General features: G+C 38.4%; 3 protein-coding genes, 1 long non-coding RNA gene and 1 pseudogene across 4 annotated transcripts; 2 read left to right on the forward strand and 3 right to left on the reverse strand.

The window, feature by feature from the left end:
• Window positions 1-11823: 11823 nt before the first annotated feature.
• On the reverse strand, window positions 11824-64346 carry WDHD1 (WD repeat and HMG-box DNA binding protein 1). The gene is made up of 26 exons (XM_020883071.2): window positions 64258-64346; window positions 63935-64027; window positions 56206-56317; window positions 51383-51534; window positions 50262-50373; window positions 50050-50100; window positions 48927-49022; window positions 45709-45801; window positions 44774-44880; window positions 44299-44440; window positions 41183-41393; window positions 35798-35982; window positions 34225-34409; window positions 31167-31408; window positions 29531-29668; window positions 27826-27982; window positions 24424-24538; window positions 23396-23527; window positions 21107-21330; window positions 20895-21013; window positions 20655-20711; window positions 18665-18708; window positions 18060-18230; window positions 17064-17194; window positions 14596-14734; window positions 11824-12628 (listed from the first exon to the last, which is right to left on the reverse strand). Exons 2-26 carry the CDS (start codon window positions 64009-64011, stop codon window positions 12431-12433), a joined length of 3390 nt encoding a protein of 1129 aa, XP_020738730.2. The 5' UTR covers window positions 64012-64027; window positions 64258-64346; the 3' UTR covers window positions 11824-12430.
• Window positions 64347-64456: 110 nt separating this feature from the next.
• SOCS4 (suppressor of cytokine signaling 4) lies at window positions 64457-83581 on the forward strand. Its single transcript, XM_020883050.2, has 2 exons — window positions 64457-64719; window positions 77384-83581. Exon 2 carries the CDS (start codon window positions 77476-77478, stop codon window positions 78796-78798), a length of 1323 nt encoding a protein of 440 aa, XP_020738709.1. The 5' UTR covers window positions 64457-64719; window positions 77384-77475; the 3' UTR covers window positions 78799-83581.
• LOC110130837 (S-phase kinase-associated protein 1 pseudogene) lies at window positions 69925-70743 on the reverse strand (annotated as a pseudogene).
• Window positions 81906-86086, reverse strand: LOC110130839 (uncharacterized). Its single transcript, XR_011488322.1, has 2 exons — window positions 84261-86086; window positions 81906-83816 (listed from the first exon to the last, which is right to left on the reverse strand). It is a non-coding gene; the product is annotated as an uncharacterized lncRNA (long non-coding RNA).
• A 74-nt stretch (window positions 86087-86160) lies between these two features.
• On the forward strand, window positions 86161-99214 carry MAPK1IP1L (mitogen-activated protein kinase 1 interacting protein 1 like). The gene is made up of 4 exons (XM_020883049.2): window positions 86161-86324; window positions 92469-92490; window positions 93150-93842; window positions 94836-99214. Exons 2-4 carry the CDS (start codon window positions 92473-92475, stop codon window positions 94845-94847), a joined length of 723 nt encoding a protein of 240 aa, XP_020738708.1. The 5' UTR covers window positions 86161-86324; window positions 92469-92472; the 3' UTR covers window positions 94848-99214.
• The last annotated feature ends 44965 nt before the right edge of the window (window positions 99215-144179 follow it).

Below are 144179 nucleotides of genomic sequence, written 5' to 3' on the forward strand. Positions count from 1 at the left end.
AGCTCTAGTGGTGGAGACAATATATAAATCCTAAGCCTACCAAGTTCCAAAGATTATACGGTATCGACTATGCCAATCACCCCACCAACATGGTTCCTTCCCTTGAAAACCTGGGTCTCTTGGAGAGATCAACAATTACAATATACATACAATCTGACAGAAAAATATACCTGGGAAAAACCGAAGAGAGAGTTCTAGTAAATTAAATACAATTTACATTTAAAAGAATAACAGCATTCTTCTCTTTTTAAAAAGTTTGGCATTAATTTAATTTTTTTTTTTGGCATTAGTTTAAATTTATGCTTATATTATTACCCTCATTATAAGAATACATTAGTGTGTTTACAAGCCCTTCAGTGAAACAGTTCAGTAAAATACAAAGTTAATTCCAAAAAGTGTCAGAAAAAACCAGAATGGCACAAACACAGTTAAACAACATAAAGACATAAAGTGTCTTTTATGCAAGACACTTTAATTTTGTCCTTTAATCAACATTAATGGACTTTCTAATGCTAGACCAGTGTTGTACTCTTGCAAGCAAGTCAATGGGATAACTAAATAGTATCTTTATAAACACAAAGTTGAATCTGGCTGACTAAAATTTTTACTTAGGATTTTTCTTCTATGTTCATGAATGAGATTTGTTTACAATTTTCCTTTTTAAAACTAATCTTGTCAGCTTTTGATATCAAGGTTAATGACAGCTGCTATATCAATAATATATTGTTGTAACTTTTACTTGATTGTGATAGAGCTTGACCCTTAAATTCACCCAGTCGGGTGCTATCTTTCAAAGAAGTATTTAAAATATAGACTAACTTTTTAAAATGGTTATAGATGATTTAGATTTTCTATTTCTTTGAGTCAGGTTTTTTTTCTTCCAGTTTTATTGAGATATAACTGATGAACAGTACTGTGTAAATTTCAGGTGTAAAACGTAATGATTTGACTCACATACAGCATGGAGTAATTATCACAATAAGTTCAGTGAATATCCATCATCTTATATAGATACAAGATAAAAGAAATTAAATATTTTTCTTGTGATGAGAACTCAGGATTTACTGTCTTAACTTTCGTATGTCACATACAACAGTGTTAATTACATCATATTGTGCACTGTTGCTGTTGTTCAGTCGCTGAGTCATGTCCGACAATTTGAGACACATCCCTAGTACTTATCCAAGCGCTGGAAATTTGTATTAATACCTTTTGACTATCTTCATCCAATTCCCCTCCCCTCTACTCCTGCCTCTGGAAACTACAAATCTGATCTCTTTTTCTATAAGTTTGTTTTGAAGTACAACTGACTGGTAATACTGTTAGCTCCTGTTAACACAATGTACTGATTTGATATTTCTATAAATTTCCAAATGATCACGTTTAGTTACAATCTGTCACCAAAGATGTTACATAGTTCTTGACTATATTCAAGCTGAACATTTCATACCCACCACTCATTTATTTTGCAACTGAAAGTTTGTAACTTGATTCAAATTTTTTTAATAACAACTTTGCATACATAATTCACATATGTTAAGTTTATGCCTAAGTATTTTGGTCTTATTTATAGAAACTTGTTCATCAGAATTTTCCACTTTATAGTCATAAAGCTATTTAAAAGTCTTGAATTAGTCAGTATTCAACCAGAGAAACAGAACCAGTAGGAGACATACATTGAAATTTATTGCAAGAATTGATTTAGATGATTGTGAAGGGTGGAAGACAGGACTAAAACCCTAAATCACCTTAAGGAAAAGTAGCCTGAAAAACTCAGGCATGAGTGGAAGCTGCTTTCTACAGGCGTGGTTTCTTCTTCTTCCTCAGGGAAGCCTCAGTTCTGCTCTTAAGGCCTTTCAACTTATTGAATCTGGCCCACACAGACTATCTAGGATAATCTATTAAAGTCAACTGGTCATGAACTTTAGAACACTCTATAAAAATACCTTCATAGCAACATATAGGTTAGTATTTGATTAAATAACAATGGTAGCCTAGTCAGTTAACACATAAAACTGACCATTGTAAGCCTCTTATTTTTACTTATTTTTGGCTGTGATGGTCTTCTTTGCCTTCCGTGGGTTTTCCCTAGTTGCAGCGAGCAGGGGATACTTTTCGTTGTGGTGCACAGGCTTTCCACTGCGGTGGCCTCTCTTGTGGAGCACAGGCTCTAGGAACGAGGGCTTCAGTAACTGCAGAATGCAGGCTCAGTAGTTGTGGCTCTCAGGCTCCAGAGCATGTGCTCAGTGGCCTATGGGCTTAGTTGCTCTGTGGCTGGCCTGTGGAATCTTCCCAAACCAGGTATCGAACCGGTGTCCCCTGCATTGGCAGGTGGACTCTTTTTTTTAAAATTTTTTATTTTAATTGGAGGCTAATTACTTTACAATATTGTAGTGGTTTCTGCCATACATTGACATGAACCAATCATGGGTGTACATGTGTCCCCCATCCTGAACCCCCCTCTTATCTCCCTCCCCATCCCATCCCTCAGGGTCATCCCAGTGCACCAGCCCTGAGCACCTTGTCTCATGCATTGAACCTGGACTGGAGATCTGTTTCACATATGATAATAAACATGTTTCAAGGCCATTCTCTCAAATCATCTCCCCCTTGCGTTCCCCCACAGAGTCCAAAACACTGTTCTATACATCTGTGTCTCTTTTGCTGTCTTGCATGTAGTGTCATTGTTACCATCTTTCTAAATTCCATATATATGTGTTAATATACTGTACTGGTGTTTTTCTTTCTGACTTACTTTTCTCTGTATAATAGGCTCCAGTTTCATCCACATCATTAGAACTGATTCAAATGCACTCTTTCCAATGGCTGAGTAATATTCCATTGTGTATATGTACCACAGCTTTCTTATCCATTCGTCTGCCAATGGACATCTAGGTTGCTTCCATGTCCTGGCTATTGTTAAACAGTGCTGTGATGAACATTCAATTCTGGTTTCTGTGTATGCCCAGTAGTGGGATGGCTGGGTCACATGGCAGTTCTATTTCCAGTTGTTTAAGGAATCTCCATACTGTTCTCCATAGTGGCTGTACTAGTTTGCATTCCCCCTAACAGTGTAGGAGGGTTCCCTTTTCTCCACACCCTCTCCAGCATTTACTGCTTGTAGACTTTTTGATAGCATCCATTCAGACTGGCATGAGACGATACCTCATTGTGGTTTTGATTTGCATTTCTCTGATAATGAGTGATGTTGAGCATCTTTTCATGTGTTTGTTAGCCATCTGTATGTCTTCTGTGGAGAAATGTCTGTTTAGTTCTTTGGCCCATTTTTTTATTGGGTCGTTTATTTTTCTGGAATTGAGCTGCAGGAGCTGCTTATATATTTCTGAGATTAATTCTTTGTCAGTTGCTTTGTTTGCTATTACTTTCTCCCATTCTGAAAGCTGTCTTTTCACCTTGCTTATAGTTTCCTTCGTTGTGCAAAAGCTTTTCAGTTTAATTAGGTCCTGTTTATTTTTGCTTTTATTTCCATTACTCTAGGAGGTGGGTCATAGAAGATCCTGCTGTGATTTATGTCAGAGTGTTTTGCCTATGTTTTCCTCTGGGACTTTTATAGTTTCTGGTCTTAGGTTTAGATCTTTAATCCATTTTGAGTTTATTTTTGTGTATGGTGTTAGAAAGTGTTCTAGTTTCATTTTTAGAAGTGGTTGACCAGTTTTCCCAGCACCACTTTTTAAAAGAGATTGTCTTTTCTCCATTGTATATTCTTGCCTCCTTTGTCAAAGATTAAGGTGTCCATAGATGTGTGGACTTATCTCTGGGCTTTCTATTTTGTTCCATTGATCTATATTTCTTTGTGCCAGTACCATACTGTCTTGATGACTATAGCTTTGTAGTATAGTCTGAAGCCAGGCAGGTTGATTCCTCCAGTTCCATTCTTCTTTCTCAAGATTGCTTTGGCTATTCAAGGTTTTTGTATTGTTTTTCACAATACAAATTGTGAAATTATTTGTTCTAGTTCTGTGAAAAATACTGTTGGTAGCTTGATAGGGATTGCATTGAATCTATAGATTGCTTTGGCTAGTATACTCATTTTCACTATATTGATTCTTCCAATCCATGAACATGGTATATTTCTCCATCTATTTGTGTCATCTTTGATTTCTTTCATCAGTGTTTTATAGTTTTCTATATATAGGTCTTTTGTTTCTTTAGGTATATTTATCCCTAAGTATTTTATTCTTTTCATTGCAATAGTGAATGAAATTGTTTCCTTAATTTCTGTTTTCTCATTTGATAGTGTATAGGAATGCAAGGGATTTCTGTGTGTTAATTTTATATCCTGGCAGGTGGATTCTTAATCCACTGCACTACCAGGTAAGTCCCCAAGCTTCTTAACTTTAGACAAATCTGTAGTTTTTGTAGTTTATAATTTTTCAATTTAATATTACTTACGTTTTTCTCTTTGTATAATGATTTATCTTGTCTGATTTTTTTTCTAATGTATCAGTCTTTCAAAGAACCAACTTTTGGCTTTCTGACTCCACTATGTTTACTTTCTACTCCATCACTTTTTGCTCTTTATGACAGTTCCTGAGTAGGTAGAAACTGGTTTCAATTACAGGAATACCACCAGCAAAAGGCTGCACTTTAAACTGTAGGCTCGGGCTGTTTATTTTTCCTTTAATGCCCTATCAAGCATGAATTTGGACTGCACACCTATGTGAAAAGCAATAAAAAAAAGAATATATATATACAGAAAAAAAGCCTAATGACATACACATTTTACCAGTGGTCATCTGTGGGTATTAGGATTGGGAGTGATGTTCTTCCTCATTCTTTATTAGAAAGTATGTACTGCTAATATCTTTGATTGATCCTAGATCTGAGGGGGGAAAGCCTAATGGGAACTCTGGGTGAAATTTTAGTATGAAATACCTGTTAGGCAATAATATTCTTCTGTTAAATTTCTTTGTTATAATAATGATATTGCGCTTATGTAGGATGTCTTTATTACTTAGGGGATACATATTGAAGTACCAAGGAGTGAAGTGTCATGTTGCATATTTCAAATGGTTCAGGAAAAACCCTGTTTTACAAAGCATTTATGGCAAAATATCAACAATAAATCTATCTAGATAAAGGGTATATGTATGTCTGCTGTACTCTTTTGAAATTTTCTGTAGGTTTAAAAAATTTAAAAATAAACACCTGGGGAAAAATTACATACTTCCATTACAAAATAGTTAGAAAATAAAGAAGGCCCGTAAAACAACCAGTCACTGAGTAAGATGCTTTCTACATAGATGGGTCTCATCCTTTTGTCTAAAGGAATCTGTTTCATGGCAGTGACAGTGGCTTACCTCAGGCTGCTGCATTTAGAGTGATTGTAGATTACCACTGTCCCCACAGTTGGCAGGCATAACCCAGCACTCACTGACTTGCTCTCTGGGATAATTAGAAGATGACTTTTTGAATATAAAGTTGTAAAATAAGCTCTTTGAGAAGTTTTTTCTACTGAAGAATGAAATTGAGCATAAGACCACTTTCTATAGCACATAAGCTCAAACTAGGCAACAGTACTGATATCATGATGACGGCTAATATATTTATTTCCATTTGCATTTTCCTACCATTAAGTTTCAATTCTCTGAAAAGATTTTTTCCTTAAAAGAAGTTTAATATTATATAGAAAAGAAATAGGGATGATACTTCTTCATTTATGAGTTCTGATTTTTAAGTTCAGTTCAGTTCAGTCTCTCAGTCATGTCTGACTCTTTGCGACCCCATGGACTACGGCAAGCCAAGCTTCCCTGTCCATCACCAACTCCCGAAGATTGCTCAAACTCATGTCCATGGAGTCGGTGATACCATCCAACCATCTCATCCTGTCATCTTCTTCTTCTGCCTTCAATCTTTCCCAACATCAGGGTCTTTTCCAATGAGTCAGTTCTTCGCATCAGGTGGCCAAAGTATTGGAGCTTCAGCTTCAGCATCAGTCCTTCCAATGAATATTCAGGATTTGTAAGTTAAACTAGGTCAATACAAAAACTTTCCTTCAACCAAACAAATGCAGATCAACTTTTTACAGGGACTTCCCTGGCTGTCCAGTGGCTAAGTCTCAACACTTTCACTGCAGGGGGCACAGGTTCAAACCCCGGTTGGGGAACTAAGATCCTGCATGCCATGCAGCATCGCCCAAAAAACAACAAAAAAAGAAAAAACCTTTTTGTGAATTCTTGATATCAGGTTCCTATGGATTTGAAATATAACACTCAAGGATTATATCCTTAAGTATTACACACTGTGATAATAAGCAAGTTGGAGAAATAAAAACACAATACCTATCTATAAGCATGCTTTCCAAAGTAATATAAAAAATTTTTACTTCAACATCTTGAAACCAACATTAATTCATACATAATTAATTCAGAATCAAACTTAATGACAAAGCAAGATTAACTAGCCAACAACATAGTAACAATAGCTGATAAGTATATAAAACACTACAATACACCAGGTAAGTGCTTTTACCTCATTTAATTCTCTTAACAACCTTTAAATTATGTATTATCAACATACCCATTTTACAGATGAATGGACAAAGGCTACGACTTGTCCAAGGTTTTTTAGCTGGTAGGAATTACAGTGAGCCTTTGAACTCAGGTATTCTGTTTGGCTTTGAAATCTGTGCTCCTAATCTCTGTGTTACAATGCCTCTCAATACCAGCTCGTAAATAAAGAAATCAGAAATGCTCTGTCCCAACCTTAATCATGAGACAAGGACCATCCTTTGGCTACTATACATCTAAAATTTCAACATGTTTGTCCCTTCCAACCTATAAATACCCTCAATTTTCAATCACTTGATTTTATTACTATCCTCCTACCCCAGAGTACCCCTGTACTGTCCCTCATAAAGTGGCTCATTTATATTAAGCTCTGCTTAGAATATTAACCCCCAAAAATGTATGAACTACTTAATTAAATCGTGTTCAAAACAAAAGAGGAGTTAAACACTTCCTCATTCTTCAATTACTCTCTTATCAAGGCTTCAAAGATTTGCTCAATAAAGCACTGCTGATGCTGATAACCAGAGTAATTTACCAGAAGCATATGCTGGGCTTCAATATTATCAAATAGTATCTTCAATACCTCTGTGTGTTTAATGTGTAACAGGATGAGGGTGAAGGGGCTGGCGTAATTCAGTGAAGCTATGAGCCATGTTGTACAGGGGAGAGAGAGAGAGAGAGAGAGAGAGAGAGAGAGAGAGAGAGAGAGAGAGAGAGAGACGACACGTGAGACCAGCCTTGATAGGGCCAAATCGGTGTTTTACTTTTTGACAACCCGTTTTATTCCCTTTCACAGAACGTTTTCAAGGTACAAGATGCTTACTCATGATTACACAGGGTTAGCATTACATCATTTTGATTTTTTAGGAAGAGCAGGATTTTTTTTTGCTTTCTAATTCTATAGTAATTTTTAGCACATGATCTTCTGGCCTTGAGGCTATTAACATTTCACGCCAGTCAGGTGATTGTAAGCCTATTTTCCGTTTTTATGGTGACCTTAACTGAAAGGTAACAGTGTCATAGGGAAATAGTACAGAGTAGAATTATATTCTTGTTAATACAAAAATTAATCTTTCTGCAAAAGTTGTCAGTTGCATTTATCTAAGAAGTTTACCCCATACAGACTCTGCGGCTTCAGTGAGGCAGCCTCTGCCTAGCACTCCTGGCTGACAATTAACAACCATCTCATTGTTACCACACTAGGGCTAAGTTCTTATTTCTCTAGATCTTTAACTATATTAACAATGGTTTTTATAACACAACCTTAGCACATTAAAGGCAAAAATACAGCAAGCAAAACACAGCAAGCAAATCACAACCCAATAACCACCTATAGAATAATTTTTCTTATGTTCTCTAATAGGACTCCTTTACCCCTTAAAAGGGCTCTATATCTATTAGGGCTTTTATATAATCAGGTTCTTTATGCTATTTTATGATTAGGGTATTATAAGCAATCATGCATATTAGTACCAAGCACATAAATGCATTTGGCTAACAAACTACCAGCAAAGGAGTTTGAATTAAAACACTCCTTTCACCCTGAATAATCTCATAAAATACCACCACCTGGGAAACTTATTGATTAAAGTTCTAAATTGATTCTTATTTGGGAAGAGATCAGGGAAGGCCTTCCTGCCTGTGTCAGAGAAATTAGGGAGTAGTCCATTGAGGCAGGCATCAGAAAGACAGATATCTTCAAGGTGAGCGCCGGGGGGCAGCTTTTCGAAATCCCTGAAAACCTGATCTGCCTTGCCTGTCAGGCTTTCTCCTCGTGACCTTGTTACGGGTGGGATCTCGTGAGCTGGCCTTTTCGAAACCCCTGAAAACCTGATTCGCCTTGCCCGTCAGGTTTTCTCCCTTACAGCCTTGTTAGGGGTAGGGTCTCGTGTGTTGGCTCCCGGCATCTCTTTCCCGACTGTGGATCCTGCCGAGGCTGGACCCTGGCAGAAAGGGCAACCCACTCCAGTATTCTTGCCACAAGAACCTCATGGACAGTATGAAAAGGCAAAAAGATGTGACACCAGAAGATAAGCCCCCCAGGTCAGAAGGTGTCCAAAGAAGCTGAAGTTGACTAGTTGTATGAAAACCTACAAGACCTTCTAGAACTAACACCGAAAAAATATGTTATTTTCATTATAGGGGATAGGGATGCAAAAGTAGGAAATTAAGAGATACCCAGAATAACAGGCAAGTTTGGTGTTAGAGTACAAAATGAAACACAGCAAAGGCTAACAGAGTTTTGTCAAGAGAACATGCTGGTCATAGCACTCTTTTCCAATAACCCAAGAGACGACTCTATGCAGATATCACCAGATGGTCAATACTGAAATTAGGTGGCTCAGATGGTAAAGAATCTGTCTGCAATGTGGGAGACCTGGGCTAGATTCCCTGGGTTGGCAAGATCCCCTGGAGAAGGAAATGGCAACCCACTCCAGCCTGGAGAATTCCATGGACAGAGAAGCTTGGTGGGCTAATACAGTCCACAGGGTCGCAAAAAGTCAGACATGACTGAGAGACTAACACTTTCACTTTCTTTCATATTCTTTGCAGCCAAAGATGGAGAAGCTCTACACAGCAAAAACAAGACCTGGAGCTGACTATGGCTCAGATCCTGAGCACCTCACTGCAAAATTCAGGATCAAATTAAAGAAAGTAGGGAAACCCACTAGGCCATTCAGGTATGACCTAAATCAAATCCTTTATGATTTATACAGTGGAGGTGATGGACAGATTCAAGGGATTCGATTTGGTAAACAGAGTGCCTGAAGTACTATGGATGGAGGTTTGTAACACTTACAAATGAGCTTCCCTGGTGGCTCAGATGGTAAAGCATCTGCCTACAATGTGGGAGACCCAGGTTCAATCCCTGGGTCGGGAAGATCTGGAGAAGGAAATGGCAACCCATTCCAGTATTCTTGCCTGGAGAATCCCATGGATGAAGGAACCTGGTAGGCTGTAGTCCATGGGGTCACAAAGAGTTGGACACGACTGAGCGACTTCACTTTCACTTCACTTTGTAACACCATACAGGAGGCAGTGACCAAAACCATCCCAAAGAAAAAGAAATGCAAGAAGGCAAAGTGGTTGTCTGAGGAGGCTTTACAAATAGCTGAGCAAAGAAGAGACGCCAAAGGCAAGAGAAAAAGGGAAGATAATACCTAACTGAATGCAGAGTTCTTCCAGAGAATAGCAAGGAGAGATAAGAAGGCGTTCTTAAATGAACAATGCAAAGAAATACAGGAAAACAACAGAATGGAAAAGACTAGAGATCTCTTCAAGAAAACTGGAGATAACAAGGGAACATTTCATGCAAGGATGGACGCGATAAAGGACAGAAATGGGAAGAACCCTACAGAAGCAGAAGAGATCGAGGTGGCAAAAATACACAGAAGAACTGCGCCAAAAAGATAACCACAATGGTGTGGTCACTCACCTATAGTGGAGTCACTCACCTATAGTGGGATATCCTAGAATGTGAAGTCAAGTAAGCCTTAAGAAACATTACTATGAACAAAGCTCGTGTGGAGGTGATGGAATTCCAGCTGAGCTATTTAAAATCCTAAAAGGGCTGCACTCAATGTCCACAAATATGGAAAACCCAGCAGTGGCCACAGAACTTGAAAAGGTCAGTTTTCATTCCAATCCCAAAGAAAGGCAATACTGACCAAATTGCACTCATTTCACACACTAGCACAGTTATGCTCAAAATCCTTCAAGATGGGTTTCAGCAGTATGTGAACTGAGAACTTCCAGATGTATAAGCTAGGTTCAGAAAAGGCAGAGGAACCAAAGATCCAATTGCTTGCCAACATTCGTTATATCATAGAGAAAGCTGGGGAGTTCCATAAAAACATATACTTCTGCCTTACTGACTACATTAAAGCCCTGACTATGTGGAGCACAACCAACTGTGGAAAAATTCTTAAAGAGAGGGAGTACCAGACCATCTTACCTGTCTCCTGAGAAGCCAGTATGTGGGTCAAGAAGCAACAGTTAGAACCTTACGTGGAACAACTGACTGGTTCAAAATTGGGAGATGAGTACAACAAAGCTGTATGTTGAAACAGATCACCAGCCCAGGTTGGGTGCATGAGACAAGTGCTCGGGCCTGGTGCACTGGGAAGACCCAGAGGGATCGGGTGGAGAGGGAGGTGGGAGGGGGGACTGGGATGGGGAATACATGTAAATCCATGGCTAATTCATTTCAATGTATGACAAAAACTACTGTAATGATGTAAAGTAATTAGCCTCCAACTAATAAAAATAAATGGAAAAAAAAAATTTAAAAAACAAAAAAACAAAGCTGTATGTTGTCATGCTGCTTATTTAACTTCTATGAAGAGTACATCATGCAAAATGTCAGGCTGAATAAATCACCAACTGAAATCAAGCTTGCCAGGAGAAATATCAACAACCTCAGATGTGTCAATGATACCACTCCAACGACAGAAAGTGAAGAGGAACTAAAGAGTCTCTAGATAAGGGTGAAAGAGGAGAGTGAAAAAGCTGGCTTAAAACTCAATATTCAAAAAACTACAGATCATAGCATCTGGTCCCATCACTTCATAGCAAATAGAAAGGGGAAAAGTGGAAGCAGTGACAGATTTTTTTCCTTGGGCTCAAAAATCACTCTGAACCATGGGTGCAACCAAGAAATTAAAAGACGCTTGCTCCTTGAAAGAAAAGCTATGACAAACCTAGACAACATATTAAAAAGCAGAGACATCACTTTGCTGACAAAGGTTGGTATAGTCAAAGCTATGGTTTTTCCAGTAGTCATGTATGGAGGTGAAAGCTGCGCCATACGGAAGGCTGAGCACCAAAGAATGGATGCTTTCAAACTATGGTGCTGGAGACGACTCTTGGGAATCCCTTGGACTACAATGAGATCAAACCAGTCAAGCCTAAAAGAAATCAACCCTGAATATTCATTGGGAGGACTGATGCTGAAGCTGAAGCTCCAATACTTTGGCCACCTGATGCAAAGAGCCAACTCACTGGAAAAGACCCTGATGTTGGGAAAGACTGAAGGCAGGAGAAGGGGATGACAGAAGATGAGATGGTTAGACAGCATCTCATCCTCTGGACATGAATTTGAGCAAACTTTGGGAGATAGTGGAGGACAAAGGAGATTGGTGTGCTGCAGTCCTTGGGGTCACAGAGTCGGATGTGACTTAACGACTGAACAACAACAAAAACAAGAAGGGGGTAGTGAAAATTATAGTAATAAACATAAAATATATTTTCTAGGAACACTTCCATTTCATGGAAATACAATGAGAAGACCATATTAAGCTAAATATAAAAATGTAAAAGTTTTATTTTTAAAAAACAGGCAACACAAACAGGTAAAAGTAATATATGAAGAAATTTCCAAAACAAAGGTCTCATCTACAAAATTATTTACATGTTTAGGGCCCATGTGAAAAAAAATATGGTTCCCCTGGGTCCAGTATAGACATAAGAGCAATCTATAGTAACACATTTTGGAAGAGGAATTCTGTGGTACTTGCCAATATGTGATATTTACCAATCAAGGAACACTCTAGAAGGTGCTTCAATGCTCAGAGGTTTTAAGACCTTGGCTTTGATGATTTTGAAGGTAAGAAACAAAATCAAATCAGCTTGCAAAGGGACATGACAGTGGCCGCCAGTCAGTGGCCATGGTCATGCTTCTGAACGGCCCTCCATTTAGGGGCAGAGCAATCTGCAGAGATGATAGTTTTTACAGATGCCCCACTACCTATACCAATATAATTACTGAATTATCTTATAAAGACAAACAGCAAGCTTTAAACTCTTTCAAAAATACTTAGAGTTCTCTACAGATTTTTTTTAAAGGTCTAGATTCATCAAAAATCCACTACTTTCCTAAGTTCTAAATTTACCTCCTTACTCTATTCCTGCTTAAATGCAAAAGCTGACAGTTTCTGATTCGTAGACAGATCTAAAGGTTTTTGCTTTTTAGGTAAATTCAAATTCTTCATTTTTTCTTCCTGGTTTTCAGTTTCCTGACTTTCATCAACCACACGTTTTCGCTTCTTTTCTTCAGTTCCATCACTTGCAGTTCCTCCTTTGGCCTTGGCAGCCCATGCCTTTGTAAAAATATTCAAAGAGAAAAGATTTTTAGGAAATAACAAATAAATAGGAAGGAAATGATTTCTTCACCTTTTCAGGAAACATTTCTTTAAGTAAAGCAGCATAATTAGCACTTGAATTATGAAGCTAATCATTAGGGTTCTCATTTTTTTTAATAAATTGTTTATTATTTAATTGCAGGGCACATTAAAAATTACATTCTAACTCTGTAATATTTCAACCTAAACTCTGCTTGTGTTTAACCATATTAAGAGCAAAACACTATAACTGCAGGTACTGTTTAAAAAAGAAACCTTTTGAGATTATTAGAGATTCAGTTGTATTAGAGATTCCATGCAGTTGTAGGAAATAATACAGAAAGCCCCCGTGTCTCCTTTACTCAGTTTCCCTCAATGGCTGCATCTTGCAAAACTATAGTGTCCTATTACAGCTAGGATATTGACATAGATAAAACCCCCTTTTTATTTCAACTCATTTGTGTGTGTATGTGTGTAATTCTACTGTAGGCTGTGTATTTACCACCACATTCAGGATATAGAACACTTCCACAAGCCCGAGTACCCCTCATGTTGCCCTGCCCTATTCCTCTCCCAGGCCCCAACCCCTGGCAGTCAGTACTCTGAACTTCACCCCCATCACTCTGTCGTATCAGAAATATTATATATAGTATATGTTCTTTTGGGACTGGTTTCTATTCACGTTCACTCATTCCATTTATTTCTTAAGCCTCTTTTAATCTTTAACAGTTCCTCCTCCTCCTACTTTATTTTCCTTCCCAGTCATTACTGTTGAAAAGGGTACATGTGAGCTGTAGAATTTTTCACATTAACAGACTGGGTTTAAGAAATGTTTAAGGTTTACACTAAAAATACTGATGGCATTTTTTTTTTTTTTTTTTAGTTCTCCCACTTTATTGCTACCAACCCATCTCTCTCCACCCTCGTGCACACATGCTCAGTCATGTAGCCCCATGGACTGCAGCTCACCAGGCTCCTCTGTCCATGGACTTTTCCAGGCAAGAATACTGGAGTGGGTTGCTATTTCCTTCTCCCTGATTACATTTTAAGTATTCAAAAACATGACCACAAGTTTTGCCATGTCTCTTCCTCTTTTCCTGCATAAGCTGACAGTTTCAGCTTATGGTCTTATTCATTCAGATGCCATTTTATCTAATACTTTAGAATTTTTATCCTTTTATAAATGCTCACAAAAAAATGAGAAACACAAAGATGCTAATGAGATTCTAAAGAAGGTTAGAGGTGGTTAATTAGTTTCTAGTTTCCTCATTTTGCAATACCTTTATTTGTAAAACCAGTTTATCAAGGTAAGTATCTATGTCACAAGGCACCCACTGCTGCACGCTTGTCATCCCTAGGGAAGGTAAATCTGAGATTTGATACAACATACACATTCCTTCCCCTTGTAAAAGAAAGCTGCTCCTAGACTTTTTCTACATGGCAGAAAAATGACCTAAGAAGCGATAGGTACAAGTCACCTGTCCTAATTTCCACATGAAAGGCTAGAACAGAACACTGATTGTTTCCTCCCAAAGCAGTATTCTCATTTAGTATTCAATGTGTAAGTAAATAGTATTTTAAGAAATTCTGCTTACAAGGACTCTAAAGCAGTTGTCCAGAAATGTGAATTAATTTCAGTTTTACTTACTAATTTTATTTGATTCTGACTTAAAAGTAATGTACTTTTTCTTGAGCTATTCCCCAACATACAATATGCAGAAACTTATACAGATGTAGGTATTATATCTGCCAAAATATTAACCATCAACACTAAATAATTATTATATAGATCTAGATGTCAAAACTGACATTTCGTTTGTTGCATCTCCTCTCCACCAAGAGTTTGAGTGTATTTAATTTTAAAACACAGAAAAAAAGCATTTTCGATAAGAATTTTAAAAGCCAGGAATTCGCTAAAGTCTCAATCTCAGCACAATTATTCTCACCTTCCTTTCTTCAGCTGACAGTACTTTAAATCGAACCATTCCTTCTTTTATTATGTCTGCTTCATCTGAAAAGTCAGGATTGTCAGACAAAATATTACTTCTGTTTTCTTCCAGCCACATCTGGAACCCAGTCTTAGGCCTAAAATAGCAATTATGCAAAAAAAATTTTTATACTTAAAAGACAGTTCTGGAGTGCTTTATTATTCTTCAGGTTAGTAATTAACCATTAGTCTTTGCATACCTATATATAATGTAAGACAGACACAATTAATTACACTTCTTAATATTCATAATTACACATTACTTAAAACTGCTTAGAGACTGCAGGAATAATGAGTTGAAAGAAATCCTTTGTAAGATCAATTCAAAGGGATTATTCACATTTGTATTTTCCAAGCACAGAAACTGTGAACTCTTTAATGAATATTGACAGGCTCAAGGTCTCCAGTCTTCCTTAGACCCTCTAGTCCAATAAAACCCTTCCATGAATTCCTGGTAGCCTTTCTCCATTCCCTAAACCAGCTATTTGAAATCTTCATGATTTCTCTCAAGCTCCTTTCTCCTGCTAGCACAGCTGACCTGGGAGCCTGGGTCAGTTCTTGTACCATTATGTAAAGCATGGACACAGCATACATGTCAATGTTACTAGATTTTACTTCTGACACAAACTGTTTTTTAGGTCACACCTGAAGATTTAATGCAAATATTTAACATTTACTGATCATTTTTCTTCTGTATAGGCTGTTGAAAGTATAAAAAATTGAATCTTCTTAAATAAAAATTTCACTGTTTAATAGCTAAATTAAATTCAGGACAAAATTTAAAAAATAAAAACTACAGCTACCCTCTCAAATTAAATTGGTTAACATGAGATGTGAGAGTTGGACTATAAAGAAAGCTGAGAGCTGAAGAATTGATCCTTTTGAACTGTGGTGTTGGAGAAGACTCTTGAGAGTCCCTTGGACTGCAAGGAGATCCAACCAGTCAATCCTAAAGGAAATCGGCCCTGAATGTTCATTGGAAGGACTGATGCTGAAGCTGAAGCTCCAATACTTTGGCCACCTGATGCAAAGAACTGACTCATTTGAAAAGACCCTGATGCTGAGGAAGATTGAAGGCAGGAGAAGGGGACGACAGAGGAGGAGATGGTTGATGGCATCACCAACTCAATGGACATGAGTTTGAGTAAACTCTGGGAGTTTGCAATGGAGAGGGAGGCCTGGCTTGCTGCAGTCCATGGGGTTGCAAAGAGTCGGACATGACTGAGCAACTGAACTGAACGTGAGATACCAGTTACATGAGATAACATAAAGTTAAGAATGAAATGGTGGGACTTTTCTGGTGGTCCAGTGGTTAAGAATCCTCCTATCAACACAGAGGATTCAGATTCAATCCCTGCTCAGGGAAGACTCCACATGCTGCCAGACAACTGCAATTACTGAGTCCACCCATGCACTACAACCACTAAAGCCCACACGCTCTACAGGCTACTGCAACAAGAAACCAGTGCACCACAACAAAGACCCACTGCAGCCAAAAGTAAATAAAATTTAAAGAATGAAATGGTGACTTTTTCAATATAGCTGATGTATTTCAAATAAATCTAGCATACAAGAGATCAAGAAATATGGTAACACAATGAGTTGGTGGACAAACAGGGACTCTCCTATTTCTGGGGGTGTATAAAATGACACAAACATCCACGCAGAGCAATTTTGCAGTATCTTTTGAAATTATAAGTGTATATTAGCTTGAACCATACAGAAATCCATCTTACAGCTATATGTATATAATATTCATATGAAGTTATTAATTGTACTACTATTTGTACCAGCAAAAGACCAGCAAAGACTTTTTGTCCACTTTCAGAGAACTAAATAAATTATGGTACAGCCATTCAATGCATGTAAAAAAGATTAAAGAAACTCTTCATGTAGTAATATGATCTGCAAAACCTGTTCTTAAGTGAAAAAAACAAGGCACAGAACAATGTGCATACTATCATTTCTGTAAACTAAAAAAAAATGCATAGAATAATTCTAGAAGGCTACAGAAGAAATCTGTGCAGTGAGTATTTGTGCACAGAGAACTGAATGGATAGGAAACAGATTTAGTCTTCACCACATATCTTTTTGTATGTTTTGACTGTGTTTCTCCCATGTAACTATATTACTTAAGAACAAATGAAAAAATGAACTAATTAAAAAATATAGTATCCCAGTAAAATGTGTCTATAATTTAAAACACAGATAGTTTATCAAAGCATACTTTAATAAGTAATGTAAATAGATACTAATCAATATTTGTGGCTTCCCTAAAATTACATGATTTCAGAATGCCCACTACCTGTGCCAATGTATTATTTATATTAATGAATAACAGGGCCACATAATTTTCTATTGCTACTTCTACCTGCCTTTTATTGGAATATTGCATCTTGAGAATACTAAACTTCTCTATGTACTGACCTTTGGTTTTCAGTGTTTTGAGGACACACAGCTGGGGTTTCAGATGATGAATTTTTAGGATTTTCTTCTTTTACTTCCTCAGTCCTATCAGCTTGGGAAGTTCTTTTCTGGAAAAAGGATGCTGCAGATGCCTGTGAAAGCAAACACGTGAATACTGCAACAAAATCTAGCATGATTCTATACATTATGAGCAAATTTGGAAAAATGTGGAAAAATATCTATTATTACTTAGAATTCTTACACTAACATGTTAAGTCCTAAGGTTTTCTGTTGAAAGTAAATACTTATACACACGCATACAAAACTTTCAAAAAACTATACCTCAAATTAGTTTACCTACTTTACTGATGACAAACCTGGGATGAAATTACCAAAACTAGGACAAAATCTGGGAGGAAAACTCAGAAAACAGAACGCAAAAGATTAGGGCCAGCTACTAAGCTAGCTAGCATTAAACAGGGACAGGCATCAGAACCATCTGGGAAATGAAAAGAATATAGACAGATGCCTGAGTCCTTGTCCTGGGTCTATATATTAATAGTAATACAATCATGGAAGTGACATCTCATCACATTGTCATATTGTCACATTGTCATAGTTACTGGGTAATCCCGTCACACATGAGGCGAGGGGCTGCACAAGGTCATGAGGACCAGGAGGCAGGAATGATTGGGGCTCTCTGAGTCTCTTCTAAACAAATGCTAATACACATGGCTTTCAAAAATCACTGGCTTAACTGGGAGCATTTTTAATACTTTCTTACATATCTGGCAGCTGTATATGATTTAAAGTATTAATACTTTAAAAAAGTGATTCCAAAGCAAAACTAGAATTGAGAACCACTGCCCTCACTACACTATACAGTTATACAGTTATACACTATACAGTTATAACAACCAGAGCCTCCTATCCCATACCTGACAAAGTGAACAAAACTAAAGTAAGACAAACAGACTACAAGCTGTTTACTGTAGATGGGGGCAGCTGAAATCATACCTGCTTAGATTTTGGCTTTGGAATCAAGGGCTTTATAACTGGAGACTTTTCATTATCTGTAGCTCGATTAAGTGCAGTAGATTTCTTGGATGATTTGTTCATACTGTCTAAAATATTAGTTGAACGTCCTGAATTCACTGAAATGGCTGGCTCTTTGAAACTGCCTGATACCTAAAGAGCAAACCAGTATTAGCATTTCATAAAGCTTAAAGAAGACAAAAAATCCCAAGAGATTTGTTTTTCCTTTAAATTTCTATTAAGTTTGTATTGTAGTCTAACCTTTGGAAGGGAATACATTTGGTATAATCCAAATTAAGACTGATGTACATATTCCCAAATACCACATCCCCAAGAAAAATAAGGAGTACCTTTCAAAACTGTAGGTTCTTAGGAGATAAGTAGAAAATAAAATTCTTAGTCCAAGTATGAACTAGTGCTTCTTTCATTTTCCTTTTAAAATATTTACTTACTTAAATATTTTAAAATTTAATCTGCTGCAGTCTTTAATGCCTCTAAGTCTGGGGAGGGTCATCTGGTAGTTTGGAAATATCTCTCTATATGCAAAGGTATCTAAGTAACAGAAACCATCACTGGGAAGAGTTTACCTTGAAGGGGTTTATTCGTCCTTGGCTGCTAGAGGTAACTGCACCTTTCATAAGAAAAAAACCCTCACTTAATAGTCGTAAAACTCAGAAGACTTTTGACTTCTACAATAATAATGAATATTTTAATCTGTATTATATGAAAACACTGTACCTTGCAACTTTAAAACTATTAATAACTATGTGCGACCTCCTTCCTACTTTTAAGATGAAATAAAAGCTATTAGATGATGAGAGCTATCCCAAGTTGCCACTATGCAATATATTAACACAAACACAGTATGTAGAGATCTGCTCTTTTCTCACATTACCAGGGAAGACTGGTGCCTTATTTTAGCTAGTTAATAATTCCTCTACAAGTGCTCTAGATGCCACCCCTCCTGCTTTTCAAGAAACTGGATCAATGGCTACATGCATCATCTTTGACTTTTCCTTCTTTATTGGCTCCTTAAGTTTCCTCACTTAAAGAAACAAACAGAAAACGAACACATTCTCTGCCACACACCCCCCTCACTCCTCATATAATTTTCTCTGACATCCCCTAAACAGCCAAATTTCTCAAGAGTTGTCTACACAGCTATTCCCATTCCCTCACTATTCGTATGCTCCTCCAACCAAAACATGGCTTCTAGCCCTACCATCCTGCAGGATCTATTCTTGCTAAGAACTCAATAAACTCTATGTAGCACAAACTGGTGGATCTTTTTCAGCCAACACCTTATTTGACCTCTCAACAGCATTCCACACAGCTGAGGGTTCCTTTCTTTTTGAGAGTATCTCCCCATTGACTTCTGAGATAATGCATTCTCTGGCTTACCTCCTTCCTCTCTGTTCTCTTTCTTTTGATGATTCCTCCTCCTCCTCTTCCTCTACCTGAGGTTTAAATGTTGGGGATTCCCTAAGCCTAAACTCATTTTTCTCATCACTTTGATCCTCCCCAGTGCTCACTTACATATACCTATGGTTTAAATTGCTATACTCATGTCAACAATCTTAACTTTCTGTATCTGCATCCCAGAGATACTACTTTCCCGAACTCTTGACCCAAACAGCCCACAGTAATGTCATCCTCCTCCTATCTAAAGATACATTTCCCTACTCCTGACTCAGTAAATGGCACCATCACTCACTCAAGTACTCAAGTCAGAAATTGATAGCCATTTTCCACACCCTGAACTTCCATACCCTCTACATTCTCTTCAGAAATGTCTCTTCAGTTCCTCCCTTTCTTCATCAGTCACCACCACCCCAGTCTAGGTCACTATTCAGTCTCACCTGGGACCACACCAGTGGTCTCCTTATACACAGCCCTCCTCTGCACATGTGCCATACCACGCTCCTGATTAAAACCCGCAACAGCCTCCCGGCACCCTCAAAATAAAGATCAAAATCCTTACCGTGGCCTACATGGATCTGCATGGTTTGGTTCCTGTTCACTGCTCCAAAACCATCCAGCACCAATTTCTCTTTGCTCCCTGTCTTATACGAACCACTCTTCAATCTTCATACATGCTGTTCCTTAAGCCCACATGATTCTCTTCTACCTTTGCCTGACTGCCTCATTCCTCTTTAGATCTCTGCTTTAAACATTCCATGAGGCCTTCCTTGGGGTCCCAACTATCCCCCACCACTGACTAGATTACAGTCATCTGTTATATGCTCTTTTAATAATCTGTACACATGCAAAAGCATATTTTCAAAATCAGAATAATGTATGTATATACTTTTAAAAGCCAACTGGTATAATGTTTATGCAGGGATCAAATATGCACATCCACTTGACTTCTGTATCTTCCCTCTAGTCAAATTCCTGACACACAACAGGCATTTAGTAAGTATCTGTTAAATGAACACAGTTTTACTAACATTTCTGATTGAAAATAACAACTACAACAAAATAGGCCCTGAAGAGTAAGGGATATTTGAGTAGATGTATCACTTTAAGGACTACTTCAACATTTCCTTGATATTAACAAAATCAAAAATGTCTTACCTGACTTAATAGCTGGCATATCAGAGGAATCTGTACTTTTGAAAAATGGGTTTTCTCCTATAGCATAATTAAAACAATATAGTGTAAGTGGGAATATAAAGGAATCCTCTGTAATCAACAATCAGACAAAAAGACACCTTGAAAACGTATAGGTATTCAATTTCCCTCAGCCAAGTAAAATGAGGGAAGTCACACACATGACACTTCTCATCTTTAAACTGCCTTAAAAATTTATTTTACCATGTTTGTGTATTTTTGGTCTTTCTTCTGTATCATCAGCTTCTCCATTATCCCCCGTATCTTCTTCAACTTGATTTCTGAGCCTTGGCTGACTCCACTCTGTAGAAGTATTACTATAACTAAAAAGCAGTAATATTATTCAGTAAAGAGCAATGAAAAGACCAAGTCAATATTTCAGGATGGTAAAACTCAAACAACTGAATATTTCTTACCCAGCATTCAATTTTTTCCTGAAATCCTCTTCTTCCTCTTCCTCTTCCTCAGCTTGGGTGGCTGCCAATTCTGCTGCCTTCTCTACAGCCAGTTCACTAAGTCTTTGGGCCAATATTAATCTCCGAGAACGAGAAGCATACTTAATGGCTAAATTCACAGCATTTTGAGTCATTAGACCAGCAAGTTCCACACAACGAAATTCCCGCTCCAGTTTACAGGAAAGCTAAAGGAAAAAGGGCGGGGTTGGGGGCGGGGGTGGTGGTGGAAATCAAATTATGCTAAGTAAAACTTTTTGAAAAATAAAAGAAAGATACTACTGGTAGAACAGAGAAAACAGTTTTCTTGAGACTGTATCTCTGATTTTAAGATGCACATTTTTACACATTTTAATATCTCTTGAAGTTGGAAGCATCTTACAATTGATGGTGAGTCAGTTTAATTGGCAGCATTTTTTCCTAAGTGACTTTTACAATCAATAATGAAATATGACATAACATTTCAAGTTATAAATTGCAGATTCATTTAAAATTTAAAAATGGTTTTCCTAAATTTGTTTTCCTGCCCATTCCGCCACCTGCAGTCACCAAACAGGGTAGCAAATTGAAAGAAAGAATAGATTGTAAATGATTTATTTGTTATTACTTTGTCCAGAAGTGGCACACAAAAGCTACTAAGCGAATCTGGGTGGACAAGTAGATTTACCCATTAGCTTTCTAAGTATGATTGTCTATGATCTCTAACTACTAGAAACAGTTATACAATTTCTAAATTAGCAAACAACCTCCTTTTCCTCACTATATTTTTATACTCGCAATATAAAATGGAATACTTATTTATCATCTCTCACAGAACATGGACTTTCTTCTGGTATAAATTTTGACAACTCAAAGTGAGGCAACTGAAGTATTTACAACATGAGGAAAATGAATACTTTGAAGACAACTAAAAGTCTCACAACTCATGAAGTATTATTTTGTTACTTAGACATGTCAAATCTGATTCATCAGCACAAACGCTTTAGACATTTACTTGCACACCCTTCTCAAGTTTTCCAGAATCACTTATCTATAAATAGTACCTCTCAGTCTGGGTGGTACGCTGCCTCAGGAGGCATTTGGAAATGAAAGTAGTATAGTTTCCTAGTAACTAGGTGGAACTATGGGCATTTGCCAGAGGACAGGAATACTAAAGAACTGACAGAGTGCTACGACCATCCTGCTGAGGAACACTGTACTCCAGGGTAAAAAAGCTCCTCTAGGACTAAAGCATGAATAACTCAAACAGGTTTCCTTACCTGTGTTGTAGGAAACAAAAAGGTTACTAGTTCATGGTGGTATACAAATGGGACTTTGTAAATGGAACAAAACTTTCTCTACAGTAAACTGATTAAATTTCTTTAATACTAAACTCGTCAGTGTTGTATAGAAGTGACAGTAGTGAATACCACCTTTTGGAGACTGAAGTTACAATCAGTTCTATGGACTTAGATATCACTTTTCCCTCAGAACTCTTTTTTTTCTCAACTTTAAAATGAAACGAAAAGTCTGGGCCGTTTACTCTCTGAGGAAATACTGAGGTCTCCTGTGTATTAGACACTATCAGTGCCCGGTAAATGGCAGAGAATGAAACATGGTCACGGCCCTCAAGGGGCTTACAGTCTAGTGCAAGAAGAGCAGAGAAGAAATTACATTATATTCCTCTTCATAAACCAACCTGGAACGAGAACACAAACTTAAGAACTTTATCTTTCAAAAAGTTATTTTATCTTTAAAGATAAATGTACTTAAATATCCAGGATACAAAATGCGATCAATGGCTACAAACTTTTACCACACACAGTTGCCTAAGAGGATAACAAAAGACAGGCATTCTAAAAGCCTGATCAAAGTTCTTTAGACTGCTCATTCAGCCTTGGAGATCTAAAAAACTACACTCAAACTTTATCTGTTGCATATGATTAAGAGCAGGAGCTGGAGCCAGTTCTCAAACTTTATGAACAAGCATCCAAATTACCTACAGGGCCTGTTACAATACAGACCAGTGGGCAAAAATAAAAAGGGAGGCAGCACCAAAACAGTTTATTTCTTCCTGTGTTCTGAGATACAAGGTAATATCTTAAATATTCTAACTGCGACATCAACTGGGAAACTGGTATTGTTAAGGGAGAAAAATACCAATACCACCAGATACAGTTTAAGAAATCTAGGTTGTGGAACCTGCTAATTCACATATCATTAAGAAATTCAACCTAGAGAAAAATTTTTCCCCACTGTATTTATTTGACTCACCGCAAGCATTTTCATTAAAAGTTCCTGTTGTTCTTTTGTTGCTTGATTTTTAGTGCTCTCTTCGTATTCATAACCATTCTTTGCTAAATAATCAAGGTGGTTGTGAAATATAACTGAACGCCAATACTGTTCCTGCAAAAGTGGAACAACTGCTTAGAGTCAACTATCAGCTGACTATCAGGCAAGAGTTAAATATTTATCGTATGATAGCAGTTTCTGAATAAAATATTTTCTGAAACATTCCTTTCTACAGTTTATTTTGCAATTCAAATTATTATGTAATACTATGGTTTGGCTTTATCTTCTATACTTAAAAAAAAAAACAAACAAGGGGTGGAATACAGTGACTCTTGAACAATGTAGCAGGCAGAAGCACCTACCCTCTGTGGAGTTGAAAATCTGCATGTAATTTATAGTCAGCCCTCCTTATATGCTGTTGCTCCATAATCGGAGGTTCAGTATCCTCAGATTCAACCAACCTTGGATCATGTAGTACTGTAGTATTTACTATTGAAAAAACCCATGTACAAATGGACCCCCGCAGTTCAAGCCCATGTTCTTCAAGGTTCAACTGCAGAGCATTTTAAAGATTCTTAGTTATCACAGTTAATGCTCAGAGAACTTGGTAGACTAGATTTGTATAAGCTTATTTGTTTCTTGTTTAGAATAACTAATTGCAAGATATCAATGACATAGGGCTAGGACTAAAACGAGGCAAGCCTAGTGCCTAGGGTACAAAATTCAAGGAGGCACATCCTCTCAACAACTTGTCCAAGCCTGAGAGTGACTGCCTTGCCTAGTGAGGCCCTAATGGTCATACCCATTTACCTCTTAGACAAAGTCCCTGGAAGCAGGGATGGCAACTGGGTACCCTGGGGTTCACAAGACCTCCTCCCTCCCAGCTACTGCTATTATTTAATTATAAAGTAAGAAATACAGAACAAAAGTCATCAGAATAATTTTAAATGCCTGTGTTATAGGCAGGTAGCATCAAACTGAGTGTCAAGGTAAGATTTGTGCATACACACCTCCATCTGTCCTTTCTCTGTGGCAGTCTGACAGTAAGGAAGCTTAAAGGACAAAACAGCTACAGCAGGGCGTGGAAGGGTGGGAGGAAATCGAGAACCTTTGCAAGGAATACACCTGTTGGAAAAGAAAGAGTCTCCCCATAAAAACTTTTCAAAAATATCATAAGAACTGCTACATTATAAATATTCCAGAAGTTAGTAACTTGGAATAACATTATTCCAAATTTCTCTTTTAAAAAAAAAACTACTTTAGGGAACTTCACTGGAAAAGACCCTGATGCTGGGAAAGACTGAAGGCAGGAGGAGAAGGGGACAACAGGATGAAATGGTCAGATGGCATCACTGACTCCAATGGACATGAGTTTGAGCCAGCTCCAGGAGATGGTGAAGGACAGGAAAGGCTGGTGTGCTGCAGGGGGTTGCAAAGAGTCAGACACAACTGAGTGACTGAACAACAACTGGTGGTCCAGTGGCTAAAACTCTGTGCTCCCAATGCATGGATTCAATCCCTGGTCAGGGAATTAGACCCCACATGCTGCCACTAATCCTGCATAATGCAAAGAAGTCTGAAGATCACATGTGCCATAATTAAGAGTTGACATCACGAAATAAATTAATAAATATTATAATAAACAAAAAATACTTCAGGCCTGATTTAACTATAAAAACTATCCCTCTAACATATTTCAATTGCTGCAAAAATCCCTCCCCACATCAGCTTTACTAAATGAACAATCACTAAGTGAAATCAGCTCCTTTCAGATTTTTCTTAGCAAAATGCCCACTTTCAAAATATAGAAACTGTGGCATAAATACTTGTCACAGGATCCATATTATAAAACATATTACCCTAAGATAAAAAGGTGATAAAGCATATTCACTTTCGTTCTTCAGTTTGGAAATACTTGGTACTATGGGTAGAAAGTGTCATATAAGAGAAAAAGATGGTGAAATGTCCAACACAGGTTAAGTGTCTATTATTGGAGATGAGTGACAGTGAAGCAGGAGAGGCAGTAGCATCACAAATAGCCACAGTGTCCATCCATCTGCTCTGCTACGCCTGCTGTGTTAACAGTTCAGCTGGCAAGGACTCTTCTGACTAGATATGTAAGGCACTCATGTATGCCCATCAGGATGAGCACTTATGTAATTTATGAATTAAAAAATATTCATTCATCATAGTGATTTATATATGTAGAATACTCTTGTAATGGATGCATTCCAAATTATAAGAAAAACATAACTGCACACTCTAAGTACCATACACAAATTTTCCAATGCTCATGAAGGTATTTAAAAAACTAGTACCTTGTTCCATACTTACCAAAAGCCATCCCATTTATTTAAAATACAGCCTTTTAATCAGGGCTTTACGTCATGACTTTCTTGAAGGAAAATACTAAGTAAAAATTAGGGCTTTGTGTTTAAATTTTTTTCATAAATATCTTCTAATATTATCAAATATCCAGTAGAGTAGTTAAAAAATCAATAAGTAGCAATACCCAGGAATATTTTTCAAACTACATAGTCCCACCACTCCCTGTAAGATTTAAATACCCCTTTTTCTTCTTTTTGTGACAATAAATGTTCTTAGAGTTCCAATATTTTTTATCATAAATCTCATTTTCTTTATTCTTCCTCCTCTTTCATAATTTCATATAAATCAGTGGTTTTCACCACACAGGTGAAATGTATCAGGTGGCAATGTGAATACTTAGGGTCTGAAAATCTCTTGTAGCAATTCTATTATGCACCCATACACAAAACCATTTTAGTCGTGCAAAATGGAAGACAGAATATTTGCATTCAGAAAGAACAAGTCCAACTACATAAATATATAATGTACTTAACAAAATTAGGAGGAACATTGGGAATAATCTTAATTGCCTTAACACTCTTTTCTCTACAAAGTACAGACTCTTGTTTAAAAACACTTTACAACTTTAATACTTTACTGATTTAGTCATAGTAAGCAATTATCATAAAGAAAAACTGATTAGGATTTTACTAATAGTTTCTTTAAAACCACATTTAAAGTAGAGCACCAATTCACATTTCTTATCCTTTTCTTAACTTTAAAGATTTGAAGTAAAAAAATCTTTTCTCTGTTAGATATCTCTTTCAAGGAAGAAAAGGAAAAAACAAACTCTAACTGCTGCCTTGATGAGTTCTGCCTACAGTGAATGAGTTTCCTAGAAACTGTGGCTAACTCAATAAGAATAAAATATGAAAAAATAAACCACAGCTTACCAAGGAACAAAATTATTTCAATTTCTTTTCAAATAAGTCAAAACTTTGTTCTCTTATATTAAACAGCTGAAACATCAACCTGGAGAAAACTGGGGCCGATGTCCAGACTAAGTTTCCAAAAGTTAGTGAGTTCGCTTGTCTTCTGTGTTGTAAGGGACTCCTCCGCTTTGAAGGTGATTTAACTCTTTTAGAACATAGACTCAGGAGAAGATAATGATTTTATCAGCCAACCCTTCAAGGGAGCTGGCCTATTTATCTTCATAGGGCATAGAACATACAGTCAGTACTTTAACATGTTTATTAAATGAACACAACTTGCAGAAAAAAGTTTTATGTCCAAGTGCATTAAAAAGAGGTAAATACTCAACACAATACTGAATAGAAACAATATGTACTGAAAATTCAACACTTGCAGTCAAGAACTAAATTTCTACTAGCCCATAACCTGTAACAATGTTGCTATTTACTTACTAAATTATATTTGACTCTTTTTCAATCCCATGGACTATAGCCCACCAGGCTCCTCTGTCCATGGGATTTCCCAGGCAAGAATACTGGAATAAGTTGCCATTTCCTTCTCTAGAGGATCTCACCAACCCAGGGATCAAACCCGAGTCTCCTGCATCACACGCAGATTCTTTATCACTGAGCCACCTGGGAATCTCTTATAACAATAATTAAGTCAAAAACCTCAAAAAGTAACTAAATTACATACTCAATTCTAAACCAAGGTTTAAAATAAAAGGCTGTAAGAAAATATGAAATGCCATATTTACCCAGAAATCCCCTCTCTGGGGGAAATGACGCTAGTCACCCTAATAAACTTAGTTTCTCTTTTTTTGAGGGGAGTGCTGAGTGATATGGCTTGACTTGCAGGATCTTAGCTCCCTGACCTAAGGTTGAACCTGTGTCCCCTGCACCGGGAGCTCAGAGTCTTAACCACTGACCACCAGGGAAGTCCCTTAGTTTCTATTTTGTTCAATAAGCTCTAAGTCAAGCAATTGGTTGAAAACTTCACAGTGAATATAAAGAAATTCTTAATTTAGTGACTAGAGAAAACAAATAAATGAACTAAGTTGACAGGATAGGCACAATACAAAGAATTTCAAAGTACTTTTAAAAGAGTCAACTAAGCATTTTCTAATAACCCACCTCAGTTGCTGGGGATTTTCATGGATACCAACCACCCAGTAGTGATCAGATTTTCCTTTACAGTGTTCTCTTGTGTTACACACAGGAGTCCATGTATGACCAAGTCCTCTGTTAAGCATTCGAACAATGCCTTCTGAATCCACATAACATGGGGTACCTATATATCAACAGGAAAACAAATCACCGAAATCATAGCTATGTATTTGTTAAATAAATCTTTTTTTCAAAAATACACACCGATCACTTAAACCTTCAATTCAAAACAAAAACAAACATCCCCTCTAAAAAAAACAAAAGGGCAAATAATCCAAGATTATTTTCCATAACATTTCATTAACCACAGAGTAAGACTTAACAGAAAGGAAAAAAAATCTGCAAGTGATACGACTAAAATTTAAAGAGGGGGAAAAAAAAACCCCTAATGAATTCAGTGAAAACTACGCCACCTGCTGGAATACAGCAGATTTTCTAAAAGTCAATTTCAGGAAAGAAGTTAAAACTTAAATCTGATGATTCCTTAGTCAAGAGAGACGGAAAAATGAGCAAAACCTGATGCAAGGTGATGATATAGAGAAATGTGTCATTAGTATTCTTCCTCCCCCTCTCTCCTGGTCTCCTCACTGTTGGGTTCCCAACAGTTCCCCACTGCTCTGTTCCTAAACTTACCTAGGGAACAAGTAAGCATCCCTGTTTCCCCATCTACTCTGCCCCCATTTCAGGAAATGCACAGTAAATTTCCCAATTATCCTTTTTTCTATCTGAGACTTCACACCCCTCTTACTAGCAGTTTCCTCAGGATCTAGATCTGATAGGTAATGGAAGAAAAAAAACAAACCGATAAGAATGGAAGTTATTAATGGTCACATCATTAAAGCATAAGTGACTAATATCTCAATAGAAAACACATTCAGAAATGGTTGGATTTTTAAAAACAAACTGGAGTTTCCAATGATGAATCACCAAGAATAGAAATATTTAAGCCAGAAGACATAGATAACAGGTGCCTTAAAATAAGACACACCTTAGTGTCCTTCAAACATCTGTCATAACCCAATACTGAGTCTGCAACAGGACAATGTTCAGTAGAATTATGTGAGCCACAAATATAACTTTTAATTTCTTAGTGCCACATGAGAAAAGGTGGAAAAAAGTGAAGGTAATTTTAATCATATATTTTATTAAATATAATATCCAATACTATCATTTTAACATGTAATCACATAAAAGAATTACTAAAATTTTTTACATCCTTTTTTTCATACTAAGTCTCCCAAATTTGGAAAGTATTTTATAGTTATAGCACATCTCAACTCAGATTAGACACTTTTCAAGTGCTCAGCAGCCACATTTGGCTGGTGGTTACTGCAGTGAACAATGCAGCAATAGAAAATTCTGGATTTTCATGTAGACTCTGCTAGAAAAGCCAAAATTTGAACAGGTACTTGTATCTCCTCTTTGCTAGCTAATAAACTTTAAGAAAAATTTATTTCCCTCTTAGTTAAATTTTCTAATCAGAAGAAGACATCTTGTACATAAAACAGTGGCTACCTTGCCTGGAAATCCTAGTTTTCAGGTCTGTTAACATATTAAAGAAATTTAAACATAAAATACAGACAAGTTCTCTTTAAACAAATTAATTAGGAATAAAATAATGAAATAATTTTCTTCTTGAAAAATATCTTTAATATAAATAAATTTATCTTGCCTTCAGCTGAAAATCCAACCCATACAAGGTAGGATTTCCTTGTAAGAGGAAGAGGATCACCATGCAAAATTTGTTTTTTCTTTTTTCCTAGCTCTAGCAGTTGAACTCCAAGGCACTGATCCCCATCAAATCCTGTACCTAGTGAGAAAATGTAAATATAAGTCAGGTATCAAAGGTTATTTAGCTATAATGCTAAATTATAGTTGAAATAATTAGTCTAAATTATTTTCTGTGAATTTAGGTTATTTTGTGATAAATTCCTAGATTAATTAGCAGTACTTTTTATAGATAATCTATTTATCTGAGGCACCAATCAGGGATGAGACCAGTATGTTACATAAACTAGAACTTTATATAAAGTGATAATGTATGTGGTAATACTCAAGAATTGAGATTTATAAGTGGTAATTCTCAAGAATATAACTGCAAATATTCAAAAAGTGGTAATTCTCAAGAATATAACTGTAATACTCAAAAAGTATTTACAGAGAGCTTTCTTTGTACCAGGTACTGAGGCTACAATGTAAACAAGACAAAGTCAGTGTTCTCACGAAATTCATATTCAGGTAGAGGAAAAACTAATTTAAAAAAGAAAGAAAATACTAAGTGTCATCACTGAGGATTAAAATACTAATGTGATACAGAGGGTCAGACTGAGTGGCTACTTTAAATTGGACAAGGTGGCCTTTGGAAAAAGTGAAATTTAAACTGGGATATGATTTGCAAGTTGGAGCTGGCCATCCAAATGGTAAGAGAGGGGGCACTATAGTAAATAGGGGACAGGTCATGAAGAGGGCCTAATGGAACAAACACGGTGATTCTGAAGAACACAAAGAGTCAGTAGGTCCAGAATCACTGACAAGAGAAAACGGAGTAAGAGATGAGGCTGAAGAGGGAGGCAAAGGTCAGATCATGTAGGACGTTGCCACTTGCAACGACAAGTTTGAGTTTTATTCTAAAGCAACAGAAAATCATCAGAGGATCTGTGCAGAGGAGGGAAGTGACTGGATTCATGTTTTTAAAAAATTACCAGTAAGAATTAAAGATGAAAAGCTAGTTAGAAGGTTATTATAACACCTAAGAGACGATGTCTCATTTGGACTGAGGTTTTAGTGGAGATGTGGAATGTGTTGTATGCACTGACATGATATGACTTTGCTGACACAAGTGATGCTAGGGGTGTGAGGGAAGAGAATAATCAGAGAGAACTCTTACATTTCTGCCTTGAGTAGCTAGATTGGTAGTATGCCATTTATCAAGATCGAAAAACAAAGAAGCAAGTTTGGAGGGGAAAAAAAGGCCCAGAAGCTTTACTGTGACCAAGTTAAGTTTGAGGTAAATATCAAAACTCTACAGAGAGATTTCAAGTCAACAATTGGATATGTAAGTCTGGAGATACAAGAAGGGAGTAGGGTTGATGATACTAACTTACAAGTCATGAACACACAGATGTACTAAAGCCATGGGTCTTAATGAGATAACCCAGGGTAGTTTCTCAAATTCTATTTTTTGACTTGTGAGTCATAAAATCAATCCAGATCAGTAACCTATTAAAACCAGTCTTAGCACAATGATGGGTACTGAAGACAGAATATGAAGAATACAAAAGAATATAAAATACTAGAAAAAAATCTACCTCTGTGATAAACAATGACAAGCTGTTCTCCATGTCCAGCCATTGACACAATAGGCCCAGGGAGACTGAAGACCTCTTTTTGAACACCTCCAATGGTAAACAAGCGAAGAAGCAAGGAGCTAGTGGCAGCAGCAGCCCATCCCTGACCAAGACATATGGCTTCAATATCTTCATTTGGAGGCATGTCTACTATCCACTCTTTGCTTGAATCCCAAGAACTAAGATGCAGGCAGTGAAGCTTGCTAAAAATTAAAACAACACAAAAACAATCAAACTTTCACATTTGATATTATATATATATAAAACTGATGATACGCAAACAAAATGAAGTAACAAAACAAAGTCAAATAGTTTATTTTTCTAGTATAACAAATAAAGCAAAATCAAATAGTTTACTTTTGATAAGCTAACAATAACAAAATAAAATAGTTTATTTTTCTATTATACACAAATAACGGCATCTTTATATGCCATATAATATACACAAAAACCAGCCGTCTATAAATAAAATGGCTTTAAGAAAGTAATTATGAAATATCCTTAAAATGTACTATGCTAAAACTATTAACAGTCATGTTATTAAAGAATATTTAAAGATATAGGAAAATGCTCACAACATGTTGAATGGAAAAAAACCCAGGATAAAATCAGCAGAACATGATCCAAGGTTACACACACACACAAAAATCATGACTATATTTTGAAAAAGAAAAGAAGCATCAAAATGATCGGCAAGAGTCCTCTCACCGCCAAAGACAAAAACAAAACCTTTAATATGGGAGAATAAAGAGAAAAGAAAAAAAAAATACTATCGTACCAGCAAGATTACCAACCACTGCTAACAATTTGATTTGTGCTTCTATTCTTTTTACTTTTCCATCTATATATACATGTAAGTTGTTATGAAACAAACAGAATGTAGATGTCACAGTATTTAGAATCAGAGGCAATACTGACCTCCTGAATAGTAATTTTAAATTCAAATTTAAAATAAAGGGGGATGGGCATCATTCCCTGGCAGTCCAGTGGTTAGGACCCCTTGCTTTCACTGCCAAGGGTGTGGGTTCAATCCCAGATCAAGAACTAAGATGCCACAAGCCACACAGGCATAGCCAAAAAAATTAACCTAAGTAAATCAGAAAAAGACAAAATACCATATGATATCACTTATATGTGGAATCTAAAATATGACTGAAATGAGGTGAGGGGTCAGTCACTTAGTCGTGTCCGACTCTGTGACTCCATGGACTGCAGCCCAACAGGTTCCTCTGTCTATGGAATTCTCTAGGCAAAATACTGGAGTGGGAAGCCCCGACAAAAATGATCGTATCTACAAAACAGAAACAGACTCACAGACATAGAGAACAGACTTGTAGTTGCCAAGCGGGGTGGGGGGAAAGGATTGGGAGTTCAGAATTAGCAGATGCAAACTAATGTATATATAGGATGGGTAAACAAGTTCCTACCGTATAGCAGAGGGAACTATATTCAATATCCAGTGATAAACTATAATGGAAAAGAATATGTATGTACAGCTGAATCACTGCCATACAGCAGAAATTAATTCAGCACTGTAATCAACTATACTTCAATAAAATATTAAAAAATTAAAAACAAAATAAAAGGATAATATTGTCTAAGACTGTGAAATAATATATCTAGGAAAACAAAAAGAAGAACAATCATCAATCAGGAAATCATAACAATCCTAACAATCTGAAATCAAAATTGCACATGGAGCCAAGGGGTAAGGAAGAACTGAAGGGGGAGCAGGGAGGGGATGATTGAGAGTCTGGGGTTGGCAGATGCAAACTAGTATATATATAGGACTGGATGAACAATGAGTCCCAAATGAATAGCACAGGGAACTATATTCAATATTCTACGATAAACCATAATGGAAAGAATATAAAAAAGAAGGCATGTATAACTGAATCACTTTGCTATACAGCAGAAACTAACACAATATTGTAAAACAACTATATTTCAATTAAAAAAAAACTGCACATGGAAATAAATGTTCTAATTATGTAAGATATTCTGAGTTAGACACTGAGTCAACAGTGATTTATTTCAGTAAACTGATTTAATTCAAAAAATAAAGTACTGAGTTGATTTTACATTGCATAAATTAGGAAACCAATTAAAATATTAAAATGATCGAATCTAGTATTTCTCAGGCTTTAATGCATACTCTTCCACCTGAGGATCTTGTTAAAATGCAGATTCTAACTCAGAAGGTATGGAGTTGGGTCTGTGATTCTGTGTTTTCAACATGCTCCCAGGTGACCATGCCCATAGTTGGTGGACCATACATTGAGCAGCAAGGAGCTAGTGTATCAGTCAGAAGGATTTTAATTTCAAATCACCTGGGAGTTAGTAAAATCTGTGATCAAATGTATAATAAGCACCATGATCAGCTGAAAAAATTAACAGGAGAGGGCAAGCTAGCTGAAATAACAAAGCTGAATAAAATGCTTTCTTCTTTTAAAAAAATACAGATTCTGCATTCATTGCTTTTCCAACTTAATTTTCTTTTCTCCATCTACCTACCTACCCACTAACATATCTAAGAAGTCTGAAGTATATTAAGTCAAAAAGTCAAAATTACAAATAGTACTTACAAAATTTTTCAGTGTGTTCCCTCCTCCCTTTCTTAAAAGAGAAGTCGCAAATCTAATCTACAGTGACAAAACCCAGATCAGCAATTGTCCAAGGCTGGAATTAGATTAACTGTTAATTGTTAAAAGTAATTATATTTAAGAGAATTCTTCAGGAAGTTTTCATTTTCTAAAAATTCTGTATAACTTAAACTTGCTTGTTTACAATTAATATGTATATTACTCTTATGAAAGAAGGGGACAATCGGGCAAAATCAGACATATGTTCTGAGGTAGTACAGGTGTACTGTATTTGTACTAAACTCTTCTTTCTGAAATTCCATACTACAAAAGATTTATAATTTTGTTTTTTGTCTTACAACTTTATGTACTAAATTTCAATATTTGAATCTAACAGTTCAACAGTAATGAAGTTCTCCTAAAAATCTTGAATTTACCTTGCTAGTTCATCAGTGCTTTCACATGCCAACAAAACAGCTTCATGGGAAAGATCTGCTACTGTGTAATTCCAAATGTTTAATAAGTGTGTTGCATGGTGTATAGAGGTATCATGGAATTCCACATCTATGGCATTGTCTTGCTCATCATTATAGCAGCGAATAATTCCAATAGAGTTCCACACCTACAAACATGTTAAGGTTAAATACAATTGAGAAAGATTAAAGTTCTTAGAATCAGCAGGCTAAAATACTACAAATTAACAAATAATGTAGTCTGTATGAGGGATTAAGTTATGGAAGCAGCCACTTTCAGGTAACAGTAGTTACTTGAGCGTCAGAGCAACAATTATTATTCTTTTCTTCATGAGAAGGTACATACATACATACTTGAGAGTCAGAGCAACAATTACTATTCTTTTCTTCATGAGAAGGTACATACATACTTACTTATTAGCAAATGTAGTATTTTACTTAATATTTTTTAAAGTATATTACTTTCATAAAAAAATATTTTACAATTGGCCTTTGAACAGTTGAACCATTAAATTCCTCAAAAGAAACATTTCAAAAGTTTATTTATTTACAAATATGGTGATAAATGACCACATACTTTTTTGGTCCAACCAACTGGTTTATAGTCATGGCATAAATATATACATTATAAGGCAGCATAAATTGACACCATTTGAAAACCTGTATTCCATTCATGTACACTACTGGTTCCTCCAAGCCCTAGTGTTTCCTTTATTCTACCACAAATATAGCTGTTAATATAAAGTACTTGACAATACTAGAAAAATTAAGATCTATCACTTGATGATTACTGATGAGACAATAAAAAGTTTTTCTTTTTAAATAAAACATCACCTTTAATCTTTATCTATAAATTTATGCCAGGACCATACCATTCAAAAAGGACAACTGTCAAAGTCCTCAGTGGAAAAACTCAAGCAGTCAACAAATAAACATATTAAACTTTTTTGGCTCTTAAACTTAAGACAAAAAGTTAATATAGTTATTTATCCATAAATATATATTGAATGCCTACTGTGCTATACTTAGAACAAAGTGCTACCAATAAACAAAACAGAAAAATCTCTATACTTGTGGAGCAAACATTCCGGTGGCATGGGTAAAAGGGGCAGACAATTTTTTTTACAGTACTTATCACCTTCTGATACTATATTATACTTTCTAAAAAACACCTTCTAATTAGTCTTTTAGAATCAGTACAATCTTCTATATAAAACTAACATGAGAAGTAAAAGTTGGAAGCATAGTCAAGAGACACTGCAAGATACACAGTCACATTTACTTATGTTCATTATATGTCATTTTGTGAAGCAGAATTTTATTTAACTCAATTTTCAAAAATTAGGTTGAAATAAGATTAAAACTGTTTGTTAACCATAAAATAAACCAACCACAAAATTATAAGCAACCAAAGTACTCCAGGTCAATTAATGAAGGTTTTTAAAAAATATTTGACCAAACAAAATTAACCATAATGAGAAAAACTGTTAAAGTGAGATAAAACTACTTTAAAGTTACATGTCGACCTGCGGCTTACCATGAATCTGTGAGTGAGATGTAAGGGTGTAGAACCTGACTGGAATGGCTTTTGCCGGGGAGTTGGCATAGGACCATCATAAAATGACCTCTGGGATGTTACAACTGGTAGATTGTGCATGCTGCCTCCCTGATCATCTTCCTCTTCTTTGAAAAGACTAGAACCAATTTTTAGCACTGTAACATCTAGAAAACAAAGGATTATAATTAGAGAATCATAAATACCAGCTATCTTGGAAAAGTATTACGAAATCTACTAATCTTGTCTAACCATATTTAGTAATACTAACATGCTATTTGCCTCTTTCACTGTGTTAATATCTGTGGTAACAGTTCAAACTTCAGAGGGTTAAACTGTTGGTACCTTAGCATGAAGTAAGTTAGTGACACCGATCTATATTAGCAGTTAGTGTATTGTTAACCAACTGCAGTAAAAATAGTAAAAATATTAATTTTATTAAATTTTGAGTTTTGCATAGACTTTTAAAAAATGTTCTCTGCGTTAAAATGGGAAATGTGTACACGGAATTGGGATGTCTGTCTCAAAAAAAAAAAAAAAAAAAAAAGCATTTGTTGAGCTGAAAGCTGAACTAATTTTTTCACGTAACAGCATTTTTACCTGAAAGAATGCCAGATAAACTAGTTATACCAACTCAGGAATGTGGTAAACGTCTTCTTAAAAATGAAGTGAGTTGGTCATTTAAGAAAAATAACTGACAATTTGTTGTTAACGATAAAATTTGAGCTTTCAAGTGAAAATTAGAATAATGAAAAACCTGTATCTGCCACCATGAACTTGACTGCTCTGTAATATTTAAAAACTTCTGATGAGATTGGTGATGATACTAACAAATATTCGATAACTTGCCAGTAATAAAAAGGTCTGCAAAGCTCAATAAACCAGCATTTTTCAAGCTACCAATGCATATGTGACAGGATCAAACATGGTAAAAGATCCATTCAGAGCTCAAGTTAGATCAATAGATTTTAACATAATAAGAGAGCTGAAAAGTTCACCAGAAAGTTTTCCGCTTCCACATTGCAAGTAATCTTTAAGAGACTATCATTTGCTGTGTTTTGGTAAAGCATCAAAGAGGAATATCTGTAGCTATTTCAACAGACTATTAAAAATACTTCTCCCTTTTCAAACAATATATTGTGTGAGGCTAAATTTTCTTCACATACTTCAAATAAAACTAATGTTATGACAGTAGACTGAGTCTTGAGGCATGTGAGGGAATTCAGCTGTCTTCTATGATAAGATTTGCAAAAGGGTAAAGTAACACCACTTTTCTAACTAGTTGTTTTATTTCATAAAATGTATTATTTATGTTTACATATAATGAGTTTATTGTTAAAGTGAATATTTTAAAAATTTCTCAGTTTTAATTTCTAACATAGTAAACAACAGTAAACGTAACAATTTTCTTTGGGATCCTCAAAAAGTTTAAGAATGTAATGAGTTCCTGAGACCAAACATCTGAGGAGTGCTATACTATAAATCCTACATGCTTTAAATGTAGCACAATTTTACATGAACAGTGGCATTTTACTTGGTGATGTTCAATGCGTTCATTTTAGCATGTAAGTTATAATAATCATTTATTTAAAGGTTCTTAATTATAATCTCAATATCTTAAACAGATACCAAACTATTCAGGTCACCTATTTCTTGAGTTAGCTTGGTAGTGTGTGCCTGTCAAAGAAGTGTCCATTTCTGGCTTCCCTGGTGGACCAGTGGTAAAGAATTTGCTTGCCGATGCAGGAGAAACAGGTTCAATCCCTGATCTGGCAAGATCCCACATGCTGCAGGGCAACTAAGCCTATGCACCACAACCACTGAGCCTGTGCTCTAGAGCCCAGGAACTGCAGCTACTGAGGCCACAGGCCGCAACTACTGAAGCCTGCACGCCCTACAGCCCGTGCTCCACAACAAGAGAAGCCACTACAGTGAGAAGCCCTCACTGCAACTAGAGAATAGCCCCCACTCACCACAACGAAAGAAAAGCCCTCTCAGCAACAAAGACTCAGCATAGCCAAAAACAGGTACAAAAAAAGAGAATCTGTCCATTTCATCTACGATGCTGAATTTATAAGCAAAGTTGTTCATAAATTCAGTTACTAAACATTTGTTATTAATAGCAGTGCTATCTTAAGAGAAATATAACGTGAGCTACAAATGTAATTTAAGATTTTCTAGCAGCCATATTTTAAACAGTAAAAAGATACAGGTAATTAATTTTAATAACATACTGTACTTAAAATATAATTTCAATAAGTACTCAATGTAAAAAATGGCCAGATATTTTACATTCTCTTTTTTGTACTGTCTTCAAAATCTTGTCACATTTAATAAGCATAACATATCTCAATTTGAACTAGCCACATTTTCAGTGCTCAATAGCCACAAGGGGCTAATGGCCATCATATTGGGTAGTGAAGGTCTATGGGATACATGATGATGATACCCCTTCATTACTTCTATCAATCATTTGAGTCTTTCTTTCTTGATCAATCAGGATAGAGATTTATCAGTTTTATTGACCTTTTCAAAGAATTAGCTTTTGGTTTAATGCTAGCAAAATAATGCTCAAAATCCTTCAAGCTAGACTTGAACAGTACATGAACTGAGAACCTGCAGATGTACAAACTGGATTTAGGAAAGTCAAAGGAACCAGAGATCAAATTGCCAACATCAGTTGGATCATACAAAAAGCAAGAGAATTCCAAAAAATCTACTTCTGCTTCATTGATTATGCTAAAGGCTTTGGCTGTGAGGATCACAACTAACTGTGGAAAATTCTTGAGAGATGGTAATACCAGACCACCTTAACTCTTTCCTGAGAAACATGTGGGTCAAGAAGCAACAGTTAGAATCAGACACAGAACAATGGACTGGTTCCAAATTGGGAAAGGAGTATGTCAAGGCTGTATTTTGTTACTCTGCTTATTTAACTTATATGCAGAGTACATCATGCGAAACACTGGACTGGAAGAAGCACAAGCTGGAATCAAGATGGCTGGGAGAAATATCAATAGCATCAGATATACAGATGACATCACCCTTAAGGCATCAAGTGAAGTGGAACTAAAGAGCCTCCTGAAGAGAATGAAAAAACTGGCTTAAAACTCAACATTCAAAAAACTTAAGATCATGGCATCTGGTCCCATTACTTCACGGCTACTAGAAGGGCAAAAAGTGGAGGAACAGTGGTAGATTTTATTTTCTTGGGCCCTAAAATCACTGCGGACAGTGACTACAGCCACAAAATGAAAAGAGGCTTGCTTCTTGGAAGAAAAGCTATGACAAACCTAGACAGCGTATTAAAAAGCAGAGACATTACTTTGCTGACAAAGGTGCATATAGTCAAAGCTAATGGTTTTTCCAGTAGTCATGTACAGATGTGTGAGTTGGACCATAAAGAAAGCTAAGTGCCAAAGAATTGATGCTTCCGAATTTTTGATGCTGGAGAAGACTCATGACAGTCCCTTGGAGAGCAAGGAAATCAAACCAGATAATCCTAAAGGAAGTCAACACTGACTATTTATTGGAAGGACTATTGCCGAAGCTGAAGCTCCAATACCTTGGCCACCTAATGTGAACAGCCAACTCATTGGAAAAGATCATGATGCTGGGAAAGACTGAGGGGCGAGAAGAGGGCGACAGAGGATGAGATGGTTAGATGGCATCATCGACTCAGCGGTCGAGTCTGAGCAAACTCCAAGAGACAGTGAAGGGCAAGGAAGCCTGGCATGCTGCAGTCCATGAGGTCACAAAGAGTTGGGCACAACTTAGTGGCTGAACAACAACAAATATCTTTTGGTTGTCAACTTCATTGACTTCTACTCTTTTAAAAAAAATTTAACAGCTTTATTGAGATATAACTGACATACCGTATAATTGATCCATTTAAAGTATGTAATTTCATGGTTTTTGGTATATTCACAGAAACATGCAACCATCAGCACAATTTTAAAATGTTTTCATCACCTCAAAATGAAACCCTGTACCTCTCAGCTATTACTATTTCTCTATTCATCGTTATGCAACCACTAACTTTCCGTCTCCACAGATTTCTCTGTTCTGAACACTTTACATGAATGTAATGATGCAATTTATAGCTTTGTGATTGACTTCTTTCACTTAGTATAATGTTTTCAAGGTTTATCCATGTTGTAGCCTGCTCTTTATTATTTCCTTCCTTCTGCTTGCTTGAGATTTAATTTCCTCTTTTTCTAGATTGCTAAAGCAGAAGCTTTAGATCATTGTTTTGTTTTTTTTAGGATGAAATCTTTTTCAACATATGTATTTAATAGTATAAGAACAACAACAACAAAATAGTATAACAACATTTTACCAACTCAATCATCAGTTCAGTTCAGTTGCTCAGTCGTATCCGACTCTGTGACCCCCATGTACTGCAGCACACCAGGACCCCTCCCTGTCCATCACCAACTCCCAGAATTTATTCAAACTCATGTCCATTGAGTCGGTGATGCCATCCAACCATCTCATCCTCTGTCGTCCCCTTCGCCTCCTGCCTTCAATCTTTTCCAGCATCAGGGTCTTTTCAAATGAGTCAGTTCTTCGCATCAAGTGGCCAAAGTATTGGAGTTTCAGCTTCAGCATCAGTCCTTCCAATGAACACCCAGGACTAATTTTCTTTAGGATGGACTGGTTGGATCTCCCTGCAGTCCAAGGGACTCTCAAGAGTCTTCACCAACACCATAGTTCAAAAGCATCAATTCTTTGGCACTCAGCTTTCTTTATAGTCCAACTCTTGCATTCATACATGACTATTGGAAAAACCATAGCTTTGACTAGACAGACCTTTGCTGGCAAAGTAATGTCTCTGCTTTTTAACATGCTGTCTAGGTTGGTCATAACCTTTCTTCCAAGGAGCAAGCATCTTTTAATTTCATGGCTGCAGTCACCATCTGCAGTGATTTTGGAGCCCTCCCCCAAAAAAGTCTCACTGTTTCCATTGTTTCCCCATTTATTCGCCATGGAGTGATGGGACCAGATGCCATGATCTTAGTTTTCTGAATGTTGAGCTTTAAGCCAACTTTTTCACTCTCTTCTTTCACTTTCATCAAGAGGCTCTTTAGTTCTTCTTTGCTTTCTGCCATAAGGGTGGTGTCATCTGCATATCTGAGGTTATTGATATTTTTCATGGCAATCTTGACTTCAGTTTGTACTTCATCCAGTCCAGCATTTTTCATGATGCACTCTGCATATAAGTTAAATAAACAGGGTGACAATATACAGCCTTTGATGTACTCCTTACTTACCAACTCAATACTGACTCTGAATAATAGTTTTAATAAAAAATGGAAAATACTGATCAACAGGATGGATTATCACATTCACAAAGTCAACTCATACCAACTGAGTTTTCATCATCTTCAAGGATGTGACTTCGCTGTCTAGGACGACCTGAAGCCGGCATAACATCATCATCATCTTCCTCATCATTTACAATTCCTTTTGAAAAACAGTGGGTTTTGCCTGCATTGTCATTTAGACAGTCACCGACATTACTTGTATCATCTCCATCAAAAAGATCATTATAATCCTTTTCTACTCTGCTAGACACCTTGAACAAATAAATACAAATAAGAAAGTATTAGTGAACTATTTAGATAAACACAATTACTCAAAAGGCAACCTTTTAACATGTACCTATAAACTCTACTGAGTAAGCAAATGCCTTGGTAAAAATAATTAGCAAATATATTTATGAGGAGTGTTATTTACATTATGAAAAACCTAGTCCTTACTTTAAATGCCTTATAATCTATAGATAAGGTGGAAGTATAAGACAGACATGAAAAGCAATACATGTGTATATCCAAATATAAAGCAAGATTTTATTCCTCACAATCATTACCCAGAAAAGAAGTCACCTATGAGTCCTTACAAAGTCTCTCACTATAAGATATTCTCTCATTTATTTTCTTTTTGAACACGATACTGCTTAGATAAGATGTCTAAATGACCTCAGTTAAAGCTTGTTCTGGGGATATTTTTGGAAATTTTTTATTGCTTATAGCAGTAAACAGAACCAATAGAAAAATAAAAGTGGCAATTAATTCAACATTAATCAATGATTCCTAGGAATATAAATATATTGCAAGTACTGAATGTCACTGTAAAAAATTTTTGAAATCACTTTAAAAAAGTGAGCAGTAAGCAGTTATGTTATAAATATCACAATTACTAATATAGAATGAATAAAAACCATACAATGTTAAGTCAAAGGAAAAACATAGCTGGCAATAAAAGTCTAGTAAGAACACCATTAGTGGATTTAAAAGGGACTATATCACAAATCTGTTAGGTGGAAATGCATATAAATGTGTTCTGGAAAGTTGACATTTAAAAAATGAGAGAACAAGAAAAATATTTCTAAGTTCATATGACTGAATAATTAAATAACTAGCAACTGTTTTATCCATTGTCCTAAATGTTTACCTACTCTAGTTGGCAAAAAAATTTGCTTTTAACTTTGTTATAAAAAATGAGGATTTTAATCTTTTCCTCACAGAGAGGGCCAACTCAGTGCTAGAGGTGTTGTAACAGAAATATGTACTGTGAGGAACAAAAGCAAAAAGGAGAGAGACGATAACTCTAAATAGAAGGGCTAAGGTTTTATAAACGGTGACAGAGTAAATTTTTTTAAATTGTTTAAAATTTTATTGGAGTACAGTTGATTTACAGTGTTAATTTCAGCTGATTCAGTTATACATATGTGTATTCTTTTTCATATTCTTTTCCATTATGGTTTATCACAGGTTTCCTGTGCTACACAATAGGACCTTGTTGAACTAAAAATTATTTCTCAATTTACTTTTTGTTTTTATCAATGTTATACATACATATAGTCAGTGTTGCAGGTTTAATATAAAAACAGATGATGAATTTGTTCACTATCTTGATTACAGTTATGGTTTCAACATTTACCTAGTAACATTTACATTTTAAGTATGTGCAGTTTACTTTGTATCAACTGTACTTCAATAAAGCTATTTAAGAAAAAATAAGCTACAAGGATATGCTGTACAACACAGGGAACATAGCCAATATTTTATAAAAACCATAAATGGAATACATCCTTTAAAAATTGGGAATCACTATATTATATACCTGTAACTTACATAATACTGTATGTCAACTATACTTCAGAAAAAAAATTCTTCTGTCTTGGTCTTTTTCCCTACACAGATTCCCCCAAAGATCTTCCAATCTCTTGCTTGAAAAGCGTAAGACTGGTTGACAATGCTCTGGGAGCCAAGTATGAAAAGTGAGCTGGAAATTTGAATGTTCAAGTATATACACTTTCATTTATTCTTTTTCAGTACAGTATTTCCCCTTCACCCAACACCACTCAATTGTACCCAGTGTAACCTTACTTAAGAGAACAAATCAGCTTTCTGCCAGAATGTACACAGGAGTGAGGGAGGACAATTACCTAGCTGTGCTCACTGCTGCTGAGACTGAAGCAGTTTACTTGCTTATTAAATCAACCCTCCTGTTTTCAGCTCCACTTTTACGTACCCAGGGCTACCAAATTCCAAATTTTGGGGACTAAGCCAAGCAAGCTAAATGGCACCTCAGCTGACCCCCATTGCAGTCTTAGGACTCAGCTTTTTGAGAAGTTCAATCTAGTTTCTAATTGTCCTTCTATTTTCCAGCTTCCAGATTTTTTAGTTTTTTACTATCATCATTTCAACTATCTCCTTTATGAGACCATGCACTTAAAAAAATTGTCAGGATTTCCCTGGTGGTCCAGTGGTTAAGAACTGGATTGGGTTTGACTGGGTGCAATTGGGCTGGGTTGGGTTCGACTGCGGATTGGGGTCAATTCCTGTCTGGGAAGATCCCACATGCCATGGGGCAACTGAGCCAGAAATCCGTTAACGACTGAGCCTGTGCTCCTAGAGCTTGTGCCGTGCAGAAGCCACCACGAGAGTCCATGTACAACAGCCGGAGGGTAGCCCCCACTCGCTGCAACTAGACCCAGCATAGCCAAAGATCAATAAATCAACCTAAGAAAATAAAACTCGGTAGTTTTAGTAGGGCTTTCAGGTATCAGGTATTCGAGCATACATAAAACAAGCTCTGAGAGTTGAGGCTAATTCAGGACAGGAAAACTTTAGGTTAAACTAAATTACAGCTATTAACTCTAATTTTCATCTATAAAACATTTAACTAAAAATTCTTAGAACACAAGAATACTAAAGCAGTATTTCACAAAGGTATTTCTTGGAGAGCCATGGAATATTAATGGACATTGTATGGAGGGAAAAAAGTTCCTTAGGAAAATATATTTGTGAAACACTAAGATAAAACAAGTTTAAACAGTTCTGTGACAGACCATTACTGAACTTCTAACAACATAAATGATAATTTTCAAAGAAAGTAACACTTTGCAGTGTTTCCCAAATTCATATGACCACAGAAAGACTAAAGAAAAACTGTTCAACCCTATTACTTATTACCTTACTGTTTGACATCTTTCCATTGGGGTCACAAACATTCTCCAGGAGTCCCAGATTTCCTTCTGCATCAGTATAAGCTATTTGGCCACAAGTAGGATGCCATGACAGGCCACAAATTGCATAACCTTTCTCATGTTTCACCCTAAAAATTAAAACGTAAGCTCTTAAAACCTTGTCAAGAAAAACATAAGCTATCCATTTCTGTAGGTAAATTTTATTTAGCAAAGTTTGGATAAACTTATCTATTAGTGTGCATTTTAATGGTGAATACATGTAAATCCATGGCTAATTCATTTCAATGTATGACAAGAACCACTGCAATGATGTAAAGTAATTAGCCTCCAACTAATAAAAATAAATGGAAAAAAAAACAAAAACAATCTAATGATCACAAATTTGAAATGTTTAATAATAAAACAAACAAAAATCTAATAAAAATAAGCAAAAAATAGACAAAGTATTTACTTAATCATACCTTTCAATGCAATTTTTGGTTTCCACATTCCAAATTATAATCAAACCATTAATACTCCCTGCAGCTAAATACTGTCCACAAGGAGACCAGGTTACTATATTCAGTGTCTAGTAAAGAAAAACAATTAATAAATAACTATTTTATATAATTTGAAACTAAAAAAACTTTTTATTACCAAATTCAAAATTTTACAATCCTTATTATATCCAATTTTTATTTAAATCTGATATACAAATGGCAAGACAAAGTTTACTTATTTTTTAATGTTCTTTTCCTGCAATATTTAACAAAGTAATAGCAGCTACTAGTTTGTTTATCATCAGAAAATTACACTAGTACAATTTTAAAAACAGAGTCTAAGAAATGGTTTTATCCTGGAGAGACAGCACAAGTTATCCTCTTAGCAGTCATCAAGATGAAGAACCAGGAAGTGAAATGAGTCATACTAAGAAGCATAATTGCTGACCTACTGGGCCTCTATTTCCTAACTTCAAAATGGGTAGAATGAGAAAAAAAAGGGGTGAGGGGGGAGAGAGAGAGAGAGAGAGAGAGAGAGAGAGAGAGAGAGAGAGACATAGACTAACAACCTTTCCTTTTCTAAAATTCCAGGGTCTAATAAACAAGTCTCAATGAAATTCACTTAACAATAAATGCTTACTACTAATAATGTGAGAGTTACCTATTCTAATACTACGCTAGGCATTTGACTTCTTACAAATAAAAAGATTTTCTTATCAAAATTCACAAGGTAAAATGGTCAAATAGGACCTAACAAAGACTTATGTACTGTCCAGTTACTGGCTAACTGAAGAAAGGCTGAGGGGCGGAAGATGGAATTCTCCATGTCCAACAATATTTAACTGTAATTGTATTAAAGCAAAGTATGCAGTAAATATTCCCATTAGCCTCTTGAAAGTATCACTTACAAAACCTACCTGAGAGATGAAATTATCTGAAAGATCAAACTGGTTACTCCAAGTTTCTCTTCTGTATAACTTAACAGATTTTTCCACAGGAACCGCCAGTAACTATTAAGAAAGATAAATGATTAAAATAAAAGTTTACATTAGGTTTAAACAGGAAAAAAAGCAGAAAATTCATCCAAATAAGAGCAAAGCTATATTTTAATTGGCAAGTAACCAAACTCAGAAGGTTACTTAAAATCCTAATAAGCAAAGAATGGGTGATGATCACTCAACTGCTTGTACTGAAAAAGAGAGCACTTATAATACTCATATTTTTAATACCATTTCTTAAGGCATATAAGCACTTTGGATCTAGAAATTCATCTTGGACTTTCCTGGTGGTCCAGTGGTTAAGACTGTGTGCTCCCACTGCAGGGGGCTCAAGTTTAACACTAGGTCGCAACCCGTGGCCAAATAAAAAATTTTTAAAAAATTCATCTCATTTGCTGGAAGGAGAGAAGAGAGCCACAATACTTTGTGTATCTTAGAAAAAGGAAACTTATCTTCCTACGTATTCTTCCAAACAAACAGATTAGTAGAAAATGACATATTCTTTTCACACTTACCAAAAAAATGCATTATTTGTTTTTAAAATTTTAGTGTTTCATAAGCAAAGACAAATACATGCCAGATTTCTCAACTATTACTTTAATGCTGAATGTACTCATAAAAGTTTACATGACACAAAACTGTATACATTGAAAAGTCTCTCTAATCCCTAATCCTATTTCTACTTTCCAAAAGCAAAGAACTTAAGCACTGGCTATACATGAATGCATTATGTACATATATGCAAATAGAAACAATAAACAGTAGCATTCCATCTACTATCTATATCTACAGCGTTATAGCCTGATGTTTTAGTATTTCTAAAGATTGATTATTCCTTGTGAAGACACAGATATGCCTCATTCGAACAGATATGCCTCATTCTAACAGTTGCAGGGTATTCCACTCCCAGGAATAAATACCACAATTTAACTAGTTCTCTATTAAAGAACAATTAGGATGTTTACAATCTTTTGCTACTACAAATAAAGATAAGACATTTTTGCCATACGTGATACATAGTGCATATGTGCAAATATATCTATAGAATATATGCCAAGAACTAGTTCCATTGGTCATGCATTCCAATAAAAACTGCCACATCCTCTTCCACACAGTTTATATCAACCCTCTGAGGTTTGAGCATCAGACAAATGAAAAACATATGATCATGTTTCAATTTGTATTTCTTTCAGTATGAAAGCAAGTGTTAGTTGCTCAATCCTGTCCAACTCTTTGCAACCCCATGGACTGTAGCAAACCAGGCTCCTCTGTCTGAAGAATTTTCCAGGCAAGAATTGGAGTGGGTTGCCATTCCCTTCTCCAGGAGATCTTCCAACCCAGGGATCAAATCCAGGTCTCCTGTGTTGCAGATACATTCTTTACCGTCTGAGCTACTAGGGAAGTCCTCAGTATGAAAGGCTGCATATATTTTCATATATAAAAGCCATTTGTGTATCTTTTTCTATACACTGTCTGCTAATGTCCTTGTTCATTTTTTTATTGGGATCTTACTGATTTATAAGAACTCTTGACTATCAAAGAAATTAACTCTATCATATTATTTCAAGCTCTCAGTTTACATTTGTCCTTAGCCACTGAAATATTTTTTTATATTACCGAACTTATAAACTTATAAATTATATTACCGAACTCAAAATTTTCACATACACAGAGAATTTGAAAAACAATACAGCAAATATCTATATAATGAGACTCGCCATGGAAGGCCCCAAGATGGTTCTCAGAAGTTCTCACCTCCTGGTATTTATGCCTTTTGCCTGTACCTTTATTAAATCTCCTTTTCTTCACCTTTATAACATACTAAATTCCCAAATATGCTTGATCCACCTCTGTTTAATAGATACCTATCCATTCATGAGTAAGCAGCAAACTTTTAATTTCCATAGCACACTGTATATTTGATTTAACTAGATTTCACCACTTTTCTTTTTCAAAACTTTTAGTTGTCCATATGGCTTTAGAATAAGTTCTTTGATCCCCCTAAACATCTTACTGATATTTTATATTGCATGTTTTCAAGACTATAAATAATTTAGGTAATAACTGATATCATATCAAAAATTCATTTCAAATAATGGGATATATTTTTTAATGTACTTTTCTAAATATTTTCATTTGCAACAACATAGATAAACCTGGAGGTATTATGCTTAGTGAAATAAGTCAGAGAAAGGCAAATACTGTATGCTATTACTTACATTTGGAATCTAAAAAATAAAATGAGTTAATAAAATGAATAAATAAAACAGAAACAGACTCACAGATAAAAGAACAAATTAGTGGTTACCACTGAGAAGAGAGGCAAAGTGCAAAAGAGGGGCTAGAGATTAAGAAGCACAAACTATATTGTATAAAATAAATAAGCTAAAAGGATATATTGCACAGGGGATGCAGCCAATATTTTGTGTAACTTTAAATGGAATATAATCTACAAAAATTCTGAATCATTATGCTGTACATCTGACACTAACATAACATTGTAGATCACCTATTCCTCAATAAATAAGTAACTTAGAAAAGAATGGGATAAATTTTTTCCTAAAGTTTTCTTTCACTCTTCTGGGTAGCATGTTTCCCTTTATTTGGCTCTTACACATTTTTTGGAGTTTACTCCAAGTTATTTTCTCTTTTCCCACCATATTTTCTAAATGGCTGCTGTTTGTATACAGGACTGTTAGTGGTTTCATATATTAATTTTGCTTCCAATTACCTGATTGAATTTTCATATCAGTAATATTTTTCCCTCAGTTGATTTCCTTGGGATACAAGCATTTTCTTGTATACAAACATTCTCCTTCTCTTCTTTCAAATGTCTCATATCCTTCCATTGTCTAACTATATCAGCAAGTACCCCCAAAATGTTAAACACTAGTAGTAAAAGTTGACATAACAAGACTGTTTACACACTGTTTCATTTAGAAAAATAAAGGGAAAAAAAATAGAAAAAAAGACTAAAGTTGAAATGTTTCTTAAACTTTTCAATAATAATTAATTGGCTTTGAGCTCTAAAATTACAGAATAAACAGTTACAATTAGAAAAATTATTCTTACACTCAAAGACTACAAGGACTAAAACATACAAATAAAACAAAGGTTGAAAAAGAAGAGTCACTCACCTTCCCACTTTTTGGCTGCCAAGCAAGTCTGCAGATTGATTTTGCATTTACCACATCATTGCATTTTTGTAGCAGTGGCCAACTAATAGGACATGTCTGATTTAAAAACAAAACAAAACAGGAAAACCCAAGTCATCTGACTGAAAAATAATCATTTTAAATAAATAAAAATGAAAAATAAAATGCAAAATAAAAATTTATTTCCCTTTATGAAAATCCTCCCCAAAAGATAAGCAGCACTAAATAACATTTAATAAGTGGTTTCTTCAAACTGATATATCGCTCAGAAAAAAGCAACTTAATTCACTTTAACCTAATTATAATACAGTATTCAATTTACCTAAGTTCCTTTAAGTTTTTCAGAATTATAAAGAGCACAAGTCTTAAATAACTAACTCAATAAGAATATTTCCTATGTAGAATAAGCAAACAATATACTCACTGAATAAACACAAACAGAAACCTCCAGTACATTAAAATCTTAAAGTCACTATGAAAAGAAACTTGAGAGATCTACTGTAAAATGTCAAGCTGTCAAAGTCAATTCTTTTAAACAGTTCAAACATGAGGGAAGAGACTGTGGTTATGAGCTGAAGCATATCTGTGGGGGATGTTTTTCTCATCAGCCACATCATCCCCACAAATGCTAAGCCTTCTCTGATTGCCTCAGGAAGAATTAATTGTTCCTTCTGGAAATCCAGAAAGCACTTTCTTCATACCTCTTTTAAAACTACTATCAGGCTGGGTTAGAATAAACTGTGTGACTCTCGAAATCAAGTGTGGCCCATGCCTTATTTTCAAATCCCCAACATTTAGGGACCAAAATATGGTAATTAGTTTGTAAATATATAATGATCAAATTTCCCCTACTGACTTAACAAACCTAAAAATGAAATATAAATCTACAATTTCATTGTGATTGGGTACAAAATCAATTAGTCTTCAACATATACTTTTGAATAGATTACTGTGGAATTCAATCACAAAACCAGTATTTTATGCTACTGAAAAGAAACGAACTAAGAAGGAAAAGAATTACTAATTTGGCCCAATAATACATTATGTAACACCCAGTATATAACCAAATAGGCAAACAGTTTTAAATTCAATTTGATGAGTTTACCTGATCTGAAATTTGCCACACTTTGACAGATCCGTCACAACTAGCTGATGCCTGCAGGAATAAAACAATAGATTTCTCTATAGTTAGAGACATAATACTACATGGAAACTGGTTCAACTGATAAACAGGCTTTTATCAATTGCATGAAATTTTATGCTAATTTTCTTACAGCTTTAAACATAAAATGCAAAAAGAGGGGAAAAAATGATCACCAGAAAGATGTCCTTAGGGTCAAAGGAAAGACTTAAAACAGGGGCATCATGTCCTCGAAATGTTTTCTGTTGGCTGCAATCCATCACATCCACAATTTTGACTAGAAAGTCACTAAGAACAAAAAGAGTAATGTGTATCAATAAATGTCCATGCAAAAGGCTCTCAAAAGCTACGACCCAAATATTTCAAAAACACAAGAATAAATGCCGTCATTCCTTTGTAGCAACATGTGAAATCTGGCACCCATATCTAATAACTTACCTTTTAGTTTTACTCTATAAAGATGCTATAAAAACGTAACTCAAGGTTTCCTATGTGTTAAATACAAATACTTTTAGTAAGTGGCTTCCTTAGTTAAACCTTAAGCTTCTATTATTTGCTAATCTAATTACGGTAATAATCATTTTTAAAAGCACTATGCCAGCACCTCCCTGATGGTCCAATGGTTAAGAATCTGCCTTGCAATGCAACGGACACTGGTCTGACCCCTGGTCTGGAAAGATCCCAAATGCTGTGCAGCAACTAAGCCCTCGAGCGCACCTACCTACACCGAAAATACTAAAGCCCATTCGCTCTAGAGCCCAAGCTCTGAGACAAGAGAAACCACCACAACCAGAAGTACGCACATCCCAACAAACAGCTGCCCCCGCTTGCCACAACCAGAGAAAGCCAGTGTTCTGCAACAAAGACACCATAGCCAAAAAATAAATAAGTAAATCTTAAAAAAAAAAAAAAAAGCACTAGGCGTTTTACTCCAACTCAGCAATTCACCAATTACACTTTCTTCTTATGACAAATAAGCATCAAGAGAAACAAAAATCCTAACTGTACAGTCTAGGTTCTATCTAAAATATTTTTTAAAATTTTGTATCCGATTATCATGTTTACTCAGTCTTTTCCAATATTTACTTAGCAGGCTGTCAACAAAGCAATATATCTCAATTCACAAAGAAGCACAAGTTTATTATCAAAAACCTTTACTGGGAAAAAAGACTAAAATATAATAATTAAATAAAAACAACAAAGAAGGACTAGAGTGCTGAAAATGTTACCCTGAATCCAATCAACGAGGCCATTTTGTCCTAATATTGTTTCATTTTCTGATACCAAAGAGCCTTACCTAGATCCAGCAGCAATTTTTGTACCATCCCCATTAAAGACCACATGGTTTGCATTTGTGGTGAAGCGAGTCAATATTCCATCCGGAACTCCTTCAGGAAACGTGTGCACTTGAATAGTATTGTTAGATACTGCAGTGACCAATTTTCCATTCTAGAAGAAAAATAAAAGAAACACTGGTAAAAATGAATTAATTGGGAGTCCCTCAGTAGTTAAAAATCCTGTAAAAAACAACAACAAATTTACAAATGTAATCCATGTTAAAAGAAAAATAATCACTCAATGTACAACTTTTCTGAAATAGCTATTAGCGAGAGAAACTTATATGCTGTCTTTAGAAAATTTAATTCCCCTTCATCAGCCCAACTTTTAGCCTCTGATTTTTCTTGTACTTCTGCCAAGAAAAATAATTAAATAGTGTTTTATGGATTCCCAAATGTCACAAAAAAAGAGACTCTGACAAGAAAACATAGCTAGTCTCAATGAGGGAACAGCACAATGGACACACTACCAGTGCTGCCCTGTTTCCAGAAAACAAACATCAGATGTCTTTTTGGAACAGGGTAAAGTCTAAATGCAGAATTCACTGCTCCATTTTTTTTAAGCACGCCACATAGTAGTGGGATCTTAGTTCCCTAATCAGGCATTGAACCCAGGTCCCCTGTAATGGAAGTGCAGTGTTCATTTAGTATTATAAAAACACTTGAATAAACAGAAAATTTTAGGATCTGAATATGATCAGCAAACACTGTTGTTCTGCAGAGCTTTTAGCTAAGAATCATAAAAGGTTAAGGATCTGCCCTACCACCTTAATTTTTACTACTTACCCAGGAAGAACTAAGTCCTGACGGGCGAGACATAGTCTACCAACCCCACATACAATTTAAAATGTCATATGGTCAATTTATTAATTTATATTAAATAACAACTGCCAAAAGACACAAACTACTCAAGTTTGTTAATGAACATACTTTACCCTACAGCAATAGGTCTTAGTCATATTTGCACCACTTAGGACCTCTCAGCTTATCTGCAGCAACTGCTCCCATTCTAATGGGAGAAGAACCTGGTAATACAATGGCAAGGTACCATACAGAAGTATTTGGGGAGATATATCCATCTGTTCAAACAACAGTACAGACAATTCAAATTTGAACTGTGATAAACACCTCTGAGTTCAATTACTGGAACACTGGTGAAAAATACTGTTTATGCCTGTTTGCAACTACTGTATGTAATTAAAAACCCACAAAAAACTAAATTGATAATGTTGAAGATAAGCTAACAATAATTTAAATGTGAAAACAATAAGAGAACTAACAAAAAACTATAACCAACTCAACACAACACTGATGGTGCTAAGTGTTCTGTGGACAAACTGTTAAAACACCAACTAGTTATTTATGTGCATGGACAGAAATTCTGCAACCTGGTTTTTCTTTACTTTGCAGACAGATTTCTTAGTAGAATACTAAGCATCCTCAGTTATCTCCAGTAAAGAATCTTGGTAGCTGTTTAACACAACTTTAGCCCTCTATTCATGTGAAAATGTTAAAATACATAACTACACTAACTCCCTTGCAAGCCCGGAATAAAGGCCTTGCTTTGAAGTCATTTTCAAACAAATCTACTAGGAGATCAACTCACTACCAGTAAATAATGTCAACTAGTAAAAATGAAAGAAAAAAAAGGAACCATGCAAAGGATCAGAGCTGTGTTCTGGATCAGGTCAAGACTATTCTTTTCCTAGGCACATTAGGGAGGAACTAATCCCAGTAAAGGCGGACTTGGGCCCACTGTGTTCCTTACTAGCCATCTGACCTTCCTCTGAGCTTTGATTTTCCCAGAAAAAAAAAGACAATGTAAAATACTAGGCAAGTATTAACAATAGTTAACTACTCACAGATACACTGATACATTCCACTTTTACTATTTTGGAGGGTGATACTTTTTTCCTGCTTTGTTCTCAATTAAAGCACCTAATTACATTTACCTTATAACCAATTATGCTTTAAATGAAATACATTGTAAAATTGCCAACTTTGCATGGCTATTTGGAAACATCTTTTCATTGAAGTATTGGGTTGGCCAAAAAGTTCATTCAGGCTTTTATTTACGTTGTTATTGAGACTGCTAAAGCTTAGGCGCGTTGATAGGGAGTCCAAGGACCCTCAAGGAGGAGGAGGAGACCAACATTCTTTATATATTCTTTTGCCTTAAACCATCTAGTCACGCAGACTCCACAAACAATACATCTTGCTCATGTGTATTTTTTTTCTTCTTTAACCCCACGTTAATAATTATAATGGTAACCGCATATCTTGTCTGAGAACCTGTTTTTCCCTCAAGACTTACACAGTGACAATATATCTCGCCCAAGGACATGTTGTAGGAATACATCCCCCCTAGCTAATCCTGTGCTGGTGTTATCTCAAGATGTATGTTATGGGGGGAAAAAGGTCCAACAGAACTTTTACAACCTTGAAACAGTCTTTTGATCTATTGTTAGTGACTAATTAAAAGTATGTAACGCTCTGCTCAAACTGATGACAGGGGTGTTTTCTCTACCCCCTTCTGATGTCTGTGTCAGAAACTTTCTCTGCTCCTTTTCAATAAACTCTTTGCCACGAGCCTTGAGTGATTTCTGTTATTTCCATGGGGGAATTCTTCTCCCCACAAGAGCCATGAGCTGGGTAGAACATGGCCTGCACTCTGTGGCTTCACCACATCAGGGCTGGTTTTGTCTCATTATGGAAAACCAGAATGAACTTTGAGGCCAACCCTATACAGCTAATCCTATACTATAAATTCCATTCCTAAAGCCAAACATTTTCGCACTTAACATGGGACTTCTAATGGGCTGAATGATGTTGATGCTCAATCCCTAAATTGTGTCTGACTCTTTGCAACCCCATGGATTGCAGCACGCCAGGCTTCTCTGTCCTACACTATCTCCCAGAGTTTGCACTGCTCAAATTCATGTCCACTGATTTCGTGATGCTATTTAACCATCTCATCCTCTGCCATCCCCTTCTCCTTTTGTCGTTAATCTTGCCCAGCATCAGGGTCTCTTCCAATGAGTCCACTCTTTGCATCAGGTAGCCAAAGTACAGGAGTTTTAGCTTCAGCATCAGTTCTTCCAATGACTATTCAGGATTGATTTCCTTTAGGATTGACTGATTTGATCTCTTTGCAGTCCAAGGGACCCTCAAGTCTTCTGCAGACCATAATTTTAAATCATCAGTTCTTCTGTGTTCAGTTTTCTTTATGGTCCAACTCTCACATCAGTACATGGCTACTGGAAAAATCATAGCTTTGACTCTTATGGACCTTTGACTATATGCCTCTGCTTTTGAATATGCTCTTTAGGTTTATCATAGTTTTCCTTCCACAAGCAAAAGCATCTTTTAATTTCAAGGCTGCAGTCACCATTGCAGTGATTTTGGAGCCCAAGAAAAGAAAATCTGTCACTGCTTTCACTTTTTCCACTTCCATTTCTCATGAAGTGATGGGACCAGATGCCATGATCTTAAGTTTTTTAGTGTTTAGTTTCAAGCCAGTTTTTTTCAATCTCCTCTATCACGCTCATCAAGCAGCTCTTTAGTTTCTCTTCACTTTCTGCCATTAGAGTTGTATGATCTGCATATCTGAGGCTGCTGATATTTCTTCCAGCAATCTTGATTCCAGCTTGGGATTCATCCAGCCCAGCATTTCGCATGATATACTCTTCATGGAAGTTTAAGCAGGGTGACAATACACAGGCTTGTCATTCTCCTTTCCTAATTTGAACCAGTCAGTTGGTTCCATGTCTGGCTCCAACTGTTGCTTCTTGACTTGCGTACAGGTTCCTGAGTAGACAGGTAAGGTGGTCTGGTATTCCCACCTCTTTTAAGAATTTTCCAGATTGCTGTTATCCACAGTCAAGGCTTTAGCACAGTCAATGAAGCAGAAGCAGATGCCCTTCTGAACTCCCTTGTTTTCTCCATGATCCAACAAGTGCTGGCAATTTGGTCTCTGGCTCCTCTGCCTCTTCGAAACCCAGCTTATATACACCTGGAAGGTCTCGGTTCATATACTGAAGCCTAGCTTGAAGGATTTTGAGCATAACCTTGCTATGATTTAGCTCATATTTAATGTACAACATTTATATTTTTCTCCTGGGAAGACATTTTCTATCCTATATGACTATTTAAAAAAGAATATCTAAAGTATTTAAGACCATCTCATCTACCTTAATGAGTCTAGGTTTGAATAATACATGCATTCTATAGAAAAATTCTTTATTCTATCCAAATACAATACACTTAACTCAAAATTTATCAAAAATAAAAATTCAGATACTTAGTTTGCAATGTCCTTCTGAAAACATAGCTCCATTCTCCAAGGAACCTATATCTCATTCCCATATTTACTTTAAATAAAACATTAGAAATATGACATAAGTATATATCTTGAAAAAGTTAATGAAACAGTCCTTTTTTCCAGTACAATTCCTCAAGTTACATGAATTAGTAAGCTAAAATTTTGAAAATATATTGTTAATTTTCAAAGGAAAAAAGGAACATTTAAAACTCTAAAGATAAGGTATAATTTCTTGCATATATTTTAACTGGCTCACTGTCACTATCTATTAATCACTTTTTATAGAACACTCAGGTTTTACCTGTAAAAATTTTAGGCAAATTATGGCATTATTACATTTTAAAATATTATAAGAGAAATAAAAAAATATATCTGCATTCAGAACTTCTATAAAAACATTTTTCATCCAAACATCACATGGCAGTGTCATTTCATATCAATTGCTGTAGTTTTTTTTAATACCTTTAAAGCACATGAATATGCTTTTTCTCCAACATTAATGGACTTTGGGTCATCATCATCCAAGTCTTCCCAAATCCTCACATCACCATCACTTCCACAAGTTACAATACAGCTGTGAAGGAAACACACTCATTAAAAAGTCATCCAGTTTTAGGTTTATTAATTTTTTTGGAATGCTACTTTATCTCTTTTTTAATAATATCAAGGTATTAGCCAATATGTTTCCTTATTTTACATATACTAACCTCGATAATAAGGACTGTTAACCTCTCATTCTGTAAAATAAAATGTTAAGTTTATGTTCTCTACAGTTTCTCCTTGGCATAAAATTCTTTAGATATTTGCAATAATATATGAGAAGTGAAATGTGTAATCTCTCTGTAACAACAGGGGCCAGGTCTACTTTAATTACCATTGTGCCTACAGCACAAAGCAGTCTCTGACAGAAGCTTTGATAAATGTTGAATGAATAAATGGATGAATGCAAGAGCTCAATTATCCAAAGCTGATTATTCAAGTGGCTATCTGTCGTCTCTCAAATCTTGTTTTCTGAGTGCTGTTATTCATTTGTTATGTCTTCTCTAGACACAACAGTAAATAAGATACAAAAATAAAATGGTAAACTGCAAAGAGTAGCCATATAAAAAACTATGGATGGGGGCTTCCCTGGTGGCTCAGTGGTAAAGAAGCCACCTGCCAATGCGGGAGACACAGGTTTGATCCCTGACCAGACACAGGTTTGATCCCTGATCTAGGAAGAACCCACATGCAGCACAGCAACTAAGCCCACACGCTACAACTACTGAGCCTGTGCTCCAGAACCCAGAACAGCAACTACTGAGTTCATATGCTGCAACTACTGAGGCCCATGCTCCTCAACAAGCGGGCTCCACAATGAGAAGTCTGTGCACCACAACTACAGAGTAGCCCCTACTTGTAACAACCAGAAAAAAGCCCACACAGCAATGAAGACCCAGCACAGCCAAAAATAAAAACAAAACTATGGATGCTCAGAAGAAAAAAATTAATTTCCACTTGGAAAGTCAGAAGGGTTCATTTTAAGAAAAGGACAGGTAGGACTGGATATGCTGAGATTGGTAAAAAGGACAGTTTCAAACAGACACTACTACACGAATCAAAATAAGAAGCTAGTAAAGCATAGGGGAGTTTACATGGAGCAGGCAGCCAGGAAATTGAGGGGGAATAAAGTAGACTGACTATAAGGCGAGAGTAAGGAGTTTGGATTCGGTTCTATAAGAAACAAATAAAAGGACTCTAAGTCTCAGTTTGCCCTGGACGTTCTTGACTTATGCACCCAGCTGATTTGGCATTTATCCTAATTTTTTGCTTTAAAATTTATTAGCTGCATTAAAATTTGTCCTAATTTTTCACTTTAAAACACATTAGTACTAGTTATGTCAAAATTGGTGAATTTGACAGATTTCTTTTCCCCTTCAGTTTCTGCCATGATCTTGTGCGTGGTGTAACAAGTGCCCAAGAACAGAGTTCTAACCTCAACATGTAGGTAAATCTGCAAGACAACCACTGATAATCCATCTCTCTCTTTCCAACACTTTCTTGATGTAACATAACACCTCTTTTCAAAGACAATAGGTGTTAACTGAAAAAATTTTTTATGTTTTGTCACAAATTTTTTTTACAAAAAAATTGTCTTGAAATAGTTTTTGAATAGTAATATGTTACAGATCTATTAAAAAGAATAATCTGCCAATCACTAAATAATTTAAAAAACTGTACTTTACTTTGAAACCCTTCTCCTCATTCTCAAAGGTGTCCTAGGTTAGATGATAAATGAAGAAATCCACTGTAAGTTTTTAAGCAAAGGACTAATTCTATCACGCCTTTATCCTCTCTCCCACAGTAAGGCTCTTTCCCTAATCTAACCACCCCTTCCTAGCCCTTCCAGGGGGTCTCATGAGATTCACAGTCAGGAACCAACAAAATCAGCTTTTTTCTGAACACTCCTCTGAGAACACTGCTTCCTCTTCAGCCCTCTTAAGTGGTGGCTGACTTCTGTTCTACATCCCTCTGGGACCCTATGTTATTAACCCCGCCATTCTATTGCCACACCCTACTCTCTCAAGAAAAAAAAAAAGCCTGAAACTGTCATCAGACCACCTACAAATTCTTCAAGAGAAATCCCTTGTTCCCTAACGACTTTTAGCAGAAGGCTCCCTGTTATTCTCTAACACTATTCCTATTGCAATTCTGTATTTTCAATATCTATGTAGATGAAACCTTCTGATACTTGATCTTGTCCTCCATCCTATCTCAGAGTCAAATGGTCACAGTCTAGATCTTGTCTTTATCAACACTGCAATTGGTTCATAAAGTTTCAAGCATCTTAATCACTTATTGTTTCACCTTATACCCTTAATATCCTAACTACAATAATATTTAAATTCTATTATAATTCTATCTACAATATACTGAAAGTACCTTTTCACTGTTTCTCATTTCCTCAAATTCTCACATAACTCCTAATCTGGTTTAGATCCACACTGCCACTAAAATGAATTCTTTGCGTTACGCTCAAATAAATCCTTTGGCTTTCACTTTGTCTATTTACCCCCAAAAAAACCCAACCGTGGTTAAACATCCAACTCACTGCTTATTAACAAATTTGCACTTACAGAGCTAAACAGAATTGGAGAAAACACAGAACCAGATTATTTCATCCCAATTTAAATTCGTAACTATTAATTTGAATTAGGCCTTTAGTGCTGCCCTGTAATCCAATTACATTTCCCTAGTTCATTCAACCTACCCTCTCTACTAACCATCTATCTCATATCTACTCCTCTTTCTTCAAAGCTCTACCTCCTGTCCATTCTCAACTGATGGCTTTATCTCCTATCTCACTGAGAAAACAGAAACAGTCTACAGAAATTATCCACACATTCTCCACATTCATTCTAGGTGCTCCTTTCCTCTATAAAACTGACCATGCTCCTATCTTTGGCCAATCTCTCCAGCTTTTTACTATACCATAGCTCCTCTCATCCACTCAAAGACATCACTATAGCAATTCTCCCTCTTTTTATTCTAATATTGGCTTAACCCTCTTTTGGTTCCTCTCCACTGAAACATATGCTATAATCTTTCTCACCTTAAAGATTACCTTTCCTGACTTCACATTCCTATTCCACTACTCTCATTCTTTGCGTGTCATCCTCATAAACTCCAATCCTTTTCTATTCTCCTAAATCCATTGTAACAAAGCTTTTATTCTTACCACTCCATTAAAAACAAAACAAATAAAAATACCCTCAACTTGACCCACCAGTAGAATTTGCCATAGTGTATATCCTCCGTCTTAAAATATTTATTTGGTTGACTGATACCATTCTTGTCTCTTGATTTTCTACTTTCCTTGCAATCTCTTCTTATTCTCTTCAGCTATACCTCCTTCTCCTACTTGATATCCTAATATTCTGGAGTGCCCAGGCCTTAGACCTACAACCTCTTAAAAAAAAAAAAAGATACATTCACTCCCTCCCTAGATAATTTCATCCAAGTTCACAGCATTAAATCTCGTTTACATATTGTCAACTCCCACATTGAGATTTCCAGCCAGGACCTCAATCCTTCACTTTTTCTAATTCATATTCAGTACTCCAATTTCAATTAATATACGATTTCTAATTTCTCTCTTATTTTGTTGTTCTTTCTCAAACCTTTATCAAATGTAGTATTTGTATACCTACATATATATATAATATGTATGTGTATATATATATATATATATATATAAAATATATATTAGAAAACTTATGAATTTCTGCCTAACTAAAAAATTTATGACATTTTGATTCCACTTGTTTGACTAAGTATGTATAGAATGGTAGATTTCTAATTTATATTCACTCAAAACTTTGATATAGTTCCATTTACTCTAGCATCTAGTATTAGTGCTAAAAGTCTAGAAAGCTTATTATCTGTGATTTTAAAAAAAAATTTGAATGAGGCTTGAAACTTCTAATCCAATTCTGAGAATATAAAGACATACTATGTTGTAAAAAAAAATAAATAACATGTGACACAGTATTAGAAAGTACAAATTTTGTTTAAATTTCACAAAATTTTATGCTAGTGTCCATTATTTGTTTTCATGCCTTATTCAAGATTCTACATTGTATTTAGTTGCATTGAGCAGTTTCAGCTACATGCAACAAATTCTGATAAATCCTCTTTTCATTTGTATTCTGTTACAAATATTTTCTAATATTTGCTATAGCTTCTTAGATACACCCATCATTTAAAAGTGGACAATTTCCAAATACATGGAGTTTTTAAAATATCTTTGATATTAATTTCTCATTTCAATGCTTTCTTCTCTGCAATCACCCTCATGTGTTTTTTTCAGTCTTTTTTGAGGCTTTCAATGGCTTAAGTCAAAGGTCTCTCTTGGTAAATGCCACATTGCACTTGAAAATATGTGGGTTATTTTTAAATATCTTTTGATACTGACTTCTAACATAATCCCACAGTGATAAGAGAACAGACTCTATACGATTTCAAAACCTTCAGACCATGTAATTTTTGTACCCTGTTTTATGTCCCTGGATATGTTCCAGCGTCTCCAGTTTACAGTCTATGTGAACTTGAATAGAATTTGTATCCTGCTGTTGTGTGAAAACTGTATAAATCTTAATTATGCTGAATTAGTTCAAAGCACTTTTCAGGTCTACTATATACTTCTACTTTTCTGTCTATTCATCCTATTAATTTTTGAGAGTTTCATACTGAAAATCCAACTAAAAATCTTAATTTATCTAACCTAAAAAAATAACTGTAATACATAGAGGAGCTATGTTATTTTGTTCTGTATTTTCCAAGTCTGCTGTAAATGTATTATCATACTTTCATAATTTAAAAAAAAAGACTCCCTTCCAAGGTGATCTCATCCAAGTTCATAGCGTTAAATATCACTTACATATTGACAACCACCACACTGAGATTTCTAGCCAGGACCTCAATTCTGAATTCCAAGAGGTATCACCTATAGATGCAGATTTCTATCTCAATCTCAAGTTTCTTCTCAGAGCTTTAGACCCATTTATCTAACTGCCAGGTGGCAATGGGGTTAAGAATCTACCTGTCAATGCAGGAGATACAGGAGACACAGACTTGATCCCTGGGTCGGGAAGATCCCCTGGAAAAGGAAACTGCAACCCACTCCAGTCTTCTTACTTGGAAAATTCCATGGATAGAGCAGCCTGGCAGGTTACAGTCCATGGGGTCTCAAAGAGTTGGACACAACTGAGGGACTGAGCACAAAAGTACTAAATCTCCAGTTGGATTTCTCAAAGAAATCTTACACTAATTAGGTTCAAATGCAAACTCACACTCTCCACTTCACAACCTCCATTTCAAACGTTTTGCATATTTCTGAACAGCCAATTACTTCCCCAAATATTCAGAAACGCAGTTTATCCCAAACATTTGCCTCTCCTTCATCCTTAGTATCTGATCCATTCTGATGATTTTACCTTTTAAATATCTCCTGAATGCATTCTCTTTTTTCCATACCCATGTCTACTCTAGTCTAAGCTTCCATCACACTCAATGGAACTAATACAGATATCTCCTAATAGTCTCTCTGCATCCACTCCTGCTCCTTTTCTATTTCATCCTGTATATATCTTTTCAAAAATGAGACAGATCACATTTCTTTGCTTCAAATATTTAATACCTTTCTACTGATTTTAGGATAAAAATTAGATTCCTTAATAAAGCCCAGAAGGCCTTGAACAGGATGCCTACTCAATACCCTCACAAATTCAACTCTCATCAATCTCTGCAACACTCTCTACACTTTAGCATGGCTAGCTTTCTTTCAGTCCTTTAAGAAAAACGTGGTGGGCTTCCCTGCTAGCTCAGTTGAATCCACCTGCAAAGCAAGAGACCCCGGTTCGATTCCTGGGTTGGGAAGATATGCTGGAGAAGGGAAAGGCTACCCACTCTAGTATTCTTGGGCTTCCCTTGTGGCTCAGCTGATAAAGAATTTGCCTGCAATGCGGAAGACCTGGGTTCGATCCCTGGGTTAGGAAGATCCCCTGGAGAAGGGAAAGGCTACCCACTACAGTATTCTGGCCTGGAGAATTCCATGGACTGTATAGTCCATGGGGTCACAAAGAGTCAGACACCACTGAGCAACTTTCACTTTGACTTTCAAAAGTCAAAGCCGTAGAATTAACCCCATTGGAACTTTTCAGTGTCCTCTCTGCCTGGAATGCCAATATCACCACCCCACTGCCACCATCATCCATCTCTTTATCCTTCTTAATGCCTACTCAGTCTTCAGAGCTCATCCCAAGAAGCACTTCCTCAGAGATCCCTCCCTTTTGAAACTAGGCCAACTTTCCCCTCCTATATGCTCATCACTGCACATATCACTTAATAACTCTAACTGTAATTCTAAATGTACTTTTTGCGATTGATTTGTATTCTGTTTCTGTCAATCTACAAAGACTTTAAGGTCAATGAGGGAAAAGACTGTGCTTTGTTTGCACTATTGTATCTCTAGCCCCCAGTGGAGCAGACATGCAATATTTTCTCAGTGAATCAGTCAATAAAGGAGTGACAGCAGAAGCTACACAACTGGAGAGTACTGCACAGGAATTCAGACAGCTAAAAGGGAAGCTGGAAGAGATATTCACAGTGAGGTATGGGGAAATCACTGTGGCTTATACATGATTTAACTTAAACTCTATGCTACTTATATCAACCTGTCTTACGGCCTGTCAAACATACACTGTACACCTGCTTTAACCGATTAAGAAAAGAATATGTTGAAAAGTTAAAATGGACTAATTGTAACTCAGGCATTCAAACTAGAGCTGGGTGGCCATTGTGGATATGGTTTCAAATACATTGATGAATTGCTGAGAATTTGAATTTTCTGAACAGTATCAGATTCAAGGATACCACCAGTTGTTCTCAAAACAGTATCAGCTAGCAGCTGCCAACTGCAACGTTATAGCTATACAATCATACTGGACTCCAACTAATCCTTACTTAACAAGCACTCTTACTTCTTGCCCATACCAATCATAATTCTGACAAACTTCTCATGCAATTTTGCAATTTGTGCTGTTGTAAGTCTCCCTCATTTTGTAGCTCAACAAAACGCAATTCCAGTGCTTCTTTAATCTGCCTCTCCTGGGCTATATAGTCTTTAGTTCCACTCAAGTAAAACTCTTCTCAATTCCAAGTGTAGACTGTAAATATAGATTATACCCCTCGAAGGGCCTAGAATAATCCTGAGAAAATATTAGGAATCAAGCAGAGGAAATAAGTTGGGGGGGGGGGGGAAGCCTATCAAAAAGTTTTGAACAATTTTAAAAAGCAAAGAACATCAAAAAAGGCCCTCCAAAAACTTTGAATTAACCACTAAATTTAACAGGCAGCCAGCATTCTGGCAAAATAATAATGTGAGATGCATAAAGGGGAATGTGGAGGAAAACTCGTATCTTTCCAATTCCTCTGGAAGTAAGATTTCACACTCCTTAGCTTTCTTGATATACTAAAACTACTATGCTGGGCCGAATGAAACAGTAAATCTATGGACAACACATGTGCCATTTTGCATTTCAACCTTATTACTACCTGGATGAGTCATTTTACACAGCACTAGTTACATGACATGGAAGAATAACCAATATTCACACCTGAAACCTTCTTTTTGGTTCTCAAAATACCTTACCTCCCAGAATCATCAAAACAGACATCTGTGTGTCCCTCTGTGTGTCCATATCTCATGGGCTTCTGTGTGGCAGGCATTTTTTCCTTTACTTATCTGAAAATGTTTTATAAAAGTTAGTATTATTTTAAAGGACAGGAAAGCCGGGGGCTGATCGTAAAGAAGGGAGGTCAGTCTTCTGCGGGACACGCCCTCGGCAGCCCCTTTTCTCCCACCCGAGGGGCGCAAACAGGATATAACGACGGGTCCGTCCGATATAGGCAGGAAGAGAATACGCTTGTCTTCGATGGGCCGCACAGACGAGGCCAGGGAGAGGGGCGACTCACCTAGAGGACCGGACCTCCACAGCTGAGGAATGGCAAAGAGGAGCGAGCGCCGGCGCCGGCGCCGGCCGCTTCCCGCGCTCGGCGTGGTCCCACACTGCGCCTGCGCCGGTCCGCCCACTCCCAGCGCGGTCCAGACCCGGGACGCGGGGCGGTGGCGTCAGCGGCGCGCCCGCCGCTCGGGAAAAAGCCGGTTGCTGGGGGAGTGAGGAAGAAAGGGAGGGAGCCGAACACGGAAGTGGTGGCAGCGCCGGCGGAGCAGGTGGAGGCGGTGAGTGCGATGTCTGCGATGAGAACCCGGCACCGCAGGATGGGGGCTTGCAGACCGGCAATCGCCTCGTAGGACTTACATGAGGTGCCGGAGTGGCTGGGCCTCCCTTCTCCACCTCAACGAATACCCAGAGTGATGGCGGTGGTGATGGCGGCAGTTACAAGGATATCCCCTGTTAAACTGCGTTCCGCGAGGTGAGTGGGGGAAGGGTGGTTTCTGCCTGGCTTTGCCCTCGCGGGGTCTGCTTCTGCTTTCCTGGCGCTCCTCACTGGCAGCCATATCCGGGTCCCTGGACAGGTCTAGCCCCTCCTTGGGACCAGGCTAGAGAGTGAAATGTCTGGGCTTGTTCTTTAAAGAAAAGGAAGACGTGACCCTTCTCAGACCTTTAATCTTGGCATCCTTGACGCCTTCATCTTGTCATTTCTATAGCGGTAAAGGAGAGGAGACCTAATCTCAGTTCACGATTCCTGGAGGTGCGGCTTGTACATTAATGCTTGTTCTATAGGACAGTGTACATACATCCCTTGAAGTAATTCGTGTTTCCCTATTCATACTCCACCTAAAGTTCAATGAAGTGCATATTGTATCTTCTCTAAAAAGAAGAGCTAAACTAAAGTGTATTGTTGAATACTTCATTGGATCCTTGCAATCTTTGCTAAGGTCTTGGCCATTAAATTTATGCTTTGGTTGGATCTTCACGTTCTCCATGTTGGGAGACCGATCTCTGATGAAAACCTTCACAACTGATATTTTTTTGTGATACCCACCTTCTAGTCTCAGTCGGAATTTGTTTATGACATAAGCGAAACGTTTTTCCCTTGTAGAGTTTTCCCCATTGTTTTTCAGTCTGGTTTCATCGGGGAAAGTTGCAAACACATTTAGACAAACCGTGGTATTGTTCTTACCGTTTTGGCATTGTGTAAGGTGTTGCTTTAAGTACTAAGGCTCCAAATAGGCTTGCTAGACACTGAGGTTTCGTTCATGAATGAAGAGTGATTGGCTGAAAAGAACTTGGGATTTGTGGGGAAATAACCAACCTATTGTTTTTACACAAGAGCAAAAGATTCCTGAGATGATTCTTTCCGAGTGACTTAATTTTGTCCGGAGATGTTTCATTGTTTAGATAGACCGATCTCTAGTTTTTTTTTTTTTTAATCCAAGTAAATATCATTGCATACACTATGGGGTTCGAGACGAAGTCCGATAATATATCGAATATATCGTCATGAGATTTCAGTGTAGTACTTTTCAGAGCTCAGAAGAATCTGCAAATTTGGAACAAGATTTGTAGCTATAAAATGCCCTAACTATAAAATCTGTAACACCATGTGGCTGTAAAACTATGAATGGTGTTCGCGCTTCTCCTCTTTAACTTTGCCTTAGCAATCAAGCCCTTTGATTCATAGGTTAAAGAAAAATGTGTATATGTATATGTTTTGTTTTGTTTTTTTTTTACAGATTTAACATGTATGGAATAAGCTTGGGCCTTAAAGCTGAACAAACCTAGATTTTAATTTTGACTCTCAGAGTTACTCGTTGTGTGACCTTGAGTATGCTTCTTTACTTTTTCTGAATGTCAGATTTCTCATCTCTAAAATGAAGATGACACCTATTTCCATAGAATTGTTATAGTACATAGAAGATACTCATGAATGTATGAAAGTACTTGTCTTGTGTTTTTAATGGGGTACTTTGGGTGGGCATTTAATGGTTCATTCAAAATGGAGTTGTTTGGATCATTATCCAGTAAATTTTTTTGAACATTAAAAGGTGTATTCTTGCTTTTGCCAGTGTTTTCACATTTCCATTTTTCAGTCAAATTTTAAAAACAAAAATTTTAATGTCTTCAGTTAATTCATGATCTTGTTGAGGGAAACAAACATTCAGATAATACATACAAGACAATAGTGTGGTAATGAAATGTGTATAACTTGAATCTTAGTAAAAATTGCTTGGTTATTTAAGATAATATAGATTTTTAAAAAGAAACCAATGTTGCTGTCTGCCACTGATGTGGCTGTCAGAGTTTTCCAAATGAATTTATCATAGCAGTGCACGTCTCATAGGAGTGAATAGCTAAATGAACTCACTGAAAATGATGCCAAGGTCGCAGCTTCAACTGCAGTGAAGGTTGGTTAACTTTGCTCTGTGGTGGCCATTCATACTACCCTTAGGCTCACAAATACTGTTGTTCTCAAGGACAATAGGGTAAGAAAACAAGTATATTACCATTCTACTGTGGCAGTATTACCTATATAAGTAATAATGTCACATAATCTTAGTTTATCCAGGAGGCATATCAGTATTGCCTTATGGGAGGAGTGTTTAAAATTCTTTTTAATGAAATATGTATTAGATATAAACATTATTAATCTTATGAAAGACGGTTAGAAGAAGGGAGTAATAACAAAACTGAGAACAGAGTAAAAAAATATTGAAGGCAGTTTAGAAATCTGAAGATGTTTATATCTCTGAAAGTATCAAACTTACCAGCCTATTTAATTTATTTTGGGGGTAAATAGTACTTGCATATGTATAAACTTTCTAAGGTATTAAAGGGAATAAAGTGAAAGACCTACTTTCAACCTACCCAATTCCACTGGCTAAGGACAGCTAGTATTTTGACTCCTCTGTTGTTACAAGGACAGTGGATCCTTACCACAACAAAATAGATATAATCATTGTTTTATCAATGAAAAAATATCAAGGCTCAGTAAAGTGATGAGTTGTCAAAAGTCACACACCTAACCATGTGTCAGAACTAGAAATAGATCCCAGGTCTTTTACTTCGGATCCTAGTAGTCTGCCAGACTGCCTCTCCAAGTCATGACTGTTGCCATAAAACTTAGAATTTAGTTTTATCAGAATATGAAGGCAATTTTAAGTCTAGAATAACATTATGCTAGTTTGTATGTAAAACTTGTTACCTAGGCTTAAATGTAAGCATATATAATTATCATAAAGCCATGAAAAGAAGAATCTATGATCAGTTTTTAAAAAAAACTTTGCCTACTATTTCTGTTGAAATTGATTTATTTCCTAAGCTTGTAAGAAACTACAGATTTTTTATAATTAAGTTTCATTATTTACACCCATAATATTTTTCAAGAATTTGAAACTTAAAAACTTTTTAAAAAAGAGCATATTTAATATCAGGAGTAATAAAGCTTTATGATGTTTCAGACATACTGAAGCATCCTCAGCCTCAGATTTTTGAGATATGTTTTTTGTGTGGATTTTCTAGCCTTTTATGTAGCCTGTGTTTCCTTTCATTCTTTTTCCTTATTGCCACTTTCCTAGCTCTTATTTTTTGAAATTAATTTATTCTACATGGAAGGGTCTGAGAAAACAGAACATATTGCAGAATGTAATACATATTCTCATTAAGCTCAATGTATGCTATTTTCATACATTTTAACCCTGTCAGTAAAAACATGGGGCAGCTGGCATTATCCAGATTTAATAATGTGAACACTGAAGCTGAATGAGATTTTAAAAATCAGGAGAGACAGCTAATAAGTGACAAGGTCTGAATTTTAGATCATGTTTGATGATTTAGCAACTCATGCTATTTCATCTGCACCATGCTTCATTTTAAAATATGATGTAGTCAAAAACTAGATTGTTAATTTTTTAGGGACCTTTAAAACTTAAAAACTTTCTCTTTAGACCAAATTATACTCATAGGAAGAAAGACTGCAAGGAAATTGGTCAAATGTTTAAATTGATTTCTTCTAGTAATTGAATTACAGTCTTTTCACCTCCCTTTTGAACTTTTCTGAATGTTTCATGTACTTTATAATATGCATATATTATTTTTATAATTAAAAAATTATAAATTGAAAGGAAAAAAATACATGTCTACAATCCAATTTATTCTCTGAGAGTCACAATCAAATATCTTGAACATTCTGATTTCTAAAATTCTGTTAAGGTTGTAGTGCCAGCCCTTAGTTTTCTGTTCCCTCTTCACCCTAGATTAACCCTCTTCAGTGACAGGTCCTAGATATTTCTCTTTAACTTGCATACCCATAATGTACATTCATTTTAATGTTAGCCCAAGTTAATGTTTCTCCCACAGTTTGTTCCACAAAAAGGGTTTACTTTGACTTAAATATAGGAAGCTGTGGCCTAATCAGGTTTCTTAACTGAAGGACCTCTTGGAACCTTTTGCTAAGTGTGCTTGGTAATCTTTCAGTGGGGAAGTGATTTCCAAACTTGTTTGATAATGAAACTTCCAGTTCTATAGAACATCTATTAATACCTTTTAGCACGTGTACATAGAAGTTCAGATTGGGGAACACTGGTATAAGCAAAATGTAGGAAATTAAGTGAAGAACATTTGGAGAAGGGAAGAAAGGGTATAGTGGTGCCAGTGTGTGTATTTATTTGTGTTTTGTTTTCTTTTTTTTTTCCAAATCAGTTAAGTCCCCTGAGCCATGGCTTGTTAGCATTGAAAAGGAGATACTTTAAAATATTTACTGGAAAATGAACCTATATTGCTTTTGTAATGAGAAAAAAACACTTTATAGTTCAGAGATGTTTCTCATTTAAACATTTGAAAAAAACATTTTTCATGTTTTTTGATTAACATTCTGAGGAATTTAATTGTCGTGTACTATCCAGTATATTCCATTTGTGGACTCTTAAGTGTTTCCTTAGAATCCAACTCAAATATTAGCCTATGATCAAATATCAAGGACTCTGACCCACAGAATCCAATTTAAATATCATGGACTATGATCAGAATGCATTCAAGGAGTTTTGGGACACATAATAGCAGGTAAACTTTGGAATAATAGATTTAATAAGGAAATTACTACCAGAATAATAATTTATCTGTGAATTCTTTATAGTATAGTGAATTATTCTTTATAAGGTCAAATTTAATACTTACATGAATTCTGGTCTTAAGTAGACATCAGCATTATGGACATAGTAGTTCAACGAATAATTAATATATACAGTAATGCTCTGTTATCTAACATCATAGAGAATACAAATGAAGTTTCTAGATAAATGAGGTTTAACCCTTTATTTACGGACTTTTAAAACAGTTTTCAATGGAAATTTGAATTAAAATCTTTCCAGCCTTATTCAAGAAAACTAACTAAATGTCATTTAAATCTGTTGTTAGTCTAGGATGGTCACTTTGGATATTCAGTCTTTTATCCCTATCTGTGCAGCTGATTGTGGAACCTGGGATCAAATGGCTAGTGAATCTGGGAACTTGATTTCTTTCTTTTTTTTTTTCTTTTTTTTTTTTTTTTCTATTTCAGAAGGTTTTTTGCAAGTTGCTTTATTTACAATGCCAACTTTAAAAGTCACTGAACTAAAATTAAGTGGACAATAAACTAGGCAGAAATTGCTTTACAAAAAGGGAAAGCCCAAAATGCCACTTTCTATAGGGAACCCACAGTTCAATTTTATTCAGAGCAAAGAAAAGAAACTTTCAATCATACTAGAAGAAACTGGGCCGTAGGTTTGGGAACTGTACTGAAACTACACATGCAATGAGGACAACATTCTGCTAATACAATTGACTTGCTGCTGCATTTGTTGACTGTTTTTCTAATATTAACAATTATAAACAAAGCAGTGCAACTAGTATTTGGAATAATCCTTACAGTGTTACAGCGTTAGACACGAAATTTCACTTCTCCTCACACCACTGGTTCTCTTTGCGTACCTGAGCTTCCTCTTCCTCAGTAAAATCATTTTTGATATTGAATGTCTTTCGAATCTCCTCAGGAGTTTTCCCCTTGATCATATTAGCAACAGTCTTGCAGGTAACATCAAGCAAACCTTTGATGTCTAAGTAGTTTGCTGCCAATATAAGCTCAAAGAGTGTCCCTTGGTCGACTTTCAGAAATTCTTGATCCCAAACAGGTATATCATCTGTTTGTTTTTCTTTGTTCTCATCATCCTCGGGAGGAGGAGGATCATCCTTGTGGTGGGTGCACCACTGAATGACCTTTTTCAATATTGCTGCATTAACATTTGGCAAGGGGACTGGATCATCATCTCCTTCATCATCCATTCCTAAATCTTCCAACATAGTCTTGATGGTCACAGACTGTTTTGCAATTTCAACATCAACTTCAAATATCTCTCCATCAGAACTCTGCAGCTTAATTGAAGGCATGGTATTAGGTCTCAAAGAGATAGAAGGCCGGAGGCTGAAGTGAGCAGGGAGGCATCGTCCAACTGCAAAACCTAAAGGCGAAGAACAAGGCCAATATAGCGCCGGAACTTGATTTCTTGAAAAAGGCTTTTATATAAACTTACTTTAGACACTTGCCACTTCCTCATTAAGAAATAATAATTTTAAAAATGTCACTGTGTAGTCCCCAAGGTATTGTAACTTAGATGCCTTCATAAAAAATTAATTATTGAATCAAGAGTCAAAGCAACCTTCTCCCAAGTGATTCTTTCACTCTCTTAAAAAAAGAAAAGCTTCTTTGCAGTAACTAACAAAGATTGTTGATTTGTCAACATTTTTCAAGATATCATCTTTGATTTCTATACTACATAAAAATGGTAGTAAAGCCACTTTTTTTCTTCATTTTGTATCTCATTTTCTACTTCATTTTTACAAAGTTTATGTAAAACTCCAACTATTAATAATAGGGTTGAGGGGACTCATTCAGATTCAGAACCTTACACTTTTTTTACATTCAGACTTTATGTTTATAGGCAAGACACCAAAACATTTTTTAAAAACTCATTTTTAGTCTTTAAAAATAAATTTTTTTCACTAAAATTTACTAGTTATTTTTATTGAGAAAAATGTAATTGAATTTTTTAATTTTGTGAATTTTGGTTTAATGCAACTTTCAGAAGAGATTAGATCTTTTGCCATGTGTTTAAGTGTCAAGATGCAAGAGTTTATATATGATACATTTTTATCGTTATTGTAACAAAATCATGTAATAGTGAAGGAAATTCTGATTATCTTCTTTTTCTAAGAAGATCTCTCCATAGCCTTTTTTTTTTAAGCAGTTACTTTCTCAGTAGTAATTCTGATGTTACCTAAATCATGAATAGCCAGTTAAATATTTTGTTTTGCCTTTTTTCTTAATGTATCTGCTAAGTAACTTCTCAGAGCTGCTTATTATCCCAATAAAGGTCATCAAACTAAGAAAACACTTGTCATTCTGTAAAAGGAAAATATATAACTTGTCTTTATATTAGCAACTAAACTGTGGAAAATTCTTTTTTTTTTAGTTCTACCACTTTATTGCTACCAACCCATCTCCCTCCATCCTCGTGCACACATGCTCAGTCATGTAACCCCATGGACTGCAGCCCGCCAGGCTCCTTTGTCCATGGACTTTTCCAGGCAAGAATACTGGAGTGGGTTGCCATTTCCTTCTCCATAAACTGTGGAAAATTCTTAAAGAGATACCAGACCACTTTACCTGTCTCCTGAGAAATCTGTATGCAGCTCAAGAAGCAAGTTAGAACCGGACATGGAACAATAGACTGATTCAAAATTGGGAAAGGAGTATATCAAGGCTATGTATTGTCACCCTGCTTATTTAACTTATATGCAGAGTACATCATGCGAAATGCCGGGCTAGGTGAAGCACAAGCCAGAATCAAGACTGCTGGGAGAAATATCAATAACCTCAGGTACTCAGATGATACCACCCTTATGGCAGAAAGCAAAGAATTAGAACTAAAGAACCTCTTGATGAAGGTGAAAGAGGAGAGTGAAAAGGCTGGCTTAAAACTCAGTATTCAAAAAAATAATATCATGGCGTCCCGTCTCATCACTTTTGGCATATAGGTGGGGAAACAGTGCAAACAGAGACAGACTTTATTTTCTTGGGCTCCAAAATCACTGCAGATGGTGACTGCAGCCATGAAATTAAGACACTTGCTCCTTGGAAGAAAAACTATGACAAACCTAGACAGGGTATTAAAAAGAAGAGCCATCACTCTGCCAGCAAAAAGTGCGTATAGTCAAAGCTATGGTTTTTCCAGTAGTCATGTATGGATGTGAGAGTTGGACCACAAAGAAGGCTGAATGCTGATGAATTGATGCTTTTGAACTGTGGTGTTGGAGAAGACTCTTGGGAGTCTCTTGTACTGCAAAGAGATCAAACCAGTCATTCCTAAAGGAAATCAGTCCTGAATATTCATTGGAAGAACTGATGCTGAAGCTAAAGCTCCACTACTTGGCCACCTGATGCAAGAAAAAGCCGACTCATTAGAAAAGACCCTGATGCTGGGAAAGATTGAAGGCAGGAGGAGAAGGGGACGACAGAGGACACAATGGTTGGATGGCATCACTGACTTGGTGGACATGAGTTTGAGCAAGCTCTGGGAGATGGTGAAGGACAGGGAAGCCTGGTGTGCTGTAGTCCATGGGGTCACAAAGAGTTGGAAACGACTGAGCAATGGAATTTTGCCCTGAGATAACTAGCAAACTTTGTGTTATAGAATTTCCATGGCCATGTCTATTCACAAAGTATTGTACAGAGTCTCTTATGTAAGATGATATAATCCACAAATGTATTCCAATAATGTGGAAGCAGTTGTGATCCACTAAAAGTGCACAAAGAAATGGAGAGGGTTGTCATCAAGTACTTAGCTTTTTGGAGCTCCCACTCCTCCCCCTGGAACAGCACCTCATCAGACAGGTAACCATCTCACAATGAGTAATGGGAACATTGCCAATCATATATTCAATATTAATAGTTTTCTAATTTTTAGACAAGTATAAATAGAAGTTAAATTTTCTTTCTACTTTGAAGACTACAACATTAAGTGACATTCTGGCCAATATTATCGATATGGTAAGTAAGGAAGTGTTAGTCGCTCAGTTGTGCCCAACTCTTTGTGACCCCATGGACTGCAGCCCACCAGGCTCCTGTGTCCATGAGATTTTCTAGGCAAGGATACTGGAGTAGGTTGCCATTTCCTTCTGCAGGGGATCTTCCCGACCCAAGGGCCGAACCTGGGTCTCCTGCACTGCAGGCAGATTCTCTACCCGCTGAGCTACAAGGGAAACCCATTGATATGGTATATTTTACCAAATATTTCTTTTTCCATAACAATTTATAAAAAGTGGAACTTCTGAAGCATGAACTGAGTCTTCTGTCAGAAGAATAGCTATGTAAAATTTTTATAAGGCTATAATGCTTAGATACCAAAAGATAACCAGTCAGAAGATTTTCTGTGCATTAACTCTTTAAGTACGGGTAAATGTATGGAAAAGTCGTCTAGGACAATGGTATTTTTCACTTTATTTTTTGAATACCTGTAGCATTAGTATATGTAAGGACAATTAACCTAAAATCCAGAGATACTTGATTGATTACTCCTATTATGTACAGGTTGGTAAGCCTTGCCAAAGTAAATCTGTTATGTTAGCATTTAAACTTGTTTTGAGTGAGGCTGGAAGTCAGTTCTCTGGTGGAAAATGTCAAATTGTTCTAAGCTTCATAATCTGTTGAGTTTTAGCTATGTCTAGCTTATTAATCCTTTTTTATTTTGGAAGATTAGCTATCATCCTGAAAGTTACATATGCTCATAAATTCATAGTTAGCATTGGGCTAGAGACAGAGGTATTTCAGTGATTTCTTTACTTATGAACTATTTCTATAAAACTGTCTTGGATGCTATAATAAAACAACATATGTAATATCTGTTTCTTTTTTTAAAAAGAATATGTTAACCTTTATTGTATACTTGCTCCATTTGGAATCTGAGCTACATATGTATTTTACATACCTTATTTCTTTTAATTCCTACCAGCCTAATGAAATATATAGCATCAGTGTCTCCATTTTACAGATGAAGAAACTGAGGTTTTAAGGTCATATGGCTAGTACAAAATCTATTTTATTTCTTATTACTTTCATGGTTAATTTTTTCCTCCAAGTTCTTTGTGTTTTAGTAACTTGTTTATTTTAAAGGCTTTCCTCAAAAGTCTAGTAACCTGTCATAATCTAGAGTCAATGAAGCACAGCAGTGCTGACTGAAAGTATGTGTAAGTAGTCATGGCTTATGGATGGATGAGCCTCACAGAATGCCTGGGTGGCCCTCCAGCTTTTTATTGGAGGATTTCCAGTTACCAGAATCTATAGATCTTTTCTCTTTGGTTATTCTGTTTCTCCAGTTTAGTATTGTCCAATCTCCTGTTAGGGAGGTATAAGTTTGACCACTGGAATTCTGGAAGCTGGATGAAAGAATGGAGCAGGGGACTTTCTGATTTTAGTCCCAGGCCTCCTATCTATCCTAGTAATGCCTGGTTTCCAAAGTTTTGAGCCTTTCTGGTTGATTTTCTCCAAATAATAAAATCCTGTCTCCTCTAAGTATGAGAGTAAGAACCAGAGAGATCTATCTTCCCTAACACAGATTTTCAAAATGCTTCCCCATTTTTCTGACCTGTTCGCCATACATACTTTCTGTAGAATCTGGTGCCTCTGAGTGTCCTCGACTTTGCCTGCTCTGTTGTCTTCTCATCAGCATTGCCTCAGTGCCTGGTGTCACCAACCTCTGCACTGCTGAGTCAGTCATTGCTCCTCTGTTGGTTTTCACTCCTTATATTTTGTCACTCGGGTTATAGATATGTGATAGTTTCATTGAAGATGAGATTTGTGTTTTTATTGCTCATTTTCCCTTGTTTTGGACTGACTTCTGAGAGAAAGGTGAAGCAAAAAGATTTTCACTTAGCCATTTTTAAACTGCATCATTATTTGTTTTATAATTAGAAAAAAACCAAAGCTATTTTCTTTTTGAGGGGAAATCAGCTATTCATTAAGAAATTTAATATGGATAGCAGCAATTATAACTAAAGAAAGTGTTGGAATCACTGGAAGAGTTTATAGGAGACTTGGTTGTTTTTGAAGAGAGTGATGGAAGCAGACCCTGGTAAAGGTGGGACTCATCAAGAGCAAAGGTGTGGAATTAGGTCTGATAACAAATAAAGGAAGATGAGCACGCTTATATGCAGTGGAATAAAGTTGACCTTAGAATTAATAATCTGCTCTTTTGATATTTTTAAAGTAAATAAAAACACTAGATATTTTAAATCTTAGATAATATACTTCTCACATTATCACACTAAATAAAAAAGTTGAAAGTATGTAATATTAACAAAAAAATAGCTGCTTGGGGCTCCTATTTAATTTTTTTAATCTTGAAAAGTGTTAAGTGTAAGCTGTCAGTAATAAGAGACTCTTCTGATCAATGACTTCATATTCTTCAGCCTACTCTATAGCTTCTGCCTGTTTATTTTTGTTCAGTGGAATTTAGTCAATGAACAACCAAAGCATACTGTTAAATATAATTTGATATACTAAGTGATGATGTTTCTTTCAGGTTTAGATTTTAGAATATTTTTTCTCTGTGAATTTTAAATGATTATGTACCAATGAGCTCACTAAATCAAAATAATAAGTATAATCACCTGATGCTATTCTTTGTTTAGTAATCAGGTACTTTATATGGCAAGGGCTTCCCTGGTGACTCAGTGGTAAAGAATCTGCCTGCCAATGCAGGAGGTGCGGGTTCAATCCCTAGGTCAGGAAGATCCCCTGATCAAGAAATGGCAACCCACTCCAGTATTCTCGCCTGGAAAATACCATACCAGGCTACAGTCCATGGGGTTGCAAAGAGTGAGACACAACTTAGCGACTAAACAACAGCAACAACTTTATGTGGCAAGCCTGTATCATTAGTTCATACCTTTAAGCACATTCCAGTCGTATTTGCCACTTCAGATGCTTATTTCAAACTCTACTGCTATGAAAATGGATTCTGGTAGCTCTCAACATTTACTTTATCTGCTTGTTTTTTTGAAATTATCAGGAAGAATATAAGTTTGTGTGTGTATGTGTGTGCGTAAAATAACAAAAATTACATTGGGAATTCTTGCATGACGTTTCTACTGTTAGGTGCTGATTATTTATTTAATAAATTCTTAACAGCTTTTATAACTTAAAATTGTTCACATTTTCAATCAGTAGAAAAGAAAACGAGAGAGAAGGAAGGTGGTTGTTGTTGTTTAGTCACTAGGTCAATCATGTCTGACTCTTGTGATTCTGTGGGCTATAGCCCGCCAGCTTCCTCTGTCTGTGCGATTTCCCAGCAAGAATACTGAAGCAGGTTGCCATTTCCTTCTCCAGGGGATCTTCCTGACCCAGGGATCAAACCCATGTCTCCTGCATTGCAGAAAGATTCTTTACCACTGAGCCACTGAGGAAGCCTGCAAGGAGGAGGATGAAAGTGAAAGTTGCTCAGTCATGTCTGACTCTTTGCAGTCCCATGGACTGTAGAGTCCTTGGAATTCTCCAGGCCAGAATACTGGAGTGGGTAGCCTTTCCCTTCCCCAAGGGATCTTCCCAACCCAGGGATCGAACCCAGAAGGAGGGTAGTGGTCATTAAATACCAGCTCATAGTTTTCTCATCTCTGACAAAGAATTCCCTGGTCTGCTGTGAAATTAAAAAATAAACCAGAAATTGTTCACATTTCAGACATTTATTTTGGCTGACAGGATGCTTAACTTTTTTGATTCACATTGACAACTAGCTGTGGGAAAGAAACTCAGATTCTTGACTCAATGGCACTATGGAATTATTAGTATATGGTAAAGTAGTTTATATAAATGAGAACAAAATATCTTGGAACTGCCTTCCAACATTTCCAGTACTTTTTTAAAAAGTATATTAATTATAGCAAAAACCACTACAATATTGTAATTAGCCTCCAATTAAAATAAATAAATTTTTTTAAAAAGTGTATTATCCCTTTTCATCTTTTCATCTTGTCTATAATTGGGACTTGATACATAAACTATGCAATGTTAATGACAGACAATTAATGATCTTTTTTTTTCCCCTTAGATACATCCAGAAAGTACCCAGAAGAAACATTCTACTGGAAAAACAGAAAAAGCATCATTTATAACACTGGAATTTGTGGACAATTTGTTAAAATGGCAGAAAATAGTGAAAGTAATAGTAAAAACGTAGATGTAAGGCCCAAAACTAGCCGGAGTCGAAGTGCTGACAGAAAGGATGGTTATGTGTGGAGTGGAAAGAAGTTATCTTGGTCAAAAAAGAGTGAAAGTTGTTCAGATGCTGAAACAGTGAGTGCTATAGAAAAAAGTGAAGTTCCTTTAAGGAGCCAAGAAAGGAAGCACAGCTGTTCATCTATCGAATTGGATTTAGATCATTCCTGTGGGCATAGATTTTTAGGCCGATCTCTTAAACAGAAACTGCAAGATGCTGTGGGGCAGTGTTTTCCAATAAAGAATTGTAGTAGTCGGCACTCTTCAGGGCTTCCATCTAAAAGAAAAATTCATATCAGTGAACTCATGTTAGATAAGTGTCCTTTCCCACCTCGATCAGATTTAGCCTTTAGGTGGCATTTTATTAAACGACACACTGCTCCTATAAGTCCCAAATCAGATGAATGGGTAAGCACAGACTTGTCTCAGAGCGAATTGAGGGATGGTCAACTAAAACAACGAAGAAACATGGAAGAGGTCAGCTGCTTCTCACATACCAGTGTTCAGCCCTGTGTCATAACCAGTAACAATTCTTCAAGTAGAGGTGATCCTGGGACTGACTCTATAGTGAACCTGGCTTCAAATAACAGCATAGAAGATAGTGATATGGATTCAGATGATGAAATTATAACACTTTGCACAAGTTCCCGGAAAAGAAACAAACCCAAATGGGAAATTGATGAAGAAATCCTGCAACTGGAAACACCTCCCAAGTACCATACTCAGATTGATTATGTCCACTGTCTTGTACCAGACCTCCTTCAGATCAATAATAATCCATGTTACTGGGGCGTTATGGATAAATACGCAGCTGAAGCTCTACTAGAAGGAAAACCAGAGGGCACCTTTTTACTGCGAGATTCAGCACAGGAAGACTATTTATTCTCCGTTAGTTTTAGACGCTATAGTCGTTCTCTTCATGCTAGAATTGAACAGTGGAATCACAACTTTAGCTTTGATGCACATGATCCTTGTGTCTTCCATTCGCCTGACATTACTGGGCTCCTAGAGCATTATAAGGACCCGAGTGCCTGTATGTTCTTCGAACCACTTTTATCCACTCCTTTAATTCGGACTTTCCCCTTTTCCCTGCAGCATATATGCAGAACAGTTATTTGTAACTGTACAACTTACGATGGCATTGATGCCCTTCCAATTCCTTCTTCCATGAAATTATATCTGAAGGAATATCACTATAAGTCAAAAGTTAGAGTACTCAGGATTGATGCACCAGAACAGCAATGCTAGAAAAAGGGTAGGAACAAGGGAGTGGTTATATATGTATTTTCATTTAATATTTTATTTTTCTTATTATACCACTTTGAATTTTTCTACAAGGGCAGTTGAAGTCCAAAATAAACCTCTGCCCTAAATTTTACTTCCAAATCAGTTTATTTTTCTTAGGATACAGTAATTGTTGAACAATAATAATTGTTACACACTAGGGGTTAATGGATATTTTTGACCAGGTTTGGTTTTTGTTTTTACTATGTAGGTTGTATACTTAATTTTTTTCTTTTCTTAATTGTAACTTAAATATGATCCAGGGATATTTGAAGTTTGTAGGCATTGCAAACACATTTAAATAATCTGTATTTCATACTTTTCTTTAAAAATAATTGTTTCTTTTCCTACATATAACGTATAAAACGCTTTGTTAACCTATGTCATTGGCATTCCTATACATAAGATATAGTTTCCACATCATCCTTTCGTTTGTTTTAAAAGCCTTCAGTAAAGCTGTGTGTGTTGTAATTTACTAATAGGGATGTTAAAAGTTAACAAAATGGCTTAAAATCAAACTTGATGTGTTTTCATTTTAAATATTAATTGTAAAGCTGAATTACTAAATTTGATTAATCAGGTCAGTAAGAATCAAATGAGGACATGATATCTTAGAGATGAATTTATTCTTCTGTAATGTGGCATGGTCATTTATTATTCCTTGAATAGATCTTTCTCTCAGACTTGGAAGAGTTACCATCTTCAGAACATAAGTATTCTTCCCTTCTCACTGGAAGCTTTAAAAATAATGATAATACTATTAGTAACTAGTAATTACTAAATAATAAAGCAGCTGGGGTTTTTTTCTGTATTTACTTGTGAACTGTTGCTTCTGCTTAGCTCTTTTTTAGAAACTGAACCTGTTACTTTGGAGAGATGCCACAGTTTATAAACAGCCACAAATTTCCATTGGTAACCAAAGAGACCTAAGTAGTTTTCCATTATTTTGAATTGAGCTTGAATAAAGATTCAAGAAGTAAACATGGAGCTCAGTATTCAGGGAACTTAATACTGGTTTTGATTTTCAGATTTCAGGTAACTATTCCTATTTTCAGAACTAACATATCTTTAGTATGGCTTCAGAAAAAGGAAAACATTTTGAGAGCTATATCGCTTATGCCATACTGAACAATACTGAGCACTGGGTATAATATTTTAAGTTTAGCATCTCAAAAACAGAGAAGCATTTTTTAGAAAACATTATCCCAATATAATAAGATAAATGCAATGATAGCCTATTCAACTTTTCTTTTTTAAAGAATCAATAAATAATAAATTTCCTAGACAGTTATTTTTTCTGGTGAGTTGTCTACCCCTTTGTACAAATTAGCATTTTTAATATAGTAAATTGATCTCTTGATGCTAGTTTAGCTCTAGTAGGAAGCTGTTTCTACCTGGATTGAAAAAAATTTGACTCAAATTTCCCAGTTAGAATAGATGTTTCTTAAGTATTGCTTTTATGTTGTAGCATTTCCCTTTCCTACAGTTCTGCTGTTAACATAAAGATGGCATTTAAAATTAATTGTTTTAAAATAAGTTTTTAGGAGTTATCACAAAATCAAACAAAAAAATCTCTGTTACCATTATCTTCTAGCATCTTTTTTTCTCAAGTGATCTCAAGATTGTCTTGGTTCCAGTGAGGGTTAGCTACTAAAATAGCACCTCTCAGCAGTGATGAGGCTCAGGATAGCAACATCAGTGTCAGGATAAATATCTCTTCTAAAGGTGATATTTCCCTTTTACAAAAGTTGGACAGTCTCATACTACCTCATCTTTATTGTGGCGCTTTTGTAGATCACTGAGAAGCTTATCTTATTTACCAATATAACGCTTCCTAAACATCCATCTTTGGTGAAGAAAATTAACAGTATGGTTAGACTCTACCCATAATTATAGTTTTTTATCAGAATTTGATATTGAGACTTTCTGTTTCTATGAAACAATATTGTTTTAAATATTTTTCTTTTAAAGATAACTTTTTATCAATACAGAAAACCTAAGGAATGATTAGCTAATGAATATTCTGTTAAAGGTAATTTTATAAAGAAGAAAATACGCTGTCTTTTATAATGGTAAAAATTAGTATTTATATGAAAATCAAGAACTAAGTAGCCTTTCATATATTCAAACTGGTTGCTTGTGATATATTTTCTCTGGCTTTCTTATTTTTTCAACTTCAAGGTATTGATAGCTATTAACATTTTCAAAATACTGCCATTTATATAGCCTTGAAGTAGATGATCTAATAAATGAGAGCAGGAAAGAGACTCATTTACTCTGAAACGATTTGTATTTTTTCCTTTGGTATTTGCTACAGTGAAAAGAAATCGGGAAAGTAGAAATGTAAGATTTGAGAAGGGAATTGATTACTGTGAAGGAAAAAGAAGAGTAAGAATTCTTTAGAGCTTGAAGAGACTGGAATTTAGAAAGGTTAAGTCTTTCTCAGTGAATTTTGAGGACACATTTGAAAGAGTATTCAGCATTCAGAAACTTAACTCATTAAAAATATACTTACTGGAATTATGCGTAAGTAAATGAGTATAAATTTTGAGAGGAACAATGTGGGGAGATGTATAAATATAAATTTTGTAGCTAAGTTGAACACTGAGCATTTGAAAAGTGTGTAAATTTCAGAGTCGAGAAAGCATTCAGCATGGTGGAAATGTGCTTACTGATGAGAGAGGATGGGGCTAAAAGAAACAAGATAAAATATTAAAATTAAGAATTTAGGCATCACCTCAGGGGAAAGCCTTGACAGTGAAAGGGAACTACTTAATCGCTAATAGCTAGTCTGGACCAGACACTTAAATGCGCTTTGGGAATCATCCTGCACTAACCAGGAAATAAACTTGATTTTTCTAATTCTCTCTGAAGCTTTCAAGAGTACCCCCAAGCCCACCTCCCCTTTTTTTAAGCTATAGCATCTTGATTCATACTGTACTTCTGAAACATGCTGAATGGATTTTTTTTAGGTTACCTGAGCATTTTTGTACGAATTATATCTGATCTTTCTATAACCGTGCCATTCACTTAAATAATTCATGGAATGGTTTAATTTAAAGGAAGACCTAATAGGAAGAAGATTAAAGGAAGCTTTTAGTCAGCCTGTGGCTAGATTTATTGATTTGGTGATCAGACTTGTGTTCTTTCCTGAATTTCAGCTAATGGCAAACTGTGGTCAAAAAATGGCTTTCAGTTAAAGTTTTGACTTCTTATTGTAAATAATATAAAGAATGTCTAAGTAATTAGAAATCCTTTTTAAAAAGTAGAGCAAATGTGGCAAATAGAATTCTTCATTATACAAATTCCATTTCTTTTTATAAGAAAAACCATTATCATTTATTCATGAGTCAAAGCCATTAAGAAGATAAATCAAGTTATCAGCTTCCTGTCTCTCTTAAATTTGGATCATTTTATAGATCCATGTAATAGAGAGCTTCCTTCCTATGAAACGAAAATCTTGAGACCTAACTCTTAGACTCTTAGTTTTCATTAAAAATCTTTTTTGTCACTTTTAGCTATAATCAGAGTCAGATAGATGATACATTGATTTTGGCAGAGGAAATCTCACAGGAAGTAGACTTAATTATATAACATTCCTTGAGGCAACACAAGGGCAACACTGTTTAAATGTAAAGTAGATTGTGTGTTAGGTAATTTAATGCCCAAATGAATAAAAGATTTTAAGTCAAGCAGATTGTTTCTACTTTGGAAAAAAATTGTTTACAATCTTCATTTTACATAAACAGTTTTACATTCATTTTTACTTCTAAAGAATGGACAGAAAGCACAAGGGGTTTTTCTCTTTTAATGGTCTACTAGAAATGAGCAACACTACAAGAGTCTGTACTATTAACACATGAAGATACTGGAGACAAAAGGGAAGTAACTGTATGGCTTCTAAATAAAAATGTAGACTAATGGATATAATCCAATGATGAGGAATTTAAGGCACATGACTCCTATTTCAGATAAAGACAGTCTTTTACTTTTTAATTTTGAATACATTACTCAATTCTATACCTTTAATTTCCTAGCACATAAAATATAGATGATAATATATGTCACTTGACTTCCTGCAGGTTAATTCTTTAGTTAAGAGGTGACCCTTGGAGCATACTTGAAAATATTTCTGTATAGCTGTTAAGTACTAATGTGATGACAGGTTTTCAAAGTATCCCTTTAGAGAACCCTGCAGATTCACATTTCATTTCTTTTAGTCTATAAAGGCCTTGACTTGATTTGACAATAAAGATAATGGTACAATTTGAATTTATGGTTTAGATTCTGCAGTTAGATGAACAGTTGCAATTTCCTCCTACTCTTAATAAGGTTTATGTAAAATTAATGTTTGCCTAAGTTATTTTAAAAGTTGATTACATTTGCAGGAAGTAAAGATAATCACTTTTGGCATAGTTATAATCAAATTTAAGCTTTCAGACTTGAGTATAAAACTCAAGGAGGTTTACTTAAATTATGCTGACTTTGCTAGAATTGGGTAAATTCTGTATAAACCAAGTATGAACTAGATATATACTTGAATATACAGAGTTTAAGTAGTAACTTCACAAAGCTGTTAGTACTCATCAATCAGGCTTGTATGATCCATCCCTTACCTAAAAAGAAGTAGAGTGTTTCCCTTTTTATTTCTAATCCTGAAGTTGAATGTTTCTTCTTGGATGTGAGTTCAAATAAATTGATCTGAATACATTTTCATTTCTTATTAATTAAAACCTCATATATAAAATCCAAAGGCTTTGTAGTCTGTTTTCAAAACACTGCTGTATATCCTTACCTGACACGTTCAACTTAGAGAAATTTTTAAATCTGTACACACATTTTCCTTTCAGTTTCTAGTGTTAGGTCTTCCAGAAACAGATGTCAAATGTGATTAAATGTATGAGCGATGTATTGAAGGGCAATGGACACCTTTGAAGAATAAAGGCGACTGGGACTTCCCTGGTGGTCCATTGGTTATAATTCTGCTTACACACACAAGGAGTAAGAAAGCAAGCAGGGAGAGGTGGTGAAGTCTTCATACCACATTGCAGGTCTGACATCTGTAAAAGAAACTGAAGGAAGCACTGGGTAGGATGGGCGGTGCAGTTCTGAAAAGGCCAGGCAGTGGATTTAGTTCCCAACAGGTTGCCTGTTGGAGCCCACATGGGACAGGAATGGCCTAATTTGATAATTCCCACTGTGCTCAGTTATTGACTGGGAATATGGGACAAGCTGAAGGCTGTTGGTCACTAATATACATGACCGGGACTAGAGTGAGGCACTTAAATATGGGCATAAATTTGACCATAAACCCAGTAATGAGAATAACTTTCGGTGTGACATTTAAAATTCAGGGTTAATGCAAAATGACCCGTATGATGAGCAAAATATCAAAAACTTATTTTAGCACTATTTTTATGACTTACTGTTGCTTCTGACTTCCTATGGCTCCACAGGGCACTGCTGATTCACAGCCTCCTATGAAGATAAAGTAGGTCACACTAGTATCCTTTTCCATAGACCACTGCCCCTATCCAAAGACATGTCTTCCCCAGGCTTCAGTTCAGTTCAGTCGCTCAGTCGTGTCCAGCTCTTTACGACCCCGTGGACTGCACCGTGCCAGGCCTCCCTGTCCATCACCAACTCCCGGAGTTTACCCAAACTCATGGCCACTGAGTCAGTGATGACATCCAACCATCCCATCCTCTGTTGTCCCCTTCTCCTGCCCTCAATCTTTCCCAGCATCAGATCTTTTCAAATGAGTCAGCTCTTCACATTTGGTGGCCAAAGTATTGAAGTTTCAGCTTCAACATCAGTCCTTCCAGTGAACACCCAGGACTGATCTCCTTTAGGATGAACTGATTGGAACTCCTTACAGTCCAAGGGGCTCTCAAGGGTCCACAGTTCAAAAGCATCAATTCTGCGCTCAGCTTTTTTTACAGTCCAACTCACATCCATACATGACTACTGGAAAAATCATAGCCTTGACTAGAGGGACCTTTGTTGACAAAGTAATGTCTGCTTTTTAATATGCTGTCTAGGTTGGTCATAACTTTCCTTCTAAGGAGTAAGCGTCTTTTGATTTTATGGCTGCAGTCACCATCTGCAGTTATTTTGGAACCAAAAAAGTCTGTCACTGTTTCCCCATCTATTTGCCATGAATTGATGGGATCAGATGCCATGATCTTTAATGCTGAGTTTTAGGCCAACTTTCTCTCCTCTTTCACTTTCCATAGGCTTAGGTGTTAATATTTGGAGTTTCCCTGTCGCTCATTGTTCAGTATGGGAATTACGTGTGCTGTGGAATAAACTCAGGTAGGTCTTTTAAGAAGCTAATAGTAAAACGTCCACCCACCAATCCACTAACAGCAAGTGAAAATAAAATCTAAGACTACTGCATACGTTTTAATTTTTACACTAAAACATATGTACGTGTTATATATGTATATTTTGCACAACACATAATTATGACATCTTCTTTGTTAGCACATTTCCTGACCGCTGGGGCCATGTGTCAATTACCTTTTGGGTCTGTCACAGGGTAGGTACGTAAAGGTTTATTTAAAACTGAACTATGGGAAGAAAAACATACTGATCAGAAAAAACCTGCAAAGATATCCATTCTTTTCGTTAATATCAATTTGTCAAGCCATTTGCAAACGTATTCACTTTTCTGTACTGTTGCTTTGCTACTACTGCTGCTAAGTCGCTTCAGTCGTGTCCGACTGTGCGACCCCATAGACGGCTGCCCACCAGGCTCCGCCATCCCTGGGATTCCCCAGGCAGGAACACTGGAGTGGGTTGCCATTTCCTTCTCCAATGCATGAAAGTGAAAAGTGAAAGTGAAGTCGCTCAGTCGTGTCCGACTCAGCGATCCCATGGACTGCAGCCCACCAGGCTCCTTCATCCATGGGATTTTCCAGACAAGAGTACTGGAGTGGGGTGCCATTGCCTTCTCGCCCTTCACAATTTTGGCCAACGGATCCGTGCCCCGGGTTAGAAGGCATTCACACCTAGCCAGCTTCGAGGCCTAACTCTAAATATCGCCAAGTGTAGGGAATCCAGAACTTGCTTTCAAGCCTCTCCAGGAGACAATTTCCGCCAGGCTGCCCAGAACGCAACCCGCCACTAGCGTTTCATCTAGACTGCTCAGAACTCCGGGAAACCAGCGAGCTTTCCTCCCGCCCACCAAGAGAAAAACAGCAGAGCAGCCGTGGACCGGCTGGCCGCAGTGCCACCGGGGCCCTGTGGAGGGCGCGCGCGGCCGGGCCCCGCCGACCAGAGGGGAGGCGGAGCCGGGTGGGGGCAGCGCGTTCCGAGCACGGCGCTTCCTGTTCCGGCGCCAGGAGGAGCCGCGCGCTGCTGGTGCTGCTGCCGCCCCCATCTCCGTCTCCGCTGCCGTTGGTCGGGCTACTCTCGGTTCTTCAGCGCCCAGTTCTCTCCGACCCATCGCCGCTTCTAGATCTTGCTGCGAGTTCGGATCTTGCCGGGTGAGGCTGCCTCGGCGCTAGCGGGGTCATGGAGGAGAGCGAGGGAGCCCGCCCAAGCGGGACGCGGGGACAGTAACGGAGGTGCCTCAGACGCCTCTTTGGGGAGGCCGGGGGCTAAGAGTCTCTCCCCGTGGTTTTCCTTTCGGCAGTGGGCAATCAGCCCGCTCGCCCCCCAAGGAGAAGGCGCCGGGGGCGGCTGACGTCGTACCGATGGGTTTCTCGGCGGGTGACGTCAGCCCTGGCTCGGGGGCGGGGCCGGGAGCGGGCCTGGCCCCTCCCCCACCCTTTCCCGGGCGGGCGCGACCCGCTCGGAGGCCGGTTCGCTCCGGTTAATCCCGGACTCCTTTTGTTCGCTGGCCTCCGAAGGGCTGCTCGCCTCGCGCCCCTTGGCCCCGACTCCCTCCCCCACTCATTAATTGCTAATGAAAGGGAGAGGAAGGCTGAAAGAGATTCTTGCAGGAGTCTTCGGTGCTAGTTTAAGATTATTCGCAGTATGAGGTTTTGCTCATCTTTTTTTTTTTTTTTTTGGCCATCATTTTCTAGAGGAGTTCCTAGCAGATACTCAGATGAATATCCATGGCAAACTGAGGAGTGTTGAGTTCTGTAATGCTCCCTTATTTTAGGATTTAGGAGCGCCTGGTGGCTTTGGACCGTTTTCTTCTGAAAACCGAGAGTGGTGCTTTTAATAAATGGGGATTGTAATGTTGAAGCATGGAAGCATACTCACCTGACAGAAGAAAAAAAAAAATTTACAGGGTTGGTACTAAAGAAATACACGCTCGTACATTTGGTGGCTATGAGTTTGTTTTGAAAACGATCCCTCCATTATAGGCGAAGGTACACTTCAGAAGTCTTTCAGAAGTTCTTTGTTCAGGAATAGTGCTCTTTGGGCAGGAGGAATAGAAATTTTTCTCAATACTAGTGTCTGAACTTTTATTCAAAGCTAGTTTGTTTCAGAAACTTAAGTTATGTGTACTGGAATGTCCCTTTTCCTCTCTCCACGAGGAACGGAGACCCAGAGACAGCCCTTTAACTGAAATCCTTGGGACCAGTGTGTTTTGGAATTCAGAAATCTTGAAATTTTATCTTTAGATTTTAGAGAGACGATAAGGTGCAAAGATGAGAGATCACACCAGCGGAGTCGGGGCAGCGTCCCCAATTCAGCATTAATATTTGTGCAGCGATAGGTAGGAATTAATAAAACCTGTAAATAGCCTCAGGTCAGGTTTTGCCACCAAGTAAGTTTTATGTCAAACTTGGGAACACTTCTTTGATTTCTAAAGGTTTCTTAACTGAGAACTGCAGATAAAAATTTACGAACCTATCATAGCAATTTGTAAAAACTGACATCTGTGGAGTTTTTGCTGCCTGCCAGACAGTGACCAGGAGATTTATTGTGTAAGTCTCACAGCAAACCTGTGAGGTGGATACTACTGTCTACTTTCACCTCCGAGGTTTGCACAGCTTGGCTTGTCCAGAGCCCACCAGTGAACTGCAGCATTACCTAGTTTGAAATATTTTTGGTGTGCACGCCTTTATTTTTTTAATGCTTTTTAAATTGAAGGATAATTGCTTTACAATATTGTGTTGGTTTTTGCCATACATCAGCCTGTACTAACCATAGGTATATACATATGTCCCCTCCTTCTTGAACTTCCTCCGACTCCTCTCCCCAGGCTTGCAATATGCTGGTACACCGAGGGAGAGAAGATGATATATTTATTTTCTAGGCACTTTTATTGTAGGCACTTGATTTACCAGTTCCATTTAGTCCTGACCTTAAGGGCCCATTATTATAGTTGAAGTAACAGATTCATTGAGGTGAGCTGTCTCTGAAATGGTCAAACTTTGGTCTAGAGACTCTGGTTGAAGCTTTCATATTCTCCCTTTTTTACATTGCGGCCAATCTGAGCTGCTTATACATCCCACAGATCTCTTACCCGCCCCCGCCCCAGCTTTTGCACTTACTGCTCCTTTCCCTAGGACTTACCCCAGGCCTTTTTGTTCTCCCACACTGCAAAGACAGGACTCCTCAGGATTCCTCCCTTGATAATCCTTGCCTTGATACCTTTAGGAGCTCTTCAAGGTGCTCCCATAGTGCCCTGCTCTTACGGCACGCAGCCTGCTGTTTAAATGGTAGTTCTCCACCAGACTGGGAATGGCAGTTAAGTGTTTATTCCATGTAACACTATTCATTTCCCCAAGGCCCAATGCAGTACCTGGCACTTATGTTCCAGTAAGTATGAGTGTAGAAAATAGGACTGACAGGAGCTTGTTGAAAAGTTATTTTTTTAATTACATATTTTTAAATAATTTTAAATGTTCAAAAACATGCAGATCCCCAATTTCTTGAGTTGTCCAAATATAAAATAGAGTGTATCTAATAAGTCCCAATACTAGAAACTATCACATAAAAATGCTCATTCAAAATTTATATTTTCAGTACAATATATTACCAGTATCCCTTCCCCATACTAAACAAATCAATGGAAAAATCCTGATTCCCCTTAGTGAGTCTTAATAAATATCTTACTTGTTTATAACTGTAGATTTTTATCTTTGAAGTAGTCAGGAATTGTAACTGTTTTGCTGATGAGAAAAATGGCCTCTGGTTAAAAACTGTCTTTGTCAAAAGATTCAGACAAAAGATTTGGTGTCCCGGTTTCCTAACTGTGTAGTCCCATACTGTTTTTGACTCCTACTACAGTTTGATGACCCTTTGAAATATTCCTTGTCCAATACGCACCAGTAATTTATGGGGTTCAACTTTTTAAAACTTCCCCATGATTGAATTACTATTTTTTATTCTAAAGGCCATAGGTGTTACAGAAATGCTTTATGTTTCTAATGCTAGTTGAAAGAAATTATGTACTCTTGTTTTAAAATTGCTCTTCAGAAAATACAGTGATTATTTTACACATGATGTGTATTGCCATAAAGTGTTAATGGAAACTTTTGAAGTGATAGCTTTAGATTTTTCCAAAACGAAAAGTTAAAGTCTTCCTTGATTATAAACTTTTTTTTTGTAGTTCAAGATCACATTGGACTCATCTTAATTAGCATAATCCATATGTTTTGGAGGTTCCCCCCCCCCCCAGAAAATCTAGGGTTTGGGGGGGATTTCCTAGCAGTCCAATGGTTTGTTTGTTTTGTTTTGTTTTTCAAGTCTCAATGTCCACTCTAGTGGATTGTACTCTAGATTGGAGCACTGATTGATGTCCAACTCTATTTTTTTAACTACTTTATGGTGAAAGTATTCCCCAAATAGTAAATTGGAATGTTTCCAATTAATATGAATACTGTTTGGGTATGGAGAACAGGTTGCTTTACAGTGCAATGCTGTAAAACAGGAAGTGACCTCTATTTCTAATCCCTTTGGTCAAGGCTTTATTATCTCCTCTATCTTCCAGGATTTGATGTTGAATTTAAACTTTTGAAAGCCAGAGTTAGATTTTAATGTAATGCTATGATTAATTAACCATAGTTTTTCAAAAACTAAGAAGGAAATGAGTGATTCTAAAAACCTGAACTGTAACACAGGTGAAATTGAATGGGTTGCTTAGTTAGGTTTTTTGCTCTAGAATTAATGTGAACTTTGATACAGAACCACTTTCTGTTTCGAAACAGCTCACCCTGTGTGAAAAGAATGTTAGTCTTCGGTAGACTTTAAACTTGTGCATGGATAAACTTTCTTTCAGGTGTTAGTCCTAAGAATCTACTATTGTGTGATGTTACTTTTTAGTATAAAACCTTACATGGAAACGAATGAATAAATATATTTGCTCTACATTCATGATGTGTTTTTTAATCTTATGAATTTAAGAGCAAGGTTATAGCTGTTGTGACAGCAGGCTTCCTGTTCATTTTCTTTATCATTCCTCATAATAACCATACCACACGAACTAAAACTCTGTAAATGACTCAATATTGAGCAACCTATATATAACTATATTGTATATTCGTGGGGCAGAGAAAAAAACTGAGATCAACTCATTAGATGCCCAAAAAATCTGAAGAAATACAGTGGTGTTTTTTTTTTTTAAGCCAGCAAAAAAAGGGGGGGGGGACCAAATCTAGGAAAAAGAAGCATAAATAGAAACTTCCTTACTGTAATTTTTTTAAATCTCAAAATTAAAAATGAGAATCATATTTAAACATTATAAACATTACCAGGAGAGTTGGGAAGACTACTGGGCTTGCACTATCGTATTTAAAATTTCATTGTTGTTTAAATTCTAGCTTATGCAAAAGAGAAAAAAGGTATAAACATTGCAAAGAGAAAGTAAAATTATTTTTCACTAATGGCATAATTCTTTATCTGCAGATTCCAGAGAATCAACTGAGAGACTTTTAGAAATAATTCAGTAATGTCAAGGCTTACAAAAGTAATACACTAAAATTTAAAAGGCTCTTCCCGTATATGAGCAACCAGTCAATTAGAAAACATAATGGAACACCCAATTTACAACCACGAAAAAAAGTTTGCCATTTAGAAATCTAACTCACAAAAAATGTATAGGAGTCTTGATTTTTAAAAACTATTGAGTGATACTAAATGACAATGACAGGAACCAGGATATACCTTGTTTCTCAAATGAGAATATTTTTATATTTTAAATATATCACATGTCCTCTAAATCTGTAAATTTAATTAGGTTTTATCGTTGTGCTGTTGGGATTTTTTGTTTGTTTCATAAAGTGACTTAGAAAAAATAGGCATGACAATATTCAGGAAAACCTGAAAAAATAGTAATAGTAGGTCATAAAATTTGTTTAAAAGTATAAACCTGCCCTAATAAGATGGAATGTTATACTGTGGATCAGTAGAATAGAGTTCACAGTACCTTTGGGAAATGATGGAGGCTCTGTGGCCTGGTGGTTTTGGAATCAGACTATACCTGGGTTTGAATCTCAGTGTTTGTCACTAGCTCTGTGACTTGAAATAAGTTAACTTGCTAAGCTTCCTTTTCTCCAGCTGTAAACTGGGAGTGGTAATAGAATCTGCATGTATCTGTGAGATTATGAACCTAAAGCACTTAGCATGGTAGATGGATTTTCAGTGTTTGTTATCAATAGCAGCTGTAGAATGTGGTAAAGATAGCTTGTTGGGTCAGTTAAGAAAAGATAGATTACTCAGTAATTATTATTTGAAAGAAAAACAGAAGATTAAACAAGTTAAACTGTATAAATACTCTTAGAAAGTATAGATGAATTTTGTCTCATCTAATACCCTTAATGTCTTATAAAGCATTAAAAAAAAAAGATGTACTACTAATTAGTAAAATGATCCAAGGCAAAAAAGTACATGCTGTAGCATTCTGTTTATATGAAATCAAGGAGCAAGCGAAAACTAAAAAAGTGATTGCTGAGTGGGAGAGGAATTGATTGGGAAATAACATAAGTAAATTTTATGATGTAAGGGAAATGTTCTATATCTTGGATGGTTACAGGGGCATATACAACTCTCAGAGCTTGTTGACCTGAGCACTAATCCATGCATTTCATTGAGAGTTAATTATACTTGAGTTATAAAAATTGAGGAAAGTGGTCCAAGCATATTCACAGAAAAAGAAGTCTAAATGGGGTATAAAATTTAAATAATGCTCTACTTTCCACTTAATTAATAATCAGATGTAAGTTAAAACAAGATGCCAATCTTTAACCTGTCATTGAAAATGATGTATAAATTTAATAACATCCAGTGGTGAAGAGGAGCTTTAAAAAAGTAGTGTCAATTGGAACAGGCTGTTTGAGATGGATTTTAGATGACCTTACCTGTTGACTGTGTATTTCACTTCTAGTGCTTTTTCCTGGTAATAGACTCAAAAAGATAGGTGTTTAGAGATGTTCAGTGTTGTCATTTGAAAAAACTCAGAATGCAACAGCCTGAACAGCCACCAGCTTGAGAGTACAAACTAAATTTTGGATCATTTTTATATGCTGCACAGCCAATAAAAAGGGATGAAGTTTATCGAGGTGTTTGAACTATTATGGAGATTTTTCCTACATGAAGAAAGTCATTTTATAAATTATTAAGATTCCATTTAAATAATATATGCATAATTCCTTAAAGAATATAAAATATAATAAACTGGTTTTGAAATATTCCTTCTTTTTTTTGTTTTGTTTTGGTTTTGTTTTTAGGAAAATGTCTGATGAATTTTCGGTAAGTTGATGCATTTATTCTTCATAAGTTTTTTGGCTCTTAGAAAAAAAAAGACATGGCCCTAAGTCTTCCAATTTAAAAGAAGTGCTTTTTGTGATTCTTCATTTTTTTGTGTTTTTTTTTTAGCATGTGATTTTGATGGATGATTTGTCTTTATTTAGCTATAATATTCAAAAATGCATTTTCTTTATGAATCTTTAAGTATAATTTTTTAAAGTCTTCTGTTTTGTTTTAAGCTGATAGTGTTAATTTTAGCCAACATCTATTGATAATTATATACCAGGCACTGTGTTAAGTGCATTGAGTGAGTTATCTCGTTGAGGCCTCAGGTTAACTCTAAACTGTTGTTTTGAAAATGAGGAAACCAAAGCTCAGAGAGGATGTATCACTTGTTTGAGGTGAAGCCAGGATTCAATTCACACTGTGTTGATTAGTTGTATTTAGAAAACTTGAGCTTCTCTGAGGAATTGGAATTGTAAAGCTGATATTCAAGGAAACTCCTAAATTTTTTATTAAATGAGGTGATTTTTAAATGGAACAGCTTGGCTTTTGAAGAATTCCTGACCTTCTAGCTTACCATCCTTCATGGGTTGATAATCGTGTTTGGCATTGCTTGTCCCTGAATAAGATCAATAAGACATGCTTGTTTTGTATTCCAGTTGGCAGATGCGCTACCTGAAAACTCCCCTGCCAAAACCTCTGCTGTGAGCAATACAAAACCCGGCCAACCTCCTCAAGGCTGGCCAGGTTCCAACCCCTGGAATAACCCAAGTGCTCCACCTGCTGTGCCATCTGGACTCCCGCCAAGCGCAACACCCTCCCCCGTGCCTTTTGGACCAACGCCAACAGGGATGTACCCCTCCGTGCCTCCCACCGGACCGCCTCCGGGACCCCCGGCTCCCTTTCCTCCTTCTGGACCCTCGTGCCCCCCACCTGGGGGTCCTTATCCAGGCCCTGGCCCCACTGGGCCATATCCTACACCAAATATGCCCTTTCCTGAGCTTCCAAGACCATATGGTGCACCCACAGATCCAGCTGCAGCTGGTCCTTTAGGTCCATGGGGATCCATGTCTTCTGGACCCTGGGCACCAGGAATGGGGGGGCAGTATCCCACCCCCAATATGCCATATCCGTCTCCAGGGCCATACCCCGCTCCTCCTCCTCCCCAGGCACCAGGGGCGGCCCCACCTGTTCCGTGGGGCACTGTGCCACCAGGAGCCTGGGGACCACCAGCGCCGTATCCTGCCCCTACAGGATCGTATCCCACACCAGGACTCTATCCCACTCCCAATAATCCTTTTCAAGTGCCTTCAGGACCTTCTGGTGCTCCACCGATGCCTGGTGGCCCCCATGTGAGTGTTTAATTTGTTATTAACGTGCAGTAATAGTCCCATACGCTGAAAAACTTTCTCCAGTGTTGAATGGACAATTAGAAAGGTTTAAAAAGGTTTAAAAACCTTTTTTTCTTTTAAGGGGTGTGTATACAAAATAAGAGTAAATTTCAAGCTTCAGATAAAATTTTAGATAAAGCATTTAAAAGGATGAAAGCACAAGTATTCCTCGTATTAAAAACACAAAAATTCCTCAAATATCCCTCAAAGAATTTGTAATGTAGTAAGCAGTATCCTCAACAGCATCCTTGAAGTAAACTCAAGAGATGTGTTTCTTTGGACTTTTTTTTCTTTTTTTTTAACATCTCTCAGTAGTGTTTTAATAGCATCAGACCAAAGCACAAAGTTCAATGAAAGTCATCTCTGCCAGTCTGGCTAGACACAAGAGGTAGATTTTTAGAGAATCCAGAGCAGTGCATGTGTGACGTTGCCCGTCTTTGATGCAGCTGTTGTGTTTCTCAGCCGGGGTTTTGTTAGGTCCTTCACAGTACTGAGCTCAAGCTTACCCCACTCTTCTGCATTGCCAGTTAGATGTAATGCTGTGTGCACTACTGTCAGCCAAGCTGGAGTAGGGTTGACATCCTGGTTGAGGACCCTGTCTTGGGTCTATGACCAAGTAGGAAAGCCACCTTGTTCCCCTGTGAACTGAGCCAAGTCAGAGTCTCCATAGGGGAAAACAAAATCTATTCTTAAAGGCCTAATTAGATCTCCAACCAGATTAATCACAACCAATTAATCTTAACAAAGTGTCCCTGAAACTTGTTTTCATGAGTATAACTTTTTGCCATATATAGATATATATATATGGTTTTAAATATTTTAGTTAAGTGTATGCCAGAATAAGTGATGATTTGCTGTTTGGATTTGTTAAGCAATAAGTTTAAGTCACAGCAAGGAGTTAATAAACTCCATTTACAAAATCTAGAAGTTTACTTTTTCTTTTTTCTATTGCAGTCTTACCATTAAGTTAACAATGGATGAAGAGATGACGCTTTGCTTTTTGAAGTACATAGATATATGCACATGAATGCATATATAAAAATTGCTGTTTCCCTATTCTTAGAGGGCATTCATGAAAGAACAACTCTTGCACCTCTCAGAAGATGTCTGCCTCTTGTGCTTGGATGTATAGTACATCTGATGGATACAATCAGATAAAAATGTAAGCGGAAATCATTCAAATGTGATTTTTATTTGGTTTTTATGGAAAGTTAAAGTAATTACGTATATTGAATAGCTCTTTGCTACAATTTGTTTAAAACAAATTTTTCAATTTGTTTAAATTATGAAACTAAACACTTATATAATCACTTTTTCCCCTAAATAAACACACTTTGAAAACAATCACATTGTCATAATTTAAACAAATGATGCTTCTCAACATCTTGAGCTGTTCTCTCTACGGGATAAATAAACCTGGTCCTTCTGAGGTTATATTTTGGGTATACATTTTAAAACTGTTGGTGATTACTGTCAGATGTTGAGTTCATTTTTATCCTTGAGCTTTTAGAAAAAAACTTTCCCTTTGTTTTTAGTTCCACTGATTTATTTTTAGCCAGATGGGTCATACAGCTCTAAAATATGCCCTTTGTGGACACTTGTTTCTTTTTAATGCAGGCCGGCATGTAAATGTAAATTATATTCTTAGAAAATTGGTGATCTCTTTGTATTGTTTTAGAATAGATTGAACTGTCCATATTGCTTTGGGAAGAGCTCAAGGAGGAAATAATTCTCTCCTTTATCTGGAACCTTAAATTGGAGGAGACCCTGCAAACTACTTCATAGTAACAAGTAATTTGCATTCCCACAAAACACTCTTCTACAGGGCCCTTCCTGTAGTCCCTTTCCCCTCAATTTTTTAGAAGGGGCACATCCCATAATTCCTCCCTGATACTGAAAACTGGCCCGCTCTAGGGGTCTATCACAAACACAGAAGTTATGTTTAGAGAACCTCAGTCATACAGACATGACTGTTCTTTGTAGAAGTGTGATCGAAATATGTTAATGTCTTTCAGAGTCTGGTTAAGCTATGTCATTGTGTCTCGCATAGTTTTCCTGGATCTGTTTGTAAAGTGCTTATGGTTAACAGTTCAGTTCTGTATTTGTTGACAGTAAGACAGGTAAATAGGTAGAAGAATGAGTGCACCCAAAAATTATTCTCTAGCTCTAACACTGAGCATAATCATAAAGTATAGATCTCTGCAGTTGAGTTTAAAGTAGTGTAACTGTGTTACTTAAAAATAAGTGTTGCTTGTAACCTTCAAAATAGCTTTTTGGCACCTTATCTTTAAAGCATATTTTTAGATTTGGGGTAGAACTGATGATGTTACTTGTCAATAACATTTTGAAATTTTGAATGTATCCATTAGGTTACTAAAATGTATTTGTGACTTTCTTGACCAGTATATGAGAGATTTATGCAGGAGCTCTTTTGCTTAGAAAGAATTTGGTGGTTTTATCTCTCTTATAGTTAAAATGTCAAGAATGCCAAATGCTGCCAGTTTAATGGTTTGTTAGCTACCTCCTTTTAAGAAAGCAAGATTGTCAACTTTCTAGAGTAACAGTCAGTATTTAGGCCTCCCTTAAGTAAATGATAGACTCAAGCTTTCAGAATTGAAACTAATTTGTTTAGGTATTTTCAAACTGGGGAATGTTAGCTTTTTCATAGTGGCACAATCTTTCTTTCACTTCTTTGCAGGGACAAGTGGCAGCTATCTACAGTACTCTTGAAAATCTGTTCTAGCCTTCCATTTGTAAGGCAGTAGCCTTAGAAGATATCATAGCTTAAATTGTCAGTTAATATCATAATATTAGCTAATTTTGGAAGGATGATAGGAAAAGTGAAATGGCAACAAAGATCTCTCCTTTTGGTTATTTTCGTTGTCCTACCTTGGGATAAGTTGACAGCGCTGGCTGTAGATAAAATATTTAACACTAGAGAGGATAATGTTTGACTACAAGAAGAAGAGATAGCAAGTTTGAGACTCTGAATCATAGAATCTCTTTATTATTATGAGAGAAAACCTTATGCTAAAGGATTTGAAGGGCCATGAATATAAGGTTTGGAACTACTACCCCTTACATTAACTGCTGCAACCCACACTGCCCAGAGTGCCCTAGACGCTACTGCCATTTTAAAATTGGTTTTTCAAGGGTTTTCCAACTGATACTTGGGAAAATTTTTTTTAATGAATCAAAATTGAAGGAAATAGAATTTCTCCACTTGGGGGAGGGACATCTCAATTCTTAAGGGTACTCTGGGCCAGCAGGTATTTTTGGGTTCAGTTTTGGGTGGAGTTAAGAAAAGCAGAAGTTGTTTCAAGGACAAAGCGGAAGAAAGCATCTAAGAAGGTTTTTTGTCTTTACTAGGGAATAATGTTACTTTTAAAACAAATTATGCTAGGCCAAGATTAGTTTGTGGAACAGGCTGCTTGTTAGAAAGTATGTTTGGCCTTAAGGGAGTATGCAGTAAATATGCTGGCATTTGGACTTTCAGAGCAGAAATTTTAAGACAGATTTGATGGAGATAGTTGAGATGTGTTGAGGAATAGTATGTCTGGAGTTAGGATCTTAGGTTTTGAAATTGTTGAGCCTAAAGGTGACAAAAATTCAAATACAGACCTTGGGTCCTAACTCATACACACAGTCCTCAAAAATTGAGGCTTTACCTTAAAGGAGTGCTTACAATGCCTTGGCTTGTCTTACTAGACTCGGCCTAATGCTTTTGAAGATGGCTGTTTACAGCTCTGACTGCATAGCCCTTTTTTCTGTAAAGTAATATATTGATTATTCAGGAATAAGTGCATTTTCTAATTACTAAAGGGCCTCCTTTGTCAGTTTTACTGCTTACTGTTTTCAGTAGAGAATAGGGTGGCTCAGAGAGTGAAGAACCTGCCTGCAGGGCAGGAGACTCAGATTCGAGCCGTGGGTCAGGAAGACCCCCTGGAAAAGGGAATGGCTACCCACTCCATCATTCCTGCCTGGAGAATCCTGCGGACAGAGGATAATACAGGGGCAGAGAACGAAGGGGGTGGTCTGTCACACCGCTACAATGGGATATTGGAATATTTTCTAGGAAACAAGTCAGTTTTGCCCCTGGTATTTTTACCTCACAGTTATTAGTGCTACCTATTGTACAACTTTTGGAACTTTGTGTATATCAACATAGCTCTACTCAAGAGTTTCAGTTAGAAGACGGTGCCTAGCTTGCAAGTCAGTCAGTTGCCCATACTTCTAAGAGATTCGTGCCAGTGTCTTCCTTTCTCACCCTGAATAATCTAGTGCTAGATTTATAAAATGCCTGGTTTAAAAACCTTAGAAATTAAACCTAAGCACAAACCTTCAAGTGTTCAAGTTTTTGAAAAGCATAAGGCTTAATTCAGATGGATCACACTGATCCACTGTACTATGCATAGAAAGTGGTGGGTGGCTTTCAGGGAAGACTATAATTTTATCTTAATAGAGCAATATTTAGTGTTGAGGACAGGCACTGTTCTTTTTAATTTCACAATTCTGCCAAGTAAAACAAAAATTGCCAATAAAATAATTGGTATTAAAGAAGTGGCCATGCAAGCTTCTGGCAAGAGAACGCCTCTGAAGACTGCATTCATTCAGCAGACACTTAAATGTCCATAATCCAGGTGCTTTTGTCAGATGCCAGAGATACAGAGATGAAGAGGATGCCCTTCAGAGGCTTACAAGCCTAGGTAGGCGGAGGCATAACAGATTTGATGAGTACATCCAGTATTAGTTTCTCTGGATAAACATTTTAGTATTCCTGCTGGTAGAAGTTTTGGACTAGCCTTTGGGCATTTAAAGAACAAAGTATGGAATACCTTTTTTTTTTTCAAGTAAAAATGCTTTTCAAGACTGTAGTGTTTGTTGATGCAACTATCCAAGCACAGAAAGTAATGGGATGTTTGCCTCTTCAGTTTTCCCCTGGATAAAGGCACTTTCACTGCCTGCCACTGGTCAGCAGATCCTGATTTGTTGCCATTAAGTAAACTTGACTTCTTATGTGTGCTCTATAAAAATGGTTTTGTATTTTTTCCTTGATATTGTAATTTTTTTCATTGATTTAATAATGACAAATTTAATGTATGTAATTGTCTATGCATTTTAAGTTAAACTGCCTAAAATGTGATTTGCCACATATACATTTGTTTGTATTATAAACTGTAAGCAATCCGTTGGAGATGTTAGGTTTTATCACCTGCTGCTGTATTTGTAAACAAAGACAAATGTTGCTTTAAGACGTAATTATAATTAGGGATAGTCTATGGATGTGATACTTGATATTTTTTAAGATAAAACTTGTTTGCTTTTGTGTATTATACCTGAAAACTTTTTTTTTTTTAATGTATTTTCATGGTTTCACAGTTTTTTCACTTATTTTAATCTTTAGGCCCAATCCTGGGCTTCCCAGAAAAAGTCCAGAGCCTAATTAACTGCAAACTTGTTGTCATAAAGAGAGAAAGAAAAACAGCCTGAGGGAACCCACCCCCCCCCCCCCCCCCCCACATGTGACCTGCATTCTCTAAGGCTGCCTGGGAACAATGCCTCCTCCACAAACCCATCTTTCAGCAACGCAGTGTCCCTCGTGAGGATCTCCTCTCCTCCCTTTAAGGCTGGGCTGTTCTTTGTAACCGGGTTATCTGCGCACAGGAAATCGGGGAGCCCTCTCTGTCTGCCCCTGCCGCCACACACCCCTGCTTCCCTCTACCAAAGACACTGCTGTGCCGGCAGTAAGGGCCACTTGGCATATGGTTGCTGTCCTCTGTCCACAGGGGGTTTGCTAGCATTTCTTGAAACCCAGTATGAGTGGGGCTATAAATGAGTGAAATAATTTGTGGTATATTCTATTTTTGAAAAGGATTTCTGCTTTTTGCTTTGGACCAGAAAAAAAAATTTGCATTTGATGTCTTAACTCGTATCTCTTAAAAGTACCCACTAAAAGTGGGGCTGTGAAATAGGTAGTGAAATATAAGACCACTCTGGAGCAGGGCTGGGAGGTTTTCCCATCATGAAATGACATTCCTTTGGCAAACACATTCTTGCCTGAATATCTGACACAAGCAGTTTCTTTTTTTTATCACCATATTAAAAGTCAGCACTAGTCCCTTTGCAACAGATCTCTAAAGCAAAGTAGAATCCTAACTATTAATATGAGCACACTTTAGACAAGACAGTGCAATAGAATTCTAATACCGGAAGAGAATTTGGTCCTCTTCCTAGAGTTTGTTCCCACAGCATCTGAACGTTCTTCTCATGGGGGCAGGTTTTTGTGTTAATTCTCTGGGATTCCAGGAATGAAGAGGACACAGCAGGTTCAGTTTAGTTCCTCTTTGCTTTCCCTGAAGCAGTTCCACAATTCCACTATGGGTCAGTGGGGCTGCTGTAACAAAGGATCCTCAACTGGATGGCTCAAACAAGAGAAATTCTTACGGTTCTGGAGATTAGGAAGTCCGTGATCAAGATGCCAGCTAATTTGGTTCCTCGACGGGAGCCTCTTCCTGGCTAACAGGTCCTCACTGCTTCCTCCCACATAGAGAAGAAAGCTCTCAGTTGTCTCTTAAATGGACACTAATCCCACTGTAAGGGTCCCATCTCCATATACCATCACATTGCAGCTTGTGACTTAAACATGGATTGGGGGGCTGAAGGGGGCACAATTTGGTTCATAACACAGATAAGGTGTTTGAGGGGACAGAAAGTTTGGCTGCTTTTAAATTTTTAAAGCTATTTTCAGTTCAGTTCAGTTTAGTCGCTCAGTCGTGTCCAACTGTTTGCGACCCCACGAATAGCAGCACACCAGGCCTCCCTGTCCATCACCAACTCCCGGAGTTTACTCAAACTCCTGTCCATCGAGTCGGTGATGCCATCCAGCCATCTCCTCTGTCGTCCCCTTCTCCTGCCCCCAGTCCCTCCCAGCATCAGTGTCTTTCCCAATGAGTCAACTCTTCGCATCTCTTAGTTGAGATTACCTGAGATCAGATTACAGTAGAATCTCCATCCATCTAGATTTCTAAGCTACGCTTAAAGTGTCGTGTCACACAAGAAAAGTTTTTGCTTTGTAAGACAGGTAGATAAAAGAGCCTTTTTTAGGGGTAAGGATATCTGTAAAAGAGGTTAAGTAAACCCAAGGTCTAATTAATAAGAATGGCATCAAGACTTAAAAGAGTGTCCACTAGATTATACCTTGCTCAGATACCCAGTACCAGATACCTTTATATATGCAGTTCCTTGATTATCAGTCTAGACCTCTGCCTTTTTCATTGGATATCCTAATCTGTTCTTGTCCCCTTAAGATACCACTGAGTAGATTCCAAAGCTATGGGGAGGTTAGGAAGACATTCAACTGGTTAACTTTTTAGATAAAGAGGCCAAGTTAAGCTTCATGTATTGTCCTACTTTCATTTCCTGGGAGCTGATAAGGATAGCTCTAATGTACATTTTACATACTTCGGCCCACTGAATTCTTAACACCTGGAATTTAAGTTACAACAAACCTAAAAGTCAGTTTTTAGTTCTATTTTATAGATGATGAAACTACAGCTAAGAGGTAGAGATCACCTAACCTGGTATGTCATGGAGCTGAGTACAACCTTAGGTGTGACTGATAGCAAGGTTTTACTCTGTTCCACTTTGCTGCAGAATGCTGCTTTCCTAAGAACAGCTTCTCCATTTTACATATACCTGCCATGGTTGCCTTACTGTATCACTGCTTCCAAAACTGTATACCTGGGAAGTCAAATCCATATAACATTGAATGTTACACAGTAAACCTTTCACATAGGCTTCCCAAGGGGCTCAGCTGGTAAAGAATCTGCCTGCAATGCAGGAGACCCGGGTTTGATCCCCAGGTTGGGAAGATCCCCTGGAGAAGGAGATGGCAACCCAATCCAGTATTGTCTGGAGAATTCCATGGCCAGAGAAGCCAGGAAGGCCATGGGGTCGCAAAGAGTCAGACACGACTGCGACTAACTTTCACTTTCATATCTTTCCACACAGTTTATGTCACTGAGTTTCATCAGACACTTGAAAAAGCTAGTGTTTGAAATGTATATCCTTGCAGTTTGGTAAATAAGCACAGTTCTTAAACTGCTAACTTACTGAGTTGTATTTTCATAAACAAACAATCTTTAGAGGTGTAGCATTTAAAAGTAGGTTAAATATGGATGTGAGAATTGTTACAAAAGATTTTGGATGATCGAATCACTAGTGTCAGCCCTACCGATTACTGAAGACACTGGTTATCCAGTTGCCCCCAAGCAGCAAAGGCTTGGACAAGGCTGTCAGAGTGGCTGAGACAAAAGAGGGCTCTGTTAGTAGTAGATGAGCAGCCAAGATGTGCGGAACTGTACGGAGGGTGGGAGAGTCCAAGGGAGGCTCTGCCAAGTGTGGCCTGACAGTTCTTTTTTTAAACTTGCCAATACAGGACATGCTAAGTTAAAACATCCTAACTGTTGCTTAGTTACTGCAACACAGAAAAATCCCAAGTGCTAAACTTAATGAATACCTGGATCCCTACTTGAATGCCCAAAGAAATCTTTACAAAAAAAGACCAAACTACAGGACTAAGGATCAGGACTGAATCTTGGGCTGTTAATAGAAGGGGAATGAAGACGATTGACCTGAACTAAGAAAAGCCTGTTTACAAACTTCACAAAACTTCTCATCTGAAAGGTGGTAGTAAGTCTTCACCTCTGGTGAGTCTAATAGAAATCTGATCAAATTCTAGAATGCAGCTGTTCATGATTCAGTGAGCAGCACAATTGCTGGGGATTCATGCACAGAGCTTCTGGCCTTGAGCTCAGCCTGGCAGTGTGATTTGGTGCAATTGACTAGCTTCCTGTGCTGATTTACCTTATCTGTAATACAGATGATAATGCTCAAAGTACCACGAGAGGAAAATGGAACATTCTTCCCTCTAGCCAAATGACTCTATTTAGTGTATTAGCATAACTAAAAGATTACACATCTAATAATATGTAGTATCTGTTTAAATGCTTTTTTTAAAAGATCAGATTGTCAGGACTTCTCTGGTAGTTCAATTCTAAGACTCTGCTACCATGCAGAGGGCTTGGGTTCGATCCCTGGTCAGGGAATTAGGTCTCACTTGCCATAACTAAGAAAAAATAAAATTAAAAGTCGCTCAGTCGTGTCCAGCTCTTCGCAACCCCATGGACTATAGCCTACTAGGCTCCTCCGTCCATGGGATTTTAGAGGCAAGAATGCTGGAGTGGGTTGCCATTTCCTTCTTGAGGGGATGTTTCCGACCCAGGGATTGAACCCAGGTCTCCTGCATTGTAGGCAGATGCTTTACCGTCTGAACCACCAGGGAAGTCAGGGAAATTAAAAGACCTTGGTAAAATCAGAATCAGTCAAGCGTAAAGGCTAAAATATACACAGTGTGATGGTATGTTTATTAAACACAAAGGATGCATTATAAGTGATCATACATGCCAGTTTGCCTGAGACAATTCTGGTTTATGTTGCTCAGGTGTAATTATTAATAGCACACTCCTTGCATTCTCAAAAAGGTCTGGATTTAAGGATAAATTACATAGTTATCTTGACTAATGGAATGCAAATGGAGATTTTCCATGTTTGTTTTCTGAGATAAAAAATCATCCTAAAAAAACATGTTTCAGCATAGAATTAACCTTTCCTTCACATATATTATCTACAGTGCCACTTACACTGCATCTTATTAAAGTGAAGAACAATATTTCAGTCACTTAATTGCAGCCACAAACAACTGTCTTCAAAAAATTCCCATCAAAAAGAGCACATTCTGATCCTAGACCAGGAAGCTGTGCCTTTTTTAAATAGAGATGCTAGATATTGAGAAGGAGAGATGGGAATAGGCTTCCTACTTTTCTGGGCATCTGTCCAAAGATTTCTGCCTCATAGCCTCAAATGTCTTCCCCCCCACCGCCCCGCCACCCCGTTCTGGAAGCAATTTCCCTTAAAGCTCCAAGTTCTTTCCTAACTTAATCCTGTCACAAACTAGGTGACGCTGAAAACTATGTCCAGTTTCGCGGGCTCTTTGCTGCATACAAACATCACCAAATCTCTGGCAGAATTGCATTTCATCTCCAGGCCTAGGCTGATACGAGTGCTTCTAATTCACAATGATAGTGGAGGGGAGGGGACAGTGAAATTATCATAGGGTACATTAATGGCAGGAAATAAATGGTGAAAACTTGTTAAACCACTTCAGAAATATCTGAAGTAGTAGTAACAGTTGGCAGGAGTAATAGTTTCCCATTTTTTGCTATTTGAGGCACATTGAATACCAAAACTGGTGGCTCTCCTATAAGAACTCAGGGCTTTAGGTGTCACCACACTAGTCTTCATCAAGCTGTTAGTAGAATGTCTGCTGCCACAACCAAGTTCTCAAGTCTTCTCACATGGCTACATGGCAAAGTTCTTGGAGTTGAGGAAACCATTCCTCCTTGGTGGTGATGTCCTGGTACACCAGCGGTTTGAATACTGATCTTCACCACCTGCAGCATCTCCCTAGCTTAGCATTCTGACAGCATTGTCATAAAAGCACATGTCCCCTGCTGTGGCAAAAATAAATTTTTCACATTGACCACAATTTAGTTGACACATCTGTGCTTGGTGCATTATTATGCCTCAGTGGTGGTGAAGTTAGAACTGGAAACAGCTCACTGAAAACATCTGTTTGAATAGAAAGTGAAACCTCAAAATACTTCAAGTTTGAATATCCATTTGCTGCTAGTACCTTTCATAACAAAGTACTTGGGGGTCACATCTGACTTATTGGTTAGAAAATTATTGCTCTCAAGCAAATCATACTCTGTATAATGAAAAACATATTAGCATTTACCAGGGGGAGGGTTGGAAGGAGAGGCAATTGAGATGTGTATATGAAGGAGTTGATAGAGTCTGATACTGTTCTATTGATAGGGGTGATGGCTATACACCATTCTATTTTATTTGGCTCCAAAGATATGTAATACTCTTTGGGATGTACAATTTATATGCTAAAGCATATGGAGCCTGAGCACCCGATACTGAAAGGAAACCCCAGTTTCACACAGACTGTCTTTGAGAAAGGTAGAAAGGCCAGAATTCAGATAATGTAACAGTAGCATACGGTCATACCTAGTGTCAATGTTTTATTTTTTTCCTAATAACAAAATCTCAGTTGCTTTAGGAAACTGATGGTTGTCATTAAGAACACAAAAGCACAGGAATTTCCTGGTGGTCCAGTGGTTAGGTTGCTACCTTTCCACTGCAGAGGGCACAGGTTCGATCCCTGGTCGAGGAACTAAGATCTTGCATGCTGTAGTGTGGCAAAAAACCCTGCAAAAGCATAAAGAGTCTGTCCAGTGGTCCAGTCCAGTGAAAGTATAACAGATACTTAAACCCAGCGTGAGGCAAGTGGAGAAGTGATTGTAAAGCATCTGATTATATAAGGCATTGGGTTAGGATAGTACAAAGAGAATCCTAGAATAAAGACAGTCCCCAAACACAGGAGGAGATGATTGGGAGGATATATTCCATGGTGGTGGTAGGGTAAATGGAGAAAAGTGAGGAAAACATAATTAGAGTGAGGATGAGGTGGTATTCGTACAGTGTAAAGAGCACAGGTTCTGGAACCTGACCAGTAATATATACCACTTACTGGTGGCTCAGTGGTAAAGTGGTAAAGAATCTGCCTGCCAGTGCAGGAGATGCAGGAGACCCAGGTTCAATTCTTGGGTCAGGAAGATCCCTGAGGACGGAAATGGCAACCCACTCCAGTATTCTTACCTGGGAAATCCCATGGACAGAGGAACCTCAGTCAGTTCAGTTCAGTTGTTCAGTCATGTCTGACTCTTTGCAGCCCTCTGGACTGCAGCACGCCAGGCTTGTCCATCACCAACTCCCAGAACTTACTCAAACTCCTGTCCATCGAGTCAGTGATGCCATCCAAGCATCTTATCCCCTGTCGTCCCCTTCTCCTCCTGCCTTCAGTCTTTCCCAGCATCAGGATCTTTTCCAAGGAGTCAGTTCTTCGCATGAGGTGGCCAAAGTATTGGAGTTTCAGCTTCAGCATCAGTCCTTCCAATGAACATTCAGGACTGATTTCCTTTAGGATTGACTAGTTTGCTCTCCTTGCAGTCCAAGGGACTCTCTAGAGTCTACTCCAGCACCACACTTCAAAAGCATCAATTCTTCAGCACTCAAGCTTTATAGTCCAATTCTCACATCCATACATGACCACTGGAAAAACCATAGCTTTGACCAGACAGACCTTTGTCGGCAAAATAATGTCTCTGCTTTTTAATATGCTGTCTAGAGGAGCCTGCAGGGCTACAGTCCACAGGGTTGCAAAACAGTTGGACACAATTTAGTGACTAGAACAAGATACATCACATTGGATGATAACAATAATTCCTACCTCCACAGGGTTTTAAGAATTAAATGAAGTAATCCAGGTAAAGAACTTACTGCTTGATGTCATAGGCACTCAACAAATATGAACGTATCATGGAACCTAGTAGGCACTTTTTCTACGTGTTACAGTCTAGCAGAAGAAAGAGAAAAGTCAACAGGCCATTTTCATCCAGTGTGATGTTCCAGATGCAGGAGGTGCAGATGACTCTGAGAAGACCCAGGGAGCACCTAATAGTTAAACAACTACCACGTTCTGGGCACTACAGTCTCCTAAGGGCTTGAATTGCACTATCCCATTGAGTCCCAGGGTAAAATTCAGCTCTCGACTGCATTCTTTACCCTCTGTGATGCAGGTCTCCATTAGTGGTTCGAGGCATCTGGCACTTCAGGAAAAGGCCTGGCACATTCCTTGGTAGTTGAGAATGTGCCTTCCCATGCAGGGGATGCAGGTTCAATCCCTGGTGGGGAACTAGATCCCATGTGCCACGGGGCAATAAGCCATCTCAAGGCAACTGGAGAGGCTCACACCCTGCAACCTGACTGAGCCAGTGCTCTACAACAAGAGAAATCCTACACACCACAGTGAAGACCCAATGCAGCAAAAAAAAAAAAAAAAAAAAACCAAGAGGGAGACAGTCCTTACCTCCAGCTCCTTTGTTCCAGCCACATTTTCCTAATCACACCCATGTAAATATGTGGTCGTTGCTCAGTTGTGTCCGACTCTTTGAAATCCCATGAACTGCAGCCCGCCAGGCTCCTCTGTCCATGGGATTTCCCAGGCAAGAATACTGGAGCGAGTTGCTATTTCATTCTCCAGGGGATCTTCCCTACCCAGGGGTTGAACCGAGGTCTCCCGCATTGCAAGCAGATTCTTTACTGTCTTTACTCAGTTTTAAAGCAGCTGACTTTGGGGTGGGCTAAGGAGTGTACCAGTGAGTTTCCGGTGGGATGAGAGGCAGGCAAGTACTCTGAGAGGAAGTGACTGAAACAAATTGAGTGTAGCTATTCTCCCACTGAGAAGCCTGTGTTCCCTACATTCCAGAGAATGGCCAGCCCCACCCTGGAACAGCTTTCCCAGCATTACTCCCAGTGACGGCAGCAGCATACCTAGGAACACAGCTCACTTCGTGGCTGCCCACAGCTACACCGTTCCTTCTTGCTGGGCTTTGAGAGTACACAAGACCTATTCATTACAGAGTCTTGGGCCACTTGGAACTCTGAACACCTCATTTTTAAACGGAGAGCCCTGCTTTTCCAAGGCTCCTTTGCTCCAAATTACATGAGAGATTTTAGCCCATATACAGTGATGTCAACTACTACTTGGATCAGGGAATAGATAATAGGGTCATTTCTTGGAATGTGTGTGAGAGGATCTGAGCCTTGGATAAAGGGAATTGAAAAGACTTTGACCTAAGACGAAAGAAGACAGAACAGCCCTAACTTAAATGAGCAAAAATATATCATCACCAAGAGTTTTTCATTCAACTGGTATTTTTATTAACCCTTGACTCTGCCAAGTGTTAGTAATTCAACAGTGAACTAGTCGGTTTCTGCTCTCACACAGCTCACAAGTTAGTGTAAGAGACAACTACTAAATAATATTAATTACACTTGTGATAGGGGCTTCCCTTGTGGCTCAGCTGGTAAAGAATCAACCTGCAATGTGGGAGACTGGGTTCTAGCCCTGGGCTGGGAATACCCACTGGAGAAGGGAAAGGCTACCCACCCCAGTATTCTGGCCTGGAGAATTCCATGGGTTTGCAAAGGGTCAGACACAACTGAGTGACTTTCACTTTCACACTTGTGATAAATGATGGGGAGGAAAGTATAACTTAATATGTAGGAGTCAAGTAAAGCTTGCCAGAGGAAATGACATTTGAACTGCCATCTGAAGGATAAGCAGGACTTTGGCAGGAGACAAATTGGGAGAAGGGTGACAGGAAGACAATGTAAGAGGGCCAAGTAGGCAACCCTTGTGTGCAGAAGGGAGGGCCAGGAGTGGGGGTACTTGCCTCCATGTGGATGATGAAAGTGAAAGTTGCTCAGTCGTGTCCAACTCTTTGCGAGTCCATGGAATTCTCCAGGCCAGAATACTGGAGTGGGTAGCCTTTCCCTTCTCCAGGGGATCTTCCCAACCCAGGAATTGAACCAGGGTCTCCTGCATTGCAGGTGGATTCTTTGCCACCTGAGCTATGAGAGAAGCCCCCATGTGGTAAAGGATGTGAAACGGACCACACACCACATGGTGGAAGACTTGTGATTGGCTCTACTTCCTTCCCCCTGTTTTGTCTACTAGATTAAGTCAGCTGTGTTCCCACTGACAAATGCAGAGACTCCAATAAACTCAGTTTCAATTCTTTAGACTCTCTTGACCATCCAGGGTAACCATATCAGGGAGATCCTTTTCATAGAGATCTGGGTTTTCTGAGGTCCCATTAAAGTAATATTTCCCCAGCCTGGTGTAAGAGGCAGTCTTCTTTTTATAATCTTAATATACTTCAAAGCGCCTGACTTTGCCACACTCAATAAGCCATTTAGTGGAAGAATCATTGCCGGCACTGTGCTGACTGGGGAATGGGCTGTCCATCCCTGGGTTTATTCCAGAGGAAAAATTAGAGAAATCCTTGATTGCATAATTTGGTCAGCTCACTTGGGAGCAGCCCCAATTTTCCTATCTTGCCATAGATTTCTTTTTAACCCATTTCTCATACTATGCTTTACATTGACTATTTAATAAACTTTGTAATCCAAGCATTTCAGTTTGGTGTGTGATCTTTTACATTCCATTAATTTTGGGACAGCTTGTCTGGTAGTGTATTTAGAGGCTGTTATTAGATGAAGATAATTTTCCACATAACAGAGTGACATACACACAGAGAGTTTTTAAATTAGCTGATCTAATCAATGACATTGATAAACCTCGGCTAGACTGGGTTTCCTTGGTGACTCAGACAGTAAAGACCTGTGATGCAGAAGACCCAGGTTCGATCCCTGGGTTGAGAAGATCCCCTGGAGAAGGAATGGCAACCCACTCCAGTATTCTTGCCTAGAGAATCCTGTGGACAGAGGAGCCTGGAGGGCTACAGTCCATGAAATCGCAATAAGTTGGACACAACTGAGTGACTAACACTTTCACTTTCAGGCTGGATTGATCAGGGGGGAAAAAAGGAAATACAAATTACCAGTATCAGGAATGAGAGATGACATTTCTACACATTCTGCAGATTCTAAAAGAAGAATAAGGAAATACTTATAACTTTATGCCAGTAAGGGCTTCCCTCATAGCTCAGTTGGTAAAGAATCCGCCTGCAATGCAGGAGACCTGGGTTCAATTCCTGGGTAGGGAAGATCCACTGGAGAAGGGATAGGCTACCCACTCCAGTATTCTTGGGCTTCCCTTGTGGCTCAGCTGGTAAAGAATCTGCTTGCAATGCGGGAGACCTGGATTCGATCCCTGGGTTGGGAAGATCCCCTAGAGAGGGGAAAGGCCACCCACTCCAGCATTCTAGCCTGGAGAATTCCATGGACTGCACAGTCTGGGGTCGCAAAGAGTCACACATGACTGAGCGACTTTCACTTTCACATGCCAATAAATTCAACAACTTCGATGAAAGTGACAAACTCCTTGGAAAACATAAACTATCAATCCTCACTCAAGAAGAAATAATCTAAATAGCACTATCTTTTAAGGAAATTGAAGTTGTAATTTAAAACCTTCTCATTGTGGGATTTCCCTGGTGGTCCAGGGGTTAAGAATCCACCTGCCAATGCAGGGGACATGGGTTTGATCCCTGGTCTGGGAGGATCCCACATGCCAAGGGGCAGCCACGCCCACGGTGTCACAACTACTGAAGCCCAGGCACCTAGGGCCTATGCTAAACAACAGAGGCTACGGCAACAGAAGCCTGCACACCACAGCTAGAGAGTGGCCCACCCACAGCAGCTAGAGAAAGCCCGCACACAGCAAAGACCCCGCACAGCCAGAAATATAAAAACAACAACAGTAAAGCCTTTCCATTATGGTACAGCGATTTGGAAAAGAGCCTGGCAATTTCTTCAAAGGTTAAACACAGAGTTGCTATATGATCCAGTAATCCTATTCCTTAGGTATATACTCAAGAAAAATGAAAGCATGTTCATACAAACACTCATACACAAATGTTCACAGCAGCATTATTCATGATAGCCAAACTGTGGAAACAATCCAAATTCATCAACTGATAAATAAACAGAATGTGGTATATGCTTACCATAAAATATTCAGACCTAAAAAGGAATGAAATATTGACATACACTATAACATAGATAAACCTTGAAAACATGCTAAATCAAGAAGCCAGTCACAATAGACCACAATGAGTATGATTCCATTTATACGAAATGTCCAGAATTAGCAAAACCATAGCAGTAGACAGGTGATTGCCAGGGCCTGGGGACAGTGGGAAAAATTAGGGTGATTCCTAGTAGGTACAGAGTTTCTCTCTGGGGGAATGAAAATGTTATGGAATTTTGATTGTGGTAATGGATGCACAACTCTATAAATACAGTAAAATCCACAGAATTGTACCTTCTAAAAGGGTGAACTTTATGCTCTATGAATTATATCTTAGTAAAGCTATTATATATATATATATATAAATCTATATAATTCACCATATTAAGGACTATAAAAGAAAAAGTCTAAATTGTATCAATAGATACAGAAAATCACCTAGCAAAACCCAACATCAATTCTTGGTTAAAAGAAGAAAAAAAAACCTCCTAGCAGAGTAGGAATAGAAGGGAACTTCCTCAATCTGTTTTAGGGCATCTATAGAAAACATCATACTAAATGATGAGACTGAAGGTTTTCCCTCTAAAATCAGGAATAAGGGAAGGATGTCTGCTTTCATCACTTCTTTTTAACACTGTTCTGGTTCAAGCCAGTATAATAAGGCAAGAAAAAGAAACAAAACACAATCAGATTGAAAAGGAAGTAGTAAAACTGTCTATTCAGAGAGGACATGGTTGTCAATGAAGAAAATCTATGGAGTCTACAAAAATAGCTTCTAAAGTAATAATTGAGTTGGCATGGCATGACTGCTAGATACAAGTTAAATATATAACAAATCAACTGAATTTCATTATATTAGCAAACAATTGAAAATTGAAATAAAAAACATACCATTTTGGAACTTTTCTGGCAGTCCAGTGCTAGGACCCAGCACTTTCATTGCCATACGCCTGAATTCAATCCCTGGTCAGAGAACTAAGATCTTGCAGCATGGCAAAAAAAACATACCATTTACTCTAGTTCCAAAAATGTTAAATATATAGCAATGAAACTGACAGAAGAGGTACAAGTCCTGCACACTGAAAATGATCAATACAAAACATAGCTAATAAAAATTCAAGGAGACCTCAGCAAATGCATAGATACTCTATGGTCCAGAAGACAGTATTGTTAAGATGCCAGTTCTTCTTGAATTTACATATAAAGCTATTCTACTCAAAACCCCAGCAGGTTTTTGTGTAAAAATTGACAAACTTATTATAAATTTTATTTGAAAATGAAGAAGACCTAGAATAGCTAAAGAACTTTGGAAAAGACACAGTAATCAAGACAGTATAGTGTTGGCATGAAGATAGATCACTGGGGGGAAAATAGAGTGTGGAAATAGACTACACATATATGGTAAATTGATTTTTCAACAAACATGTAAAGTGATTTAGTAGAGAAAGGACTATCTTAAGAATGCTGAAATATTGACTACCCAAGGGGGATAAAAACTACTCTGATTTATGTCTCACACCATATACAAAAGTTAGCTTAACATTTACAGACTTAAACATAAAACTTAAAACTATAAAACTTCTAGAAGAAAGTATAGGAGAAAATCTCTGTGACCTTGGATTAGAATACCAAAAACATGATCCCTAAAATAAAAAAACTAATAAATTGTATTTCTTTAAATTAAGAATTTTAAAGTCTCAAAACTCAAAAATAAGAAAACAAAAACCCCATTGAAACAGTGCAAATACCAAGTCTCCTGTAAATGTGTTCTCATACTTTTTCATGATTTAAAAAAGAAAAAAGAAAGAGAATTAAAAAATAAAAAAATTCTTAAAATTGAGCAAATAATTTGAACAGATAATTCACCAAAAAGATGCATGGATGGCCAAAAAAAATAAAGAGCATATTTTAAAACACTCAACATCATTAGTCATTAGGGAAATCAAAATTAAAATCACAAAGAGATACCCCTACACACCTATTAGAATATCCAAAATTAAAAAGACTGATCATACCAACTGTTGTCAATGATGCAGAGCAACTGGACCTCTCATATGCTACTGGGGAGAATGCAAAATGGTACAAACACTTGGAAAATAATTTGGCAACTTCTTTAAAATATTAATCTTTACCTACCTTATGATCTATCCATCCTACTCCCAGGAGAAATGTAAGTACATGCCCATACAAAGACTGATAAACAAATGTTCACAGAAGCTTTATTTCTAATATTTCAAAACCAGAAACAACCCAAATGTCCATAAGGGGGTGAATACATAAACAAATTGTGGTATATCTACTTAGCCTTTGATAAATTCAACAGAGGAGAATTACTGAGCAATTGATACACTCAAGAGCCTGGATGAAACTCAAAATAATGCTGAGTGAAAGAAGCCAAAGGAATAGTGCACACTATATGATTCCAGTTATATACAATTCTAAGGAATGGAAGCTAATCCATAGAGAAAGAAAGTAGTGATTTGCCTGAGGACAAATAAATGGACTACAAAAAGATATAAGGAAAGGCCTTCCACCAGCAAGAAGATGACAATTTGTTGAAGGCTCAGATGAAAGTTAGCATTTCCTAGCAATAAAGTATTTTAAATTATAAAAAGATAAAAGGAAACTTTGGGAGATTATGGATGTATTATTCATTAACTTGATTATGGTTTCATAGGTTAAAACTTATAACATTATATACTTTAAATATATACAGTGTATGTTACCTCTCAATTACTTCAATAAAACTGTTTAAAAAGATCAGAGAATAGAATTTGCCAAAATAAATGTAATACCTAGTAAAAAAATAACAGCCAACATTTATTGAACATTTTGGACTTCCCTGGTGGCTCAGAGGGTAAAGCATCTGCCTACAATGTGGGAGACCTGGGTTCAATCCCTGGGTTGGGAAGATCTCCTGGAGAAGGAAATGGCAACCCACTCCAGTATTCTTGCCTGGAAAATCCCATGGACGGAGGAACCTGGTAGGCTATAGTCCATGGGGTCACAAAGAATCAGACACGACTGAGCGACTTCACTTTCACTTTTCATTGAACATTTCAGAATGGTAAACATTATGCTAATTAAGAGTTACCAGTTCCCAGTAACTTTATAAGGGAGGCAGTATTATTTCCATTAAGTAACTCACTCAAATTACATAAACCAGTGAGATGCTAAGCCAGAACTCAAACCCTTGATTTCACTACCTATAATCATACCCTCTGGATACCATGATTCCAAGAGGCCTTCAAGGAATGTGCAGCCCAGTGGTGAGGCAGATGTGCTTCCCAGGTGGCTCAGTGGTAAAGAATCCACCTGCCAATGCAGGAGACACAGGTTCAATCCCTGGGTTGGAAAGATTCCCCTGGAGGAGGAAATGGCAACCCACTCCAGTATTCGTGCCTGGAAAATCCCATGGATGGAGGAGCCTGGTAGGCTATATAGTCCGTGGGGTCACTAAGAGTCAGACAGGACTGAGCGACTTCACTTTCACTTTTCATTGAACATTTCAGAATGGTAAACATTATACTAATTAACAGTTACTAGTTCCCAGTAACTTTATAACTTCTCCAGGAGATTCCTACCTGGAGTATTCCATGGATAGAGGAGCCTGGCAGGCTACAGTCCATGAGGTCAGAGTTGGACACGACTAAGTGACTAAGCATGCACTCACGGAGAGAAAGATGCCACCACAGATACCATCTCCCAACTACAACAGAGTCACCGACGGGGAAAGAAAGAGAAATTTTAGTAAAGCTGAAACTAAGCTCTTCCAAGGTTCCAAGCCAGACCAGTGGCCCAATAACATGGGCAAGGCTCTAGATACAGAGTCCTGGTGCTTCTGTAGGGCCACGGGAGAAGGGAGGGGCTGGTGGGAAGGGATGGAGAGCCTCTATGTAGACCAAAGGAGACTGGACCATACATACTTAGTTCAGGCAGGGCTCCTTCAGTTAAAGTTAATCAGAAGCAACTGATCAAACATTGCCTTTTCCCATTTCAGGAATATTAAGATAGGTTTTTAATTAAAAGACCTAAGATTAGAACCTTGGGCGAATCCTTTCACTGCTTAGCATTCCCACTGCCTCATCTCTAAAGTGGGGAAGTTGAGCTAGGTATTGCTGTGGTTCCTTCTAGGTCTCCCGCGCGCTGTCCCAGCCTGTTATTATGGTTTTTCCAGAGTATGAAGGCTCTTCTGGCCATCCAGGAAGTGTCTAGTAGGGTGACTTTACTTCTCTCGGCAGTTCTGCTGACTACAGGGGAAAATACAGAGATCACAAAGCAGCACCATAAATGACTAAAAAGGAAAATCATTAACTATGGATGCCTTTATAGTAATAGTCACTTTTCTGATTAAATAATAGAGGTTAATCATAGACATTTAAGGAAATACAGACTGTGAGGAAAGAGTTAACTCAGCAGGTCTGGTTGTCTAGTCACTACCTGTCTTCAAGGGACCCATGATTAACCCTTACCCAACCACTGGGAATGTGGCCTTAGAGTGTTCCTTCTGTTAGTGATTGATGGGTGTGTTATACACACCTGGAGCAATGGACCATATCATTACTTGCTTGTCAGGTTGCTTTGCACAAACATAAAAATCGACGGTCTGCACCTGGTTTCATTGTTAGGGTCCTGAGTTTGCCTTGTCACGGTTGGTTGCATAACAGGATATACCTATGTGACCAGCTCCCCATAAAAACTTTGGACTCTGAAACTCACAAGGCTTCTAGGGGCAAAGACAGCTCACAGATGAGTTCATAGTCAACAGTGAGAGAAAGAGCACTCCTGTGTGACCTCAGACAAGGAAGCACATTGGAAGCCTGGGTTAACTCTCTCTTGATCCCATTAATGCATATCTTCCTCCTGCTGCTTTTGCTCTGAACCTTTGCTATCATAAATCTCAGTGAGTATAACCTGCTACTAGGTCTCATGGGTCCTTCTGATGAATCATTGAGGGAAACACAATATATATATATATATAAATCAAAATCTCTCCACCTAAATATAACCATTGGGCTAACTTTAAAAACAGGTCTTACCAGTCAGAATGGCCATCATCAAAAAATCTACAAATTTTGAAGAGGGTGTGGAGAAAAGGGAATCCTCTTACACTGTTGTGGGAATGTAAACTGATACAGCCACTATGGAGAACAGTATGGAGATTCCTTAAAAACTAGAATTAAAACTACCATATGACTCAGCAATCCCACTCACTGGGCATAAACCCTGAGAAAACCGTAACTGGAAAAGACAATTGTACCTCAGCGTTCACGGCAGCACTACTTACAGTAGTTGGGACATGGAGGTAACTTAGATGTCCATCGTCAGATGAATGGATAAAGAAGCTGTGTACATATATACAATGGAACATTACTCAGCCATAAAAAGGAACACATTTGAGTCAGTTTTAATGAGGTGGATGAACTACAGCCTGTTATACAGAGTGAAGTAAATCAGAAAGAGAAAAACAAATATCATACATTAATGAATAAAATGGAATCTATAAAAATGGTACTGATGAACTTCTTTGCAGGGCAGCAATAGAGATGCTGCAGATGGTGACTGCAGCCATGAAATTAAAAGATGCCTATTCTTTGGAAGAAAAGCTATGACCAACTTAGACAGCATATTAAAAAGCAGAGACATGACTTTGCCAACAAAGGTCTGTCTAGTCAAAGCTATGGTTTCTCCAGTAGTCGTGTATGGATGTGAGAGTTGGACTAGAAAGAAAGCTGAGCTCCAAAAAATTGATGCTTTTGAACTGTGGTGTTGGAGAAGACTCTTGAGAGCGCCTTGGACTGCAAGGAGATCCAAACGGTCCATCCTAAAGGAAATCAGTCCTGGGTGTTCATTGGAAGGACTGATGTTGAAGCTGAAACTCCAATGGAATGGCCATTGGATGTGCAGAACTGACTCATTTGAAAAGACCCTGATGCTGGGAAAGATTGAAGGCAGGAGAAGGGGACAACAGAGGATGAGATGGTTGGATGGCATCACCAACTCCGATGGACATGAGTTTGAGTAAGCTCTGGGAGCTGGTGATGGACAGGGAAGCCTGGCGTGCTGCACTCCCTGGGGTTGCAAAGAGTTGGACATGACTGAGTGACTGACTGAACTGAATAGAGATGCAGACATAGAGAACAGACTTGTGGACATAGTGGGTGAAGTAGAGGGTGGGATGAATTAGAGTAGCCAGTGGGAATTTGCTATATGATGCAGTGAGCTCAAACTTGGTCCTCTGTGACAACTTAGAGGGGTGGGAGGTGGGAGAGAGGTTCAAGAGGTAAGGAACATATGTGTACCTATGGTGATTCATGTTGACGTATGTCAGAAATCAACACAACATTGTAAAGCAATTATCCTCCAATTAAAAAACAAAACAAAACAGATGTTGACTGCTCGAAGATGGTGCTGAGGGCAAGGAAGCAAGCCCCTGCTGCTCCAAAGCCAAAGCCAAATCCAAAGCGAGGGCTTTGAAGGCTAAGAAAGCAGTGTTGAAAGGCGCCCACAGCCACAAAAAAAAGATCTGGACATAATCCACCTTCCTAAGGCCCCAAACACTGCAGCTCAGGAGAGAGCCCAAATATCCTTGGAAGAGTGCCTCTAGGAGAAACAAGCTTGACCACTATGTCATCATCAAGTTCCCCCTCACCACCAAATCAACTGTGAAGAAAACAGGAGACAGCAACTCACTGGGGTTCACTGTGGATGTCAAGGCCAACAAGCACCACATGAAGCAGGATGTGAAGTTGCTCTAAGACACTGACGTGGCTAAGGTCAACACCTTGGTCAGGCCTAATGGAGAGAAGAAGGCATACGTTTGATGGGCTCCTATGATGCTTTGGATGTTGCCTGCAAGACTGGGATCATCTAAACTGAGTCCAGCTGACTAATTCCAAGTATAAAAGTTTTCACTATTAAAAAGAAAATAACAGATTTTGACCAATTAAATAATCTTGTGAAAGTTTTTCTAAATTGTCAGAAGGCAAACAACTGTTAATTGATGATAAGTTGTATTATGAAGATTAAACTTTATGGAAGCCTCATATTAAGACTTAAAAGAATAGCTTTGCTGTTTCAAATAATTACCGAGATTTATTGAACTTACTTTTGTGACATAATAATGGTTTCATCCTCACTGGTGGCTCAGACAGTAAACAATCTGACTGCAGTGTAGGAGACCCTTGGAGAAGATCCCTTGGAGAAGATCCCTTGGAGAAGATGGCAACCCACTCGAGTACTTTTGCTTGGAGAATTCCAAGGATGGAGGAGCCTAGAGGGTACAGGCATGAGGTTGCAAAGAATCAGACACGACTGAGCAACTAACACTTTCATTTTTCAAACTCCACATTATTCAAGGGTCAACTGTACACACATATACACACATAGTTTTATTTTAAGGATTTGGCTCACATGACTGTGGGCTCTGACAAGTCTGGAATTTGTAGGGCAGGCTGAAAATTCAGGGAAGTTTTGATATTGTAGTATTGAATTTAAAATCTGTAGACTAGAAACACAGAGTTTCTTTGTTGTGGCCATGAAGCAGAATTTCTTTGGGAAACCTCAGTATTTGCTCTTTAGGATAAAGGCCCACCCGCATTATGAAGGTAGAAAAGTACCGATTTAAATGTTAACCACACATAAAATCAACTTTCATGGTTGTGATCTTTCCTTTTTGAAGAGGAAAGGGAGGGTGGATTCCCAAATGTGGATCCACTATTACAAGACTAACCCTGAGATGTGCCTGCTCCCAAGTGGACAACCAGCCCCCGCACCCCAGTCACAAGCGTCTCCCCCTAGCCACAGCCATGCAAGTCTGGCTTTGGCCAGAAGAGGGCACTGCCACCTACTTGTGTGACTATCTGCTTGGGAACCAATATGATGGAAGAGGTTTTGACATGACTTTCAATTAATTATTATTTTTTACAGTCCCAGAGTTAGCATAGCACAACCCTTGATAGAATAAATGCCTGTAAACTTTTAGTTTCACTGTGAGACCAAAGCACCTCCCTGTCATCACTCAAACTTGAGGTTCAATAATGCAAGAGGATGTAGAATGCACATGTCCTTTGGCTTCCCTGGTGCCTTAGAACTGGTACAGTTAGGCAGAGCCACACTAAACGGTTTTTTCAGATCAAGAAAACCCAGGCTGATGCAGAGAAAAGGAGGAAGCTGAGGAATTTGGGGACTGAAAGGAAGAACTGGGAAGACCCCATGACTTAGTTGGTAAAGAATCCACCTGCACTGCAGGAGACCCAGATTCGATTTGATCCCCTGGTGGGGAAGACCCCTTGGAGAAGGAAATAGCAACCCACTCCAGTATTCTTGCCTGGAGAATTCAATGAACAGAGGAGCTTGGTGGGCTACGGTCCATGGGGCTGCAAAGAGTTAGACACGACTTAGCAACTAAACCACTGGGCCTCCAAGCAGGTAAGGAATCTTCTGGTAAGATACAGAGGAGGCAGCCTTGGGAGGCTACTCTGTGTCTGGGTTTGAGAGAATAATACTACAGGCCCCTCTGGCAAAACCACTCAGACTAGCAGAGCAGTTAATCTAATCTCTGGATTTTTAATTGGAAATGGAAATTCACATAAGTATAGTTGTTCTTTAGTTCTTGTTAATAATTAAAAGCCTCCTTCCCCTGCTTCCATGTTAATGACAGCTTCCATCCATGTAACTTGACACTTTGCAGAGAGGGCTTTCCCACCCACAGCAAGGAACAGAGCAGGTACTGATTATTTCCACTTTACAGCTGAGGAAACACAGAGGGTGAATGGTTTGCTCTGGCTCCCCTATAATTTAAGCCTGGGAGGGGCCCCCTGCCTGGGGCCTGATCTTGGTCCTGTGCTCTGTCCCCTATCAAAAATACATTCCTAACCCTCAGCACTGCTGTTTTCAAGGTCTATTAAAAGCTGAATGTATGCAAACCCCATGACCCAGCAATTCCACTTGTAGGAATGCATACAGCAGAAACGCATGCACACAGGCATTGAAAGTATGTGCAATGCTGTTCATAGCAGAATAACGTCAACCGGCCCCAAGAGAAACTGACCCCAAGTCCAACCAACACAGAATGGGTAAGTAGACTGTGGTATATTTCTATCGTGAATTCCATGTGGTAATGAGAATACATGAACGAGATTTATGCAAAATGTAAAAAACTTCACAAATTATATAAAGTTCAAAACAGCAAAATTAATGTAAATATTGAAAGGCTGGGGCTTCCCTGTTAGCTCAGATGGTAAAGAATCTTCCTGCAATGCAGGAGACCTGGGTTTGATTCCATGGACAGAGGAGCCTGGTGGGCTACAGTCCACGGGGTTGCAAAGAGTGAGACACATTAGTGGTTATACCACTACTAGTAACTGGGATGGGGACACAGGGGTCTATTGGGGCGCCGATAATGTTCTACTTCTGGGCCCAGGTAGTAGTTATCTGAGTGGGACAGATGTGTCAATTTGCACAAATTCACCAAGCTATATATAAAAAGTTAAATAACTTTTCCATGAGCAACTTTACTACTGCTCAAATGTGGCTCACCCCTGATTAAAGCAGACTTGCTTGTTGCTCTACTCCAACAGTGACCACATCACCATTCCCCAGAGAGTTCTCGAAGAGTTGAGAGAGCAGGTCAACATCTGCCTTTGTGTTTGTGCGTGCAAAAATACATTTCAGGAGGGCTGCCACACAGGAAGTTCATCCCCAGCCTCCACTACTACAAACATATGTTCATTCTGGGTGTCCAGAAAGTAAAAAAAGAAGGAGACACGCAAGCAGAGTAAGTCAAACACAGCAAACGTCTCCAAATGGCAAAGCTTCCCTGCCTGTCTCACTTCTAATACTAGCACTACCTTGCAGGAAAAAAAAAACAAGAAATCTAACCCCTGCACCCCAAAGATGCAGATGGCACCTCTAGACAAGAGAGTCTCAAAACACAAAACACAGGGCAGCAAACTGAAGCTCTTCAAAATTCCATGGCAGGGCCTGATGAAGTCATAAATGGAACCAGATTTCCTGTTTCCCAGAGTACAGCCTGCTTCTCATCAGCCCTTATTGCTTCTAACAGGATGAGGGGGCTTGAAAATCTTAAAGGACAAAAGTACAACAACATGTTAGATCAAGGATTGGCTACCTTCATCCATGGGCCAAGGACATTTGGTCTAGGGCTACACACACACCCTGGGTCTAGGAACACACACACACACACACACACACACACACACACACACACACCCTGGGCCAGGACATTTGGTCTAGGGCTACACACACACCCTGGGTCTAGGAACAGACACACACACACACACACACACACACACACACACACACACACACACACACACACACCCTGGGCCAGGACATTTGGTCTAGGGCTACACACACACCCTGGGTCTAGGAACACACACACACACACACACACACCCTGGCTCCCTCTGCTGCTTTGGAGAGTTTCTCATACCACTTCAGCTGCTTCTTTCTCCTACATCATTTCTCCTACATCAGTGATTTACTGCTGTTTTGGACTCACTCCATCCCGGGATGTAAGAGTGGAAATCTTAAAAACCACTTTGATACCTCCTCCAGCTTGATTGCCTTTGGAGAAGCTGGCCTTCTTTTTCCCTCCCAATGGTCAGAGGGACACTAGCTGTACTTTTTGCACCTTTCCATGATGTGGTGGGCTTCCCTGGTGGCTCAGATGGTAAAGAATCCACCTGCAACACGGCAGACCCAGGTTCGATCCCTGGGTCAGGAAGATCCCCTGGAGAAGGGAATGGCAACCCGCCCCAGTATTCTTATCTGGCAACGTCCATGAACAGAGGAGCCTGGTGGGCTACAGTTCATGGGGTGGAAAAGAGTTGGACACAACTGACCGACCAACACTTTCACTTTGATGAGGTGGGGCTGTCAGGACTCTGGAAGTTGGGCCAGAAGGTGTCCTGCGACTACAACAGCAAAACAATAGGGCGAGAGCAGAGGTCAGGACTGAGCCTGCTGGTGCTCCTCCAGGGTCTAACTGAGTCCCAGAGGAGCAGAGATACCCTGGGGTACGAATAGTGGGGGCCAGGAGTTTTCCAGCAGTGGCAACACTCAAAGTCAGTACATGGCACCACGACATGGACCCAAAGGGATTCACTGCAGCACTGTCGTCACAGAGAAAAACGAGAAGCAAGCAAAGCATCCAATGGCACAATGTGTTAAATTATGCTACCGCTACATACAATGGGTTATCATGCAGCCATGAAAAAGAACGAGGCAGCTCTACGTTAACTAACACAGAAAATGGCCTACACTCTAATGTTAAATGATAAAGGCAAGCTGGAGACAACTACATAAAGCATGATTCTATTTATATATTTAAAAAATCCCGTATGCTCACCCACACAGTCTCCCACATGCTAGTATTGGTAAATGATCTAGAAGAATGCACATTCACCAGGTTATATCTAGGAAAGGGAGTTGAAGTAGGTGAGGGGGAGCTTTCCAAATTTGGCATTTCTGTTTTTATTATTTACACTGTACCAGTAGCTCTTTAGGGGCTTCCCTGGTGGCTCAGAGGTTAAAGCATCTGCCTGCAACGCGGGAGACCCGGGTTCAATCCCTGGGTCAGGAAGATCCCCTGGAGAAGGAAATGGCAACCCACTCCAGTATTCTTGCCTGGAGAATCCCATGGACAGAGGAGCCTGGTAGGCTACAGTCCACGGGGTCACAAAGAGTTGGACACGACTGAGCGACTTCATTCACTCACTTACTCAATAGCTCTTTAGTGATTAAAAATAATAATAATCTAGAAAGCCAGGGTGGGGACTTCCTTGGTGGTCCAGTGGTGAAGAATCTGCCTTGCAATGCAAGGCCCATGGTTTCGATCCCTGGTCAGAAAACTAAGATCCTACATGCCACAGAGCAGCTAAGCCTGTGTGCCACATCTAGAGAATCTGTGCCCCGAAGAGAAAGATCCTGCATGACAACGAAGATTCCATGTGTTGCAACTAAGATCTCATGCAGCCAAATAAAAAATAAATACATAGCATCAATTAAAAAAAAAATAATAAAGCCAAGGCTATAGGGATGGGGTATGAAAGAGGCACATCTGCTGGGCGTGGTCAGCACAGTCAGCAGCTTCTATGAGTCAGGATCAAGGACTGGGGAGTAGATTCACCCAGAATTTTGGCAGAGACTCCAAGCTCCTGGATATGCATAACAGAGTTTTCTCCTGTTTTTTCTCTTTAGGGTCATGTGCTTTTGGTTCTCTTTGGGTCACTTCCAACCCAAGGCAACCAGAGGAGAAGGGCTCCTCCCTAGGAAGTGCCCATTTGGCCTGAGGCCTTAGCAGAGAGGCCTCTTTTATTTAGTGCATATTTCCTCGGGGTTCTTTTCCTGGGCCTTTGCCATCAGAGCACAAGCTCTCCAGGGGCCAAAGAAAAGGGACTAAGCACTTGGCCAACTTTTAGTCAAGACTACTGCTGTTCTCTTGGGGAGGTTTTCTTAAAATATAGGCCTCAAATGTAGGCACACACATTGAAATAAAGAATAAATGCTTTGTTACATTAGCAAGTGGCCCATGCTGGGTAAAATGGAAATTTTCATCCATTTTGGAATGAGTGCAAATTGGTTAAGAGCCTTTCAAAGAGCAATTGGGCAATATCAAGAGTCTAAAATATTTTCACACTATTTTTTCCAGTAATAAAACTTCTGGGATTTCTTCTAATGAAATACAAAATGCCTCAAATAGAAAAATGCATAGGAAGATTGCTTTCATTATGTTTCCCTTATATAACAGTTAAAAGTTGGAAACAAACTATATGGTCAACAATGGCAGGTGATTGGTAAAATATGTGTGCTCCATGGAACACTGCACAACAATCAAAATCTATAACAAAAATTTGTAATAATAAATTCAAATGTACTAGTGATGGCCTCGTAGCTTTTTTTTGGTACAAAAGTACTTTAGCACTTAAATAAAAGCTCATCATAAGAAAGAATAAACATGTTCAGGCCTTTGAGTGAGTGAAAATCACTCAGTCGTTTTGGACCCTTTGTGACCCCATGGCCTATAAGGTCCGTGGAATTCCCTAGGCCAGAATACTGGAGTGGGTAGCCTTTCCCTTCTCCAGGGGGTCTTCCCAACCCAGGGATCAAACCCAGGTTTCCCACATAGCAAGCAGATTCTTTACCAGCTGAGCCACAAGGGAAGCCCAAGAGTACTGGAGTGGGTAGCCTATCCCTTCTCCAGAGGATCTTCCTGACCCAGGAATCGAACCGGGGTCTTCAGCACTGCAGGGGGATTCTTTACCAACTGAGCTATATCCCAATGTAACTAAATCAGAAGCTCAGGAGATGGGGCCTGGACATAAGAATTTTAAGTTTTCCCAGATGACTCTACCTGAAGCCAAGGTTGACAGAGAACCATTGACTTTGGATCAAAATGAAACTGCCCACTTCAGTTGTGGCCCAGTCCAGCTCATCTGGTTAGAGTTCTACATGGGGTTCTGAATGGCCTATGTTTCCCTGGCCTTGTCTTGCATATAATGACTAGAGGGTTGGGTAGTGGCCCCAATAAGAGGCTAATCATAAATGTGAGATGAGGGCCAAGTCACTTTCCATCTTACCAGAACCAGCAGCAGGTAGACTCATTAGGAAGCAGAGAATTAAGATCATCTCAGTAAGACACATGAGAGCTTGAATGAGGTCAGGTCAGCACTGGTAGGCATAGCAGATGTAGACCCTACACAGCTAGGCACCTGAGCAAAAGAGTTGGAACCAAGTCCCAGAATGTATGTCGCCTGACGAGAAGGGGATACAGCCCTACAGAGCCACTGGCTGCCTGCCTGTTGGTGTCAACCTCCACAGTACTGCTAGCACGGATAAAAGCAGAAAGCTTTAGAAGTTTCACCACTAGGAGATTCTGGTGTCTACAGGGCCACTTAGAAGAAGCTGTAACAGACAATTTGCTGATGGGTCAAAAGAATCAAATAAAAATTGAACAGGAGAGAAAATTCAAGAAAAATAAGCAGCAAAGGGGTCCATCATCAGAATATAATGACCCCTTTATGCTATCCAGGCTCTCTGTTGCCTATAATTCCACTATGAGATTACTTCCACTTGAGTTATTAAGCATTTGCCCCTTCACTGTTGTCCTCTCCAAAAAATGCAGACTCCTAAAAGGAATGATACTTTGATTTAGCAACAACTTTAGCTAATGATTTATTCAGCCAATCTGAATTCCTATTCTGTGCTTCGTACTACACTGGGAACTGGGGTACATTGGAAAGAAGACCTCACTAAGTGAGTTAGGGAAATTAAAATGGAGGTAGTCTTGTTCAGGTTTCAGAAGTAGAGGAGCAGACCTCTGACCAACTTCTGACCTTGCCTGGACCTTGCCTGGACGACATGCCTGTCTGCAAGCACACCAATTGTTACCAACAAGTCAGGTGACACTTTAGATAAGAAAGAGAGTAGGTCTTGGAATTCTTAAGCCCCTGGAAGCCTGGCCAGCCCCCTGGGGTCTAAGAAGTCTTACAACTCACAAGGTTAAATAAATAGCATTGTAACAGTTAACATTTTTGCACACAGACTGATGATGATATCAGTTTGCAGCCTGAGATTATAAATGGCAGCCCCCAATGTGGCAATCTGTAGTTTCACCCATGGGGTAGACACACTGCCTGGGACCCTTTCCCAACTGGGACTCCAGACTGCTGTTACTCAGTGCTACTCAAGTCTGGATGTAGGTTTCAGCCCAATCTGGTGATGTACACACTATTGCCTCTCTATTGTTTCTATTTATTTTCTTTTAATGACTGTATACTGAAATTAAGTCAAACAATCCCCTGTTAAATATTGAAATTGCTTATTGTGTGTGTAACAAGTGGTTTCTTTTGTTAACAAATCCTTCAAACCTAAAATGAAAGTAAATCTTTCGACAAAACACTAAGAAGATTCAGTTCAATACAGAAGTATCTACTGAACACATCCTGTCACCTGACCAGGAGCTGGTGCTGAGGCAAGAGGAAACAGAAAAATGCACAACACTGTCATCTCTCTCAAGAAGCTTCTAGCCTTGCTTGGGGAAATCCAAGCACACAAAAATCCAAACAAGCAACTGCTTATTAAACTGCTAATATAATCAAGGGCCAACATGAAGGGTGGAGCTAAGTACCTTCATGTGAAAGAGCCTTTTCAGAAGCCCTCATGATTGTATCACACTAACTCTTTTCATTAGAGAGCCTGGAAAATGAGCTATTATAGCCTCACTGTTTCCTTAATATTAATACGAGTGTGACTTTCTGGTTCTGGGGCCTCATCTTAGTTTCCGCTCTACACACTATAGATCTGGCTAGGCTGAGTGCTACTGAAAGAGAGTTATTCATTACACATTTACAGGGTGCACAGGGCCCATCCACCTTCTCTGACGATGCCCCTGACTCTGGCCAGTTGCCATGTCTTAGTGGTGGGCTGAGTGGTTTCACATTTACTAAACACCCACAAGATACATGGTTTCTGTCTGTCACAGTCATGCTCACAAGGTACCCTTGTGAGAAAAGCCTCACCAGCTGTTGGCTCTGGCTGTCCCTGTGAAGAGAGAACTGTGACTGTCACCCAACCAGAATAAGGAAGCAAGACTTAGGAACAGAGGAGTAGGTGTGCCTCAGAATCCAGGCATTGAGCAGGATCAGACAGGGAGATATTGCCAAGTGTGAGGTGTGGAGCCTTTTACTGAAACTATCATTCATTAATTGTATTGTCCTGGAAACACATTCCAGGCCAGACATCCCCTGGAGCAAGGTCAAAAATCCAGAAGGAATGAGGAATATAAATTAGTGCAGGAAGCGAATCAGCATCTACTCCACAGGCACCAAGAAATTGAAAAAGACTAGAGGAGGAACCGGAAATCAAATCTGGGATTGCTAAGGAAGAACAGATATGAGAAACTCTCAGTCCAGGCACTGAGGTGGCATGAGACTCAGAGGGGAGAAGAGCACAAGATGAAGATAAGGGCTCAAAACCAAGAAGCTAATGTCTTCAGACTAAGCAAAATACAGGAACACTGGTTGCCTTGGGTGGTGGGAGGACTAATTGGGAAGAAACTCGACGGAACTTTCTGAGAACATACAGAGATGAATGTACCATTATTGAAAGAAGTGTGGGTTCCATGGGCATACCTATTTGTCAAAAGCCGTTGAACTGCATACTTAGGGTTTGTTCATTTCAGTGTATGTAACTTTTACCTAAAAAATTGTAAACAAATCAAACCCTAATTAGGTTTACTTCTAGCAGTGCTAGGAATTAGCAATTCTAAAACTACAACCTGTATATTCTTGGGCATGAGGAAAATGGGAGACAGACTTCCAGCTTTTGGGGAAAGAAATTACAGATACAGAAAAGGCGTTTTTTGCATTGGAATTGGAGATATCAATATAACTATATATCTATGTCTAATATCTCTCTGTATATACATATATACACACACACTACAGGTCTAATATATATCTATGCCTCTATGTGTGTATATATAGGTAACAAAATCTATTTCTATCTGCTAAAAGGGACTAAAAGAAATGATACAGTAGGAACAAGTAATTTAACACCCAGATCTTGGTTTCTAAATACCATTCCCCAATGAAGGAACTAGGGATCCTTGAGAATGACTTACTCCAGGGTTGAGGACAGGAAAAGTAAAAGATGAGTCTGGAACTGAGCCAAAAAGTAAAGAAATACTCAAAGAATCATGTTGAAAGTACTCAGAGGCAACTGAATGGGGCTCCCATTGGCCCAATCTGATATAATCTCACACAGAATAAATAATATTAAGGGACTTCCCTGGTAGTCCAGTGGTTAAGAAAATGCCTTTCAATGCAGGGGACACAGGTTTGATAAATAAATAAATGGGGATTTCCCTGGTGGTCCAGTGGTTAAAGAATCCACCCTGCAATGCAGGGACTGTGTGTCTGATCCCTGATCAGAGAACTAATCCCACATGCCATGGAGTAAACAAGTCCAGGTGCCACAACTAGACAGTCCATTCCCTCAATGAAAGATCACAAGTGACATGACAACAATCCCATGTGCAGCAACTAAGACCAGCCAAACAAACAAATAAATAAAATAATAAATAAGTAAACAAACAAATAAATAAATGGAGGTAAAGGGAAACCACTTCACCATAGCAGGACGCCAACATGACAAAGGTAAGGTAGCCAACAAGCATGATTGTTCAGTCGTGTCCAACTCTCTGTGACCCCATGGACTGAACTGTGTCAGTCTCCTCTGTCCATGGGATTCTCCAGGCAAAGAATACTGGAGTAGACTGCCATTCCCTCCTCCAGGGGATCTTCCCGACCCAGGGATCACACCTGCATCTCCCGTGTTTCCTGTATTGGCAGACAGATTCTTCACCACTGAGCCACCAGGGAAGCCCCAAAGAAATACTCAAAGAATCACGTTGAAAGGACTGAGAAGCCTGCTTAATGGGGCTCTCATTGAGGTAGAAAACTAATAGGTAAAAGTTTGACAAAAAGACAGAGTAGTTTACAGAGTTGCAAAGTATGCTCCTCAATTATTTACTGATTACAAACGGAGAAAAATAATAACTTCACAGTTCAGTTCAGTTCAGTCGCTCAGTCGTGTCCGACTCTTTCTACCCCATGAATCGCAGCACCCCAGGCCTCCCTATCCATCACCAACTCTCGGAGTTCACTCAAACTCATGCCCATCGAGTCAGTGATGCCATCCAGCCATCTCATCCTCTGTCGTCCCCTTCTCTTCCTGCCCCCAATCCCTCCCAGCATCAGGGTCTTTTCCAATGAGTCAACTCTTTGCATCAGGTGGTCAAAGTACTGGAGTTTCAGCTTCAACATCAGTCCTTCCAATGAACACTCAGGACTTATCTCCTTCAGGATGGACTGGTTGGATCTCCTTGCTGTCCAAGGGACTCTCAAGAGTCTTCTCCAACACCACAGTGCAAAAGTATCAATTCTTCAGTGCTCAGCTTTCTTCACAGTCCAACTCTCATATCCATACATGACCACTGGAAAAACCATAGCCTTGACCAGATGGACCTTTGTTGGCAAAGTAATGTCTCTGCCTTTTAATATGCTATCAAAGTTGATCATAACTATCCTTCCAAGGAGTAAGCGTCTTTTAATTTCATGGCTGCAGTCACCATCCACAGTGATTTTGGAGCCCCAAAAAATGAAGCCTGACACTGTTTCCACTGTCTCCCCATCTATTTCCCATGAGGTGATGGGACCAGATGCCATGATCTTAGTTTTTTGAATGTTAAGCTTTAAGCCAACTTTTTCACTCTCCTCTTTCACTTTCATCAAGAGTCTTTTTAGTTCCTCTTCACTCTCTGCCATAAGGGTGGTGTCATCTGCATATCTGAGGTTATTGATATTTCTCCCGGCAATCTTGATTCCAGCTTGTGCTTCTTCCAGCCCAGCGTTTCTCATGATGTACTCTGTAAATCAGAAACCAATTCTGTAATGCAGAAACCAATTCAGGTCATTAAAACATAACATTGCTATATTGGTATAAACCAATATTTAATATCATGTATCTGGGATTGGAATACTGGGAGAAGGACACACCACTAATTCTGTGATATTCTTGTCAAAAATGTATAACCTGAATCTAATCATGAGGAAATATGAAACAAACCCAGATTGAAAGATGTTCTATAAAATAACTGGCTCACACTCTTTTAAAATGTTAAGGTCAAGACACAAAAAGAAAAGCTGAAGTAATGTTCCAGAATAAAGGAAAATAAATAGATTGACAACTAAATTTTATACATTATCTTGGATGTAATCCTGGACTCAGGGGAGAAAAAAAAAAAGTAAGGATATTTTGGGAACAATTGATGAAATAGATAATAGCACTGCTGCTGCTGCCGCTAAGTCACTTCAGTCGTGTCCGACTCTGTGCGACCCCATAGACTGCAGCCCACCAGGCTCCTCCATCCCTGGGATTCTCCAGACAAGAATACTGGAGTGGGTTGCCATTTCCTTCTCCAATAGTAGTACCGTTAGCGCTTAATTTCCTGATTGTGTTCACTGAACTGTGCTCAGTAGGAGAAGGTCTTGCTGGAAAATGCACACTGCAGTGTTTAGGAGTAAAGGGACACCACGTCTCCGACTTGCTTTTTAAATGGGGGGAGAGAGAGCAAGAGAGAACATGAACCAGAGTGTAAATGAGACGAAAATGCAAACAAATGGATCAAAGATTGTAGCTCCTTGTACTCTTCTTGCAATTTTTCTGTAAAACTGAAATTTTATCAAAACAAAAATATCCTCTTCAGCAGGTGGTGCTGGGAAATTTGGACAGGTGCATGTAAATCAATGAAGCTAGAACACAATCTCATGTCATATACAAAAATAAACTCCAAATGGCTTAAAGACTTAAATGCAAGACACCATAAAATGCCTAGAAGAGCACATAGGCAAAACATTCTCTGACATAAATCATATCAATGTTTTCTTAGGTCAGTCTCCCAAGGCAACAGAAATCAAAGCAAAAAACAAACAAACAAACAAATGGGGTCTAATTAAGCTTATAAGTTTTTGCACATCAAAGGAAACCATAAACAAAATGGAAAGACAACCTATGGAATGGGAGAAACTATTTGCAAATCATGCTACTGATAAGGGTCTAATTTCCAAAATATAAAAACAGCTCATACAATTCAATAACAACAACAAAAAACAACCCAATCAAAAAATGGGCAAAAGACCTAAATAGAAATTTCTCCAAAGAAAACAGACAGATGGCCGACAGGCACAGGAAAAGATGCTCATCATTGCTAATTATTAGAGAAATGCAAATCAAAACTATGATGAGGTACCACCTCACACTGGTCAGAATGGCCATCACTAAAAAGTCTGCAGATAATCAATTCTGAAGAGGATGTGGAGAAAAGAGAACATTTTTACACCATTGGTGAGAAGGAAAATTGGTGCAGCCACTATGGAAAACACTATGCAGGTTCCTAAAAAAACTAAAAATAGAATTGCCATATGATCCAGCAGCTAGTGGAGGTGATGGAAGTCCAGCTGAACTATTTCAAATCATAAAAACTGATGCTGTTACAGTGCTGAACTCAAGATGCCAACAAATTTGGAAAACTAAGCAGTGACCACAGGACTGGAAAATGTCAGCTTTCATTTCAGTCCCAAAGAAGGGCAATGCCAAAGAATGTTCAAATTACCACACAACTGCACTCATTTCACATGATAGCAAAGTAATGCTCAAAATTCTCCAAGCCAGGCTTCAACAGTATGCCAACTGAGAACTTTCAGATGTTCAAGCTGGATTTAGAAAAAGGCAGAGGAACCAGAGATCAAATTGCCAACATCTGTTGGATTATAAGGAGATCCAACCAGCCCATCCTAAAGGAGATCAGTCCTGGGTGTTCATTCAAAGGACTGATGCTGAAGCTGAAACTCCAATACTTTGGCCACCTCATGCGAAGAGTTGACTCATTGGAAAAGACCCTGATGCTGGGAGGGATTGGGGGCAGGAGGAGAAGGGGATGACAGAGGATGAGATGGCTAGATGGCATCACCGACTCGATGGACATGTGTTTGAGTAAACTCCGGGAGTTTGTCCTTGATGGACAAGGAGGCCTGGCATGCTGCGATTCATGGGGTCGCAAAGAGCTGGACACGACAGAGCGACTGACCTGACTGACTGACTGTTGGATCATAGAAAAAGCATGAGTATTCCAGAAAAAACATCTATTCTGCTTCATTGACTTTCTAAACCTCTGACTCTGCAGTTCACAACAAACTGTGAAAAATTCTTAGAGATGAGAATACCAGACCACTTTATCTGCCTCCTGAGAAATCTGTATGCAGGTCAAGAAGAAACAGTTAGAACCGGACATGGTACAATAGACTGGTTCCAAATGGTGAAAGTAGTACATCAAGGCTGTATATTGTCACCCTGCTTATTTAACTTATATGCAGAGTACATCATGCAAAATTCCAGGCTGGATGAAGCACAAGCTTGAATCAAGATTGCAGTGAAAAATATCAATAACCTCAGATATGCAGATGACACACCTCTTATGGCAGAAAGTGAAGAGGAACTAAAGAGCTTCCTTGATGAAAGAGAAAGAGGAGAGTGAAAAAGCTGGCTTAAAATGCAACATTCAAAAAACTAAGATCATGGCATCCGGTCCCATACTTATGACAAATAGATGGGGAAACAATGGAAACAATGGAATGCTTTATTTTCTTGGGCTCCAAAATCACTGCAGATGGTGACTGCAGCCATGAAATTAATAGACGCTTGCTCCTTGGAAGAAAAGCTATGACCAACCTAAATAGCAGAGAGGGAGGTGGGAGGGATTTCAGGATGCGGGACACATGTACACCCATGGCTAGTTCATGTTAATATATGGTAAAACCCACTACAATATTGTAAAGTAAGCAGCCTCCAATTAAAATAAATAATTAAAAAAATTTTAAACAAAGCAAAGGCAGAGACATTATTTTGCTGAGAAAGGTCTGTATAGTCAAAGGTATGTTTTATTCAGTAGTCATGTATGGATGTGAGAGTTGGATCATAAATAAGTCTGAGGGCCAAAGAATTGATGCTTTTGAATTGTGGTGCTGGAGAAGACTCTTGAGAGTCCCTTGGACAGTAAGGAGATCAACCAGTCAATCCTAAAGGAAATCAACCCTGAATATTCATTGGAAGGACTGATGCTGAAACTGACATTCCTATACTTCGGCCACTTGACGTGAAGAGCTGGCTCACTGGAAAAGACCCTGATGCTGGGAAAGACTGGAGGCAACAGGAGAAGAGGGCAGCAGAGGATGAGATGGTTGAATGGCATCACTGGTTCAATGGATGTGAACTTGGGCAAACTCTGGGAGATGGTGAAGCACAGGGAGACCTGGCGTGCTATAGTCCATGGGGTCGCAAAGAAATGGACACGACTGGGCGAATGAACAACAATAACAGACTCACTTTCTGATGTACAGCAGAAATTAACGCAACAGAGCTTCTCTAGTGGCTCAGTGGTAAAGCATCCACCTGTCAATGTAGTAGACACAGGTTCAATCCCTGATCCGGGAAGATTCCATACGTCACAGAGCAGCTAACCCTGTACACCACAACTACCGAGCCAGTGCCCTAGAGCCTGTGATCTGCAACAAGATTGGTCACTGTAATGAGAAGCCTGCGCACCGCAACTAGAGAGTAGCTCTCACTCTCCACAGCTAGAGAAAAGCCCACACGGCAACGAAGACCCAGCACAGCCAAAAATAAATAAATAATTTTTTAAAGTTTTTTTTTTAAAGAAATTAACTCAACATTGTAAATCAACACTATACTTCAATGAAAATTTTAAAATAAATAAATTAAATTTAAAAATCCTCCCCCAATTAAATGAAAGCAAACAAATCTATGGGTGTAGTCAGGAACCAGGCAACACTCTGGCACTAGGGGCCAGGAGACCTGTGTTTCCTGCTGGGACGGGAGCCAGCCCAAGGTATGGCCGGTCCAGGGCCTTCAGGAGGGGAGGGGTAGCCACCCTGTGGGGTAGGATTAGTTGGCTGAAACTCGTATTACATAAATTTTGTCTCTGACTTGACCACAAACTAGAGTGCAGTTCCTGACAGAGCCTACCATGTCCTTCCAGCAGCCTACCAACTGTTTTGTGTCAGATGATTCATAGATAACATGCAGCAAAAAGAAAAATCATTGGTAAATGTGTGAACTGTGCTCAGATTTCATCTCTTTTCATAAAACTATTTTCAAGCCTTCTGCTTTTGTTACAGCCCATCCAGAGACAGAAATGTGTTTGCATTTTTGCAAGGAGGCCTGAATTTTTTAAAATCTGATAAACCGAGTTTAAAATGGAAAGAATTTAAGGTAAAATCAGTTAAGATTTTCCCATTTAGTAGGAGTAGTAATTAAGGCATAAGCTTTCCCTAAGCAATTCCGTTCCAAAGAGAGGCATATGTTTAAACCGAATTCATTCATCTCTTTTCTGTGGCCATTATCCTGTCTGGCCTTCTGCCACAGCTCTAGAGCACAGTGATTTTTTTCTGTCATCTCTTTCTTTTTCTGGACAGAGATTCTGAGCATCTTTGAGCTGCTAATTGTATGATTTTTCTCTGGTTTGCCCTCAAAAGCTTAACAGTCAGTTTTTTTTTTCCCCACAAATTAATGCCCCACAAATCAAAGAAAAATTAGCTGAAAATAAAATAGGCTTCTTCACACAAATCCTAGGTGGATATCAACTGCCTGTCCCATAGTAAGAGGTGGCCACTATGCAAATAGCCACAAATTCATTTCTTTTTATGGCTGAGTAATGCAGGTGACACCACACTTATGGCAGAAAGTGAAGAAGAACTAAAGAGACTCTTGATGAAAGTGAAAGAGGAGAGTGAAAAAGTTGGCTTAAAGCTCAACATTCAAAAAACTAAGATCATGGCATCCAGTCCCATCACTTCATGGCAAATAGATGGCGAAACAGTAGAAACAGTGGCAGGCTTTATTTTTTGGGGCTCCAAAATCACTGCAGATGGAGACTGCAGCCATGAAATTAAAAGACGCTTACTCCTTGGAAGGAAAGTTATGCCCAACCTAGACAATATATTAAATTAAAAAGCAGAGACATTACTTTGCCAACAAAAGTCCATCTAGTCAAGGCTATGGTTTTTCCAGTAGTCATGTATGGATGTGAGAGTTGGACTATTAAGAAAGCTGAGCTCCAAAAGGTTGATGCTTTTGAACTGTGTTGTTGGAGAAGACTCTTCAGAGTCCCTTGGACTTCAAGGAGATCCAACCAGTCCATCCTAAAGAAGATCAGTCCTGGGTGTTCATTGGAAGGACTGATACTGAAGCTGAAACTCCAATACTTTGGCCACCTGATGCGAAGAGCTGACTCATTTGAAAAGACCCTGATGCTGGGAAAGATTGAAGGTGGGAGGAGAAGGGGATGACAGAGAATGAGATGATTGAATGGCATCACTGACTCAATGGACATGAGTTTGAGTAAACTCCGGGAGCTGGTGATGGACAGGGCGGCCTGGCGTGCTGCAGTCCATGGGGTCACAAAGAGTCGGACACGACTGAGCAAGTGAACTAAACTGAATATTCCATCATGTATACATGCTCTGTCTTCTCTATCCATCCTCTGCTGATGGACATTTAGGTTGCTTCCATGTTCTGGCTATTGTAAATAGTGCTGCAAAGAACATCGGGGTACATGTGTCTTTTTGAATTATCATTTTCTCCAGGTATATGCCCAGGTGTGAGATTTCTGAGTCATATGGTGGGTCTATTTTTAGATTTTGAGGAGTCTCCATAGACCTAGAAACTGTCACGGAGAGTGAAGTAAGTCAGAAAGAGAAAAACAAATATTGTACAATATCACTTCTATGTGGAATTCAGAAAAATGATACAGACAGACTTAACTGCAAAGCAGAAATAGAGACACAGATGTAGAGAATGAACTTATGGATACTAAGGGAGAAGGGGGCCGTGATAAACTGGAAGATTGGGATTGACATACATGGTACTATGTATTAGACAGGTAACTAATGACAACCTACTGGATGGCACAGGGAACTCTACTCAGGGCTCTGCGGTGACCTAAATGGGGAGGAAATCTAAAAAAGAGGGGGTATATGTATATGTATGACTGATTCAATTTGCTGTACCGCAGAAACTAACACAACACCACAAAGCAATAAGAATTGATTTAAAAGAAAAGAGAGAAAAATAGCCCTCTGCCAGCCCCCTTCAAAATGCATCTCACAACGAAAGTTCTTCCTAACCCTTCACTTGCACCTCCCAGGCTGTGCTGGGGAAGGGCCAAGAGTGGCTTCAGCGATGGGGAGTGGAACAAACTGGAATTCACCTTCCCTTTCCCTCTGCCCACCTGTGGTGAGTGTTTCTGACTCCCACCCCGGCTCAGGCAGGGCGCTGGCGGCCTGGGCAGCACCTGGCCTTCATTAGAGGAGGTGCTGGCCCACGAAGGCCTGGAACACACCGCTCATTAGACGGAGGCTGAGTCATGGGGTGTGGAGGCTGTTGGGTCACATTCTTGCAACATAACAAGCAAACAGAGAACTGGCAGAGAAAATCTAGACTGGAGTCTGTAAAACTTTTTCAAGGCCAGTTCACAAAACACCCACAGGTCTGTGAGAATGAAGTAAAAGGTGAGCAGAGCCTGTCAGAACTGTAAAACATCAGATTAGCCCATGGCTGACGAAAGAAGAGACTTCTAGAAAGACAAATACCTTTTGGGATATGAAGGCTCGGGCAGAGGAAGGGCCTGAAACCTTACTTATAAAAAGGGCAAAAGACCGAGAAGCGACCTCTCTCAGGGAAGACTTGGTAAATCTCTTACCAGCCTGTGGCCTCCAACTGTAACCACTTTTGGTCTTGAACCCAAACCTGGACAGAGTTTTCCAAAGCAGAATGTAGCCCTTCGCACCCCAAGTACCTGGCAGAGAGGAATGCTTTGAAACTGAGATTTGCTTCCAAAGCATAATTAGTTCAGACCTCTGAAACTGGAAGATGAAAATCCAGTACATCTGAGAAGCAGGTCTGCTGGAATCTGAAGGTTCACATAGACAAACTGAGGCAGACCTAATTTGTTTTCTTCATAGCTTAAAACCCTTTCTGGCAATTATCTGAAGGGGGGACACATGGCCCTAACACCAGACTTGAGTGTTCATCCTTCCAAGGAAATACTTCTGATAGATGAAAGGGTAGGAGCTAACAGAAGCCTAGAATGCTAAGGTTAACACATTGATGTGATGGCCACACCCATCTCCCATGTGGACACTGCCTCCTTAATGGGACATTTTGAACCTTGCATTTAATAAGCTATGAGAAACATGAAACACATTTTCACTCTCATGATCAAAGGATGAGAGATGCTTTCTGACTTTTTTTTTTTTTTTGGTCACTCCATGAGACTTGTGGGGTCTTAGTTCCCAGATCAGGGATTGAACCCAGGCCCTTGGCTATGAAAGTGCTGAGTCCTAACCACTGGACCACCAGGAAATTCCTGCTTTCTGCCTCTTTGCTTTTGGCTCATTTTCTCTCACTTTCCAAGCTGGGCTGAAGAAAAAGAAAGGTGAGGTCACTAGTTATTTGAATTTGATTTGAATTTCACTTTCTAGCTATATTTGATTTAAAATTTGTATTTAAATATACTTGGATTTCATTTTTAACATATATTTAAAACCATTTTTTAAACTATAATTAAAAACACAAACATGCAGCCATGTTAGCTGCTGCTGCTGCTGCTGCTAAGTCGCTTCAGTCGTGTCTGACTCTGTGCGACCCCAAAGACAGCAGCCCACCAGGCTCCCCCGTCCCTGGGATTCTCCAGGCAGGAACACTGGAGTGGGGTGCCATTTCCTTCTCCAGTGCATGAAAGTGAAAAGTGAAAGTGAAGTCGCTCAGTCGTGTCCGACTCTTAGCGAGTCCATGGACTGCAGCCTACCAGGCTCCTCTGTCCTTGGGATTTTCCAGCCAAGAGTACTGGAGTGGGGTGCCATTGCCTTCTCTGGCCATGTTAGCTACCAGATCCTAACCAAATGGAAAGCAATTTTGCTTACAGGTTTTTGAACAAATCTTGGGACAGAGTTTCTTGGGCCCTCCCTCCTTCTCTCTCCCTTCTCCCACTCTCCTTCAGCTAACAAGGCTTTGCAGTATAATGTCAGGTCAGGTCAGGTCAGTCGCTCAGTCGTGTCCGACTCTTTGTGACCCCACGAATTGCAGCACGCCAGGCCTCCCTATCCATCACAAACTCCCGGAATTTAATCAAGCTCATGCCCATTGAGTCGGTGATGGCATCCAGCCATCTCATCCTCTGTCATCCCATTCTCCTCCTGCCCCCAATCCTTCCCAGCATTAGAGTCTTTTCCAATGAGTCAACTCTTCGCATGAGGTGGCCAAAGTATTGGAGTTTCAGCTTCAACATCAGTCCTTCCAATGAACACCCAGGACTGATCTCCTTTAGGATGGACTGGTTGGGTCTCCTTGAAGTCCAAGGGACTCTCAAGAGTCTTCTCCAACAACACAGTTCAAAAGCATCACTTTTTTGGCACTCAGCTTTCTTCACAGTCCAACTCTCACATCTATACATGACCACTGGAAAAACCATAGCCTTGACCAGACGGACCTTTGTTGGCAAAGTAATGTCTCTGCTTTTTAATATACTATCTAGGTTGGTCATGACTTTCCTTCCAAGGAGTAAGCGTCTCTTAATTTCATGGCTGCAATCACCATCTGCAGTGATTTTGGAGCCCCAAAAAATAAAGTCTGGACCAGATGCCATGATCTTAGTTTTTTGAATGTTGAGCTTTAAGCCAACTTTTTCACTCTCCTCTTTCACTTTCATCAAGAGGCTTATTACTTCCTCTTCACTTTCTGCCATAAGGTTGTTGTCACCTGCATATCTGAGGTTATTGATATTTCTCCTGGCAATCTTGATTCCAGCTTGTGCTTCTTCCAGCCCAGCGTTTCTCATGATGTACTCTGCATATAAGTTAAACAAGCAGGGTGACAATATACAGCCTTGACGTACTCCTTTCCTGATTTGGAACCAGTCTGTTGTTCCATGTTTGGTTCTAACTGTTGCTTCTTGACCTGCATACAGATTTCTCAGGAGGCAGATCAGGTCATCTGGTATTCCCATCTCTTGAGGAATTTTTCACAGTTTGTTGTGATCCACACAGTCAAAGGCTTTGGTGTAGTCAATAAGACAGAAGTAGATATTTATCCAGAACTCTCTTGCTTTTTCGATGATCCATTGGATGTTGGCAATTAGATCTCTGGTTCCTCTGCCTTTTCTAAAACCAGCTTGAACATCTGGAAGTTCATGGTTCATGTATTGCTGAAGCCTGGCTTGGAGAATTTTGAGCATTCCTTTACTAGCGTGTGAGATGGGTGCAATTGTGCGGTAGTTTGAGCATTCTTTGGGATCGCCTTTCTTTGGGATTGGAATGAAAACTGACCTTTTCCAGACCTGTGGCCACTGCTGAGTTTTCCAAATTTGCTGGCATATTGAGTGCAGCACTTTCACAGCATCATCTTTCAGGATTTGAAATAGCTCAACTGGCATTCCATCACATCCACTAGCTTTGTTCATAGTGATGTTTTCTAAGGCCCACTTGACTTCACATTCCATGATGTCTGGCTCTAGGTGAGTGATCCCGCCATCATGATTATCTGGGTCATGAAGACCTTTTTTGTACAGTTTTTCTGTGTATTCTTACCACCTCTTCTTAATATCTTCTGCTTCTGTTAGGTCCATACCATTTCTGTCCTTTATTGTGCCCATCTTTGCATGAAATGTTCCCTTGGTATCTCTAATTTTCTTGAAGAGATCTCTAGTCTTTCCCATTCTGTTGTTTTCCTCTATTTCTTTGCATTGATTGCTGAGGAAGGCTTTCTTATCTCTCCTGGCTATTCTTTGGAACTCTGAATTCAAATGGGAATATCTTTCCTTCTCTCCTTTGCTTTTCGCTTCTCTTCTTTTCACAGCTATTTGTAAGGCCTCCTCAGACAACCATTTTGCCTTTTTGCATTTCTTTTGCGTGGGGATGGTCTTGATCCCTGTCTCCTGTACAATGTCATGAACATCCATCCATAGTTCACCAGGCTCTCTATCAGATCTAGTCCCTTAAATCTATTTCTCACTTCCACTGTATAGTCATAAGGGATTTGATTTAGGTCATACCTGAATGGTCTAATGGTTTTCCCTACTTTCTTCAGTTTAAGTCTGAATTTGGCAATAAGGAGTTGATGATCTGAACCACAATCAGCTCCCGGTCTTGTTTTTACTAACTGTATAGAGCTTCTCCATCTTTGGCTGCAAAGAATATAATCAATCTGATTTCAGTGTTGACCATCTGGTGATGTCCATGTGTAGAGTCTTCTCTTGTGTTGTTGGAAGAGGGTGTTTTCTATGACCAGTGCGTTCTCTTGGCAAAACTCTATTAGCCTTTGCCCTGCTTCATTCCATACTCCAAGGCCAAATTTGCCTGTTACTCCAGGTGTTTCTTGACTTCCTACTTTTGCATTCCAGTCCCCTATAATGAAAAGGACATCTCTTTGGGTGTTAGTTCTAAAAGGTCTTGTAAGTCTTCATAGAAACTGTTCAACTTCAGCTTCTTCAGCATTACTGGTTGGGGGCATAGGCTTGGATTACCATGATATTGAATGGTTTGCCTTGGAAACAAGCAGAGATCATTCTGTCGTTTTTGAGATTGCATCCAAGTACTGCATATCGGACTCTTTTGTTGACTATGATGGCTACTCTATTTCTTCTAAGGGATTCCTGCCCACAGTAGTAGATGCATGGTCATCTGAGTTAAATTCACCCATTCCAGTCCATTTTAGTTTGCTGATTCCTAGAATGTCGACATTCACTCTTGCCATCTCCTGTTTGACCACTTCAATTTGCCTTGATTCATGGACCTAACATTCCAGGTTCCTATGCAATATTGCTCTTTACAGCATCAGACCTTGCTTCTATCACCAGTCCCATCCACAACTGGGTGTTGTTTTTGCTTTGGCTCCATCCCTTCATTCTTTCTGGAGTTATTTCTCCACTGATCTCCAGTAGCATAGTGGGCACCCATCGACCTGGGGAGTCCCTCTTTCAGTATCCTATCATTTTGCCTTCTCCTACTGTTCATGGGGTTCTCAAGGCAAGAATACTGCAGTGGTTGGCCATTCCCTTCTCCAGTGGACCACATTCTGTCAGACCTCTCCACCGTGACCTGACCGTCTTGGGTGGCCCCCCACGGCATGGCTTAGTTTCATTGAGTTAGACAAGACTGCGGTCCTGTGATCAGACTGGCTAGTTTTCTGTGATTATGCTTTTAGTGTGTCTGCCCTCTGATGCCCTCTCGCAACACCTACCATCTTACTTGGGTTTCTCTTACCTTGGACGTGGGGTATCTCTCCAGCAAAGCACAGCCGCTGCTCCTTACCTTGGATGAGTGGTATCTTCTCACAGCTGCCGCTCCTGACCTTGAATGTGGAGTAGCTCCGCGCAGTGTAATGTACCTACAGTCAAATGCACAATTCTTAAGTATTTAGCTCATACTCCATATAATCACCACCCATCTCAAGATATAGACAACATCCAGCACTCTAGAATCCCTTTGTGCCCTTTCTTTTTATTTTACTAATTAATTACTTCTGTTGTTGTTGAGATGGGTCTTCATTGCTGCACGTGGGCTTTCTCTAGTTGCAGCAGACGGGGGCTACCCTCCAGTTTCGGTGTGTGAGCTTCTCACTGCAGCAGCTTCTCTTGTTGCGGAGCATGGGTTCTAGTTGCATGAGCTTCAGTAGCTGCATCACGAGAGATCAGTAATTGTGGTGCACAGACTTAGTTGCTCTGCGAATGTGCAATCCTCCTGGACCAGGGATTGAACCCATGTCCCCTGCATTGGCAGGTGGATTACGATTCACTGCACCACCAGGGAAGTCCCCTATGCTCTTTCAGGTCACTGGCACCCTTCTCCCATCACTATCTGACTCTACCACCATGGATTAGTTAGTCATGTGCCATCAATTAGGAAAGTTATGGATCTGCACTGGCCTTTTACTGTTCCTGTGATGCAGTTCCCCAAAACACAGCATGAAGTCACACCAGGCTCCAAAGCACCTATTTATTTGGTCCATGTTCTTGTCAGGCCTCAGGAGGCTTTCACAAGTGAATGTGCAACCTGCCACGTGGCTCTACTGCTTATAAAAGATGTTGGGTAGTTCATGACTACCAACTGACTTTTGCATCCAAAACAAGAAATTCAATAGTATTAATTATGGTTATATGGAAATTTTTAAGTGTTCTGGTATTCCATTTTTCAAACTTCTGGATCAGTTTAAAGAACAGACAGGTGACTAGGCAAGCTGTTGTGTGTGTGTGTGTGTGTGTGTGTGTGTGTGTGTGTGTGTTTAGTATTTTATTTATTTGGTTGTGGTGGGTGTTAGTTTTGGCACACAGGCTGCCCTAAGACATGTGGGATCTCAGATCCCTGATCAGGGATTGAACCCATGTCCCCTGGATTGCAAGGCAGATTTTAAACCACTGGACCATCAGGGAAGTCCCTTATTTTGTTTTTTTAAAAAAATATTTGTTTACTCTTTGTGACTAAAATAATATAAAAGGAAGTTAAATGCACAGAGGATTGCAATGGTTGTACCTAAATTAATTGTTCCAAAGTTGGAATTCATCAAGACAGTCATTTTTCCTCATAGATTAACTTTATAAGAAGTGAATGCTAAATAAGTTTTAACTTAAAATGTATACAAAAATTATTTAAACATTTTTTTAAAAATTAGAGTTTATATAAGATTTGTATAAGAAAGTTTTAATACTAAAAAGTTTGCAACCAGCATCCTAGGACATAATTTGTCTGGGCATAGAGACTGCGCTGTTAAAGCAGCTGAATTTTCCTTCTTAACATGCAGTTTATCTCAGGCTTACATTCTTCTGGACTGCCTTATTCTTTTCCTCTCCACTTTGAAGCAATCTCTCTATCTGTGGCAGCAATGGAAACAAGGTAGTTAATGTTCTACTGCCTTCACCAGGAGAGCCCACAGTCCCTTTCCCTATAAACCTGGTTTTTAAAAGTTTCTTTGGAGACTGTGTGTATGTGTGTGTGCATATGCACGCACTCATGTGTGTGCCTATGTGTCCATGTGTGTTACTAACAGCATTAGAGATTGTTGTTCTTATTCTCTGTATGTATTTTTCTATTGTTAAAAAAACGAGGGGGACCTCCCTGATGGTCTAGTAGCTAAGACTCTATTCTGCCAATGCAGGGGGCCTGGGTTCCATCCCTGGTCAGGGAACTAGATCCCACATGCTACCACTAAGAGCTGGCACAGCTAAACCAATTTACAAGGAGAGAAGGGGGAGAGATCATTCTCAAAAGTCATTTCCTGAAATAAAGAGGGGAGGGAAGGCACGAGTGTGAGGGCAGTGAGTCATCAGAAGGCAGCCCAGAGGGAGCACGGGGCTCCAGGCGTGAGCTGGGGGAGCCTTGCTCAGTCTTACACAGGCCTCTTGGATCAGTGAGCTGAGCAGGGTATCGAGCCCTTCACATGTGAGAAGAGGGCATTGTGAGAGGTCCAGAGTATACTCATGTACAGGGTGGTGGACAGCTGGAGGTTCAGGGGGTAGGCAGACAGACTGGTCCCAGGATTTTGACTAGGGCCACTTCAGTTCAGTTCAGTTCAGTTCAGTTCAGTTCAGTGGCTCAGTCGTGTACAACTCTTTGCGACCCCATGGACTGCAGCACGCCAGACCTCCCTGTCCATCACCAACTCCTGGAGTTTATTCAAACTCATGTCCATTGAGTCGGTGATACCATCCAACCATCTCATTCTCTGTCATCCTCTTCTCCTCCCACCTTCAATCTTTCCCAGCATAAGGGTCTTTTCCTTCCAATGAGTCAGTTCTTCGCATCAGGTAGCCAAAGTATTGGAGTTTCAGTTTCAACATCAATCCTTTCAATGAATACTCAGGACTGATTTCCTTTAGGATGGATTGGTATGGATCTCCTTGCAGTCCATGGGACTTTCAAAAGTCTTCTCCAACACCACAGTTCAAAAGCATCAGTTCTTTGGCACTCAGCTTTCTTTACATCCATACATGACTACTGGAAAAACCATAGCCTTGACTAGATGGACCTTTGTTGGCAAAGTAATGTCTCTGCTTTTTAATATGTTGTCTAGGTTGGTCATAATGTTTCTTCCAAGGAGTAAAATGAAGCTCACAGGGTTTCTTGGACTGTGTGAATGTGGACTTAGGATAGACAGGGCCTTACCACTTAGTCAGATAACACATACCTCAGGAACCCTGCATAGGGATGTGAACTGGATTCTTGGAAAAGGCAGGACTTCCAAGAAGGGCAGTGGAAGAGGGCAGAAGGAGCAGAAGGGGGCAACTCTACAATCAGTGCAGCGGCCCCAGGCCCTGAGAAGAAGCATGGGGCTCCCAACCTGGACCTGACTCAAGCAATTGCAGAGAAGGTGGTCAAGGGGCAACTAGGAGGCCCTATCCAGAAGGAAGACTGAGAAGAAGGTTTGGAAAGTGGTTGCAATGTCCATGGCCAGGCAACTAGGGCAAACCAATTCCACCCCCAGCTTAAACTGGAAATCATGACTCTAGCAGCTGACTCTGTGGGTAGTGGGTGAGTGGGAGGATGATATTCTAGATAAAGCCTAGACTGACAAGTCCCACTAGAGCTTTGAAGAAGAATTAGGAAAGCGGAACCACAAGATGCCTGGTTTCTCTTGTATAAAATTTAAAGTCTCACATCACTACTGACTTATTCTAAGTCTTGCTGTGGTTAACTGCCCCATTATTTGCTCCCCTTGTTGTCTTCTATTTCTCAAGAATTAGGAATGCATTGCAAGGATGAAGACTGGTCAAGAAATCTGCCTGCCTGCTTTCATTACTGTAGCTTCGTCACTTATTATCTGTGTGGTAGGGCAAGCTTTTTAAAAGTCCCTGAGTTTCTACTCCTTTATCTGTAAAGTTGAACTATTGATAGAAAGAACACATAATATGATTAAATGAAATCATGCATTTAGAGACTTCCCTGGTGGTCCAGTGGTTA

Source organism: Odocoileus virginianus, chromosome 6, assembly GCF_023699985.2.
Source record: "Odocoileus virginianus isolate 20LAN1187 ecotype Illinois chromosome 6, Ovbor_1.2, whole genome shotgun sequence".
NCBI lineage: Eukaryota > Metazoa > Chordata > Mammalia > Artiodactyla > Cervidae > Odocoileus > Odocoileus virginianus.

Bases quoted from the DNA above. Each gene is read 5' to 3' on its own strand.
- SOCS4 (XM_020883050.2), top strand. From the start codon at position 77,476: ATGGCAGAAAATAGTGAAAGTAATAGTAAAAACGTAGATGTAAGGCCC.
- WDHD1 (XM_020883071.2), bottom strand. From the start codon at position 64,011: ATGCCTGCCACACAGAAGCCCATGAGATATGGACACACAGAGGGACAC. The intron at 49,023-50,049 runs GTAAACTCATCA...TTTTTAAATCAG, and splicing joins TGTGGCAAATTTCAGATCAG to ACATGTCCTATTAGTTGGCC. The intron at 34,410-35,797 runs GTAAGCCGCAGG...ACATGTTTGTAG, and splicing joins ATCTCACTCACAGATTCATG to GTGTGGAACTCTATTGGAAT.